Here is a 105,461-nt window from a genome sequence, read left to right on the forward strand (position 1 = left end):
GCACAGGAGAGGTCCAGCTCTTGAGGAGGACTTGTCCCTGAGTGTAATACTCTACCTCAGCATTCAGTGTCAGCTGCGTGGCCATCCTGTGCTTCAGACAGAAAAGGCCAAAGCTGAGTTGCAATCTCTCATTCCTAGGCTAGCAGAAGTATGCCATTTGGACAGCTATGGCTTTTCTGGATGCAGTCCACCCTCTCCATCCTGTACTCCATAAGGTCTTCCTGCATGCAGCTCTGATGGTCTTTCCCATGTTTTTTCACAGAGGGGAATGTGGTGTGATGCACGCACGTTTCTGCACACATCACAGTATCTCTGGACCTCTTTGGAGACTTGCAGTTCCAGCATCCAGTGGTGAACCTGGGGCACACAATTTCTGAAGGAACACTACCTGGAGGATTATTTCTGCAGAACCAGGCTTAACATACTACCTCTCTTGTAACAGACCTCACCTTCCCCAACTTGCTGTTGCAGGGAGGAGAGGGCTTTGAAAAGGGAGATTGCCAAGTAGTGAGTGAACAGCAACACTTTTTATCAGGTTGCAAGCTGTTTGGAAGGGCTGGTGGGTGCTGAAATGTCTGCCCAGCAGCTGTCTTTATCCAGTCTGTGAGAAGATGGAATCATAGAGTCCCATTAGGAATACATTGAAGCTTTGGAGCATTTTGTAGTGAATAGTGCTGGGTGAGAAGCATGGGTTTGGATCTAAGGAAGGATCTTGCTCTAGTCTCCTGCTTTAGGTTTGTTGTATACAATGTGAGCAAGTAACATTTTTTTAAAGTGGTAAAACAGGAACAATCATGAGAAGTTCCCCTTCCCGCCGTGGCAGTTGGATAAGAAGAATAATCTTCAGCCCAGGCTTTGGACCTGACATGTTAGCTGGTTAGATTCTTGAACCATTCAGTGTGTGTTTCATGCAGGAGGATGTGGCTCAAACAGATACAGCTCTTTCTAAGCTTGACTTGCCTGGAAGGCTGTAGCTTCTCTTGGCTGCACTTCAAGGTTTTGGCTGCTGGTAGCTTCTCATAAACATCCAGATGCCAATTACAGTCCCAAACTTTGCTCATCACCCACCAGCAAGTCTTGGCTAATTTGAAGCCATAACATTTTCTGTATGGAAGATTTTTTGTTTGCTTGTAGATAGCTGCTGTTTCAGACTGGTTGAGATCTCCATGTGTTTGTACTTTCCCTGTTGTCCCTTTTGCCCAGCCTGACACAGAAGTTGCCTGAGGCTTGCAGTCCTCACTCTGTCAGCAGTGCATTGTCCCTGTATCGGCAGGAGCCTGCAGGCTTGTGGCACATGCCATGCAGTGCTCAGGAGACCGGTGCTGAGCACTCACAGGGGCATGGCAGTGCAATGCTATTTCTGCCTGGCAACAGGAGGAAGACCTGTCCTTCCGTGACAAATAAGAAACTAATCCTTTTAACTCAGCAGCCCTGGTGGATACAAAAGGGAAATTCTGATGCTAGATCAGAGCTGAGGACTCTGGAGCAGCAGTTAGAGCTCTTCTAAAAAATCCCACTGCCCTGGAGTCAGCCCTACCCCTACTACTGTGATGGCTAAACAATGGGGAGAAGAAATGCTGCCTAACACCCCTGTGCCCCGGGCGCTGCTCCCAACCATGTCTGTGAACAGCAATGTGGCAGGAGTTCCTTTGGAGGCTCAGTGACACCCAGTCCTTGTCAGACCCGGGCAAGATTTGCCATCAGCTGGTTGCCCACTGCTGTGACCTGTGTCTAGTCTTGTGTCTTGTAGTTTATTGTTTGGCTCCTCACCTTGAGTTCTGTGTACTGACTCCACGTAATCACGGTAGGTGGTTTGTCCATCTTTTAGCCACGACTTTGCCATGTTTTTCCAGCTCCAAAATGCAAATGCTGGAAATATGCATTTTTCAGTATGTTGGATAATCACACACCTGGAATTAGCTTTCACACTGAGGTAAAGTTGACTGACCTGTTCTCTGTCATCCCATGAAGAAACTTCCCCAGTCATTTTGTACCATTATATAAATATATATATAAATATAAATATATAAATACAATATGTGAAGACATCTTATTGGTTTTTTATTTGAAACAATTTTTAGGCTTGTTTTTGGGTATCTGTGCTGCCTGTAATGTATTGACCTGTTTTATAGGTGCCTTTTTATTAAAAAGACAAATTTCAAGACCTGACCCTGTGCCTGTCTTTTTCCATGTGATTTTCCACAGGACTGCAGCAGAGACAAAGTGTGTGAAAGGTGCTGGAAAGATTGTGTGGGCATTGGGGGAGCCCCTTTACAGCACTCCCAGGCACACATTCATTCATGCGTTCCCTTACTTGCACTCACCCGTGCATGCTCCACTGCCTGCCACGGCCCTGTGATCACTGTGTGTGTGTAGCAGGATGCTCTGTTGAAACCCCAGCTCTGTCTCCTGGGAGTCTTGGTTGCCCTGCAGGAAATGCAGAGCAGCGTGCTGTTGTGAGGGTCTTCGTGTTCCCATCTTTGGGGTTGCCTTCATCAGAGACCAGGGCTTCCTCTGGTTTGTCTGCTGGAGCCTTGTTTGCAGAGCACAATCCAGGACTGGGGGTGCAAAGGGTGTGCTGTGGATGGTGATGACATTGCCTTCCCACACACCATCTCCCTGCTTTCTGCAGGAGCCACCTTGGAGGTCCCCTTGGCTCAGTCCCCCTTCCCAGTGGCCTGGGTGGGCAAAGTGCATCTGCCTCACTTGGTAGCTGTGGGATAGGGGCTGAGCAGAGCTCCACAGGGGAGGCTGAAGGTCTGCCCAAGGGCTGCAGGGTTGGCTTTGGCAGGGTGAGTGCTTAACAGGGAAGCCCACTCTGGGGCAAGGTGTTGTGACAGCCATGCAAACCTTGAGACAACAAGGTTTTGCTGAGTGGAAAGCAGAGCTTCCTCTTGCTTTCTTCTTGTTTGCCATTCAGCAGGCTGGCTGCAGGCAGCTGCGGGAGAAACAGTTATCAGCTCTTTGGGGAAGGTCTGCCAGCTCTGAGCCAAGCCATTCACAGGCTGTCTGAGCCAAATGTAGGTGTAAGGGTAGCTTTCCAGTCAGGTTAGCAGCTGCTGTAAAACTGGGGCAGGAGATGCTGCAGTTAGTGGAAGAGGCTCCGTAAAGCAGAGAGGTAATGTAAGTCTGGACTGACTGAACACAGCAGAGCCTTCTGTGGCACTGGTGAAAGGAAAACTGAGCAAGGTGCTCCCTTTAAGCAGAGCTTGTCAGAAAGGTGCCATTTGCCCACTTAGTGCTTGCTCTCTGATGTCTTTTCCTTGAATAAAGTGACACAGTTACAGACAACTGCTTACAAGCACTATACATGAGAAGATGATGGTTTATACATCTGTTTATTACAGCTTACCTCAAAACTTCCTAAAGGTCTGTACATACCAGTGCTAAAAGTTATAGTGACAATACATGTGTAGTCTGTTCACTCTCATTTGAGTGCAGATTTTCTTTTTATTTTGTGACCACTGTAAGAATTTTACACTTTGACTATTATTTTTTTCAATAACATTTTCATGTAGAAACACAGTTGTCACCATAACCTGCTGGGGAGGTGTTTACAATGCATCTGAAATGGGTTTTCTCACTGGAACAACTGTGAAGAACACAACTACAGGCTTAAGAGACCTGCCCTTCTCTGCTGCATGTCTACGCCTGAACAACCACAGCCGCCATTACTTGAAAGTTTCATCTTTGAAGATGTGGTGCTGCAGGAAACAGTGGACTGCCTTATACTAGGTGAGTTTTCTCCTCAAGTCACAATGTGAGATCAAGCTATTGAGATCTCTGCCTGAGTCAGGCTATGGAAATGTGGCCACTTCTGTAATGGCTGGTCTTTTCAGCAGGGCCCTTGAGTACCGTGAAGTTCACCTGGGATCAAGCTCTCTGCCAGTGGGATGAACTTCAGAAGTGATGTTAGCATAAAATTCCTGCTGCCACAGGAGAACTAACATTGTTTTGACATTGCTTAAAATGTGAGGTGAAGGGTAGAGCAGATTTTAAAGTGTGCTTGTGAGGAGGGTCGTGCTCATGTGACATTGGTATGTATGGCTCTCCTACAGTTCAGGCCACAGCATTCTTTAGGAACAGAAATGTTGTGGAGCGGTGGTGTGGGCCCACTGCAATGTTAAAGTGTGACAAGATGTCCTAGGCAGCAGCAGGCTGTCTTGAGTCTGCTGGGGTTTCCCCACACACCAGTTTGCAGTGCAAGAATTAATGATGGGGAAAGCTGCTGCTCTTACTTTGAACCAAATTATCATCAAACTGCCCTGATCTGAACAGTTTCTGCTTACGTGCAGTTCAGGGCAAGATCACCACTCAGGTTTGTCCTCTGTACAACTGGATGCACTTAATCTCTGAAAGCCCTGTATGCAGGTGGAGGAAAACTATCAGAAAGCATAATGCAAAGCAAAATGCCACATTTCCTCTAGCCTTGCTGAAAACAAAGAGAAACTATGCAAATGAGCTCTTTCCCTTACTCTGGGACAGTGAGTCTCCTTGATCTCAGAACCCATAAACAGCCATACAACTATAGGCAAAAAAAAAAAAAAAAAAAAAAAAAAGTTAAACCATCAGCCTTACAAAACTGTGGTTTCTCTCCCCTGTGTGCAGTCACATCAGATGGTATTCTTCCTTAAAGGAAAACTTTTGCATAGTCAGGCATTCAGTTCAGCAGCCACTCACAGAAGATCATAACAGCAGTAAAACATCAAATGAGTGGGGAAGGATGCAACTGGTGTCAGGAAAGCAATCTGTGACAGTCAAATCTTTCAGTCTGTGTGAAGATCTCCTGTCATGAGCTATCTTGGGAAGGTGAATGGGTTGTGGGCTGGGGGGAATGTCACACAGCAGGAGAACAAAGTTGCAGTCAGAGTGTCCAGCACTGGATGCCCATGCTATTGGATTGAGCTTTGCAACCCCCATCAGTCCTACCTGCATCTCTCCAGTTACTATGGCCACTGAGTCCCACGGCTTCCTTTGAGCATGTCTGTACCAACCTGAGATAGTGAAATGGAGACCTGCTTACTGACATGACTCATTAACTTGGCTGCACTTTTTTCCTTAACCCTGGCACCCCAGTCCTGTGCCTGCCTTTGTGCACAAGATGCCTGCATTCAGTTTTTGAGGGAGAGGTGGGGAATGGTCAGGTTCAACCCACTCGAGTTCATCCAGCCCCACAAGAGTCACCATCAGACATCCAGCATTCACCAACAGCTACCAGGTGGGTCTCTACAATTATGAGAACCAGGAAGAGCCAAGCAAAGTGTCTGATGGGATTTGGGTGTTTGGTGGCTATTGGACCTGTTTCCTGAGGAGTGAAGAAAGCTGTGGCGGTGCTTATGAAACCTGTAACTGAGACCACAGCAAGTGTGCCACTGGGAAGGAAAGCCCTAGGCCAGTTCTGCCCTGCAGGCAGCCTTTCCCAGCTAGAAAGTGGAGATGGAGGTGGTGTTGTCAGACTCTATCCCACTACCCTTCCTTGTCACCTCCAGGATCTCCTGCAGGGTCTCCTGGCTTATGCAGCCAAGCTCCTGCAGGATCCGGAAGAAATCGTTACGAAACTTGACCCCAATAAAGGCATAGAGGATGGGGTTGAGGCAGCAATGTGTGAAGCCGATGGCCTCTGTCACCATGATGGCTGTGTCCAGCTGGTCTTCCAGGAGGCAGTTCTTGGTGAAGGTTTCTAACTTGGTAAGTGTGTTCAGGAAGATGACAATGTGGTATGGGCTCCAGCAGAGGAGGAAGATGCCTGTGACCAGGATGGCCACACGGACAGCTTTTTGCCTCTGCACGGCGCTGGACTGACACAGTGCCCGGATGATGGCCATGTAGCAGTAACACATGACCAGCAGAGGCATAAAGAAACCCACGGTGTGGTAGAGGAAGCGGGTTGCCAGCCACGCATTGTTTCCATCAATCCCAACCTCTGGAAAATAGCAAATGCTGCGGTTGCTGTCATCTGTCCAGACTTCCATGAAGATGAGATCGGGTAAAGTCAGAAGCAATGAGCAGAGCCAGACAGCTGTGCAGGTGAGGTGGACGGAGCGAGCTCTGCGTTTGCGGTAGGTGTGTATTGCATAGACGATGGCCAGGTAACGGTCCACCGCAATGCACCCCAGCAGCATGCTACTGCAGTAGAAATTGATCTTGTGGACAGCACTGAGTATCTTGCACAGGAACTTCCCAAATACCCACCCAGACAAGCTCTCCACCACACTGAATGGGAAGGTGAGCAACAGTGCCAGGTTGGCCAGGGTGAGGTGGAAAAGGAAGTTTTCTGTGGTGGTGCGAGATCGCTTGAATCTCTCTAATATGACCAGAACCAGGGCATTGCCCAGAGTCCCCAACACAAACATCAGCAGATAGATGAGGGGCATGAAGACTTTTCTGAAGGGGTCTCCCTGGTTGCCAACCACAGATGAGGCTGGGTTGAAGCAGAAGTAGCCCTCCAAAGAAGGAGTGGTGTTCTCAGCTTCGTAGTAACCACTCAGCTCCACCTGGGTCTGGGGAACAGATAAGTCTTGTTAATGGAGGGGAGTTTCTGAACACAAGAACCCAGTCCCTCAGCTACACCTGGCAGACCTAGAGCAGAGCACCCCCATGCCCTGCAGCCCATCAGCATCAGGAGGAGATGCTGTGTGCTGTGTGATGACATTGGAGGCACCTCCACTGCCAGGAGGTGCAGCAGCACATGGAGAGGGTTTTCTCCATGTGTGACAGTGAGGGCTGTTCAGTCTGTAACTGGAATACTTGAGGATGTTTTGTTGTTCAATTAGATGATCAGTTTCATCTTCTGGTTCTTGCCGAGTTACCTGCTGGTGAATTTTGCCTTCTCACATAGAATGGAACCCTCCTCTACCAGCTTCCCTGATTTCTTTCCACCCATTTCTGATATGGACCACTTCTGTGCTGCCTGCTGCCTGGTATAAAGGTGGTAGGATTCACTACACAGCACATCTGTACCTCAAATTCTGTGAAGAGAACCTGTCCCCTTCTCCTCAGAGGCCTGAGAGCTGCCTATGACAGAGCAAGGTGAGTTGGGGTCAGCAGCAGTTGCCCTTTTAGATCACTTCTCACACATTCGGAGGAAGGTGTGGGGCAGGTGTTCAACACAATGGGAGGAAAGCCTCTGAGGTGCTATGGTGCCATAGCTACAGGAACAGATGGTAGAGTGAGAGATCTGTTCTGTTGATAAACCTTTCAGTTCTGAATTAATTGCAGTCAGAGCAGGAAAAGGGAAGGGAAAAACACCACTCAGACCCCAAGCTGATACGCAGTAAGGGAAGTGCAATAGAACTGCTGCAGATGTAATTCACCCTTCTCTTGCTGTATGTTCTTGACCAGCCCGTGTTCAGGCTGAAGCTGTGGGCAAATCTCAAGTGCTGGGAAGCTGGAATTCTGCTCAGGATGAGCTCCCTGGATGGTGGTCATGCTTCAGCTGGCCTTGCACAAAAAGAGAGCAGTGGAGGAGGCATGTACCAAACTGAATGTTAGTGACAACTGTGAAAGGCTCCGCAGCAGTCATTCTGAGGTGCCCCACCCACACCCTCTCTGGAGACCTGTGCTGAGACTTCAGTGTTGACCACAGCGGAAGTCTCTGCTAATGCTTTCATACCTTTCACTGCCAGCTGCAGCCATTTGCACCTGCTGCTCCTTCCCTCATCAGCCAAAGTTCCTATCTAAAAATACTAGTCCTGCTTTACACAGTTTTAGACCTGATTTTGGAGGGGTTTTGCTCACCCAACGGGCTACTAAGCAAATTTACTGTGACCAGCCTGGAGTCTTGTGTTATGCCTGGCTAGGGAAGGGTGATACATGTTTCTTTCTCAGGCAGCTTTCCCTGGGTAATTCACTGGGTGCCTCTGCACATGACTGTGGGGGGTAAAGAGGTCACTTGACAGCAGCAGGGGTTATCTAAACTCCTCTGCTGCTGAAACCATCTGCATGGTTCCAAGAGGAAGCTGAGCATGCTGATGGGGCATGAGCCCATGGAGCATTACCAAACTCGTAGAGCAGACGGCTGGCACAGGCAGTCCTCAAGCACTGGATGGTAGGAGGGTGAATGAGTCCTTGGGAAAAGTGTGGAATAACACTGCCTAGCTCTTGCTGATGTAACTGTGGGGCTGCGAGCCTTTGGTGGGAAGCATTTTGTATTACCAAAGAACTTTTATTTTTTTCGTTTACGGAAAAATTTTGGACATCAGAGATTGCTGCTAGAGATAAAAGCCTTAAGAAATCCCTTCCAGTTATTTTCCTCCCCAGCTTGAAAGTATTTCCTGCCTACTCTGTACCTGGACCTTTCATGAGGGGTTACCAACACACACAGAAATCTGTGATGTGTTGGCCAAGGCAAGATCCTTGAACCTGAGAAAAAACCAAAACAACCTAAAAACCTTTGCAGTTTGGTGTAGTGACCAAACCAGGCTGCTCAGGCCGTGCAGGTGACTGTGCTGAAAACTCCAACCAGATAATATGTTGGAATGGGAAATTTCACTGGGAAGAGGTTGGACTATTCCAACTTTGAAGGGAAAAATGAATTGATGGAAAATGACTGGGTTTGCTGGCTGGCGTGCCAGTCCTCCCTTGGAGCCATGGCAGCACCACAGATGGCAGTGGACGGGCAGCTTGGGCAATGTTCAGTGGCTTTGGCTGCTGACCAGTTTCCAGCATCGCCTTGTATTTGGAGCCGGAAGTGCAGAGGCTGAGTGCCACTATCAGGACAACCATCTGATTGCTGATGGGGAGCAGGTAGGGAGGGCTCTTACTGTAAACCGCTCACTGTGGGTAGGGGAAGCGTGTGTGGAGCTGTGTTTGAATCATCTTCACCTGCATCTCTGGGCAGAGCAGCACATGTAGGTGGGAGCAGACAGAGATGAGTTGGAGACAAATAGAAGAGGATGAAAAATCAGAGTCTGGGCTGAGACAGGAAGGGCAGGGACCAGAGCTGCAGGAGATGCACTGAATATGACAAGCTGAAGCTTCTGGGGACTCTGCTGCAATTCTAGGACTGGAAGTGGGTGGCTCCATGGTCTGGGATGGGATAAGTCAATAGTGTGCATGCAGAGGGACCTTTACACAGGTCTCCTACATGACAATTGCAGCAGATTTGGGGGTGGGAGAAAAAGTGGTGTCTCTGTAATACAGCAGTCAAGTGCATGCCCGGGAAAGCTGTTCCTGTGTGCTTTTTGTCCAGGGATCCCTTTACCTACTATAACCTTTCTCACAGAGTTATTCTGGTCTCCGTGTGTCAGCTGTTTTTCTCAGTTCCCCACAACTGTCAGCGATCAAAATATTTGGCAACAGAAGTGAAGTAGCTTGTGCACTGTTAAGGATTTTCCATGTGAATCATTCCCTTCTAGTAAATTCCAGGGCTAAGAGCAGCACATTTCGTTCCCAAAACCTTAGAACTGTAATTTCCCACATCAGTACAATCAGTACTGATGGAGCTTCTGCCCATGACTTCTCTAGGGGCTGAACCAGGGAAATCCAGGAATAAGACCAAGGTCTGTGGAAATACCATGTTACTGCTGTGCAGGTGCCTTTACACTCTCAGGTCATGTTGGTCCCATTGCAATGAAAACTGGCCTGAGGAACCTCAGGGAACCTGGTGAAGATCTCAGTGGTTCTTCTGCAACTGTGTTGTGTAGTCTGCAGCTGAGGAAGGTTAGCAGGCAAAGCATTTTTGCTATCAAGAAATGGGGTTATCATTTTTTGGGCATGGTACTTTCCTGCAAGGTTACAAAGTCAAATGGTTTCATATGGTATCAAAATTTAGGTGAGGCCCTCAATATATTCACTGTGTGATACTGAGATAAATGCCCTTTTGGTGCAAACATTTTCATCATTTTTCCTTCCATAATTTCTCAATTGATCAAACAATCCTCTCTGTACAAGGGTTTGTGTTGCCACTCGAACAAGACACTTTGGAGGCCTTTTTTTTAAATTATCTGTGGGTAGGTTGCTCCTACTAGCACTGAGTATAAGTAAAGCAACATATGGCACCACTAAAGCAAACACAGCGATGTTCATGTGATATCTGTAGCCTCCCTGTTCCAGGGAGGGAGCCAAATCTGGGAAGCTGCCAGGAGACAGAGGTGGGAAACAATATATGTCAAACTCCCAACTGCAGAAGTCTAAGAAAAGGTCTAAAACTCTTCCTGCTGTGGCACCTTACTGTGGGCGTTTAGTCCTAAAATCAGCTCGGTTCCCCCCACCTCAACCCTCCTCCTTCCCCTCACATGGGGTCTCCTTTATGATGTAAAATAATTCACAGCAGAGATAAAATTACTAAACTAAGGATTATGCAAAGGAGGTGGAAAAGGTTTGAGTTTGGTTTTAACCTCTCAGCAAATTTTAGCGCTGCCACTGAACTTCAACAGAGGTCAGGGAAAGAAGTGTCTTCTCCAAAAAACTTTTAAAGGAATGACCACCATTTGCAAAAGATTTTTATACTGGATGAATCAGAAAAGAAATAAGGAGGGTAGGGCTTGCTCCCCCATCTCCTTGCTCTTCCCTGGTGTGTAGGAAAAATGGAGGAACAGAAAATGTGGTAACAATTGAATCCAACATTTCTCTTTTTGGAATAACTAATCCTGAGGTCTGCTGCAGGGATCCACTGTAGTAAAAAAAATAAATTCTGAGATGCAATATTTGAAAACCAGGGTAATGATAATGCTGCTGTGTCCTTCCTGTTGGATAGCAAAACATACTCTAAAAGGTGCAGCTGCTCTTTTTCAACTGTAAAGGCTGGGAAGGGAACTATGAGGTAGAATACCTAGAGTCCTCACTCCCTGTTAGAAGTACTTGCAATTTATCTTCCACTCTTAAAATTCCCCTCTTATAAATATACTGCATATTCCCCTTTCAGCAGAGTGTATGTGGAGCCTGTATGTATGGAAGCCTGTATGTGGAGCAAGCAAGCAGGGTGGTCATACCAAGGGTTCTCCACACACAGAGAGAAGACTGGGTTTGCTTGGGTATTCCAGCTGTGTAAGGAGACTAGATAAAATGTACAGGGCTTTGCACACTGTGTGCACAGTCATTTATACCACTGAAGGCTGGCTCAGAACAAGTGTTTTATGCTCACGTTGTGCTAATGGCTGTGCAGATAGCAGGGCAGCAGAGAGCAGAGGCTGGGAGAGGATGGCAGCACAACATGTTTCTGCTGGAGCACTGCTCTCCCAGTGATTCACCTGGCCCTTTGCAGAGACTCTGGTCTGTGTCCTCATGTAAGGACAGTACTTGGGCTTAGTGCTTGCCAGTACAGGTCCCGGTAGCTAGGCAGCTTTCCCCAATGGAATACCCAGCACCTCTGGATCACAATGGCTGCAGCCACACTACACTGGCTCTCTGCAAGTAACAGCCTTGTGCTTCTGGTCAAGTCTGCACTTAAGGGATGCAAGGACTGATTACGCTGCCATAAGAAATGGCTCAAGCTCTGCCTCTGCCAACAGGAGGGTTAGAAGATGGATGGCCAGAAATCTGGCCTTTCAGCCCACCCCAGCTCTACCTGCCATCCCTGTTATCAAGCAAGCCAGGCCCCAACTCACCAAGTCATAGGTCTCTGATGAGTAGCTGACAGGCCCCATGGTTTGAGGGGCAGGATCCGTCTCTCCTCCAGAAATTTCTACAAAAGTTCTTTTCTGGGGTGGAGTCAATAATTTAAGTGAGTAGGGAGGGACACAGAATGTAACAATAGAGCATTTGCAAGGCAAATGAGCTCCAGGCGAGTCCTGATTGATGCAAAGATTAGCATCTAGCTTTATCATCTTTTTACTAGTGCTGTAAGTTGATTTTTAAAGTACATTTTGAAGAGTCCATAATTCTTTCGTCTATACCACAGAAGATCCAGAACATCCTTACGTCTTCCCTGGAAACTTTATGGCTTTTGCCCACAGCTGTCCTTGTTCCAGGTGGTCTGAAAGGCTTTGAAAAGTTCTGTGCCAAGGACCACCCTAACCAGAAACTCCCTGGATCCATGCACTTCTCTGGAGCAGTGCAGGACTTTGAAGCATGGGTATGATCATCGCACTCAGCCTTGGGGTCCTCCTGCCTGCTTTAACCCCAGTGACTTGTGGTTGTCTTCTGCTCCTTCTCCTGCTGCTGCTTCACCCTTCGTCTGGGCTAGGGGGAGTGTGAGGTGGCCTGCACAGGAAGGCAAAGCCTTGGCAGCTGCCCTGCAAGTCTAGAGCAGGGCTAGCAGGGGCTGGGCAGCTTGACGTCACAAGAGTAACAAAGGAGAATCAAGATGGGAGATCAAGATTTTCTCTGCTTGGGAAAATGGGCATTTTGTTCAGTGATGTCACAGCAGCAGACTCACAGTGTGAATGCCTCAGTCTAGGTCAGCAGAGTAGGACAGCATTGCAGCTGGCATTTTGGCAGAAAGCTTTTCCTTTGTGAGGAGCTGAGGTGATTTGACAAGCACAGTTCTTGTCCTCCTCTTGTCTATGTACAGCTGCACCAAGGCCTCTCTACCAGCAGGAACTCTGGTGGGATTTTGGACTGGCGAAGAAGGAGGTGATGTTATTCTCATTAAGCACTGCTGTATTACAACCACTACTCCTGCTTCTTAGATCCCGAGTTGTTGGGCACCTGTTGCCCCCAGGATGTCGCTGTCCTCCCCTTATGTGAGGACCTTTGTCCGCACCAGCATGTGCTCATCAGCCTCTGGGCACTCTTTATACTGAGAGGATGGAGAGCAGCAAAACCGGAGGAAGGCCGTAGGGAACTTGCACTGTGCCTCACTCACAGGGAGAAACAGACAGAGCAAACCCTGTCCTGAAGCTCTGTGCTGCAAGGGCTGAGGGGAAAGGCGAGGAGTGGAGTACTCCCAGGCGCGAGAGACTGAGAAGTCAGGAAGGATGTCAGGAGGGTGGAGCCTGTGTCTTTCGCTGCTGAGGGTGGAAAACCAACCACCTAGAGACAGCTGTCGATGTGAGGAACTAGACAAAACCAGGAATGTCCTTGTACATTTGCATGTATTTTGGAAAAAACATTTGAAGAAAAATTTGTCTGCAAGGCAGTAACGACCAAGATTACATTCCCATTGTGTCTCGGTTTGTTGAAATCCATGTCTAAGTAACAGCTGTCTAAAAAGAAATGCCAATTTCCAGCCTGTCACGATCGGTGGTTATGACTTCTACAGGCTGTGGCTCAATCCCTTATTCTTACGTTAGTGTTGGCTCTGTTTTAATGGCTACATACCGAAGCCCCGTTACGTTTCCAGGAGTTCACTTGGGAAACAGCGTTAAGAGCGAAGGGCCAGGTCTGAGGGAGCGGGACGAGTGGCCCGCCCTATGAGCGCGGTCACGTGGGCACCGCACGCTGGGTGGGACGTGACGCGTAGCGCAGGCCGAGCGTACGTACGTACGTACGCACGCGGTGCGTGTGGACCGGGGCGGTGCCGCCTGCCGGGAGGGGGAGGGCGCACGGGAGGAAGGAGGAAGCCGCCATCTTGGAGCGTCGAGTCGCCATAACAAGGCACCGGGGGAGCAAGAGGATTTTGTACCTGGGAGAGAGGGAGCGCGGCTGGTGGCGGTGAGGACGGGCCAGAGCGGGCACAGCTCCATGGGAGCAGGGCGAGAGGGCCGCCGCCGGAGGGCCGCGCCTCGCGGCCTGCGGCGGGGGCGCGGGCCTGAGCGGGGCCTGGTGGCGCCGCGGGCAGGGCGGGGACGGCCGGGCCAGGCCAGGCCGAGCCCGGGCACACCGGGAACGGCGGGACCGGGGGACCGCGGGGGGTGGGGCCAGGGCCAAGCAGCGCTCGCTCCCCGCCGGCCCGGGAGGCAATCGGTGGCCGCTCCATTGTTCGTGGGCGGGAGGTGTTGGTGTGGCGCAGCTGCGATCGGCGGGCGGCGCCGGGCCCACCGCTCGGCCCTGGGCTCCGCAGTGCGGCCCAGGCTCATCGGGCACACTGAGCACCTCGAGGGCTCCCTTTGTGCCGGACGACGGGAAGGGAAAGGTCCGTAGCTGCTGTCCCGGCCGCCCGCCCGGGCCCGGAGAGCAGAGGTGTGCGACGGAGGCCCTATTTTTTCAGTCCGTTGGTTTGCGAAATGGTGGCGTCTCTTTTATCGGAACGGGGAGATTTGTTTGGTTTCATGAGGCTGTGCGTTATTTTTAGCGCACAGAAGAGCTTCTGTTCTTTTAAAGGATAGTTACGAGCGTGTGCGCATAAGGGGCTGAGAGGTTTAATTTCCTACACTGTTGGAGAACTTCTCGGCGCTGGTACTCGGGTCTCATTGGCGTCTCTGGCTACCTTCATAGCTCGTCTGTTTTTTACGAAGTTAATGGCCAAGAGAAATAGCTCTTCGAAGATGCCTTGAAAGTTAACTAGCAGAAAATCCTAGTATTGCAAACTTCAAAATTTTGCTGTAAGCCAGAACCGACAGACTTGAAAACGGCTGAAAGTCTGAATTCCTTTTCCACTCCCTTGAAATGCTCTTCAGTGTGCCTTTCTATTCACTGGGAAAACATTAATTTTGCTGTGAAGGTTAGGAAGCAGTAGTCTGCTGGTTTTTCCTTTGTGTTTTTCCAAGATGCAGATGCTTTGTGAGGAGAAAGCACAGGCAAACCTACTTTTTGTTCCAAAAGATTTTGGACAAGGGACATTTTGTCTCCCTGGTAAGGAGTCTAGTTCTGGCCCATGCTTGCTTTATGTAAGGCACAGACTTTGTATTGTCTTTCCACAGTTTTGCAATCTTTCTGTTACATACAGAGTCAATATTAAGTCATGTGTTTGAAATGTTATCTTCCAAGCACCACGTAAGTTGCTGCAGACAGCAGGAAGGTAAGGTCACAAGCAGGAAGCTGGATAACCAACAGTGTTACACTGCCTCAGTTCAGACTTAGTCACTTCGACTCAAAGAGGCAGCTGCTCTCAGTTCTTTGTAGTGGTGTTGTTTCATCACTGTTCTGAATAGCCTTAAATCAGTACCCGGTTGAAAACTGGGGGTAAGCTGGTTGAGCTAGCATTTTGGGTTGGAGGAGTGAAAGCTGTTGGTTTGGGTTTACATAATTTATGTTTGCCATTCAAACCAAACAAGGCAATCAGAGTAATGTAAGGGTTTTGTCGGTTTTAACTGGAATGTCCACTTGATACTGTAGTCTTGCTTCCTGTCACAAAGTTATGTGTAACATTATTGTTCACGTTTTAGGGCTGATTGGCTGCAACCCGGAAGTGGGGGAATTGAAGACCCTTCAAAGCAACTGATACACTTAATGGTTACTTTACTAGAGGGGGCAGGTAGTGGAAGATCGCTGAAAGTACAACTGTTCAGGAGATTTTCTTTGGTGGCTGAAGATGTTAGGCAACACTTTATAGAAAGGCAAAAAAAGTTTGATGTATGTCTTTATAATTATCACTGAGAAAACAAAAAAGCAAGTACTGTTGTTGCACACTGCCTGGAAAGAAATTTTTCTTAAAATACAAGAGTAAACAGATGTGATTTACGTAGACAAAATCTACATACTAATTGTTATTGTCTGCTTCTCTTTCAGATTGAAGCAAGTGAATTCTGATATAACTCAACTTCAATAGAGGGCTTTTTTTAAAAAAAAAAAGTTGTTCCACAGTGCATCAGAGCAAGTTACTGCTTTACTTTTGAGTGACTTACAGGTGCTTGCCTGCATTGCAATAAAGGACTCATATATTGAGCAAGACTTATTTATCTCTTCATTTTGGAGAGTCTAATAAACTGTTATTACAGTTTCTGTACTGACTTTCAAAGTTTTGAAGTCTAAAAAGACATCTTTAAAGATAAAAGCATGAGCACGGCCAGAACAGAGAACCCTGTTATAATGGGTCTATCCAGTCAGAATGGGCAGTTGAGAGGCCCTGTAAAACCCAGCGGGGGCCCAGGAGGTGGAGGCACACAAACTCAGCAACAGATGAACCAGCTGAAAAATGCCAACACAATCAATAATGGCACTCAACAGCAAGCACAGAGTATGACCACCGCTATTAAGTAAGTGTTTGTTATCGGCTGCCGTGAAACGAATGTTTGAAAGTCATGTATGGGAAAGCATTCTCGGATTCCCACTTGGAAAAGGTTGTCTTCTGTTGTTTTGTAAACATGGGTGGTTAGAAGTGTCCTTTGTTGTATGTTATGAAAAAAAGCTGTATTTCCGTGTGTGGCCTTCTCTCCAGCAGTGATTGTTGTGAAAATCCAGTTTGATGCTGTGCTTTTCTGAGTGTGAGCCACTGTCAGAGGTAGCCCAGCTTTAAAATCCTGTGTTTTTTGCTTGTTGGAAGTGGTGCAAGCGGGAAGGAACTGAACTGATTTAAGACCAAGGAGGAAATGCCGCCTGGTCTCAGTCTAGTTGTGTATGCCTTTCAGTTTGTTGCAGTTCTTTCTCGTGGTGAGAAATGCTTTTAAAGTCAGGTATCTTTTGTCACTGATCTGAAATAGTAGCACCTGATCTCCTCATTGTAATCCTGTGGCTTGAATTCATCAAAGCCTGAGCTGAGAGGATACAGTCCCACTCTGATATCCTGTTCCCATCCAGCTTGTTTTGGAAGTGTGCTGGTTGGAATTTCTGAAAGGAGTGAAATACTTGGATAGTGTGGTAATGTGTTGCTTTTCTTTTCTTCTTGCATGGATCCTCCTCCCCCTGAACAGCATTGGCTTTTATTTTGTTAATTATTTGCAAAGGAAGTGCCAGCTCTCCTCAGAGAAACACTCTGAGATGTTGACGGAACACTCAGGTTCTTAAAATCTGCCTAACTTGACCCCTCCCCCTATTTTTAAAAATGTATTACGTGGTTACTTTAATGAATGTCATTAATTAAACCGATCAAAATTCACGCATGACTTCCTGGAGCTGGTGATGAGAAGGACTTGCTCTCCACTCTATGGTGGCTTTCAAGGGAGGATTGGTATCTTAAGTCTCACTGAGAGCAAATGATGTTTGATCAATGAGTGGGGTGATTGCTTACTTAGTTTTTTTCACCAGAAGTGTTTTTTACCTTTTCACGTTACTTGTGGATTAAGAATGAATGTTCCCTGGGCAAGAGATTTTTTTCTTTTAAGTCATGAAATATTGTTGTGTGGATTTATTATAGCCAGTTTCTGTTATGTGACTTAAGTCAGTGCTTAGTTTTAAAATGGTTTTACTGTTTGATTCAGTGCCCTAAAAACGGGACTTGAATCGTGACTGGATAAAGATTTCACAGAATTGTTTGGCAGATGGCTGATCTTGTCTGTTGGAGTTTTCTGCCTGTTACATCCTGCTTAGCTCAGAGAAGACTTGAGCTCGTATGTGTAGGTGCTTCTAGCTTTGAGGAGGTGATAATATTATTACATGTTCATCACTATATCTAAGAAAATAAAATATAAAATCAAAATATTAATTATATAAAAACCTGTTTTCATTTTATTTTGCTATAGACCTGGTGATGACTGGAAGAAGACTTTAAAACTCCCTCCAAAGGATTTGAGAATCAAAACTTCGGTAAGGGTGATAGAATTGTAGGAATAAATATTAAGGTAAACTTGGAGCACTTGCAGTGGTAAAATAACTTGTCCTGAGTGAAGGCTAAAAAAGTAGTACAGCTCCTGCTGTTTTAAATGAAGAATTAATTTGTTTTCTCAGCCTCTTTTGAGTGATGCTTCTCTTGGAAAGCTCAAATATGGAGTTCACTGTGGATTTCTTATTTCATTAGTATTATAGCATGACACAGGTAGCATCTGCATTGTGCGAGGCAGATGGGAAGGTCTCACAGTTTACACTCAGGAGTTGTGTTTGGCTCTGAGAAAGCAAATGTTTCCTTTGCTGCTGTAGGGTGTTGCATGGGTTAATGGGAACTCCTGTATAGTAATTTGTGGTCTTCCTATACAGGCAATTTCAGATCAATCTACGGCTGCAGGTTGTATGACCTGATCTTATGGATGTGCTTATTTTTTTGATTATTCAGGACGTGACCTCCACAAAAGGAAATGAGTTTGAAGATTACTGTTTGAAACGGGAGTTGCTGATGGGAATTTTTGAAATGGGCTGGGAAAAACCATCTCCTATTCAGGTTGTTTTCAAAGACTACTTACATTTTAATTTCTGCTTTTAACTTCTGTAAGCGTATTGACATTCTTATGTCCAGTACTTGTGCCATCATCGGAGAAAACTGAAGCTGTGAATGAAAGAACTTTTTGTCTCTTGGGAAAAGCAAGAATTTCTAACCCCCAGCTAGATCACTTAAGTCATTCATTGAGTGACTTACACTTTTGGAGAAGTTAACTTGGATTTTGCTTTTCATGCTGGAGGTATTAATTTGTTAATTCTCTGTTCAGTAACATCTTTCACATAAGTAGTCCCAGGGGTCTGTTCTATAAATTTTCCAAAACGGAGTTACCATTGGCTATGTACCTTTAGTTGTTAAAAATATAATTATGGCTTTATCACAGTGTTGGCCCTTTTTATTTTAATCTTGTGGAAGAAGAGTTAGGAATGTTGTGGGAGAAAGGGATTAATATCTTAGCAAGTTTACTTTTCTGTACCTCCATCTTTCTTTTACTTCTAAGGCTTATTCTGTTAAGAACTGTTCATGTGTAAACTTTAGGGGGGGTGGAAGGTTGAACTCTCTTTTTAATTGGTTTTTCAAGGTTTATCACAAGAGACACCTTGTCTCTTTAAGGCATCAGAATACTATGGTTTGGTTTGTTTACAAACAGATTCTCCTGATGCCACTTTTCCAAAGGCTGAGATTTCTTTAGATGTTGCCGAAAAAGGTAGTAAAATTGAAAATACATGGGGCCTGTGTTTGGATGGCTGAAAATTTTATGAGAAGTATATCACAGGAATATAGAGGTTGGAATCATATGAACTGAGGTGGTTCTGATGTTCAGGTGTAGGAGGGAATCTTATTCCATACGAGAAGTTTGCTAGTGACTGTCATTGTCCTTCACTTCCCGCCCCCCCTCAATTTTTCACTTTTTTTCTATGTGATAGTATGGGTTTACCTGTGGTACCTGATCCCTTTCTTATGATCAGGCAAGATAAAGGACTTCTAAGTGGGATGTGTTGGGGAAACTTTTCTGATGCGTTTAATGTCTTCCTGTTGTGAATCTGTTGTGCTTGTAGTTGCATGTTTGTTATAATAATAGTGGTCATGAAACAGTCAGATTTCATGTGATACTGTTAGTGAGGGGAGTTAAATTTGGTCAGCCTCTTCAGTGAAGCATGGCTTATGGTTAATTGCTCATGTACTTTCTGTCCTTGCATTTCAGGAGGAGAGCATCCCCATTGCTTTATCTGGTAGGGATATCTTGGCTAGAGCAAAAAATGGAACGGGCAAGAGTGGAGCCTACCTCATTCCTTTACTTGAACGGCTAGACTTAAAGAAGGACAATATACAAGGTCAGTTGAGGTGGATCTCACTTAGCTGCAGCCAGGTAATGGTGTCAGTCACTACATAAGAGACTTGAATCTAAAACTGGTTAATGAAATTGGGCAGTGTAGGTTATCTGCTTGTACTTCTAGAGAAAGCAAATGGAGAGTGATGGGAGGGGAGGTGTAATTTTCAAAGTCCCACAGTTGCTTTCAAAAGGTTTAACTTGAAGAAGGTTTGTAGACTTTTCTGTCTTGCCCTGGAAAGTGATGTGGAGTAATAAGGAAGCGTGCTGGCTGGGATACTTGTGCAATGGGAGCATCAAGGGTCAAGCGCTGGAGAATCCTTGCATGGAATTTGCCTTGTCAAAAGTAGTTCCTAGTTCTTGTTCAGGGTACCCAGAGTGGAATTCCTAAACCATGCTTTTCATTATTTTACTTCATAAAGTCTGTCTCCTCTGAGGATGAGTATTTAAGATACAGGTTGTTACTAGTGTCTCACAGTGATATTTTTAACTTCTAGCAATGGTGATTGTTCCCACCCGTGAACTAGCCCTGCAGGTCAGTCAAATCTGTATCCAAGTCAGCAAACACATGGGAGGTGCCAAAGTGATGGCAACAACAGGAGGAACCAATTTGCGAGATGACATAATGAGACTTGATGATACAGGTCAGAGCACTTTAGCTACACTAAGGTTGCAGTTTCTTTGTGGCGTTTACAGTGTGGTCATGGCATTTCTACTTGTTATTGTTAGCCTGTTACAGAACAGACTACAATGTCTTGTTTGCTGTTGTATACTGTTGTCATTCTTCCAAAGTGTTCATATGAAACATGGCCATGAATGCTGGAAGGAAACACAGTTTTAATGACCTTAACATTGTGGGTTTGTTTGTTTTTGTTTTTTTCTCTCCTAACCTTATAGTACATGTGGTGATTGCAACCCCTGGGAGAATTCTCGATCTTATCAAGAAAGGAGTAGCAAAAGTTGAGCATGTCCAGATGATAGTATTGGATGAGGCAAGTTGCTTATGTTAAATGTTCTGTGATATTAGCACCAAGTAAAAGGAATGATATGTCTGTGAGTGTCCTTTCAGTGCACAGCAATGATTCAAACTTGCTTAGAGGCGCTGTAAGGTCTCCTCCATTTCTGAGTATTTTTGAGAAAATATTTTGACAGTAGGAATTTTTTGCATGTAAATCTTTTAAGAAAACAGCCTAGGAAGATTTGCCTTTCCTGTCTTTGCTGATGCTGAACTGTCTCTTCATTCATTTGGTTTCTAATGAGTCAGCTGTGCTTATCACGTAATTGTATATAAAATTGATTTATGAGCATCCAATAGCGTACAAGCTTCTGAGTGAGAGAGAATGTAGTTGTGTGAAAACTCTTGGATGACTCTGGTAGGAACCCTAGTAACTGTTTTTTTTTTTCCTTCCCACATATGTGTAGCTACTGAAAGACTGAAATCTTACACCATTATTTTAACTTCTGTTGTTACAGGCAGATAAGTTGCTGTCTCAAGATTTTGTTCAAATAATGGAAGACATTATTCTCACGCTACCTAAAAACAGGCAGATTTTGCTCTACTCAGCCACTTTTCCGTTGAGTGTGCAGAAGTTCATGGTGAGTGGAGATGTGTCCATGTAGGTATGGTGATGGTGGCAACACTGCACAGGAAGGATGTGAATGAGTGGTGCATAGCTGTTAGTGCTTGGTTTCTTAAATACATCTAAACTTCATGGGTATAATCTAAATCAGCCTGAGTCTAGGACAGAAGTTTTGACATGCAGTTGCATTAATGGGAAGCTAGGTGTGTGCAGTTTTTGCCTATAAGGTGCTGTTTTCCACTTGGTGTATTAGTTGCATCATCTGTGTGGATTTGCCTCTGGAGGGTGCCCCGTTTGGCCTGCTCGGTCACCTTGGATTTATAAGTAAACTTAGGAAAATTTACCCACCCTGCCTGTTTTCAGCATAGCATGAAGAGTGTAGTGAGCACTACAAGAAAGCTAAGTAGTGCGTTCTTGCCTTGGAGGAAGTAAAGTGTGGTGTAGAATAGGAGCTACGTACATTGTTTTGCACATAGATCTGCCTGCTTTATCAATATCTTTATTTTTCAGAATTCCCATTTGCAAAAACCCTATGAAATTAATCTGATGGAAGAACTGACCTTGAAGGGAGTTACTCAGTACTATGCCTATGTCACTGAGCGTCAGAAAGTGCACTGCCTCAATACACTCTTTTCCAGGGTAAGGAGTAGGGTTGTGTCAGGAGCATACCAGAAGCTTTTTCCCTCTTGGACCAAGAATAAGACTGAGTGTTTCAAAGGCAGCTTAATGAAAATTTTTCTTTGTCAAAATATGCTATATATCTAAAACTAAAAATGCATGTTTCTTGGCCAGCATTTCTGTGTTATAGAACTTTCTTAATTGTTTCCCTCCCTATACAAAAATATACCTGATGTAAATTGCCAGCAGCATACCTGCTGTGCTTTCTTTCTGGAAGGGATTTAGACATATCTGGGATCCTCTGTTAGTAAAATGCTGCATTTATTGAGAACGCTGTTTATACATTCAGCTCCAGATTAACCAGTCGATCATTTTCTGCAACTCCTCTCAACGGGTTGAATTGCTAGCCAAAAAGATCTCCCAGTTGGGCTATTCCTGCTTCTATATCCATGCTAAAATGAGGCAGGTGAGTATGAAGTCTATTGCACCCCACCGCAGGCTTTACTGAATATCTGAATAAAGTCTCATGCTTGCTTTAAGTTTGCATGTTCTTCATAAACTGAAACATCTATTACTTTGCTATAAGTTTGGTTTTTGATACCCACTGCCAGCCTTCCCCCATCCCAGCCCTCTTTCTGGACTGTTCCGGTGTATGTGGCCAATTGGTATTTGACTCCTTCAGGTCAGGTTAATTAGGCCCAGTGTAAGCACAAACTGTAGCCAGAAGGCACAGTTAGTGCTGCTGCCTTGCCTTGGCAGCATGGGGAGTCAGGGTCGAGCACACAGTGTAACTAATTCAGATGAAAATGGGCCTGAATTAAATGACAAAAACCTCAGTACTGTAGCCCATTGAGTGCCTGTGTGGCTTTGAATCAGTAATCTTGCACTGTGACTGCAGAAGAATCTGTGAAGTTGAGAAGGTGGGTTGGATCAAACCTCTTGGTGAAAGCTGTGGCTGGTGTATGGTGACTTGGGGCCATGGTGTAGCTGGTGAAGAATGCCATTGTGACTTCAGTGGTGCAGAGGTTTCTGTTACTTGTGCAGTAGCTCATATTTCCTCTAGCTTCACGCTATTGAAAGATGTCAGGAGGCTGAAGTGATGCTTGTAGAACAGGAGTACTTTGAATTTTTTTTTTTTTCCTTTTATATGTAAACTAGTCTAGCTTGCTGCTCATGCAGCTGACAGTAATACCAATGTTTGCTGGGTCAGATGCAGAGCAGTAATTAATTAAGCAGAAACAGAAGTGTTGGTGTTTTTGCAAATGGAGAGATACAGAAGTGTGTTCCTCGATGTCTGATTTTTGTATGCTTTTGATCAGTCAGTAGGTGATCTTTTGGCAAAGTGCAGCTATGTTTTTGCAGAACGCTTCAGCTTGTTCATTCCCTCTCTAAATTTCACGTAACAGTGATACTACTTAATCTGTGTGTGGCCTGAAGTAAGGTGTTTGTGGGAGGAGAGTCTTCACGGACAATTGACTCATCCCTCCCCCAATTCTCATTAGGTAGTGAAAAATGCTTCATACTGGAAAAGAAAGTTACTGGCAGTTTTTAATGGAATGAATAAAACATGAAATCTGGCAAGGGGGTTGGGGGGGGGGGCAGGTCTGGAGAAAGACAACAGTCAAAATACCAGTTTACCTTCCCAGTTTACCTTCCTTGATGTGATTTCATGTAATTGCAACTTTAGAAAGTCCTTTTCTGAGATGGTTTTGATGCCACCACAGGAGGGTTTAAAACGCAGTCAGTTAACTGTCTTCATTGAGAAGTAGGATCCAGACCCTCTGGAGTTAATTCTTTATATGATAAAGAGTGCTAAGAAGTGTGTACTGGCATCTTATTTCAACTCAGCTGCTCTCTAATGAGAAGGAGGAGAAATTTACATGATTGAAGTTGAGTGTTTCTGAAAGTAACAGCTGGTAGGTTTGTGGGTTTTGTTTTTTTGTTTCTCCTTGTTTATATGTATGTATTTCCAGGAGCACCGCAATCGGGTATTCCATGATTTCCGAAATGGCTTGTGCCGCAATCTTGTTTGCACTGGTAAGAGTTCCTAAACTTTCTTGTTTCTAAAGTTTGTGATAGAAAGTGCATTAGCCCAGGTATTGTACATCTGTTAGCTGTAATAAACCAAAACAAGATGTTTTGGTAAGATGTCTTTGTCAAGTCTGCATGTAGCAGGGTGCAGCACTCCTTCAGGCATGTGGAGTTTTGTCTTTTGTGGAGGTGCAGGTTGCCAACAAATCATTTTTCTGCAATAGTGTTTTCCGTTTCTTTTCACATGTGAGGATTTCTTGAGTTGTTGGGTTGTAAACTTTATGGTATTTAGTCAAGCTATGACTATGCTCATGTGTATAGTTTTGTTGATTCTTTTAAGTGTTTATATCTCACTTTTTTAAATTACTTCTGTAGTTTTGACTGGCTTGTGTATGATCCGAGTTGTTTGTTATATGGCCTGCTTAGGCAGTACCTGGTGGTGTCTGTTTTGTCTGGGCCATCTTAACAAAAAATCACTAGAAGCAGAATAGAAGTAGTTGGGGTGGTGGAATGTACTTCAGGTCTCAAGTCTGTTGTGACACTGGCAATGCACAATTCTGTGCGAAGAGGTGGTTAAGAAGACCTGCTCCAAAATAATGTAACGTGGAAAAAAATAGCTTTGTGGGGTTTTTTTCTGTGTAGCTGTGCAGATCTGGTGATTTTGGTTCTTCTTACATTATCCGTGTTTATAATGTATACAGAGCAAGAGGAAGCTGTAATAGGATTTTATGTAAACTGTCTTTGATACAAGGAAAGCTTGTATCTGGAAACCAGGGCAAAGCAATGTTAATCACTGTTAATCTTTACACCCTGAACACTGTCAGCGTTTGAGCTCATTGAAGTTAATTTTGTGATCTGAATTGTCTTCCAGATCTGTTTACTCGAGGTATTGATATCCAGGCTGTGAATGTGGTGATAAACTTTGATTTCCCAAAGCTGGCAGAAACTTATCTCCATCGCATTGGCAGATCAGGTGAGAAGAAATAACGTGTTCTAGGTGCAACTTTGCTGATGACTGTGATGCTTTTTAACCTTGAATTGGCACTTTTTATTATTATATTTGAGAATTACCTTAGGTAGCTTTTATTTTTCTGACAAATTTATTTTTGGGTATCATTTCCTATCATCATTTGTCTGTCCTCACTAAGGATTATTATATGAATAAAGGGCTATTCTCTTGAAACTGGCCTGAACAATCTAATTACAAAAAAAAAGGGAGCAAGGGGGCGGGGGGAAGGCATTTCTTGCTTTTAACTCTTGCAGACTTACTATTGCCCCTGTTTGCAGTTTGGGAAAATTCTGTATGAAAATCTCAGCTTCAGAGTGTCTCAAGCCTAGAGATTTATGCTTTCTTCTGCATGTATTTTGAGGTATGTTTCTACTGTCTGGGAATCAGCAAATACGCCCTGAAAAAAGGCAGTAAACAAAGGAACTCAGTGTAGTTGAACTTTGTAGTTCAGGCTTGTTCAAGAACTCTTGAAGATTTTTTTTTGCTGGTAATTATCCTGGAGCTTTGGTCAGAGCATTTTGAACCTCCTGAGTTTTGTTACTCCTATAGCACTCCAAAACTCCTTACCAAAAACTGATGTGAAAGGTGTAGAGACCTGTGGCTGGATTTGTTTTTAACATCACAGAATGATACTAACTTCACTGTCTGGAGACTTTTTCTCTGTTTCTGTCAGGACCTATCTTAACTCAGTTCAGTTCAGGTGATGTTTTTGGGTTTTTTTTTGTGAAAGGTCGCTTTGGTCATCTTGGCCTGGCCATCAATTTGATCACCTATGACGATCGATTCAACCTGAAAAGTATTGAGGAGCAGTTGGGAACTGAAATTAAACCCATACCAAGCAACATCGACAAGAGCTTGTATGTGGCAGAATACCACAGTGAACCTGTAGAAGATGAGAAACAGTAAACATATAGGTATGTAAGTGCCTTGCTGAGTAGTGATGTGTTGAATGACACATCACATTCAGGAATGTTGTCAATGTGTCAGTGTTACCTCAGGGGAAGAGGGAAACTGATGTAGTGAAAAAGCTCCGAATGTGAAAACAAGGGTGTGAAATAGAACGTCAGTGCAAGGAATTCCATGGATGTGCTGAGGGTGGGAGGGGAGGGATGAGTATTTTTTAGTTGTTTTAATTGCAATGCTGATCGTATGCTAAGGAGACCAAAAACGGGGAAAAGGGGGAGTGGGAAATGGTGTTGGGAGAGGCCGGGGTGGAGTGCTAGTAGCCTAATGAATTCTTTCTGTATTGCTAAGCTGAAATGAGAAATTGGTGAGGGGCAGAGAGCAAAGTAGTCCTCAAAAAGGTGAGGAGATAAAATGGATAGCTGGGAGAACAGCATCAACAGAAGAGTAAGCACCTCACCAGCCAGAAGGACCAGGTTTTCAAGCAAAATGTGCTGCCTCTTTTGTATCCTTTGGTTCATAGAGTAATTCGAAGTGAACAAAGTAGGGAGTGAAGCTGTAATTCATCTTTGCTGCCACTTGAGGTCGTCTTTGTAGTAGTTTCAAAAGAAAAGGAGATTTCGGAGACTCATCTATGTGCTCCCTTTCTGATCATTGTCTCAGGAAAAGCTGCTGAGTTAAGTCCTTTTATAGGAAGATGATTTACCCTGGACTGTAGTCAGGCTGAATGGCTGCAGGATGGTGATCTCACCTTAGTTAAGACGCTGTTGTGCAAGATCCATCACCATACAGTTTGGGCTGAGAATCATTCTCATGTGTACTCTTGTCAGGGGTCATGAATTAGAAAAATAATACCAGTGGAGCTGCTGAAATTCTTTTCAGATGACCAAAAATAAAAGAGTGGCTATAGAAGCAAACTGCTTAATAGCATTAAAATTAACCTATGGCTCCTTTTTTGAAATCATCCGAGGGTAGCCCTTGTCAGTCATACCAAACTGACTTGAAAGCTTCTGCTTGGATGGTTGAATCTTCTCCTTGTTCATAAGTAAATAGAATACAAAACCGTAATGAATGTGGAACAGGCTCTTGGGTGGCTTCCTAAGGGGAATGCTGGGATCTTGCCAGAGAGCAGTTTGCTGCTTCCTAAAGTACAAGAAACCAGGAGGTAGTTGTGTTCCATAGGTACAGTAGGGCATTAGCAGCACCTCTTTCTACAAAGCTGAAATTGGGATTGAGTTGTTCAATATGCCCTTTGCCTTTTGAATGCTGTTGCATAGTTAGTGTATGTGATTAATCACTTTGTGTTCTGGTTTTGTATAGAATCGATTTAACTGTGGGTGTTGTGGTTGTTTGTTTTATTGTTTTTTTCCTGCCTTTTTTTTGTTTTTGTTGGGGGGGGGATTTTTTTGTTTTTGTTTTGTTTGGTGGTTTGGTTTTTTTAGAGGGGGGGGATGTTCCTGGGAGGAGGGTGGGTTTTGGTTTTGGTGGTTTTGTTGTTGTTTTGTTTTATTTTTTTTAGGCTTTGATTACATATGCCAGAAGGTGAAGCCCTATGATCCAGATCTGTGACACATCGTTTCTTTGGGGATACCCTTCTCTTTGTGGGTTTTTCTTCATCTTTTCATTTTGGAACTATGAAGACTAAAGAGCTCAGCCTTTTTTTCTCTTGAAATTTGGCAGCAAGGAAGAAAGAAGATAAAAGGAAGAATGTCTTTTTGTTTTTCCACTTGTTTGCACTGTGTGCTGATTGAACATTAGTTGCACTAACTGCTGGTTTTAAATTTTGTTTTCTTTGGGCGGGAGGGACAGCAAGGGAAGAAGAGAAACCCTGAAAAGAGAAGAATCTTGATGAACACGAGCTTGTCTGCTATTTCAAATTCTTTAACCATTGACTGAGTGCATTTCAACTTCTCCCTTGTTACTCATCTGTTTTTTAAGCTAAAGAGCTTATTACTTATTCGTGCAAAGTGCCTTATGCTATGAGACCATTCAGAATATCACCTTTCTGACAACAGCCCAAGGAATCAACATCTATTTTTGGTTTCAGGTCAAAGTTATCCTCTCTTCCCCTTCCCCTCCTTCCCATATACTCAAGCCCAGGGCTGGGAGGTGAAATTTATTGGTTATTGGTAATACTACTATTTTCTTCAACTTACTCTTTTTTTTTTTTTTTTTTTTTTTAAATTGGAGGAGTTGATATGCATCTGCAGTTCACCCAAACTGTAAATATCTGTATTTAAAATGAAACCAACGTAAAATCTGGGCTGATTAGGTGCAGCATCGTAGCTCCAGAAGGAAAGAGCAGCCTGTGATCCTTTGCAGGAGCCATAAGAAAAGCCCTGTGCTCTAGCAGAACACTAAAGACTGGTTTCCATGAGTCTTCATTAGTAGTTGCAGCACTTGATAAGTAGACTTGTTTCAGAGCCATGGCCCTCTTTCTTCTGGTGCAGTGTGTCCCATAGAAAATCAGATGTGTATATTGTACAAACTTTGTAAATATGATTTTTTTTTCTGTTTGGGTTCATATATAACTTTTTCTTTTATGATGAAGGTTGCTGAGGTTAAAGGGATTGGACTGATTATGGGAGCAGCTAAAGATGAGAGGGGCTCAGTTTTCTGCAACACTAAACAATGAGAAGTGCTCTGACCCTGTGAACTGCAGGCTACCACAAGTGTCCCTTGTCAGGGTGGATTTGCTCTGGTGCTAGCAACAGTGCTGTACTGCTCGTGTGGAAGAGATCACTTGTGGGGTTCCAAAGCCTCCAAATCTGTAGCTCAGCCTTTTGGGAGATGCTCTTCAATTTTCCTCTTAGAAATTTCAGGAACTCGACAAGCTCTGAAAGAGTCCATGACCTGTATTTCACCATGGTGTGAGGGAAATCCAGTGGGTGTCGCTGAGCAGCATGTGTAAAGGTGTGAATTTGGGTTTGAGAGACCATAAAAAAAACAATTTACGTGCATAAACTGACAGTTCTGGAGCTTTGTGGAATTGATTCACTTCCTGCAGTACTGCATTTTCTGCCCAGCATGGCCTCTCTGCAGAACTGTGAGCAGGTAGGGGAAAATCCTGTTAATGTCAGAAGCTGCAGGAAGCTGCTTGCCATCTACTCTGGTTTGCCATGAGTTGCTGTCTGTCATTTTGCATTGTATATCGCTGAGAAGTGCTTCCTGGTCAAGTAGTGTTGCTTTAAATTGTGCCCCTCCCAACATGCTTGATGTTTGGCCTGATCTACAGGCAAAAGGAGTGAGACAAAGCAAAAAATTACTTTTTAAAATCCCTTTTAGCCTGTTAACCACCACTGTCAGGAGGCACCTGGGTGAATGCAATCCCTTTTGCGCAGTCATTTATTGCATATACAGATGCTGCACTCACACCATGCTTGCTTACCTTTGAGGCAGGACTTAATTGTCTTAATTTCTCCCCGTTTTGACCCTTTTTTGAATTGGAGTAAAAAGTAGTTGGGAATCACGAGGTGGACTAGCCATCCCGTTCCTTGATGATCATAAATAGAAGCCAGGTGCCTCCTGACAACAACTGTAGAAGATTGAAAGGTTTTTGTGTTCAGGATGTTTTTCTTTTTGTTGGCAGTGACTCCATAATTGTAGCAAATGCTGCACTAGAGTACAAACTCAAGAGCTTGGTCTCTGTGAGCCACATAGCTTACATCTGACTGGCAGGTACTAAATGTAAACAATTTTGGGGTGCTTTTTGGGGGTGGGGGGGTGGGAGCTTGTGGGTGGTAACTTCGACCAAAAGTAAAATCTTGCTCCTGTACTGCAGCCAGCTTATGATTTTCCAGACAGAAGAGGGATCATTTTAATGCAACAGACATGAAAATGTAAATAAATTTTGTATCTCACCAGGGCATGCACATGTAACAAGAACAGGATAGCAATGTCAAGTCAGATGTGTATGCTCTGCTTGGATTTGTGGTAGGTTAGCCTGGTGCCATGCGTTGATGGTCCCTCTTGAAGCACAGAACTTTTGAAAGTATTACTTTAAAATTGGCCTCTCATTGAGGATTGGCACTTACCTAAACTATCGGAGGCACCATTTTTAGGTGGATTCTTGTCAAGAACGAAGCAGACTATTTTTGGTGCCAGTAGGCTATCTCAAACAGATGTGATCTTGCAAATGGAAAGATGCTCCAGAAGACTAGGATAATCCTAGTGGTTTTTTTTTTTTTTTTTTTTTTTTTTTTTTTTTGTGTGTGTGTGTGCAGGGTTTTTTATTCGTTTGTTTGGGGCTTTTGTTTATTTTTATTATTTTGGTTTGGGGTTTTCTTGTTTTTTTTTTTTTTGTTGCCTACCCAAGAGTAAGGAGTGTGTATTAATCTTGACTTCCTAAGATTTCTTGTGAGCTCCAGTTTTTGCTGGTCACCAGCCTTTACAGATGGATTAGTCAGAGCCTTCAGTAGTGAGCCCTAGATCAAATACTTCCTCTGACAGAGTTGATGAGAATGAGAACCTGATGTGTTCTGCATTTCTTTTTTGTTGGAAGTCTGAAAGTGTCACTCTGAGTCTCTGAAATGGAGCTTCACAGTTGGGTGAGGTTGCTGTGAAGGTGGTCATGGAATCTTCAGTCACTTGAGAGAACCTATCGGCCAGGTTCTCTGGGTGTCCCCTCTCAGGTGGGCACTGCAGTGGCTGGAGGCCTTTTCCCAAAGGGAGGGGGGTGGGTTGGTCTCAAATACATGTTTCAATTTCCAGAATGAGATGGGAGCATCTTTCTTTGCCCTCTGACTGTTTTTGTGGGTAAGAACAGGGAAGCTCAACATGAATTCATGTTGTGTATATGATGGTATCAAATCATCTCATTCTGATCTGTTTATTTTTATTTGGGATGGGGGGAGGGTGTCTGCACCAAGGATTTAAAAATGCTTCAAACACTTTTTTCTTTACAAATGACTGATGGGACACAAACCTGAGCAGATGGCTGTCTTGCCTCATTTTCATAAGAGAGGTTACAGAGCTGTCATGCCATGTCTCTTGAACTGCTGTTGTGATGGTTCCTGCCCTGATGCTGAACTCCGTAGGGCTGCTGGGGCCGCTGGTCGTTACTTCCTGAGAACAAAGTGAACTTTGTTCCCGGAGACTAGCAGTACAGCTGCCGTGGTAAAGGTTGGGCAACTGTAGTCCCTGCAGGGAGTTTTCTGCTTGCTATGAACTTCTGGTCCATCTTTTTAAAATCAGTTTATCTTTGTAATCAGCCAGGTCTCTGGACCAAAGAGTATGCATCTGAACTTCATAAGAAGGCTTTGGCAGATTATTCTGTAGGCTTTGCTCGGTTCATTGTTATGTTGCTAAAATGCCTCTGTGTGGAAGCATTGTTAAATTCTGCTGTAGACAAGTTAGGGAGGAGTAAAGGGGGGGGAGGGGGGAGGGGTGGGGATGTGTTTATTAAGATACAGTCTTGCTGTATTTCAACCAGTAATTTTGGGGAAGGGGTGTCAGGAGAAGAAAATAGCCACTGTTGCCCTTATTGAAAGAAACTGGAACTTTTATTTCAAGAAAAGAAATCATTTGCAATTCAAGTGGTGTGTCATAATCCAGCAGACCCTAGAGAAAGGGTTGATATTCTAACTGTTAACCAGCAAACAATATGGTTTAGTCCTTCAAAACAGTCAAGGGGGGAGGGGAAATTGGCTTTCTGTTAAATTGGCAATTTGCAAACTCTCCAGTGGAGCTCCGATTTTGTTGAGAATATGTTTTCTCTGGCTTTGTATGTGTTGCAGCACTGACTTGTGAAGAGCTTCATGAGTTGCGAGTGCAAAAAAATGAATGGAAAATTTCTGATTTTGTTAATTAATAAAAGCTCCCTGGAACTCCCATTTGTTCTGTTTTTTTCTTTTAACTGTGCTGAGTGAAAAGCATGTCTCTTATAGAGACTCACAGTCTGCATTGGATGCAACAGCCTTTGGAGAGAAGCCTCAAGAAAAGGAGGCATGTGATAAATGCAAAAGTGCTCTCCTATGTCCAGGAGAGGCATCCTTTTTCTGCACAGACCCTCCACATGGCAGTTGTTTTTCTAGGGTCAAATGATCTGCAGTCTTGTCTCCACTAGACTAGAAGGCTCTGTGTGGCATCTGGCTGCAGTGCCAAGTTAGCCTTAACTTTGACAAGAGTTTCTGCAAGGGGCCAGAGGAGCACTGCAGATCCTGCTGCGGCTGTGTCATCCTGTCTTTCATCCAATGTCATCCTGAGCTCTGTCTTGCTTGCTGCTTGTGCTGCAGAAGACCTTGTCTGTGCTGTGGTTCTGATGGTTAGAATGAGTATTTTAAAGATGCTTTAAAAATCACCAGCAAAGGAGTTGGCAAAAGCAGGTTTAATGTAAAAGTGAAAGCAGGGTGAAGTTCAGTGGCAGGGTTCACTCTGCTGTGGCCTAGATGGTTAAAGCACACAGAGGAAAAGCAAACTGCACTCAGTCCAAACCCAAAATTATCTACATCGAGGCTTGGGGAGAAGGGGAAAAAGAATAAGGGTAGGAATGAGTAAGCTGAGTCACAAGGTTCAAGAAGACCTCCTTGATCAACTGGGCTCTGGACTTGGCCAGTGGTCTGTGCATTAAAGTTAACCAGCAAACCTAACAGCACTTAATTGATAGCTTAAGTTAAGCAGTTTAACAAAAGATTCATACAGAATTTACCATAATGGTAACTAAGTACTTTAGATTGTAAACAAGGTCCTACAGGGCAGTGCCTGGGGCACTGTAACAGTAAAAATACACAGTTGCGATGAAATTAAGTACTTAAGTACATAAATGCTGAATGCTTTCTGGTGGGGTTGCTCTGGAACTAACATACACATGTATCCAAAGGTATAGCTTTATCTTGAATATATTTACTATATTGCTTTTGTTAAACCAAGAATCTTAATCTGTCACAAATAGCACGTAATTAGTCATACCCTGCTGAGCTCACAGCAAATATCCAGATTTCATTAGTTCTTATCCACGTTGAAATGCCAAGCCTTTTTGTATATATACTATTAAGGCCTTGTTGGAGAGAGGCAAATTAAAAAGATTATATATTCGTTGCTGTAGTGCAAGAATATTACTGTAAAATGACTCATTTAAGGTAGTTGACACCGTTCTGAGTTTTACATTCCTAGCAGGTTCTGGGCTGTTTTTTCAATATGTATGTTCAAAATTCAATCTTTAAAATCGAATTTCTTGGTATTGCAGCTGCCCCGCGTACGCCGCGCGCTCCCCTGCGTGACCTGAGGGGCGGAGACTCAAGTCACTAAAGGGGCGGGCGCGCGGGGCCGGCCCCAACATGGCTGCCTACCTGCAATGGCGCCGGTTCGTCTTCTTTGACAGAGAGACGGTGAGGGAGCCGTCGGGGCCGGATGGAACCGGTGCGAAGCCTTTCGCGCTGCCCCCGGGCATCGCAGTCTGCGACTCGGGCCGGGGAAGCCTCGTGTTCGGAGATATCCTGTGCGGGGCTGGGTTCTGTGGCCTGCGCGGGGCTCGGCCGAGCGGTGGCAGGCGAATCCTGGGCGCTGTCTAGTGCGGGCCGGAGGGTACTCAGGCCTTGAGAATGCGGCAGCTTTCCGCTCTCGGCAGTACTTTATTTAAAACGAAACCCAAACCGTCTCTGGATGTGGTGGTGCTCCGGGGTTGCTTTGCAGAAGTATTTGCCGCAGCTCTACCAGGAGTCAGCAAAAGGCACACAGATTCTTGTATGATTGGAAGTGGGCGTTTTTGGTGTGTTGTGGTTGGTTTTTTTTTGTTTGTTTGTTTTTGTTTGTTTGTTTGTTTGTTTTGTTTTGTTTTGGTCCCTCCCTTATGTGCCTTAACTGTGATCTAAATATGGAAGGTCAGATTTGGTTTTTGCCTCGGTCCCTTCAACTCAGCAGTTTCCAAGCTTACAAGCTAAGGGTGACGCATCTGTACCAGCTGAAGCAGCACAGTATCCTGGTATCTATTGGTGAGGATGAAGAGGGTATTAACCCTTTGGTAAGTTGAATGACAAAGAGAGGAAAATACATTTGTAATACAGATCTTTCTTAAAGACTGTTGTGATAATCTCAGTTGCCCTTTCTTTCCTTAAGTAGCCTGTTCATTCTGGATATTATAAATTTTGATGCCGGGTCATGGCCTTCTAATACTCCATGTTATGCTTATGCCAGATTGTCGTCGTTTGTAGGTGAAAGTCTGGAACCTGGAGAAACGAGATGGTGGTAATCCTCTTTGCACACGAATTTTTCCAGCAATACCAGGTAACAAGCCCACAGTTGTATCCTGCCTAACTGTCCACGAGAATCTTAATTTCATGGCTATTGGTAAGTAAAGCTGAGCTGTAACAGCTTAATAAAAATATTAGAGCCCTTACTGAGAGGTAAGCAACATGAATAGATAACGCAAGAATACGCGTAGAATGTCCTGATGATCTTTCTTCTCACTCAGTTGTTACATTATTCTCATGGAGATATTGTGTGTTTCGTACTATCCCAGAGCTCAAGAGATAAATGTGTAAATTTAGCCTGACTGTGTATTTTACACTAATAACTTTGATACTCGGAAGCACATATTTTTAGCTGATGTCCTCTTTTCCCTGCCAGTTGGTAAGGCTACATATTTATTGAACTTAGTACTACATTTAGCTTCTGTTGGTACAGGAAAAAAAGTGAGTTTTGTGATACCTAATATTACAGAGATATTTTTTCAAGCATGTTGTACAAACCTTTTTTCTCTTTTTGGATTTAACCATCCCTTGGTAATGTTTCATGCTTAACTCTTCCGACAGAATAAGAGCATGAATGTTGTGAGATTACAAGTGCTCTCAGCTGAGTTGGTCCCTACAATGAAAGCAAAAAGCTTTCTCTGTGTGTATGGTGGCCTTCAACCCTGGAACAACTTACAAGGCTGGGGCTGTTGGCAAGCTGCGAAAACTGCACGTTTTACTCTCTCTTAAAAAAATCTCCCTCTGGTCTTCTTTGTGTTGTGTGTTTTGAATAAGCAAGGGACTTGAAATTGTAGTTAAAATTGCAGTATGGGAAGGCCATTTGTAAAACAGAATACAGACAGAGTCAAACAAAATTAATCTGCATGTGAAGTTTGTGTGTGGAAAGCAAGTTAACCCTTGCTGAACAGTGCTATCCTATGTGCAGTTGTGTGACAGCTCTGAACTGTAACAGGAGCAGTAGGGGGTGACCTGATGGGAGAACCTGTGGCAATCTCATTGCTTTATACCATGCTGGTGAGCATGGTGTTGTCACTGACTGGAGTTTCCCTAACTTACACTGGATAAAATTTCTGGTGTGTTGTATGAGTAATAGTTTAGTCTGTCTGCCTCACTAGGTTTTGCAGATGGGAGCGTTGTACTTACTAAAGGAGACATCACTCGAGACCGGCATAGTAAGACCCAGATCCTACATGAAGGCAGTTATCCAGTTACTGGCCTTGCTTTTCGACAGTCTGGCAAAACAACACATCTATTTGTGGTGACCACAGAGAACATCCAGGTGAGAAACTAGTTGAAAAAAATGTGACTCTGACTTGGAAATTCAGTTGGCTTCAGAGTCTTGTTCAGAGCAATCCCCAAACCCTTGAGTTTCCTCTGTAGTCTTATATGCTTTCAGTGAAAGACTATCCTCACCTGGAGCTGGACACTCATGGTTGTGGACTGCGCTGTTCATCTCTCAGTGACCCCTCTCAGGATCTCCAGTTCATTGTGGCAGGAAATGAATGTGTGTACCTTTATCAACCAGACGAATGTGGCCCCTGCTTTGCCTTCGAGGGACAAAAGCTGATTGTCCACTGGTATCGGGGGTACCTCATCATTGTCTCCAAGGACCGAAAGACTTCCCCAAAGTAGGGCTCCGTGAAACAGATGAGTTCTTTTTGATCATGCAGCTTCATGCTTTTTCTCCTTCTTCCCGGTGAAGCTTTGTTTTTGGGAACAGATCGTGACTCTGTCAGATATTTTTGAGGTTGATCCAGACCCATATGTTGGTAAACTTCCATTGCAAAAGTTAGCACAATTAAGTGTGCTGAATGAGTGGGATTTTTTTGCAGTTCTATGAATTTCTCATGGATTTGTGTATAAATATGTGGTAGTTTCCCTCTGGATCCACTTAGTTAAATTGCCTAAATGAACTCTGTCTTGCATTCTATACATCCCTAGTTTGAACAGGTGTCAAGATTTCAAGTTATGTTCTTCTTGTTTTCTAAAACTTTCTTCTTCTCTCCAGGTCAGAATTTGCTGGGAATGAGGCACAGAATTCAGACAAACAAGTCCTGAATATCTATGACTTGTGCAACAAATTCATTGCTTACAGCTCAATCTTTGATGATATAGTGGATGTCTTGGCAGAGTGGGGTTCTCTCTATGTACTGACCAGAGATGGGAAGATCCATGTACTGCAGGAGAAGGATACACAAACCAAACTTGAGGCATGTAAATCTGTTTTCTTATTAGTCTTTGCCTTATGTCTGTAAGATTGTACTGACTCTACAGACTGAAAAATTGAACCATTCATGTAAGTGAATAACAAGTGACCAAATAGCATTTCAATATAACCAGTGGTGTAAAACAATTGGTATGTAAAGGCCCATGTGCATGTATGCACTGAGAATACAAAAAACAACTTGTTTTCCAGGTGTGTTTGAACTTGCTTTGTGGGGTAGTATTTCTCTCATACTGCTCTTACCATGTGTTTAACAGATGCTGTTCAGAAAGAACTTATTTGAAATGGCCATTAACCTGGCCAAGAGCCACCACTTGGACAGCGATGGTTTGTCAGAGATTTTCCGGCAGTATGGCGATCATCTCTATAACAAGGGAAACCACGATGGAGCCATCCAGCAGTATATCCGGTAGGTGGGGGTCCTATGGAGCTGTGATGTTGTAGGACTGGTAGGAGCAACATAGGCCTGTTTCAGCCCAGGCATAAAAAAGTATGACTTAAGGTGAAAATTCTCCCTGTACAGAGAAAGATGTCAGTGAGACTAAAAGTCTTTGAACAAGCTGCTTGAAAATTGCTCTGTACACCTTAGGATAAAGTTCTTCCCTTTTATCATATTTTAACGTGAATAATGTATTATTGACATTATTATGTATTATTATTTCGTTATAATGGATTATGAGGCCCATTGGAATGAAGTGGGGCCTGGTGACATCATTAAGAAGGTATCACTCTCTACAAGACAGATGGTGGAATTTAACCATGTGTAGCAGTGTTCTTGGAAAGGACTCAAAAACAGTTCAGTGTCAGTTTTAAAACATCTTGGGTTTTTTAAAACTAGAACTTAGAGCAGCCTTGTTTTGGGGCTTACTGAAAACTTCATGTTCAATTTTTAAAATGCCACAAAGTGTTACATTATTGTGGAGCTGGTGCTCCGGAATCACTGACATCTAGCGAGAGTGAGCATGTTTTTTTACCTTGACTTGCTTTAACTGTCACAGTAACTGTGGCTAAACTGCTCAATGTTTAGAGCATGAGCATTTAAAGCTTATTTTGAGTTATGTGACTAAAATGAAGGAACATGTAGCTTTTATTCCTCACTTCTTTTGGCTTCCCAGTTTGTTGTGCTCAGAACTGAGTCTGTCTTCTCACTGCCACCTTTAAAGGAAGATTAACTCCTTCTACGCTGTCATGGTCATCACGATCAAGGCCTTTGTATCAGTGTGTGTGCAGATGGGTGGTCTTACACCGTAACTAGTTGTTGCTTCTGATGCATAGCTGAGCAGTCCCAAGAGTGTTAGTGCCTGCTGAAGTCAAGGCTTCTCTGTGTTCTGTTGTTAATTTCTCCATTTACTTTGACTTCATAAGTATACAATATCTTGTAACATGACTCTTCTCCTCACAGAACTATAGGCAAACTAGAACCATCTTATGTTATTCGGAAATTCCTGGATGCTCAGCGTATCCACAACCTCACTGCTTATCTACAGATGCTCCATCTGCAGTCCCTGGCCAATGCAGACCACACTACACTTCTGCTGAATTGCTATACCAAACTCAAAGACAGCTCCAAACTGGAAGAGTTCATTAAGGTATTGGGGGACGTGGAATCATGCTACATTTTTATGTCATCATAATAATTAAAAAGGGGTAGCAATGACATTGTAAATTACTTCCTGTACGACTATTAAGAGAGAAAATAAGGAATTTACCACTCAGTATCCTGGTCTTTGTTCCTTTATTTCCGAGCTCTTGCTTACATTCTCAGTTTGGTTGGTTTACCATCTGGGTCTGGGGTGTGCTTGCTTGTGCCAGTGCAACTGGCAAGTGGTTAGACTCTTTCCTTTCTGTGTAGGTGATTTTTCCCTTGCATGAGCGGTACCAAATTGTCCCTGCTCATGTTTTCCTCCTCTTACATAAATGATTACTGCTTCAGGACTGTTAGAATTTTTCTGAGGGACCATCTCTCTACTTTTGTTCTTGGAGACAAGTGAGAGTGAGGTCCACTTTGATGTGGAAACGGCTATCAAGGTGCTTCGCCAAGCTGGTTATTACTCCCACGCTGTGTACCTGGCAGAGAAGCATGAGCATCATGAATGGTACCTCAAAATCCAGTTAGAGGACATCAAGGTGAGGAGATATAACTTGCTTGTGTGTTCTTATTGGGGAGAATATTATGAGGAATTTAGCAAGAATGTAATTTTACTGACTTTGCAAAGGATTGCCTGCTGATGAGAGCAGCAGCAACAATACTCATAGGTATCGGTGTGTTACCTTTCTGCTTTAGGCTGGTGTGTTAGACTAGGTGTGGAAATCAGGTCTTGTTTTCTTTCTGATGTGGCTTTTTACAGTGCCCTTTAAGAGGAGGGATGGTGGTTAGTTGGGGATTTATCTAAATGTTTCTAAATATCCTGTCTCTCTCCCTGAGGAGTAAAATGAGCAGGAATAGTAAACTAGGTGATTATTCAGAGCAAATGGTATTTGTGGCACACTCACAGCATGTCTTCACTGCTTTCTGTCCTAATCTCAAAGTGGAGAGCAAAAGCTAAGGTCCTGTGATTGTTTTGTTGTCTGTCTTCACAGAACTACCAAGAGGCTTTGCACTACATTGGAAAACTGCCCTTTGAACAGGCAGAGAGTAACATGAAACGATACGGTAAAATCCTGATGCACCATGTCCCTAATGAGACCACTGAATTGCTGAAGATCCTTTGCACTGATTACCGTCCCTTGGGAGGTAATGAAGGCCCTGGGATGCTGGAAGGAAAAAAGGTATAGTTTGTGTTGACTGGGAGTTGTTGCTCTCCAGTAGTAACTTTGCAGCAAGTGCTTCTGCGTGCCTTGTGTTGCTAGCCTGATGTTTTAGGTATAATGAGAATTATACTATAATATAATGAGAATTATACTATAAATAAACTCTGCTCAGGTGAGACCCCACCTGGAATACTGTGTCTAGCTCTGGAACCCTTAGCACAGAAAAGACATGGACCTTTTGGAGTGAGTCCAGAGGAGGGCTATAAAAATGATCAGAGGAATGGAACACACCTGCTCTGAAGAAAGGCTGAGTGAGCTGAGGTTGCCCAATCTGGATAAGGGAAGGCTTCAGGGAGACCTCATTGCAGCCTTTCAGTACTCAATAAAGTTTTATAGGAAAGATGAGAACAAACTTTTTTACAGGGCTTGTTGTGATGCTGCAAGGGGTAATAGTTTTAAACTAAAAGAGAGCAGATTTAGACTAGATAGAAGGAAGGAACTTTTTATTATGAGGGAGGTGAAACACTGAACCAGGTTGCCCAGAGAAGTGATGGATCGCCCCATCCCTGGAAACACTCAAGTAAGGTTGGATTAGGACCTGAGCAATCTGATCGAATGGAAGATGTCTCAGCTCTTTGCAGGGGTGTTGGACTAGATGACCTTTAAAGTTCCCTTCCCACCCAAACTATTCAAGGATTCTATGAGAAGCCCCATTCTGGTCTACTGGTAGTCCTAGAGGCAGGAGACCTCTTAAAGCTATTGCTCAGGATTGATCCTTGATGATGTTGGCATCCTGTATTTTGCTGTATCTGTCCTGTCTGAAACTCTGGAAATGAACATTCCTCATGGCAGGAACTAAGCACTAGTATGGCTTAGACTGGTGTGGGTGTTTGTCTTTTTCTGACTGTTTTACAGGCTAATTCAGAGGAGTTCATCCCAGTCTTTGCAAACAACTCCCGAGAACTGAAGGCTTTTCTGGAACACATGACTGAGGTGCAGGCTGACTCTCCACAGGGTGTCTATGACACTTTACTGGAACTTCGATTGCAGAACTGGGCACATGAACAAGATGAGCAGGTTTGAGCTTCTCCAGCATTGTGTTTTGAGGGAGAGATTTGGTGTCTGTGAGTCATATTTGCATTCCTGCAATGCCCTGTCCAGCTGGGCATTGACAACATGAGGCAGTACGTATGCTGTGCTGGACAAATAGCACAGAAATGGGAAAGCAGCCTAGTAGCTGGGAGAATATTACCTTTAGGATGGCTGAGCTTGTTTTGTTTGTATCTCATTTAAGGACAGATTCCAGACAATACAGCCTCTGTGAGCAGATGCCTTTCCCACAAAAGTATCTTCACTTGCTTGCCTAGGTCTGTGAGGATGCTGGCTGTTTGGGCAAAGAAAATCATGTCCTGTTTGCTTGAAAGCATTAAAGAACAAGTACCAAAACTGATCTCTGTGAAACAGCTCTGAATTGGCAGGTCTTAGTGCAAAATACTGTGTATGTGGGTATGCCTGTGTTCCTCTTCTTGACCTCTCCCCCTTCTTTGTAGCTCAAGGAGAAGTTGCACAGTGAAGCTCTTACCCTCCTGAAGAGTGGAAGGTTCAAAACAGTCTTTGATAAGGCCTTGGTCTTATGTCAGATGCACAATTTCAAGGATGGTGTTCTCTACCTCTATGAGCAGGGCAAACTGTGAGTGTTACTCTTGTCTTTAGAGTCCTTTCCCTCTTGCCCTCACTGCAGCGATTTCAGAGCCATAAATGTCTGTACTATTAATGGTAGTGACCTCTTTAGTATCTCAAGATGGGGAAGATAGATGATTGCTCTGCAGAAATACCTCACTGTTGAAGCAAGGCAGTTGTATAGAGTGAAAAAAAAAAAGACTTGTCTTTGACTTCTTTGGGAGTCTGGGGATTGCATGGCTGGGTGAAAACCTGAGGTCCCTGTAACAACTCAAAGGGTGAGACGGATTGTTGCAGCTGATGAGTCTTTCTCCCATAGTTTCCAACAGATCATGCACTACCACATGCAGAACGAGCAGTACAAGAAGGTGATCGAGGTGTGTGAGCTGTATGGCGACCAAGAGGCTTGTCTCTGGGAACAGGCTCTTGGCTACTTTGCACGGAAGGAGGAGAACTGCAAAGAGTATATTGCTGCAGTGCTGAAACACATTGAGAACAAGAATCTTATGCCTCCGCTGCTTGGTAATGATATGTGACACTCGGCCCTCAGCCTCTCCCACAATAAAACCCCAACCCAAGCAAAAACCAGAAAAACAAACCACAAAAGACTTCAACCCAGACTAGTTGGTAGTGCTTTCTGTAGATCAGACATTAGAAGAATCAATTAAATTGGAGCCTACCATTTGAAGTAATAACCTGCTCTGTAGGGAAAAACGATGCCAGTTACAGCTCCCTAGTTAGGGAAAAAGATCTGCAGTATCAGGTGTCTCATGCATGATTTCTATTCTGTCAGTGTGGGGCAGTGCAGGGTGTGCTGAAACTCCTCTTGTGCCTTGGTGGAGAACTAGAACCCAGTCCACTACTAGATCCTTCCTTTGTCCCTTCTGGTCTGAGTTATCCAGATGTGCTCCCAGATGTCCATTTCTGGAAGAGGTCACACTGAAAGAGAATCTTTAAGTGAGCTCTTCCAATTCCACGAGAATGCCAGTTGTCTTTGCCTGTAAGTGGCCTGTCCCAGGAAAGCAGTCTGCCCTGGCAGTACAAGGATAGCTGCAGTTTTTGTGCTTGTGTTTAAACTAACATCTCAGTTGCTCTCAGTTGTGCAGACGCTGGCTCATAACTCCACAGCCACCCTGTCTGTGATTAAGGATTATCTTGTCAACAAGCTGCAGAAGCAAAGCTGCCAGATAGAGCAGGATGAGCAGAGAATTCAGAAATACCAAGAAGAAACTACAAGGATCCGCCTGGAAATTGAAGAGCTAAAAGCAAGGTGCAGGACTGTGTGCTGTCTTGTCTAGTCCTATACAAGGACAGAACTGCTGTTTTCTTCTGGTAAGGTAAAGTGTAGTTTATCTGTCTCACGCTTCTCCATCTTGTCACTCAGTCCCAAGATTTTTCAGAAGACCAAGTGTAGCATTTGCACCAGTGCATTGGAGCTCCCTTCAGTCCACTTTTTGTGCGGTCATTCCTTTCACCAGCACTGCTTTGAAAGCTACTCTGAGAGTGATTCGGAATGTCCTACTTGCATGCCAGAAAATCGCAAAGTGATGGATATGATCCGAGCCCAGGAGCAGAAGAGAGATCTGCATGACCAGTTTCAGCATCAGGTAGGGCAACATTGCCTGTCTTACCAAGTCAAAATAAATAAGAGTTAAGATTCATTTACAGACCTGTAAATGGAGATAGAGACAGGTAAGACTTGAAAGTGTTTTGTAAACAAGGCCATGTTAACTGGATAATGAGAGAAACCCAGGGTGACTGCATTGTGTAAGAGTCGTTGGCTCTGTGAATGTGAAAGAGAGATTCTGTTCTCACCTGACCCTCAGATGGGTCTTGAGACCTATTGGTCAGTGTGACAGCTGGTCAACAGGTTGTATAGAACTCCTTAGGGAGAAAGGGAGAAGAACATTGTGAATTGGAATGGGGACAGCACCAAAATATTCCATTTACCTTGATTCCCCAAGGATGAAGTAAGTGGTAAGTGTGAGAATGGAACATTAGCTGGAAAATGTTAACAGATGTGGAAACCAGAGCAGTTGAGGCACCCACCTTCCTGTTTAAGTCAGTTGCTCATTACCTCCTCTGTGCATGGCTCAGAAGTAGGGTTGAAACAGGAGCTGGAATGGCCAGTGCCAGAAAATCTAGCAGATTCTTCTGCTACACCTAGCTCCTGCTTGGAATGAGCAAAGAGCCTGGGACTGACGTGGCTGCCCTGTCCCCTAAGCCAGAGGCTTGTAAGTGCAGGGGGAGAAAGGAAAGGGATTAGAGGCAAGAGGCTCTGGAGGCTTCTGCTGATGCTGATGCTTTATGTCTGGCAGCTCAAGTGTTCAAACGATGGCTTCTCAGTCGTTGCTGACTACTTTGGTCGCGGTGTCTTCAATAAGCTCACCCTGATCACGGACTTGCCCTCGGGGAAGACGGCTACCACGATCGAGGCTGGCCTGCAGCGGGAGCTGCTCATCCATACCAAGCGCAGTACCTGAGCGCAGGCCCTGTCCACACGCCCTCTCATGTTATACGGGGTTCCCTGCTGTGTCCTCGGCCACCTGTATTTGGCTTCATCCTTTGGCCTCCAATAAACCAGACTGGCCGAGCAGTGCCGCACCCCGGCTATCATTGACCGGCGCGGCCGGGCGGTGCGCCGGGAGTTCGGGGAGGGCGGGGCCTCTGGGGCGGGCGGGGGCGGAGCTTTTCCAGCGCTGCGGCTGCTGCGGGCGCGCCGAGGGTGCTGGTCACGTGGTCGGGGCGGCGGGGGTGAGGTCGCCGGTCACGTGGTGGGTGCGGGGTTGTGCTGCGCCGCGGGCCGCTGGTCATGGCGGAGCCGGGGGCGGCCGCCGTGGGCCTGGGGCGAGCGGAGTCTGGCGGGGGTGCCGACGGGGCGGGCGCCGATCCGTTGCTGCCGCAGGGAGAGAACGGCGTGGATAGCAGAGCGATCCGCGTTGGCACCCGCCGGAGCCAGGTAGGCAGCGACCGGGCTGGGGTGCGGGGTGTGCTCCCGCCCGGGCACCCGGTTCGTCCTGAACAGCGCAGGGTCTGCGTGCTTCTCGGGGCTGAGGAACGGCCTGAGCTTCCTGAGTTGGTGCGTTTCGACTCCTACGGTGGAACTCCGGGAAGAAGTTTAGAAAGCCCTTCCTTCGGAACTCGGGGGACGGTCAGCTCTGTTACCGCTGTCGCGGTGCAGGGGCTGGGGGCGACGGTGCGGGTCTCTCCCAAGTCTGGCTGGAACTGTGCAACTTGCAAAGTCTGTGCAGCTCTTGTAGGGAAAACCCCCAATGTCAGCATCCCGCTCAAAGGCCAGGAAAGGGACACATCCAGAGATAGAGGAGGTATCTCTTGCCAGCGGGCTACAGTAGGGAGGAGCAGCCTCGCAAAGGGAGATAAGCGACCCTCGAGCCTTTGCGCTGAGATAATCGCGTTCCTTTTGGTAGCACGTTCTAGGAAGAATTTTGTGGTGGCACAAAGGCCTTTTATGTAGACATCAGGACAAGGGAGATAGCAATGCATAAATGCTACCTCATGTAATAACCTGAGGCTTTGGGGGCACTTTGCAAAGGGAGGCAGCCACATACGTTCATTGTATTTAAGGGAGTCGCAGTCCTGAGAACTACGTTAATTACCAAAGGGTCCTGAGCCCTTCGGTGGCAGAAAAGCTGAAACTCATCTGTAGTTGCTTAAGTCTGCTGCCGCTTGAATGTGCAAAAAGATGATATGCTAAGTGATTGTATTTTACTTGCTTCTGGTTTTCTTAGACAACACAGTGTTCTTCATGCAGTTTACTGCTTTGGGATTTGTTTCTTGCTGCACACGATGATGTAAACTGTTACTTTTCTGTGTGTTTGTAGACCCTCTAACTACGTCTTTTTTCTTACAGAAGATAAATAACTTGTATTTGACACTAACTCGAGATTTTTCCACCAGCTCAGTGAGATCTTTACCAAAGCTTGCAGTATTGGTAAAATCCGTACTCTTGGAAAAAGCGGGGAGCTTTAACCCTAGCGCAGTGTGCAGTACGACTTGTTCTTTCATCACTGAACAACAGAATAATGGTTTTGCTTATTTTTCTGCCCACTTGCTGATCATCATTCAACAGTTGTGTTCCACATATGTGAAACCAAGAAGTGAAAGCGTGAAAATTATGATCTGTAGGCTTCTGTTGTAGTCACTGTCCCTAACTCCCTAAAATAAATTTATTGCAGTGTTTCATCAGTGGTTGCATCACAGCAATGCTGAACATGGGGAGATGTGATACTTCAGTCAATAAAAGAAATTCTTCAGTGAAGTGCTCTGGTCATGTTAGTAGCTCACACAGTTCAAGGAGTTTGTACCTATGAGTGATTTTACTTGAGGCAACCTATTTTTAATGCTTTTCATTTAGAGAGAATGTACTGGTCATGCGTGCCTGGCTGTAGAAGAATGGCAAAGCCTCCTTAGCTACTGTATGGACAATGTGCTCTTTCTTTAGGACTTTGTTTTCTGCTTCTTTGTAGCTGGCCCGGATTCAGACCGATAGTGTAGTTTTGATGCTCCGTGAGCTATACCCTGACCTCCACTTTGAGATTGGTAAGTTTTTTTTTGGATGTTTCCCTGGGGAAGGTGGCAGCAGGAGCCAGTGGGTATCTTTGCGTGCAAGAGGTGTGTGTAGAGTCAGGAGGAGGTCTATCTAAGTTTATCTGAGAGTGCCATCTGAATTCAGTTCAGTTGTGTGGCTGAGCAACTGCTGCTGCTGGTTTCTTCTAGGGGACTTAGATGGATTTCATCAGCTCTTGATTATTTGGGTGCTGAATATGCCATGGATATGGTGTTGCTTCATTTGCAAATCTACTATTGTTCTGGCTGTGCCCCTCTGAGCATTTAAGAGCATTTTCTGGTCTGGGGCTCAAGGCTTTCAACAGGAATTGTTGCTCAGCCTTGCACTGAGGAGAATTGCTTTATACGTGGTCACTGGCACTCCAGAGACAGACTGTGGCAGTTTCCGTTGGGTCAGCTCTTCCCCAAACCTGCCCTGTTTCCCTAAGCTTTTGTTTTTGAGGACAGTGAAAGAAGTCTCAATTTCACTTGTCTTGAGTGCAGTTGGCTTGGTTTGAAAAGACAGGTGTCTGCTAAGGAGAGGCAGGCCTCTCTAGGAAATGAGGAATTCAAATCCTTCCCTCCGTGTTATTATAATTGGGAAGATTAAAAAAACTTTTCAGTCAGAGCTATGGGGAAAAGGAATAACAGTCCTTTACTAGTAAATATAACAGGACAGACAAACAACAACAGCAATTATAACAATAGTAGAACAGAACCAAGAACCCCGAGGGCAAACGGTGGAAGCTCCAGCGCTGATGGCTGGAAGCCAGGCGCGGTGGACTGTCCTCCGCAGGCAGGGGGTGTCCTCGGCAGGCAGAGGTGGCAGTGCCGGAGAAGCTGCAGCGGCTGGACCCGGGCTCACCCAAAATCCAGCAGGACAGCGAAGAAACTCCGAATTCCTGGGCGCTCTAACAGATAGTAGAATTCCCAGGACCAGACTCCTCCGTTAACCGTGGACTTCAGCAGCCAGCAGTCTCTGATCCGTGCTCCCCGGAAGACGAGAGCCACGAGACCCCCACCCTCAGCTCTCTCTCCGGGAGCTTTTCTCCCTCCCCCCAACTAAGTGATCATCTTCTTTTTGTCCAAGTTAAGCACTCAGCATTTAGTCTCCTAGCAGCTTGGGGGGGGGGGGAAAATTCTACAGGAAACTTAACCCTCAACAGCAGTGTATTTCTAGAAGTGAGCTGCTCTTGTTTTGAGCTTAAGTCCATGTTCACACAGTAGTGTGTGACTGCTCATGGCATTTTGCATAGATATTTTCAGCCTAAGCCCAGTGCTTTTATCAAGCCTCACATTTTACCTGTACTGTCTCTGAGCAGTGGCCATGTCAACAACTGGAGACAAGATCTTGGATACAGCACTTTCCAAGGTACAATAAATGTTTTTTCTTTATTCAAGAACTAATTCTATATATGTTATATTGGCTGATGCTTCTTTTGTTATTCATGTTCTTCCATTTATGTGTAGATTGGAGAGAAGAGCCTCTTCACCAAAGAGTTGGAAAGTGCACTTGAAAGAAATGAGTAAGAGCTTATTGTTTTGTGTTTTTCCTTGGCATTTGGTGCTCTTTGGACATATCTAGCTTAAGGCATAGGTGATCTACTTTTCTTTAGTCCTGGTACCTATCGGGCTAAAAAAAAAAAAAGTAGTCCTTCGATAAGTTACTGTTTCTTTTTTTTTTTTCCCTCCCTCCCCCCCCCCCATTTTTTTTTTCTCTACTGTGGGCTTAGGCCATGTATTTTGAAGTGGAGTTGTGTCACTTGTTCTGCCCCAGGTAGGTTTTCTTCTGTTCTTTGTGTATTACATGCTGTAATACACAGAGGGGATGTGATCTCATGATTCCTGCTTATGAATATATATATATGTTTTAAAATACTTTGCTTGTTGGTGGCAATGTATTACAAAACCGATTTATTGTTACCCTGTTAACGTTTATTGTGCAGGAGAATTTGGCATGGGCAAATTGTGCTGTGTTCTGTGCAGCTTCTCTCTACAAAAAAGCCACCTTGCTTCAGGTGCCTGAGCAGAGAGAGATTAGTGCTGGTTTAGTGGGTTTGAGGTGTTGGGGGATTTTTGTTGTTATTTAATCTCTCTTTCTTTTCAGTATTCTGAAAAGAGTTTCAGTGGTGCCTTTGTTAAAATATGCTTAAAAACAAAGGTGTTCTTCCGCATCTCTGCCACATAGTTACATCATACTGCATTTTCAGTGAAGTTGGTGAAAAAATATTGGAGACTTAAGCGTTTACAATTATGCTTGGTTCCTGTGTGACAAAGCAGGTAGCCTGTAGTTTGGCTAGCTGTTACTTAAAGTTTGAACTGTAATACCAACCCACATAACTGATGCATTTTGGTACAGTGAGTCTCTCTCTGTGTGAACATCAGCATCTTCCCCTCATTCAGTCTAGTTCTTTGTTAAGTGTCTTTCACTGCTGGGTAAGGAGAAAAGAGAAACAGAGAAAGGCAAAGTAGCTTTTTAGGAGAAACACAAAAACTGTATGGTAATCCTTGCTATGGAATCCTGAAATTCTTCTCCCTTCTCCAAATTATTCCCAGACTGGGTTCAAACTTTTGTGTAGGTGACCTGCAGGCCTCTGGTAGATCGCCACATGAGCTCCACCATCTGTTCTCTGATTACTGTCCTCTGATTTTTAGAGTTGACCTTGTGGTTCACTCCCTGAAGGACCTGCCAACTTCTCTTCCCCCTGGCTTTACGATTGGCGCTGTCTGCAAGTAAGTGTGGACGTGAGGCTTGATTCTCTGAGGGTCTTGCATTTCATACTGTTGGTAAAAGAGAGCAAAGGCACTGTAGGTCCTTTTAGATGTTCCAAGTTTCCTGTGATTAATCTCCAAAACAGTGGAAGCTCTAGTGGAACACTAGGGCTGCCCTAGTGTTCTATAGCTAGCAGGGGTACTGAAAGTTCTTGCTCATACAGTGATTATGGAGTATTTTGGAGCCAGAAGCAGTTCTTCCAGGAAATTATAGCAAAACTGTTGAGCTTAGCAGCCTTGCCTTCAATGACATGGGGTATTTTGCACTTGCATTATTTTGCAGAAGGGAGAACCCACTTGATGCTGTTGTCTTTCATCCCAAAAACTGCGGAAAAACACTGAGCCTCCTTCCTGAGAAGAGGTGAGTGGGAGAAGAAGAGGAAGACATGTAAAAACAGAAGGGGTCTGTTGGTTGATATTTTCCATCGGCAAGTCAGTCAGCTCATTGCTTTATCCTGTAGTGGATTTACACTGCCTTTTGTGAGCATTCCACAGACATTAACCTGGACCCACTTGCTGGAAAAAGTAATGCTGTCTCACAGGAGTGCTGCATACTGAATGAGGTTCATCTCTTAAGCCACCCTTGAGTGGCAATGCTTTCTTAAGTTAGAACCTTTCCTGCCATGATCTCTCAAGTGAATTCCTGCTTCTTGGTATTCTGCCTGCTGCTGGGGAATGCATACAATGCAGATGGGGTGTCTGGTGCAGGATTCTGGCTTTCATGGACCTGAACTATGCTTCTCTTCTGACTCAGAAGTTCTGATTTCTTCCTTGTTTTTATGGCATCGCTTTCTTGTGGTTTCTCCATTTTTAATGACCTATCTTTCCATAGAAGTTGTTGGAATCTTTTGTCCGAGACAGATGAGTGAAATTACTCAGATTAAGGTAGCTATTAGAAAGATATTTTTTAGTGTGTTAAAGTGAAATAAATAAACTTGCTGTGACACAAAGACTTGTGCTTCTGTGCATTTGGATAGCTGGAAAATCACATCTGGTTAGGTTTCAGGTTACCAATAGGAGGAAGCAGAAAGGTACGTACTGATTTCTTCAATCTCATGACCAGTGGTGACAGGACTCAAGGACACTGCACAAAGCTGAATCAGGGGAGGTTTAGGTTGGATATCAGGAAAAGGTTCATCACCCAGAGAGTGATTCAGCACTGGAATGGGCTCCTGAGGGAAGTGGTCACAGCATCAAGCCTGACAGAGCTCAAGGAGTATTTGGACAACACTCTCAGGCACATGGTGGGATTCTTGGGGTGTGGTGCACAGGGCTAGGAGTTGGAACTCAGTGATCCTGATAGGTCCCTTCCAAATCAGCATATAATGTGATTCTATGAAAAGAAGTGAACAGCATGTATCTTGAGAAAGGAAATGCCTAGGCTTGCAGTTGTCTGTGGTTTCCAGTTATATACTCAAATGTTCTCTGCTTACTGCATTTCTGTCTTTGATGAAGTTCTTCTGTTCCACTTCATCACATAGTTGTCTGGCTTTTCATTTTGGGGCAGCGGAGTCTTTTTTTTCTGCGAAAAATGTTGTCTTTCAGTGAGGTTTCATCAGTCCTTGACAGTGGCTAGGAACTGCTTGTCAGGAGCATATCCTGTCAATTGGCTCTTTGGGAGTTGCTTCAGACACTTTATGCTAAACTTCACAGATTGGTTTTCTTTCTTTTAAGGAGATACAAATCATCGACCTTTTTTTGATCTTCATTTCAACTTAAAAAAAAAAAAAAGATTACCATTTGTTTCCTTGAAACTTCTGTCATATATGTGGCTCAGGTAATTGTTCAGAGTGTTCTGGATTTCAGCGATATATTTTTCCCTGCAGTGTGATTGGAACCAGTTCACTTCGGAGAGCAGCTCAGCTCAAGAAGAAGTTCCCTCATTTAGAATTCAGGGATATTGTATCCTTTCCTGGCAAGCTGTGGGAGCTGGGTAAAGCTGAAAACAGGATAGTACAACTTTGTGTAAAATCTAGATTTGAGGCTGATTTGTGTCACCTGATATACAAGAGCAAAGTGCTTCCTCAAAAGCTGTTCTCTGCTACCCTGTTCTGATGGGGAGGTAGCACTGTAGGCATCCTGTCCTCTGCTTTCTCATGAGGCTGTGAAGAACTTCTTGCTGGGGGTTCAGTGTACAGATGAATAATATGTTTTGCAGTATTTGAAAAACTGCATGGTGGTACCTCCCATGTGTTTGTCACAGGTCTGTGACCAAATGTTGCTGGTTTTCCAGTAACCCTGGATGCAGTTTGGTACACTAGTTCCGATGTGAGTGGCTGACCTACTGAGAAAAGGCATTGTTACTTCAGTCCTAGGAGCAGAGTTCTTTGCAGCGCAGAAGGAGTTGGGTGCTAATAATATACTTAAATGGTGTGCATATCTTTGTAGACTCAATGCTTGAATTAATACCCCATAATACTTGGTAAAATTCTATTTTAAGAAACAATTGTCCATATTTAACACTTCTTTCAGGATAACATTCTCATTTGGAGACTGTTGGATTCTGTACAGTCTGTAAAGACTCAAGTGGTTGTAGGGCTCTTTGCCTGCTGTTTCTATGCTTGCTTAATCACTTCTACAGAGAGGAAACTTAAATACCCGTTTAAAGAAGTTAGATGAGAAGGAAGACTTCAGTGCCATCATCCTGGCTGCTGCTGGGCTGAAGAGAATGGGTTGGGAAAATCGCATTGGCCAGGTGAGGCGCAGCAAAGCAGAAAATACCATTCTCTGCTGAACTATCAACTGTTTGCCTTTCAGAACTTGTGGCTGTCCTGTCCAAGATAAGCATGCAATTTCCTGAGTCCATTGCCATGTTAGCTTTGATTTGAGGCACTTCAGAAAGGAGTGGTTGGGTTTTTCAGTTGGTTGCTTTTTTTTTCTTAATACAGAAATGTTTCATGTTCAGTTCTCCATGGTTCAGTAATAGTTTGTAATCTGATTGTCTCCTAGCACTTCACAGCCCTTGTGTCTAGCAGCACAGCAGCGTGCAAGGCTGAGATTTTAGTGATTAGCTAATTCAAAAAGTGTTACACTCCAGGTGATGGAAAGTGTATTATCTCACTTTTGTGGTGGAAACACTGAAGCATGAGAAGGGAAAGGTGATATTTCTTTGGTCTGACATGAAATCCAATTGGTAGCAGAGACAGGAATCTGGCTCTTGTTTCTTATATTGTGAACAGTGCAACTTGAGTTAACTCTTGCTTTTACTTTCTTCCAGCTCCTAGGCCCTGAAGATTGTCTGTATGCTGTTGGACAGGTACTTCACAACTCTTGTTCCTTAAGCCGTGCTTAAAGAGCACTGAAAGCCAGCGGCAATATGATACATATGAGTAGTTAACTGCGCTGAAGACTTCTCATGTCTTTGTTACCAGAAAAGTACTTTGATCTCTTTTGTTGGTTGTTACACTGTTTTAGGCATAGCTTGTTACAAGAATGCTCTCTTACCCAGTGTGTTAGGGGCTGATTCCTATCAGCAGTAGAAAAACAGTAAATAGGAAAGGTAATCCATGCACAGCTACAGTGGGGCAACACAGCAGATATGGGGCAGGTTCTGACAGGGTCAGAATTATGCTGCACCAGGATAACTGTGCAAAGCCACTGCAGTGTCTTTGCTCTGTGATGCTTCCTCCTTTGTGCATGGCGTCCTGACTTCTGCAGGGCGGAGCTGAAACACCTGTCTTGGAGCACATTCTTAGTGCTCCTGTTTTCAGGTGGCCAGACTGTTCCAGTCCGTGCTAGCTGTGTGGCTGAGCTTATATGTGGGATTGTCATACTAATATCAAACTTGCCAAACCAGAGCTGGTGATCCATTAGTGATTGCAAGTGATGAATCTGCACATTCAGTCTGAAAAAGTGATTTTGATCATGCATTTGTCAAGTACTCTGCAAAGTTCTAGAATGGTTTGAGGTGGCAGCATGATCTTTTAACACTTGGCTGAATAAGTCCAGATCTTCTGTTTATAGCAGCTACTGTAGGACACCCCTGCCAGCCTGTGGAGTGCATTGTAATTCATTTCTGTGAACATTGTTAGTGAAAAGGGTCTGAGCCTCTGAGTTCTGTTTAATGATCAATGCTGAGTACACATGCAGCTGAATGAAGTTGAAGAATTACTGTATTTTGTTGTGTTTCTTCTTCTAGGGTGCCTTAGCAGTGGAAGTTCGTGCCAAAGACCAAGAGATACTGAATATGGTATCTGCCCTGCATGACACAGACACTGTGTTGTGCTGCATTGCTGAGAGAGCCTTTATGAAGCGTTTGGTAGGTCTGGCACCCTTGCTCTGCCTGCAGCAGTAAATACTGATCTGCTAATTAACTTGATGCTGTAGTATGGGAAATCTTTTACATTTCTCTAAAACTGCAAAGTACTTCTGAATCAAAAAGGGCCAAAGGAAGAGTGATGGGCCAGCGTTATGTGCGGCCTAAGCTTTTCAGAGGCCTCTGCTTTGAATGTGTTGGGTAGGAGTCTCAGTGTCAGCTGCTTTGTGTTTTAGGAGGGTGGATGTAGCGTCCCTGTTGCTGTCAACACCCTTCTGAAGGATGACCAGGTGAGGAGTACTTGGTATTTTTCATGGATTATTTCTGAAAACATATTCCAAGTGTGTGCATGTTTCCATATCTTTTCCTGAAGCTAATTTCAGCAGGTATCTTTATAGCCAGTTAGGGCAGATAGTCTCCTGACTTGACCCTTCTGTGTTTGTCCAAAGCAGGAGTACAAGAATGGGTCTGGCTACTGAAACTGTCTTTCAGGAAATTCCCTTAGAATATATACCAGATTTCCCCCCTTCCCCTCCTACTGCTTGTTTCATGTTGTTCTGATATTTGAAAGTATTGCTTCTGACCCTACCAAACCTGTTTTTAGACACTGGAGTGTGATTAAGGAGATGGGAAACTAGAAAAAACTTCAGCCTTTTCCTCGAGAAGTCACATCTTCTCTAACAGAGATTACTTTTCTTACACTTGCATTGTACTGCTATGCTGATCCCACTGCACGACAAAAAGCCTTTCCCTCCAGACTTAGCTTTGTATATTTGGGTGGGGTTTTTTAAAGAGGCTGGGCTGCTTGTTTGTTTGTTAATGTGGTATTAATCCATTCTGTATATTTTTCCAAGTTGTATTTGACAGGAGCAGTCTATAGCTTGGATGGATCTGATAGCCTGAAGGAGACAATGCAGACGGGTGTTAGTTATCCCCATCAGGTACGTGAACCATGGTGGCTTCAAACCTGAAGCTAAATGACAAAAAACAGGCCTTTAAACATGGATTATATTCAGTCTGGTTCCTTGTAAGCTGTAACAGCACACTGTTCTTGAGGCTCCTCAGACTAGATTTTACCCTGTTTCATGGGTGTCTTAATTCCTTGCCCACTGTTTTCCTGATGCCTTACTTTGAGGTGTTTATATTTGCAGAATGAAGATGGACCAGACGATGACGTGCAGCATGTTGGCATCACGGCCAAGAATGTTCCTGGTCAGGCCCAGGAAGCTGCAGAGAACCTGGGTGTTGAACTAGCTAGTTTACTTCTGAGCAAGGGAGCAAAGCATATCCTTAGCGTGGCAAGGCAGCTCAATGATGCCCGCTGAACCTGGGGTGTGGCTAGCAGCAGTGCTACAACTCTAGCTACAAGTCTTTGCAAATGACATCATGATCCTCTGGAGGGATTTATTTCAACATTTACACCAGTCTTACCTGGCATTTGGGTGCAAAAAAACTAAAATGTGAAGTTAACTAACTGAATAGTTTCTGCTCCTCAGAGTTTTCATCCCTCTCCACATTTCTCTAAATCGTTAAGTGTCTCTTTTAAGTATTGTCAACAATTTTTGTAGCTAGGAAGCTAAAAGAAAAAAAATTAAAAATAAAATGAAAGCTTTTAAATGTTCAATTCCATTCAGGAGCAAAGTGCTCATTAGGTTATAACAGGAGACTCAGCTGTGCTGGTATGAAAATGCTGTACTGTGCTGAGTGCTTTCAGGAGTTATTATTTGGGCCTTTTCACTCACTGGATCACTGAAGGCTCACATTAGGTTCCTGATAGTATGTTCCTTATAGTAAAGTAGCAGAGATGCTCCATTTACCCTTGTTCTTAGTGAAGGTAAATAAAGTTTGCCTTTACCAGGTAGATGCAGATTTGCTGATTGGCTAGTATTAAGTGATGGAGCAGACAGCCATTTTGGTTTCCCTTGTGTATTTGTCCATACACATGGTCATGAGAACCAGGCAGCTAGAACAGCCAGTGAAGGGGGAGCTGAAGCAGAAGCCCAAGTTTCAGTTACTTCACTTACTACAGTGGCTTCCTGCACTTGCTACTGCATCAGCATCCTCAGCAGGGTTTGATTGTTACAGTGCCTTGTAGAAACACTGAAACGGCACCGTATTGGGGTCCTGTTTTGTAAATAAAGCAGTTTTATTTTCTAGGCAACATCCACTGAATGAACCAGAGGTTAGAGTTAAATTAACGGGTCCTTAGGCTCTCGCAGTGTTTGACTGGCCCCGGGCCGGTTCCTGCCCGCCCCACAGCAGCCACGGCCGGCCACGCCTCTCTTCCCCTTCCCTCCGCGGATCGCAGCTCTCCCGGTGAACAATGGGGTGGCCCTGAAAAGGGCCTTTGAGTGGTGCCGGCAGGGCCGGCCGGCCTAGTACTCCTGTGACTGCTGCCCGCTGCCCCTCTTGCTAGCCTTCTTGGGTAGCAGCACGGCCTGGATATTAGGCAGGACGCCGCCCTGCGCGATGGTGACGCCGCCTAACAGCTTGTTGAGCTCCTCGTCGTTGCGCACCGCTAGTTGCAGGTGACGGGGGATGATGCGCGTCTTCTTGTTGTCGCGTGCCGCGTTGCCCGCGAGCTCCAGGATCTCAGCGGTCAGGTACTCGAGCACGGCCGCCAGATACACGGGCGCACCAGCTCCCACCCGCTCCGCGTAGTGCCCGCGCCGCAGCAGCCGGTGAACGCGCCCCACCGGGAACTGCAGCCCAGCCCGGGACGAGCGAGACTTGGCCTTAGCACGGGCCTTACCGCCGCTTTTGCCACGGCCGGACATGGCGTCTCCCTCCGCTGCTGAACCGCTGCAACTGGAGATGCCGGGCCCGGGGTTTTTATAACCTCCCGCCAAGTAGGGTCCTGCTCATTGGACAGCGCCACCGCCCCTAGCTATTGGTGCGTCTGCCGGAAGAAGCTTTTTGCTGACTGGCTGCTTGTGTGACACCAACGCGCTTGCTTTGAGGATGCTGGCGACGAGATCTGGCTAATCAGCAAACGAGGCGCCAGATTTAAACCACGCCGGGGCTGTTGGCGGGGTGCTGTCGCGCCGTCGCCGGCTCTCAGAGAGCATGCGCATTGCCGGCCCGCCTACTCGCAGGGAGACGCCGATCCCGCAGAGCCCTTCGTGCCGCCCGTCCAGGCGCACGGTGCTTTTTGGGGGGTGGAGTCAACCCCTGGGACCCGTGGTCACTTGTCGGGGCCTGGCTTCCATCCAGAATGAGGTGGAGAGACTCCCGCGATGCCTACAGACTGACAGGTATCCCTGTCAGTAGGGGCATTTGCCTTAGGGTGGCACATGGAGGAGAAGACCATTTAGGGATGTGAAAAAACCTACCATGAGATCCGTTTTTTAGCGCACTGTGGGAACGTGTGAGATATATTATGGGTTTATAATATGGGTATATGAAGAGAAGCACCAAAGGAGAGGGAGGAGTCAAAGTGGACTAGGAGGGAAAAAACCCCATGGGAACATTGAAGGGAAAAAAAAAAAAAAAAAAACCCACAAAAAAACCAACGAAGTGGTTATGTTATAAAATGTTGATAATCAGTAAGAATTACCTCTGCAGTCTCTGCTGTCTTGTGTATTTTTTTTTTTTTTTCCCTCAGAGTGAGCAGGCTCTACCGTGTGTGCCCATGTACATGTGGAGGTCTAAGTGCCAGCAAGTGGCATTAGGACATGGATTACAGCAGCCAGTGGTTCCACTAAATGGGAAGACCTCAGCACATGCAGGGAGGGGCCAGGGCTAGGTAGAATGCAAATGTGTCTGATCCCTAGCCAATGAGCCAGACTAGAGAGCAAGTAGGTTCTGGAGCCCAGGACCAGATACGGGAGAGATTGAGGTTAGCAGGATACTTACTGGAGGTAGGGCTAAGCCAGTTAGTTAAATGGAGAAAATGGGGTGGATGCCTGAGAGTTACCTATTGGAATGCCACATTCCTAGATCAGCAAGCAGAGAGATTAATTTCTCTGTTCTTATGCCCTGATGCCAGGAAACCCAGCAACTGGACAGACTTGAGTGTTTAAAGCCAGGTACTGAATGGTTCATAGTGTTTGTGTGTATGCGTTCATGAATATACTATACTAGTAGACTTACGAAATGCTCACCTGGAGAGGAGGAAGAGGATTCGGCCACTTGTACTATTCATACTTGAATGCTGTGTGTTTTCTGTGTTGATCGGTGCTGCTGGACACATTTTGGCCTTCTGGTAATATATTCCAAGCCTTGTTACTAGCTGGACTTGGTTATGTGGAGGTGCAGTGCCCTTGCATCTATTAGGGTACTGTACCTGGCAATTTCTACTCTCACCCAACCTCAGCATCCCTGTTTCTGCCATTGCATTATTTCACTTTCATCATTACCCTTGTAAAGACTATAACCTGGTGCACCAGGCTGTTCAGTTTATCTGTTGGGTAGGTAGCAATTCTGTGTTGAACTGTGGTGCTAAGTACTGCTATATAATGATTATTTGTATTTGAGGAAGAGGGATTGGTAGTCAGCAGGGTCTTAATTCCACATTAATTTAAGGGTCTTATTGATAACCTGTTAAGATAACGACATCGTGATCCTTACTCTGCTAGTTTGTTCCAGACGTGTCCTCTTCCAGGGAGGAAGGCAGAGGATAAAGGTATTCAGAATGAAAAGCTCACCAGCAGGAGCATTGCCAGTAGCCATAAAAAAGGAGGGAGTCTACTGTAGAAATGATCAGCTGCCTAACAGGGTGGAAAGCTAGAGATGTATCATGTAACTTAGTTTCACTGCATGTCAATATTGTCAAGGCAAAGCACTGCAGAGGAAAGGGTACCATGAATTATTTTATTCTTGGAGCGCTCTGAGTTTTGAGTATGGATTATAACATGTTGTTCTATGTCCATGGACCAAAAACAGGATTGGAGAAGCCAGGAGCGGAGTCTGGTTTACTTGTTCTGCTCACAGAAATGAAAGTTACTGTTTTCTCTCTTGGTGAACAGTAATGTCTTTGTTAGATGTATAGAGATTCCATCTTTCCACTTTCCCTAAGTGCTATCATTTGCTTCCCCTCTAAAAGGTATTCCTAGTAACAATGATGTCCAAGTAGCAGTGAATCTTTTCTATCACGGAATTGGACAAAAGCCTTTGGTGCACAAGAAACATGCCACTTCAAAACTAGCCCACACAAAGCAGCTGCTTGCATTTTGACGGCTATTCTGAGGTTTTCAAGAGGGCGGGAATAAGATCAGTTGAATCATTTGGTCAAGCAACTGGAGAAAATAGACTGGCAGGTAGAATTCTTTCCCTTGCTCCTGACAGTCCAGTCAGACATCATAAAACAAGCGCACTAGTTGGTACCGGATCAAAAATGCAATTGCGCTGCCAAGGACCTAGGTAAAAATCAGACACATAACAGAAACATTATACTGTCGAATGGTTTACAGGCCATCAGATTTCTCCTTTCCAAATGGATTTGCTAAGCTTTCCAGCATGCCTCGTTTCACAAAACAGCAACAAAAAGGCTTATGTCAAAGCTGAAAGTCAGCATCCTCACAATAAGGTGCTGTCAGGACTTCTCTGCTGTGACTGGGATCAAGGTAAGTGCTATGTACTTCCTGTCTTCTCCCACCCCTGATGTCATCTACCTGAACCCTGTTCAACAGGCTTTTGTTGAAAGTCCTTCCTCCCAAATTGGAACCTAAGTGTCTCTTTCCTAGTAAGGATCCCTGACCTTAAATCTGAAGATGAAAAGAACGATTTTATTGTGGGCAGTTGACCAATGCAGGCCCTCCAAAAGCACTGTTTTTACTACACTGTGCTCAAGAATTCACATGCTGACTAGAGGTAATGGCAGTATTTGGGAAGCATATCCTTGTGCTCCAAGTGGCTTCAAAATGCTCCTGCATGCCCCTCAGACTGACGGACTGCTGAGCCACGCGCCACGCTTACATAAATCCACTTGCCAGCGATAACTCTGAAAATGTTATTTGGTATTACTGAAAAACAAGAACATACCAAAAGGCTGTTTTGAGTCAGAGTGACAAGGCACTTTGCTGTCCTCATGTTTTTCTTGCAACCAGTGACTCGTGCCTTGGGAATCTTAAGCTAACCTTCCGATTTTTTTTTTAATAGGCTCTCAATGAACAGGGAGGTGTGAATTTCTTTCCTTCTCAAGGTGTATAAGCCTCTTATTCTCCTCAAGCTCCACAGCTCAACTGCACCTTGTGTGAAGAGCATGATATTTTACTTTCCCCTTAAAACTCTTGAGACTGACTTGGATCTGTTTCTGCTGCAGAGTATATCTTTCTACTGGATGAACCCTTTGTCTGACCTGAATGAGTAGCAACAGGAGAGTGAGATTTCGCTCGTGGGTGGGTCCAATCAGCTTTATGACAAAATTAATAAGTGTCATATTATTGCATTCGGTGTATTCACCATCTTCATCTGTTCCACTCCTCACATCTACTACGTGCAAGATCTTGACTACCTGAGGAAAGAAATATTGCACACTATTTCACCAGGTATGTTTGGTGTTTGCTGGCTAATCTTGCTCAAGAGCCCTTTTGCTGTATCATCCCTGAAATCCTGCTTGTGCTCTTAATGAAAAGATGGGACAGACTTACGATGGTCCTGGGGCACTTCTGTGTGTGGTTATTCTGAAAGACTGATTATTAACACAATCAAGTGTCTGTGAGGGATGGCAACAAACTTTCTTCCAGATTTGAGCTAGGCAATAGCTACTGAACTGAGAAGTTCTGCATTTTCTCCCATCTTCTTTCTCTTGTACTTGATGTCCACCTCAAAATGCATCTGAATTTTGAGTGTTTTGAATAATGGAATGTATTTTCCACATATTACCTTCAGAATGTTTGTTCCCAGGGCAGAGAGGCTCTTAGTTTTGAATTTGGAGTAGCTCATCTCCAACTTCCCTGTACTAGGATTAAGCCTAAAAGAAACATTTAAAATTTAGTCCAGATACAACAAGGAGATAGAGATCACTTTGTAAGCAGAATTAGATGCATAGCTGAGAAAGAAATCCAAGAAGAAACAAGAATAACTCGATGCACTTAACAGCTGCTGGCATCTAGCCCCTCAGGTGGGGCAAAGAAGACTCCTTCCCATCGCACCCCCAATATATGCTGTGTAATTTAAAGAATAAAATGGAAGAATCTAACTTCTGCAGAGAGAATTGCTGATGTGGCATAGTGCTACAGAATGCTTGCTACTATGAAATCTTAGCAGATCCCACTGCCACAGCATTAAAAGCAGCCTGTGTCAATTTCTCTCGAAATTGTAGGTTAGAGTCATCATGTTCTACCCTTGTTAAAAATCATTCTGTATCTGAGGGGTGGCCTGGTCAGAAAAGTTCACTTCTTTGAGAAACTTTTGCTGTATGATCTGACTGTCGCTGGCAGAGTGAGCTGCTGTCTTTTGAAGAGAAAACATACTTTGATGGCTTTTAAAAAGAGCACCTTCCACTACCTCTCTCAGCTGGTGTTGGAGGTAAAAGACACAACCTATGTACCACTGTAGGTCACTCAGTACATTACCTTGGTAGCCGGTGACGGGGACAAGGAATGACGTGGAAGAGCTGAGGCAATGAATAGAGGAAGTTAAGTACTTGCGGGATGAAAAAAAGCAGCATTGTTTTGCTGAAGTGTCCCAAGATCCCCACCACAGCAAAGGTCATGCCAGCAAAGTAGCAGAAGGTGTCCCCAACAAACACTCGAGATGGGTACCTGCAATCCATGGAGCAGAAAAGCAAAGGTCTGACATGATGGCTATCGCCACGAAAATGACCATTTGTAACCACTGAATGTATGGCCACATTGCAGGTTAGGGGCCAATGGGGATGTGCAGCAGATCTACACAGTAAAAATAATTATCGGTATTTATTCTAAGAACTTCAGGACTGGGACCCACTACCTGACTTGCAGAGAATACGGTATGAAAAGACAGCCAGTGAGGCACAGGAGAGAGTGTATTCTGTGTGTTTGGGTGAGCTGGTGTGGCCGCAATTGTTCTAATACAAAGAAAAACTACTGCTCCATCGATTCTTTGTGTTCTTGGTTCTGGCAAGAAGCCTCTCTACATTACAGCATTCCACCTGCACGTTGTTAAGTGGTTTTGTTTGTTCAAAAAGGGAAAAACTATAGGGAAAGGATGCTTCCAAACAAATTCTGAATGTCTGTCCTCTTACCAGTTGTGGTAAAACAGGCCCAGCGTGGTAAAAAAAAAGGGAATCATGAAGTAGAGAGAAAAAATGTGATCATCTCGATAATCCCCTATAGAAAAAAAACAAAGCATGTGTTTGTGATAAGACAAGACTGGTTCATTTCTAGTAATACCAGCTATTGAAATCTAGAATTCAATCTCCCTTTGCTTTTTGTGCCCACAAATGTTCATTATTTTCCTTACCATTTAACTCTACAATATTGAATATGATAATGGAAGCAGCTATCACCAGCGACTGTCCTGCTTCAATTCCGTTAATTCCGGCGAGAATGTTGATGGCATTAGTGCAGAACACTGCTAGCATACCCATGTACACATAGTAGAGGATACCTGCAGATCAGAGCAAGCCAAATACTTTAGTATTTTGAGGCAAAGCAGGTCCTAGACCAATTCCCTGAAGCTCTCACTTCCAGCTTTATACAACAACCTATTACCTAACAATCGCAGTGAGTTTTGACAGTGGTAGCTTACAGATAAGACTGCTTCCTCTCTTACAAGTTGGCCGTCATGTGTCCATGTATGTACAGCACTGTGAGTGCAGCAAACTGCTGTGACATGGCGGCCAGCTGTAGTGCTGTTTCTGTCCTTCTAACATCCTGATGTTACCAGCCATGTGCTGTGTGCTCCAGTACTCATCTGTATTGCCAGGATCCTGGGAAAATTACTGGTGCCTGTCTGCACAGCTGGATGTGTGCTGGGTCTCTGGATGTTCTTTCCAGTCTAATGGTTAGTGGGTGGAGTGCCACTCTCTTACTGGTTACTTAAATAAATCCTTAGTCTGCTCCCTCTGCAGCACAAAGTGCTTCATATGATCCCTTCCACTGACTGCGTGGATGACAGCTTCTGGTGATTCATAACTTACCCAGGTCCAAGTGCATGCCCAGCAGCACCCGGAAGGGCTTAGGCACCACAATGGTTGTGTTCCCAAAGTTGGTGAAATAAACCATGAGCAGTGGGAGGGAAGCCATGGTAGGAAGAAGCAACTTGTGGCGCCAGCGCAGGTTCAGAACATCATCTGCAAAGCCCAGGAAAATCATGCAGCAGATGGCAAGGAGCGAACCGATGAGCTCCACGAACTGCAGGACAGAGAACAGGACCCCGGTCACCGGTGGCCACTTCCTGCCCCTGCCTGCCACGCCTGCAGCACTAGGCGAACCCTCACCTCGTCGTGAGGGAAGGCCGCGCACTGGTCCTCCACAAAACATCTCAAGAAGGGCACGGGGATGAAGCAGAAAAGGATGATCAGGAACACAGCACCGCTGATCACGCCCTGTGCTTCGGGGCTGGAAGGTAGAGCGAGGGGAATGAGCCGTGCCCGGGCTGGCCCGCGGGGCAGCTCCGGGGGGCAGCGCTACTCACACGGGCCGCCTTGAGGTCTTGTTGAGGTCCTCTCCAAAGAGCCGGGCGGCGAGGAAGTGGTTCGTGAAGGCCGGGATCAGCGTCAGCGTGGCCGCGAAGCCCAGCAACGACCCACCGAGGTTGATGAGAAGGGGTACGGCAGGCCAGGCCGCCATGGCCACGGCGGGCGCTGCCCCTGCCAAGGGGTGGAGCGAGGCCGGGCCGGGGCGCCGCTCACCGCCTTCCCGGCCGGTCGCTACGCGGGCGGCACCGGATGCGCGGGGCCCTCGCGGCCTATCGGGGGCGCGGGCGCCATCTTTGGCCCTGGCATGAGCTTCTTGCCGGCAAGGCGCTGTGCTCGCACGACGGCCGAGATCGGTAGCGGTTTCAGCCGCGCTGAGGGCGTGTGGAGGCGCCTGTCCCCGATGCTAAGGTCTGCGGTGCTCCTCCTCCGAAATGCTGCGCCGGGAGCAGCACTCGCCCGGGGACGGCCCCGCCATGGACTCCGTCCCGCAATGCCCGCAACCGCCATGGCCACCTTTGCTCCCCTTCCCCCTTCCGTTCCTAGGCACGTCACTTCCTCCCATGCGGGGAGGGGGTGATCCCAGTGGAGGGCGGGCGGGCGGCCGGGACCGCGGCAGCGCTGGATGACCGACGGCTCCGCCCGCCTTCCAGCTGGAACCTCCTTTTGCCCAGGTCTGGGGAGCGGCGCTTGCGGGCGGCTGCGGGCGATCCCCGACTAGCGCAGTCGCTGCAGGCCGGCGGCGCGGTGAGCCGTGTTGCCGGGGTGCAGAATGCGCGAGAGCGGAGAAGTGGGAGGCCGTCGGGTTTGTTTCCTCACAGTGTTCCCTCAGATGTCGGGAAAATTCAGTAAAATACCGTAATGGAGATTTTTTTGGTTGTCAGGGAGTCTGTAACTGCTCTTGGGCCCTCGGGGCATTTTTAGGGGGTGGGGAGGGGACGGCAGGATAGGCTCAATGTCCATTCGCTGTTCTGTTCATTCAAGTGTGAGTCGATGAGCAGAGGGAAGACACAGCAGAAAGTTCGGTAGCAAGAACTGTTACGTGCCCTGCATCTGTATGGCAACCTGAAATGGTTTCTGATGGCTTTATGGCCACCTAGGGAGCTGCTGCGGTGTTGAGAGGCCACCTCTGCTCTGCCGTCTGTTGATCATATGCAAAAGTGGTATTGTAAACTTTAAATAAACTTTGAGGAGGACACATGGTACTGCCGGGCAGGAAAGCACAGCACAGAGGCGTAGGGGAGCATGTCTGGCCAGAGGCCGCTGCTGCTTTGAGTTGTGACTGTCGGGAAGTGATCAAAACTCGGGTTATTGCCCTCCACGGCGAGAGTGGCACAATCGGGAGCAGACGAACGGAAAGGTTCCGCCTTGCTGGCGTGTCCTATGTGCCTAGTGGGAACGGGGTAGTGACTCCCAGCGGAAGAGAGCATGATGAGAGGAGAAAAGCGTCGTTAATCGGAGGTGGGAAAGCCGGTGTGGAGCTGGCCTTTCAGATCGCGGTTGTGCTCCTATTTCAGGCCCCCCAGAAGAGGTTTGCGGCAGCAGCCGCGAGGTTTCCCAGTCATTCAGACCGGGTGCCACAGCCTACCCGCAGGCACGGGGCGGAGTAGCGGGCGGTGGGTGCGCCGCGGCTCGGGCGGCTCCGCCGGGCCGCCGGGGGCGCGCGCGTTTCGTCGCGCCGGAAGGAAAGAGGCGGCGGGGGGTGCGCGTGCGGTGCCGCGGGGCTGCGGCGGGGCCACGTGCACCCGGTGCCGCGAGCGGGACAGCGCCTCGGCCCGCCCGCCATGCCTGCCGCGCCGCCGTGAGCCCCGCGCACCGTGCCATGGGGCTGGACCTGGGCTGGGCCGCGCTCGTGCTGCTCTTCGCCGCCTCGTTGCTCACCGTGGCGGCCTGGCTGCTGCAGTACTGGCGGTCCTCTGCCCTGCGAGCGCTACGACGTCGCGGAGCGGCGGCGGAGGAGACCGGGGCCCGGGCGCTGCTCGCGGCCCTTCTCGCCCTTAGGTCCCTACGGGAGCAGTGGCAGCGAGCTTGGGTGCGAGCTCTCAACAGCCAGGCGCGCCGGCACGGGGTACGGAAGGACACGAGCGGGGAAGCGCGGGGAGCGACAGCGAGGTGAGGCGGGCCCACCCGCCTGCTCTTCGTTCGCGGGTGCCGGGCCAGCCCTTCCCCGCGGGGCGCTCCGGACGGAGGAGCCGTTAGGCGCCGGGAGCCTTGCGGACGGCTCAGTTCGGCCTGCGCGAGAGTGTGTTGCGGTGTGCGGAGAGGGCGGAGTGGGTTACCACGCGTCGTTTAACGCGGGTTGGGGCAATAGTGTACTCACTGATGTTTCCGCAGCAATCTCTTCGAAATTTTGTGGTGTGTATTTTCTTTAATCTCACAGTATTACCTTTGTATTGTCTTGTATTACCTTGTATTATCTGTAGTTCACGAAGAGAGAGTTTACCTTGATGATTCCATATGGAAATAATTGTATTATAGCTTGTGTAGCCTGCAAGGCAAGGACCTAATGCCTACAGAAACTGTGGTCCAAAGCAGTCCGAAGTGTATTGTGTTCTCCTTTTTTTTTCCTGTCATGTGAGTGGGAAGGGGTTACTTTTCTGTTAAATTGTATAGGAAAATCAAGAGCTAAAAACGGTTAGCGTGAAACGAACATATTTGAAGGAAAAGCAGTTAAAATCTTGAAGAACACGATGCAAAATTGTGTTTGGGTTTTCCAGCAAGATAGGAAAAGAATCTCCCTTTTTGACAAAGTGGCAAATTCTAGGCTGGATTCATTGTGAAGTGCCTTCCCTCCTTGGGCTTAGTGCTTCCCCACTTCCCCTGTAGAAACTCACCGTCTTGGTTCTATGGCCTTCTTATTACAATGCAATAGTCATTGTGTGAAAGTGTTGCCAGTTTCCCATATCTGATATGCCATGCTTTTCTGTCATGTTGACTTACTGAGATTCTCACAAAATGACTTGAATGCCTGAGTTCCAGAATTTAGGACTCCTGTAAAGGGAAGATTAGGCAGTGGCTGAATTGGCATGCAGACCCCTGGAGGGCCACACTTCAGTTTCTGCTGAAGCTGCTCCTTGTCTGGAGCATGTCTGCTCAGAAAGCAGACATGCTTTCTAAACCCTAAAAGCTGTTCTCTGAAGCGGGGTCTGGCAGTTATCCTGGAGGACTTTGTCTTATGTGAGATTCTGGATGAGATTTGGACTTCACTGGAGGTGTTTATATCTGTTGGTGAATTCAAGCTTTAACTGGACACCTTGTTTCCTTTCTCTATATGGACGAGCTGAGGTGGGTAGAACTGCAGTGTGCGATAGTTCTGGGTGCTTACCAGATTTGTGAAAACAGACTAGAGTGTCTCTGGGACTCCACATCGGTCATCCTCTTTGAAACTATCTATGTGGCTCTGACTACTGGGGACTAATAGAGTTCTCTCTTTGCAGAGTTCAGTGCAGATCACATTTGAAGAGGGTCCTCAGTTACCACAAGCAGCAAATATAAGTTGTGTGACATGCAAGGGACAGTCAGACCACAGGATGGTAAGGCTTTGCTGTTCTGGATTGTACAGTGTGGTGTTACTCCATTGATGGTGTGTTCTACAGAGACTGCTGAGGCCTTTGTGATGGAGGTGGTAAAACCAGGGAGGTTTTGGGTGAGGTCCGTTTGGAGGAGTTTGGAGGCCTGTCCCTTGTTTGGAGGCTCTGGAGCTGTACATGGGTGAGCTCTGTGAGGGAAGATGTGTGTGAATACTGAACCCAAACAATCAGGGTCCTACTGTGGAGAGCAGAAGAGAGCTCTTGTCACAGCACAGGGTCTGAAGTGTCAGGTTTGCAGCGTGGAACTTGGTGAGAATAACATGCCTGCTTCTTGCCAGGGTATAAACTCATCTTTTCCTTTTCTTTTTAGGTGCTGTGCTGCCATCTGTCAGCTGAAGCTGTGAAATTCCCTGTCTCTGTTAGTCAGCAGTCCCCGGCTGCTGTTTCTGTGGACACGTATCATGTCACTTTGGCTGTGCTGCAGTCTCAGGTAAGGGTTATAAGAAGTTAGACGTTGACCTTACTCCTCTGTCTAGTCCCATGCTGATTGAGGAAGGAGGACCTGATTCAGTGCAAATAAAGACCTCGTTGGGCTGGAAGAAGCAGTGCGCGGTCACTTAACATTTGGTGAGGTGGTAAATATTTCCCATCTGCATGCCATGTCTTGTTTTCTGAGTTTTCTTCTGCAGATTTTGGCTATGAAACATAGTTGTAAGAAATTCCAGAGTTTTGAGACATGGCAGCATTCTATACTGTGCTTTTAAGTGGGTATTTAAGAGGCAAGAATTCAATTCTTCTTGTTGCATAATGGAAGAGGATAGGTATGTTTTGTGGATATGTAAAAGTATGGTGTCCTGGTGGTGGGTGTGAAAAAGAAATCCATGGTGAGGAGTAGTTTGCTTGTCAGTTCCCCTCTTTACATTCACAAGAGCACAATACAGCTTTTTCTGTGTGTTGAATACTGGAGATGCTTCTTCCATTAAAGAAGCTCTGAAATCACAATGGGTGGTAACTCCATAGTTACTTTCTGGCCGGATTTGATTCTCTGGAATGTGGTTTTGTTTCCATCATGATGAAGGACATGAGGCTGGAGATGCTTGGAGGCAGTGTACTCATATGTGCACCAAAAGAAAAAAAAGAAAAAATAGACACGGCAAAATTAGAAGTAACTCAGCAGTAGCAGAAGCCAGTCCCGTGTTACAGGCAGTTTAAAGCTTGTTCTGGAACTCTCCTGCTCTCAGAAGCTTTATTACAATTTTCAGTCTACTTTTATCAGGACATTCCAGTACAATTTTGTACCTCTGTTCTGTGGTCATCTCCTCCAGAGGGCTCTCTCTTTAGCAGGTAGTGTGCCTGCTGCCAGTCTAGTTATGGTCAGCAACTGCAGTTGCTTTTCATTTCTGAAAGGTTCCCTTTTTCTCATCCAGTCACTCCCCTACTCACTGGCGTTTTCTAGGGTTTCCTTGTCTGCACCTGGTGAAGTTTTGGGTTGTTCGTGTAAGGAGTTGTATGTGGTATTCTAATCAAGGTCTTGCTGCTGCTGCTTTATGAAATGCTGGTTAGATTACCACATGCCTGCCTGTGTTTTGGAATACTTCAAGTACTGTGTTCCCAATTGTGTCCTCTCTGTTCTGTACACCTCTTGTTTGTTACTAACATGGCCACTGAGTCTCATATCTGTTGCTTTTGTCCACTGAACTTCTGTGTTCTCAGTAAATGTCAACCTAGCAATTGAGAACTGTGTTGAATTTCATTAGCCAGTTTTTACTAGAGCTCTCAGGTCAGTTCAGTTCCTGTGTGGTTCTGCCTTTGTCTGTCACATTAATGATGCTTTTATGGATGCATGCACATGCACATTTCTAACTAAGTTCAGCTAAACTACAGGATGGTGTGTAGTCTGGTTTGTTGTTGCAGACCCGGATGGGTTTTCAACCTCAGGATCATCTCCTAGAGATGCATTGCTTACTTACGAATGGTTGTGCTTACATTTGGCAATGGTTAATTGATGTAGCTCAGTAAATATCATATGTGTTGATGTCCAGTTGGGCACTTGTGGATTGTACTGTAGGCTTTTTCTTCAGAAAAAGAAGTAATGGATCCTTTTTCCCACTGGTGCCTGGGCATCCAACAGCAGTGAGGAAGCCAGATCTCACTATAGAGCTGTGAGGCGTCTGCAGCTGCTTCATGCTGTAGGCCTAGGACCACTTGTGTTCTTATATTCCGTTTTTTTACTGTTGCATTGGTATGAGGGCCTTCCAGTTGCTGAATTTTGAATGGGGCAAAAATCACCTAATGTAAACAGAAACTACTTCCAACTATGGATATTTGTTCTGGGCCAGGTGGAGATCCACTTGGAGGAGATACAGAATGAGGGTCTCCTGGTGTCATGGACGTTTAAAGACAGACCAGACTTGGACCTTTTGGTTCTTCCGCGACTTGAGCTTCCTGAGGTGAGTAGCTAACAGTAGGAGGCTGTCTGAGGAGAGGAAGGAGCAGCAACAGCTAGAAGGCAAGCTGCTGTGGAGAAAGGTTGTGTAGTGGTTTCACATTCGCTAAATTCTGATTGCCAAATTTAGTGTAATCGTCTTAGCGTTTATTCTGTTTTTGTGGGAAAAGATCATGAGAAAGCAAAACAGGCTTAAGCTTAAAAAAAAATCAAATAGTTTTATTAACACACAGTAAAAGAATAGAAAAGTTGAAAAAAAAACCTAAACCAAAACAGAATGAAAGTTCAAAACACTCTTCCCTCCCCCAACAAACTGTTAACTTTCTTACAGAACAACACAGAGGGACACAACCTGTGATCTTCAGTCAGTTTCACCATTTAAACATAATCTTTCATCAGTTTGGGAGGGGAGTCTCTCTAGAGACCCATGGCGACACTCACCACAAGACTACAACAGTCTAGTGACTCTCCAGTGTCACAAATCAGCAAACGCCCAGAATTTTTGCGGATTGTGCAGTCCCACCCATTAGCAGCCTTTCCCCTGGCTATTCATGAGCCTCTCAGTGTATTTGGGCTGCTGTTTAAGAATGCTTCCTCTAGTACAAAACAAGTATTTTCTTCTTCTATCTCTAAAATCATCTCTATCTCAAAAGAAGTAGAGACCTCATTTTACCCCAGGAGCCAAGGGCTTCAAATCACTTTCTCTCTAAAATCATCTTTGTCTCAAAGGCTGAGACCTCCTTTTACCCCAGGAGTGAGGGGCTTTGAGATTGTCACTTAAATCTCAATCATATCAATCCCTAGTTTGATTAGAGCCAGCATTACCTCAAACAACATGAAGATGTTACAAGAAACAGTCCACTTCTCCGTAGTTTACCCCAGAGAAGTCCGGTTAAAAATGTCCACATCCTCAATCCCTCTTCTAATCATCTTTATCAGTTCTTTCACTCTTGCTCCACTGACTTCATGCAGTGTCTTTCCTATATACACTCTGTCTCTTTCTTTTCTCTCTCAGGGAAGGGTTAGGCCTTGGAAGCGTCATGTTCCCAGTAAAGTGTTAAATCTGCCCATGCCTGTAGTGGCCATGTGATTTCTGCGCAGGGTTTCCTCCCTTCACTCTTTTCTTTCTCTGGGAGAAAGAGCTCTGCCCACCCCTCGGTGACAGTTGGGGCAGCAGAGGTCCCTCCCTGCTCAGGGGCTTCGGGAAAATTGAAAAAGTAGTTGATGTTAAGCTGCAACCTCTCCTCCCCTGCCAGGAGCTAATGGAGCCCGACCAGGCCTTGGACCAGCTTCCTCCACCAAAGGCGGGGAGGGGGCGGGCAGGTGGGGAAAGCAGCAGGCCTCAGCTCGGTTCGGTGTTACCTGTTCAGCTGACCAGGAGGAAAAGGGCCTGCCCTGCACAAAATCAGGATTTATATGGGTACTTCCCAAAGTCTCATTTAACATTCTCAGTGGTCAGAACAGATGCCAGTATCCCAAACTAGCCTTCTGATAGGTCCCTGTCCTTTCTAAAACAATTCCAAGGTCCTGACAGGATAAAACACTCCACATTCCTCCCTAGCTAAAAACTAAACTGTGCCAACCCGTGACAGGTTGGCAGCTCACTGCCATAGCCCTTTATGGCAGTTGAGGGGATTCTTTCATCCTGGAATCGATACTAGCTCAGCTGTGTCAAAACAGCATCTTCAAGAGGGCAGAAGTGGTACTACTATCTGTTGAAGGCTTTCTATCTATGAAGGCTCCTCCTGCTGTTGTCGGATGTAGAGCCGGGTTGCCTATTTTCTTTGTGTGAGATGGTGTTTTTTTGTTGTTGTGTTGGCTTGGTTTTGTTGGTTAAGTTTGGTTGGGTCTTTTTGAAGGGATTAATTAGGATTTAAGAGATTAATGTGGAGAATCCTGGGTTAGAGGTTTAATGAACAGAATGTGGACGTGCTTGCACTTCCATGATCCAAATAGTTTGGCTGATTTATTGTTTTACTGAGACTTTTGTTACTTTGTCCTGAGTAGATATAGGAATTTGCCTGTTTTCCCAAGTGTGGTGGCACCATCTCCTGAGGTAGTGAGCATGTGACAAACTAGAAAAGCAATATTGTAAAAATTTACACCAGATAAGCTACAGAAGTAGAGGCTTAGTTTGTCTCATTTAGGAAGCTTGTGTTTTCACACAGCCTGCAGCTGCTACACAGAAGCTTTAAGCACTGAGGATGGCGAGTGTGGAATATGGGAAGAGTATCTGGGCAGTTATTACTGGGAGAATGACTGTGAGCACATTAGAGGCTTGAGACGCAGGTGGAGCTGTAAATGTGTCCGTCCTTTTATGACTTGTCTATATTTCCTCTTGATTTACGGAGAGAAGGATGAAGGGAGAGTGGATCTGTCCACTATAAAGGATCTGATTGAGGATACCATTGTCACCACGAAGCCAGCCGTGATGGTGAATTTGATGGCCTGCATCACTGGAGCCAGTGCGGTAAGTCACTCTTCTCATGTGATTCTTATGCCTCAAACACAGGCCCCAAGACACTGCTGAGGGCTGAGGCTCAGGCAGGAATCCAAGGGTTGGGTTTCACTTCTGGGCGACAGCGGAATCCTGGCCTGCACTGTCACAGGAGTTTGAGTATTGCAACATGGTACATAGGCATAATTAGAAATTGCTTCTCAAGGGCAACTCCTTCCACCTTTTTTCTTGAATGCTGATTGTTGGTCATGTACTTGTGGAGCTGGACTGCCCGAGTTACATCTCTTTTGGTGGTCACCCTTGCTCTGAACACCAAGGCTCTGTCCAGGGCAGCCTTTGCAGGCATGGAATGGCCCATGGTTTGTCATTGTCAGTTGACCGTCTCGTGGCCAGTTTATGCTTGTGCTTGCCTTTTCTGTCTGCATTAAACTTTTCATCTCAAATAACACGAGGGCCCACTGGAGGTCAGTAGCTTTGGAAACCTGGAGCATCTCTTGATGGCTTTGCGGGTATTCCCCTGTGTTAGTGTGAGGAGCTACTTAACAGGTACAAGGACAATGCGTCTTGCTCCTGTCTGCTGGTGCGTGAACGATAAAGGTATTGGTCTCGCTCTCGTCATTCCTCAGGTACCCAGCAATAAGTTGACTCAAGAGTCCCCGTCCAGAGTAGCAGCCGCCCCTCTGGGTTCTAAGCTGTTGCTCCGGAAACTTCGAGTGCTGAACTTGGGCTGCCAGGGGAAGGGAGGTAAGGGTGAAAACATTGCTGGTCGAAAGGGGAAAGCATGCAGGTGGCGAGATTGGAGTGAGTGGATGTTTTGAGTGGGTTTGAATGGAAAAGACGGGTGTGTGCCTGACGAACCATTGCCTGTTGCTGACGAGTGCACATGTGCCCTTTTTCCCTCTGTTACAGGAGCTGGGGAGATACGCTGCATGGCAGAGCTGGACAGCCCTCCGCAGAAGAAGTGGACGAGGCCGATGACAGGTGTCAGTGTCAGTGCTGCAGGAGAGATGGAGTGGAATGACGAGTTCTTTCTGTAAGTGTCTGCTCTCGTTCCGGCTTCTCCACAGTGTATGCGGATCGGCACAGTCTCTGGGTCTCATTACCATGCTGCAGTAACTGATGTGCATGGTGCAGCAGTGAAGTCTGCACCACAGGGCAGTGTCCATTTGTGCTGCCCCTGTGGTGGACTGGTGATTCTGGCATTTGGCCCCAGCTTGCATATGTATTTCTTGCTTCTCTAGACACTCTGTGTTGTAACTGTGTGGGCAGAAATGTTGATTGTAGGTGCAGCAAGTGCAATAGAGCTATAGCATAAACAGCCTTGCAGAGGGATTGCCCTCTCAACTTCCACTGTCAGCCTACACAGCTCTGCAGGGTACACAAACCAGAGTTCTCATTTGTGTAGTTTGGTGCTCTAGTTGTGTCCTCCCTGGTAGTGCATGCTACGGAAACTTTGGAGAGGGTGATCAGGCGTGTGAGATTTGAGGGAGGGAAGATACCAAGTGAGGTTGTTTGCTCCATGGCCACTTAAAAAAAGAGTGCCTAACACCAGCCGATCTTTGGTTTCAACAGGGACTTGGGACCTAGAAGCAAAGAACTGAAGCTACAGGTGCTGGGGAACAGCAGCGGAGGGGGAAGTGAGTACAAACAGCCATAAGATGGGTTGTAAAACGGGGAGGCAAAAATGTCTCAGGGACTCACTGTGCTTTAAGCTCGTGGTAGTTCTCTGTCAGTACATCTCATAACTTCTGCAAAGGATTTTTCTTATTTAGCTTCATGTGAGCTTCTGTGACTGTGTGAACTAAATCTGGGTTCTTACCAAAACGGTCTAGATCTGACCTTGAATCAGGAGGTTCCTGTGGCCTGCCCATCTGCATTCTGAAGCAGGGAGGGGCATGTGGGATTTTCCCTCCTGTATTAGGAGAGCTTTGCTTAAGGCTCTTAACTGTTCTTTCATACTCAGTCAGGGACTAACTGCAACATCTATTTTTGATGTGGTCACCTTTTTAAGGGAGTTGAGTCCTAAATTTTTAAAGAGGAGCAGAGGAGCACTGCCTGCCCCTTCTCCCTCTTGAACCTAGGAGTTAGTGGAGTTGTTGGGGATCTGCTATGTTGGCCCACAGGGCTGCTTCCCAAAGGCAGAGATTACCTTGGAGATGTCTGAGGCGCTGAGGTCATGTTAAGTGTTTCATTTTTTACTCTTCCTTCTTGCAGATGTGCTGCTGGCATATACCACACTTTTGATAGATTCTTTGGGCAAGCAGCCATCTGGGAGACAGGTCTGCTCACTGGCCCCAGGAGCTGGACAGTCACTAGCAGCTGAAGCTACCATTACATTGGAGGTGAGCTCATGACCCTGCAAGCTCTGCACACACGCACGCTCCAGAAGCGTTCATAATGTGAGCCTCTAGCTGGAGACACACATGTTTGGACCTGAGCTAGGCACAGAGGACTAGCAGACTCATGCTGTGGAGGGGTGCATGTCACCTGACCCTCGGTCTCTGAGCCTCCCACTGTTGAACTAATACTCTACTAGGTTCCTTGGTGCCCAGAGCCCTAGCTTTTGTTGCCCAAACATGCCTGCCTTTCCATCTCGGAGGAGGAGCGCCTCTCTGAGGAGTGCTTTACTCTTTATAGCTGCAGTTCCAGGAGTGTCCTGCATCTTTGAATGCTCCACAAGCCACGTCTCTGCGAACCAGCATCACCCCCACTAAGAAGGTGGAGATGGACCGGACCATCATGCCCGATGGCACCATCGTGACTACTGTCACCACAATTCAGTCCCGGCCCAAGGCAGACTGCAAACTGGGTGAGGCTGCGCAGCAGCAAGTGTATTGTACAGGCGGCTCCTATGACAGGACAGACTTAGCTGGGATATTCCTGTGGCTGCTCATGAAGGCAGTAACAAAACCGTTTAGCCATCACATCTAGTTATTGCAGGCTCATGCTTTGCGTATTGCTTTTGGTGTGTGGGTCAGAACATGGGCATCTTTGCTGTTCCTCTAGTGTCTTTGTGACTGGCAGGAAACTCTTGTGTAGCCCTAGGGGAGAGAACTGATGCAGCTCTGTGTCTGGGGAGAAGCGAGGGAGGGATGATCCTCTCACACACACTTTTGGTGGTGGGAGGTCTAATGGATACCCTGCCACATACCCTCTGCGTGACATCAGGCTAAGTGTTTAGCCATGCTTTCTCTAGTTTCTTCACTGCTAAAAAAGTTATGCTGAGCATACTGAATGTGGAGCCAAAAGCATGTTGACCTGGCTTACTAAGGGTTGTTGCTGCTTATTATCTGGCATCCTGGTGAATGTGGTGCTGGGTATTCCAAGAGGTGGGGCTGAGAAATGACATGAATGAGGTATTGCTATGCGTCTGCTTCACAGGACTGCAGCCCAGAAAGGCAGCCATATCCTGGGCTGCATCAAAAGAAGTGTGGCCAGCAGGTCGAGAGAGGTGATTCTCCCCCTCTGCTCTGCTGTGAGACTCTGCCTTGAATACTGTGTCCAGCCTTGTGGCCCCCCAACACATGAAAAACATGGACCTGTTGGATTGAGTCCAGAGGAGGACCACTGAGTTGGTCACATACCTGGAACACCTGCCTGTGAAGAAAGGCTGAGAGAGTTGGAGCTGTTTAGGCCAGAGAAGAGAAGGCTCTGGGGAGACTTTACAGCAAGCAGCCTTCCAATACCTAAAAAGGGGCTTGCAGGAAAGCTGAAGAGGGATTTTTTACAAAGGCATGCAATGATAAGGCAAGGGGGAATGGCTTTTAGCGGAAGGAGGGTAGATTTATATTAGTCATTAGGAAGAAATTTTTTCTCTGAGGGTGCTGAGGCACTGGCATGGGTTACCCAGGGAAGCTGTAGCTGCCCTGTCCCTGGAAGTGTTCAAGACCAGGCTTGAACAGGGCTTGGAGCAACCTGGGTCTAATGGCAGTCTGGAACTAAGTCGTCTTTAAGGTCCGTTCCAACCCAAACCATTCTGTGATTCTGATTTTTTCCCAGTAGGCTTCTTACTGCTTTGTTGCCACAAAGCCTTACAGAGCTGCTGTGCAAGCTCTCTGAATGCTCGCTTGAGCCTTTTTGTGTTTGTGTGTAGGGGGCACAATATGATAGCATAGTAAGCTTTGTCTCCACTTACTGGTACCTCGGTGTCTCTTTTGCTGTGAAGATTCACCATCGAGGTCGCCTTCCAAAGTGGAAGTGACTGAAAAGACAACAGTGCTCTTGGAGACCAGCTGTCCTCATGGCCACTTGCCCAGCGGTAGCCGTAAGTACTTGGAAATTTGAGGCTTTTACTGAAGTAACTGTGTTCCTTAGCCCGTTTTAGACTGAACTCACTCGCGTTTCCTGCTTCAGAGAATGTCCAAGTGCTTAAGTGAGGGTGGGGGCAGAAGGTGGTGGTGGTGTGTGGGCAGGTAAAAGACATTCTCTTTTCACTATGAGTGTTTCCTTGCTTAACAAGAACTTTCCAGGCTATCTGGACCCGAAGAGCTTTGCTCAGCCTGCACTTGGGGCTCTGATTGTGTCTGGAACAGAGCACTGCAGCCGTTTTGACAGTTTGCTGCCAAAGCAAACTATTGGGAGCCTTTGGAAGTCTTTGTTGTGGGGGGTGTATTTTAATGGTATGCCTGGTGGGAAATGAAATTTTCCAGGCACCTGAAAAAGCCAAGAGCTAGCTATACAGAGCTTCCTCTGTTTTGTTTATTTGGACAAGTCTTTTATAAACTCTGGGTGGGACACTACATACGTGTGCATGTAAATTGCCTATTGAAAACATTGCGGTCAGCAAGTGGCCTTTTGCCTCTGCTGAAGGTTGCTTCTCCAAGCATTGGTATTTTTCTTGTGCTCAGGGGATAGCCATATGCCCAATGGCTTGGATCCAGTGGCTGAGACGGCAATCAGGCAGCTAACTGAAACGAATAACAAGACCATCAAGAAGACGCCAACAAAACGTAGTACACTGATCATCTCAGGAGTGTCCAAGGTCTCTGGTAGTTAGGAGCTGCATTTCCCAGTCTGGGAGGTTGTTTTTAGGGATATGTATGTGAAACTAACCTGTCCTGTAGGGACCGGTGTGGGAAGGTTCCAGCACAGATGACTGGCTCATCAGAAGCCTTTCGCTGCTTCCCAGTGAGCATTAAAAGGTACCTTGCCAGTCTGCAGGGCAGCTGCCAGTGGGCGTTCACAATGGGCAGCTGCAGAAGGGGATGTGGCTGCCATAACTGGTTTTGAACCTCCTGGTTCAAAAAAAGAATAAGGAGTTCTCCTTGAACTTGGCTGTGGGAGTGAGGGATGTGCAAGAGAATGCTTTATAATCAGCCACGTTCCAGTATATTTCAGCCAAAGAGTGACAGTTGTCCATTGGTGCCATCTAGCACTGATGATCTGTACTGGGCCACCTGTATGTAGGTGTAGATGGTGGTAGGGAGATGAATGCAATTCTTTTGATCCTGTCTTTGTGTCTGTCTGTCCCTCTAACCATCCTTCAGGTACCTGTTGCTCAAGATGAAATGGCACTTTCTCTGGGTTATGCTGCATCCCTGGAGGCCACAACATATGGGGACTCTGAGCCAAAGGGCACAGCTGACCATATGCTTGATTTTACCAAATTGTCACGGCAACTGGAAGTGTCACCACTGGGACAAAGGGACAGTCAGGAGCTGGATGAGACAACGCAATCAGACATCTCTGAAAGACCATCCGTGGAAGATGTTGAGTCTGAAACTGGCTCCACAGGAGCCCTTGAGACGAGGAGCTTGAAAGATCACAAAGGTAAGGATGAGGATGTTAGGTAGGGTAGCTAACGTGAGCCTGTAACATTAGGTCTGTATGAGGACAAAGAGACATTCAGGTTCTCCAAGCATGGGGTCTGCAGCCACCTTTCAGCATAGCTAAGTGCAGCTTCTGATGGAGGCTGGAAGAGCCTGCCTTTCTCTTGTGGTTTTTCCAGTGGAGTGATTGGAAATGCCTTCATTTGTAGGTGACTGATTCCTGTAGCCTTTTAAGTTTCTATGCTCTCTTAGATGGGAAACCTGTGGAGCCTGCGTGTTATAGAGAACCCCTTTTCTCCCTGGTCTCCAGGTCCACAGATCAGGTGCATGTCTGTGAATAATAATTTATCCTCTGAATTTGGCCACCTGTGGTGTGGGCATGGAGGCTCCCCAGCAATGTGGATTGTATGGGCCTTGATTGCCCTCCTTCTTTCTCTGTTAGTATTGAGGCAGCTAGTGCCTCTGACCTTTCATACAGTAAGATTCCCACACAAACTCACGTATTTTAAATGATGGAGTGGGCTGCCCCAACCTAGCTGCTGTCGTGGCCTTTCCACACATTAATCAGTTAGGTGGATGGTGCACCTTGGATTTTTCTGCTACCGACTTCTGTAAGGAAATGCAAATCACAATGTTGATTACTCAGAATATTAGAGTGGGACAAATTCTGGGGAGTTGAATCGTGTTACAACCAGGTGTGGTTTGAGCTGTGGAGGCCCCTTTTTTGAAAGTCAGTGGGTAGAAGGATGTACGACCCACATTCTTGAGAGAGCTGGTGGGTGGGGAAGAGAGGGAAAATGTAAAGCAAGCCCCCTCTGTAGGAAATACTGTTGGAGTGTTATCTTATATGGTGTGCAGGTTTTGGATGTGTCTTTCTGATCCATTTGAGGTTGAAAGCAGTCGGCAACTCCATCTTCTGCTAGTGAGAGTTATAAGGAGCCCCTGGCATTATTTGCCTCCAGACTGGGTACATCATGAAAGCGCAGGCGGTTGTTCCAGGCACTAGATGACAAAGTTAATCCCTGTGCCCTTGAGACAAACTGGTCTGAGAGGCCTTTTCCCTCTTATATGTTCCTCTCAGGGTCTTCAGATTCAGGTGATCTTGCTTGTCTTCCATTCATATGAGTCTTGGCTTTCATTTAAAATGCTGGACGCTTCCACTGAGTGGAGGACATTGTGTAAAAGGAAGTTTATGCAGAGGGGACATGGGACAAAATGTTCAGTGAGGCAGCTTGTTGGTGTTGCAGTCTGTCATGAACTGAGACTTTGCCTTGTGTTTGGAAGCTGAGATTAGCTGACCTGCTGTGTACTTCTGCCTCTCAGTGTGGAAGAGGATTGCTGTGTATCCGAGAATGGCTGAGCGTGTTACTGTCCTTGAAACTTGCCAGTGCAGGATGCTATCATGGTTTCTGTCTCCTTCCTGTCTCTGCAGTTAGCTTTCTTCGGAGTGGTACCAAGCTCATCTTCCGGAGAAGGAGCAAGCAGAAGGAAACCGGCCTGAGCCAGTCACACGATGACTTGTCCAATGTCACTGCCAGCTCCACCACCAGAAAGAAAACTGGTAGCTTCTCTCACCGCCTCATCAAACGCTTCTCCTTCAAGTCAAAATCCAAACCCAAAGGTAGTGACCACACATCAGCTGGTGAGAACTGATGGAGGGAAAAGCCCATTGGAAAGATTTCTCAGAGATCATTTTCTAGTCTCTTGTCTTCCCACTCCATGGTATCTGTGACTTGCAGTCCAGTTCTTTCCAACCTTGGCTGAGGGAAGACACCCCAGTGCTTTATGCCATTTGGGGAGCGGAGATGGCAAACCCGGGACTTAGGCTGTTTGGCTGCCTTGGCTTAGCCTTCTCTGCTTGTTGCACCCCACTGTGCTCTCCTAGAAAATCCAGGTGGCGTGCTAATCCTCCTGGGGGTCCCAGGAACTGCAGAAGTGACTCCATCCATGTGTGTAGCCGTCTGGCATCATCAGGCGCCTCATGGAAACGGGGGGCAGGTGTCTCAAGTCGTGACCTTCAGAGTTAAAATCAAGAAGCTATTGGGTTAGCTACAGTGTCGAGAAGTGTGGGATGTAGCCTCACTCAGCTCTTCTTGTGACAGAGAATGATGTCGTCACTGATTATCTAAACACTATTGCTTGTGCTGGGTGCAGAGGCCATAATCTGAGGTGCGCTGCAAGGTGATGCATTCCTGGGCTGTGAGCTGTCAGAAGATGGCTGTCAGCTGGCAGTGTTGCGCTCCTCCATCTGGCTCTGCCATTGGAACAGTGGTTTAGACAGCACTGAGGAACCCCTGTTTTCTGTGCTGTGTTGAAGGAAGAAGTCTCTAAGAAGAAGGAAGTTTTATCCTCTGCACAAGTTTTCACAGGAGCCTGGACCCTCACAAGAATGCCTGGTCAGTGCTGTCAGTTCTGTCACCCTGTGCAGCCACCCCGTGACACAGCGCTCCTTCCACATTTGTGTTTCTTGAACAGGGAAGGCCCTGTACTGAATGCACATACCAGCTATTTTATGAGCAGATCCCTTATTCTTGGGGGTAGTTGGGGATGTTACCAAAGGGCTGCCAGGCTGTCTTCCAGACCTGCCGAGCATCCAGTCTCATGCTGTCACCGTTGTCATCTTAAGGACTGGCACCATGCACTGGATGTATGGCAAGGAATAAGGCAAGGAATATAGTGAAAGGCAGTCTAATGGGGAGCCTGAAGGCACATGGCAGAAAGAGGCAAAAGTTAGTCCTGACTATGAGAGCACATGTGGCTCTTCCTGGTTTCTCAAAGGATGGTAATGAATCATCCTCGTGGTAGAGGTGCGATTATTGGTATGAGAAACAATTTGTCTATCCCAATCTTCTCAGATGGAACGAGAAGGTCACATAGGGTTTTGTTCTCCAGAAGCTGCAAAGATGAAGTCCCTGGGAATTTTCCCCCATAGCATGGCTGCTTTAAGAAACGCCTTTTCTATTTAATCCCCACTTGTGTTTTTGGCTTTAGGACAGAAGAAATGCTGTTTGAAATCTACTTTCCCTGTTTAACTTCTATAGATACCTGTGCCCTTGCCTTGGTGCTGCTGTAGGCTCTGTGGTGTTTCATAATGCCTGGGACCACAGAGCAACCCCATGAATGGCGCAAGCCACCATCGAACTTTTTAAGCTCGAATGATCTGCAGTTGGCAGATTGTTGTCTCAGGGTAGGCTCACTTATTTGCACCTTGTGAAATTGGTCCTTGACCGAATATATTGTGGAAGAGGAGCAGCAGAGCAGTGGGCTTGAATGCATGGAGGCTTCAACCTGCATATGAGGGCGTGCATTCTGGATGCTGTGTTTTGCTAGTGGCTGCACAAGCAGAACAGTGACTTGTAAGTGAAGCCAAAGTAGGCATTGTGTTGGGATTGTTTTAGGTTTTTGTTTGTTTTGGTTTTCTTGGAGGGTTTTTTGGTTTGTTGGGGGTTTCTTGTTTGTGGGTTTTGTTTCTTTTGTTTGTTTCCTATCTTGGCTGAACAGATTTACTAGAATTTACCTATGTTGTGTTTTTTTACTTCTCTGAAGAATATAGATTTACACTAGCTGTAAGCATGCTTGTAAGTATATTTCTGTCTGGGTACATCTCCGTATGCTTCGGCAAGGCTGTTTGGGAGTCTCATCATCCACAAAGCCCTCAGTGTTGGCCCATGAGAGATATCCTCTTGACTCAGTGGAGAACGGACACAGGTAAAAATGAAGGGAACCTCAAAGCCTCAGTGTTCTGAGGGTGCCGTATGATTTAGCACGATGGATGTCTGAGGCCAGAGGAATTGGGTGCACGGGTGTATGTTTGTACGTGCTTATAATTAGGGCATACTCTGCAAATGCCTATACCGGTAACGGTGCAGTGTGACTGAGGACGACAGTGCTGATCGATGGGACAGAAGAGTGGCCATGCCAGCTTCTGTGGCCTTCATATCCATTTCTTGCACAGACTTCTGCAGGGGCAGATCTGAGCAAGCAAGTCCAATTCCTGCCCCTGTAAACATCCTCATGCTGCTCATGCAGTTGAGGGTGGGGTTTTAGGCCGCTTGACTGAAATGGGGAAGAGCGAGGGGAGACTACTTGGGTGGAGAGCAAGTTCAGTGCAGGGGAATATAATGAAAACTTCAAACCACGAGCACATGCTATATTTTTAGACCAGAACTGGGCGTATGGCAAATGTTTCTGTTATCTTTTTTGGCCTTAGTGATGCAATACTTTCTCTTGGGTCATTGCTTGCTAAACCTACAGAGAAGTAATTTCTGGGTAGCTCTGGAAATGCTTGAGTATTTGGAAGGTTGTTGTCTGTGGTCTTTTTGCATTGTTCTCTCCATCCCACCTCGCTTACTGCAAGGTCACGGCGAATCTCAGGATAGAGTAACAGTCCCAGTGGTGATCAAACTTCTGGCAAGGGTATGCTTGTGATATTGCAGGTCCTTCTACAGGCACAACTGCTCCATATCACTTTTCCTTGCTTTGTAAGGTACTGGACCAAATACCCACGTGGAATTTGAATTAGTGCCCTCCTTGTGTGTGCTCTTTTGTACTTTCATGCTTTCTGTCCGGGTGGATTATTTTGACCCCACATTGTTCAGGTAGGAAAGAATTGGAACTGTGTAGCTATTAATAATGAAACTATGAACTATGTATGACTAAATGAAGTACTTGTACCTTTGTAAATCTTGAAGAAAAAAATCTATTGCTGTGTAATGGCTGAATCTGTTAACTTATTAAACCACATGAAAATTAAAACCTGAGTCTGACTCCGTACCTGGTGTAGTGCTGTTTCTCTCCAACCTGTCCCGGTCTCCCCTAAATTCTCCCTCTCAAATACTGGCAACCCATGTATACCCTTGCAAGGGTCTGTAACACCCCAAAACATTTAAATGTAAGGGGGTAAACCAAGGTTCCTTTACTTGGGGTTGGTGCGTGGGAGAAATACCTGCAGTGGAGGAGAAGGTGAATAGGGAATGAGAGGGGTTAGGTAGGGTCCTCTCAAAGAAGTGAGGCAAGATGGGATTTAGATGTTATTTCTTCCTTTAATTTAATGTTTTTCCTCTCTCTGATTTTAGTAAGGGAATGTTTATTGCAAATGCCAGTTTTCCATCCTAACTGGAATTTTTTGTTCATCTTAGAGTAAAATTTCCAAGGAAATTTACCAAATTAATATTGGTAAATCAAGCATTGTTCAGCACCATACCCACAGAATTCTGAGAATTCTCAGGAAAACTCCACAGCTCCGATCCTGGTGGGAGGGCGAGCTCTCCTCCTGGTGGCTCCGACTCCTTCCTGGGACAGGGATTCAGCATAATCAGGGGAGGTGGTTCTGCTTTAAAATCTGTGTAAAGAGGGGCTTCTGTGGGTTTTGGGGTGGGCTCGCCCCTGATTTAGTGTCACCTCACAGGGTGACAGTGCTGTCCTGAGGGGGTCAGGGTGAGTTTGGGGGGGGGTTGTTCAGCCCTGAGGCCTCAGGTGGCAGGGACAGCACCCAAGGGCGGGCTGCATTTGGGAGATTTCGGACGGAGATTGGGAAAGGCTCTTTGCCCCAGAGGGTTCAGGCACTGCCTAGGCTCCCCAGGGAACGGACACAGCCCCATAGCTTCAGGAGCGTTTGGACAGCGCTCCAGGGACGCACAGGGTGGGATTCTGGGGTGTCTGTGCAGGGCCAGGGGTTGGATTTAATTCCTGGGGGTCCCTTCCACCTGATCCCACCCCCAGGGAGCCTCCCAGCCCTCACTGCCCCCAGCCCATACCTGCTACAGGACGGGCTGCGGGGCCATCAGGTCGACGTCCGTTTAGTTCCGAGCCACCCAGACCCCGGCGGCAAACGGCCCCAGGTTCACCAGCGGGTTCTCGCAATCGTAAAATCCCAAAAGCATTGAGGTCAGAAAAGACTTTGGGAAAGTTCATCCGAGCCCAAGCTGGTCCTGATCCCCACTTTGTCCCCACCCTGAGCACTCAGTGCCACCTCCAGGTGACACCTCCAGCCCTGGGCACTCCAAACCTCCCTGGGCACTTCCCAGGCCTGAGCGCCCTTTCCATGAGGAAATTCCTGCTGCTGTCCAAGCGGAGCCTCGCCTGGCACAGCCTGAGGCCGTTCCCTCTCCTCCTGTCCGCGTGCCCTGGGATGAGATCCCAAATCCCCCCCGGCTGTCCCCTCCTGTCAGGGAGTTGTGCAGAGCCAGGAATTCCCCCTGAGCCTCCTTTTCTCCAGGCTGAGCCCCTTCCCAGCTCCCTCAGGAGTCTCCAGCCCCTTCCCCAGCTCCCTCAGGATGCTCCAGCCCCTTCCCCAGCTCCGCTCCCTTCCCTGGACACGCTTCAGCCCCAAAATGTCCTCCGTGGACTGCGGAGTCCGAACGGGACACAAGGGACTGAGGGACAATCGCCGCTCCTGCCGGCCACGCTGCTCCTGATCCCGGCTGGGGACAGATACTGGGCTCCTGATCCCGATTCCCATATGCCAATCCCAATTCTGACCGCTATTCCGTCCCGGCCTCGATCCCGACCCCATCCCGATCCAGGTCCTGGTTCGGACCCGCGGAAGTCGTTGCTGTCGGTGGCGAAGCGGAACGCGCTCCGCAGCCAGGCGCGGATACCCCGCGGCGGGGGCGCCTCCTCCTCCCGCCGCCGCCATTGCTGCCGCCTCCCCGCGCCGCGCGATGACGTCATTCCACCAGGTGCTGTCACGGGCGCGGTGTGACGAGCCAGGGCAAGGCGGGGAGTGTGCACTCCGGGGAGTGCGCACTCCGGGGAGTGTCCACTCCGGGGAGTGCGCACTCCGGGGAGTGCGCACTCCGGGGAGTGCCCACTCCGGGGAGTGCGCACTCCGGGGAGTGCCCACTCCGGGGAGTGCGCACTCCGGGGAGTGCGCACTCCGGGGAGTGCGCACTCCGGGGAGTGCCCACTCCGGGGAGTGCGCACTCCGGGGAGTGCGCACTCCGGGGAGTGCGCACTCCCCGGAGTGGGCACTCCGGGGAGTGCGCACTCCCGGGAGTGTCCACTCCGGGGAGTGCGCACTCCGGGGAGTGCCCACTCCGGGGAGTGCCCACTCCGGGGAGTGCCCACTCCGGGGAGTGCCCACTCCGGGGAGTGCCCACTCTGGGGGGAGACAGTACTCGGGGGGAGAGAGTACTCGGGGGGGAGAGAGCACTCGGGGTAGAGAGCATTCAGGGGAGTGGGCACTCAGGGGACACCTCCTGATGGTGGCTTTTTCTCCTTTGGGCTCTGGTTGGGCTCTGATATGTCAGTTCTTGGCTGTGTCATGCCATTTTTGGGCTCTAAAATGTCATTTTTGGGCACTGACATGCCATTTTTGGGCTCTCACAGGTCACTGTTTGTCTCTGATGTGCCATTTTTGCCTGTGCCTGCCGTGTCATTTTTTTGGCCCTGCCATGTCAGTTTGGGCACTTACATGGCTCAGGGATTTTAAATGACTTTCAAGGAATTCTATAAGGCTTTTATGGGATTGTAAAAGGCTCAGGAATTCTTAAGTGGCTTTTCTTTTAAGGAATTCTGAATTACTTCTATGGAATTCTGAATGGCTTTCAAGGAATACTGATGGGCTCAGAAGTTCTGAATGGCCTTCAAGGAATTCTAGATGGCTCGGGGGTTTTAAACTACTTTTAAAGAATTCCGAATGGCTTTTAAGGATTTCTAAGCGGCCGAGGAATTCTTAAGTGGCTTTTGAGGAATTCTAAATGACTTTTAAGGAATCCTGAATGGCTCAGGAAGCATTTTCCAGCTGGAAAGAGTCATGGAAAAGGCCCCAAGTGCCAGGAGCAGTCAGGGCACTGCTGTCACAGCTGTTGCAGGAGAGGGGCACAAATGTAATTAACAGGTACAGTCCTAATTGGGAGGTCTTACAGCCACCTGTCCCCTTCTGCTCCAGCCTTTCCTGGGAAGAAGAATCCCTGGGAAGAGTAGGGAGGAATTCTTCCTCTTTTCCAGCTTTGCTGTTGCTGGGAGCGTTTTTTTTTAATGCTCTTCAGCGCAGCAGAGAGAATAAAATACGGAGTATTTGTGGGCTGGGGTTCACCTGCTAGAACCGCTGCAGCCCAGGATATCTTTGGCTCAATATTCGTGGTGTTTTCTCCAGAAGGAACAGCTCAGAGGTGAGAGATGTTTGTGTGATGAGGGGAAGGGAGAATTTGGATCCCACAGAAGTTCTGGAGGAATGCAGAAATGTTTATTCCTGTGGCCATCCCCGTGCTGGGAAAAAACAAAGAGTTCACCCTGTTGTGCTGGTTTTTCTTTTTGGGGATCCTAATAATCTTTGCCTTGGTGGTTGTGGGTTTTTTTGGTGTTTTTTTTTTTTTTTTTTTTTTTTTTGTTTGTGTGTTTGTTTGTTTTTGGTTTTGGTTTTGGTTTTTGTTTTTGGCAGGCAAACGGTGAAAATCTTCTCCCAAACCTCTTGTTCTGAGTGAAGCTAAAAAGCAGTTGCTGAGAATGCTGAGAATAATGAGAATGAAATCTTTAGCCTTTAGAAAAGCAGGCTCATTTAATTCTAATTGATTGTAGTTCTGATGTGTCAGGTTGATGAATTTGTATAGTTTAAAACATCATTTACCATATAAACAAACAGAAAATTTTAAAAATCAATACAAAAATAGGAAAGTATAATTAATAAAAATAGCAGTATAAAATAAGAAAAATAATATCAGCAATATAAATAAATACAATCTCTATTATGACATGCTGTGTGTATTATGATATCTATAATATACATAGGTACAGATATAAAACAGAAACGATAATGGTAAATATAAATATAATAAAGACTAAAATTTAAAATATAGCCTAGCATGAAGGCTTTTTTGGTTTGAACGTGGCGAGTGGCAGGGTTGTGGTAGTTGCGCTTGGGGGTTTTTTGGGGCATTTCTTTTGGAGGATTTTTGGGCGGGTATTTTTGGGCCCGTTCTTTTTTGCCTCCGTTCCGTGCGTGTCCCCGAGTCCGGGCTGTGAGCTCGGGGCATTCTGCGGTTGGTCGTTTTCCCGTTTCCCCATTGGTCCGTTTTGGATCCTTGCTCCGATTGGTCGTTTTGAAATTCATTCACCCCATTGGTCCGAGAGTCAAAGCCCGCCACCTCGTTCGCTGTGAAAAGGGAGTGTGGGAGGTCAGTCGAGTGGGGGTTCCAGGGCGTGCAGCAGTGTGCGGCACCTGAAGAGACCTCGCCGTGGAGAAGCAGCAGCGCCGAGCCGATGGAGCGGCCGTGTCTGCAGGCGCACGGAGAGCCTCGTGGCTGAGTTGCCCCTGCAACTCTCTTAAAAGAGCGATCACTGAGGGTGTTGTTGAGCCTTCGGAGCATAGGGCGCCTTTTTGAAGGCGACCGGCTCCCGGATGGTCTCAGCTCCCGAAGAGGCTCCGCGGCCGGGCTGGAGCAGGCAGCGGGCGCGGGCCGAAGGTCCAGAGCTTTGTGTGAGGCAGCAGCAGCATCGCGGGTGAGTGATCGTGGGTTCGTGGGGAGGGCGTGTTTTCGTTTCGTTATTCCGGAGGAGGTCCGTGCGTGTCCCGGCAGCCGCGTGCGTTCCGGGGACAGAGGCCGGGCAGCGGCGGGGCTCCCCGGTCGTGCAGGCGCAGGGCGAGGTCGGGTGGGTTTCCGCGCGCTGGGAAGAGGGCGGGGGGGGTGTTTTTCCAGTTGCCATTTTAGCGCTAAAGCGCGGCGCCGCGGCGGTGAATGTGCGGCAGGAGCTACGGGTTGCCCCGGCCGCATGGCGCACGGGCGGGGAAGGTTGGGGGGGGGGGGCGGGTCTGGCGCCGGCAGTGAGGATGCCTTTGGGGACTGGCGGCGCGGCGGTGCGGCGGCTCGTGTTGGCGTGGTGTTGGCGAGAAGGAAGCGAGGTAGGCCGGCGCCGTGGGTACGTGGTGCCCATGGCTCTTTTCGGGCGGGTTTCCCGGCGCTGGGAAGGGTGGTGGGGGGTGGTTTTCTCTTTGCCGCGGTGCGTAGGAAGAGCGGCAAGCCGGCGCTGAATGCTCAGTATGTACGCATGGTGCTCATGGCTCGTCGGTTCCCCGGCGCTGTGTGGAGGAGGGAGGCGGGGCGGCTCTGCCCCCGGGAGTCGCGGTCCCTTTGCGGGGGGCAGGGGAGCCGGGGCCGGCCGGGCAGCGCCCGTGTGTTCGGTGGCGTGGTGTCCCCGGGACTGAAAGGGCAGGGCGGAGCGAGTCGTGACCGAGGGTGGAAAGTGCTCGGCTCCCCCGTCCCTCCTGTCTGGTGGAGGAGCGGCGTTCGGAATTTTTCGAAAGAGGCGCCGTTTCGGCAAGGTTGTTTTGTCCGATTTGCCGCCGTGTAAGTGCCTGTCGCTTGAGGTATGTGGAGAGGTTTTTCTTTATTCATCAGCGGCTTTGATGGTGGTGACTTCGTGGCGTTTGTTTTTGGTGGGTTTGAGGTGGCGCGATGTCGTTGATGTGTTCGGATTTTGTGATCTTTGGAATTGTATCCTTGTTTCTCGTAGGCTAGGGGTTTCTTTGTTCGTTTTGTTGGATTGCAGTGTGTATATTCTGGTTGTGGAATGTTTTGGGAGCTTTAGGATTTCACGGGGAGCAGTCTGGCTGTGTGGTGAAGGCTGGGGTGCTTGTTCGCTGCCTTTTTTTTTTTTTTTTTTTATTTTTTTTTAATTTTTAAAAATTTTTTTTTTTTTTTTTTGCCGAGCGGTTTTCAGGTGGTTTTGAAGAAACGTGTGGCTTTGTTTTGTTTGTCGATGTTGTGTGCTAAGGGATCGGGTTTATTTCTTTCTTAATCCTGCGTTCCTTAGGTTCCAGGTCGATGTTTTCTGTTTTGAATTGAGTTTTGGTGTTGAATTTATTAATGCGTGTGTGTGTATATATATATATATATATTTTTTTTTTTTTTTGCTCTGAGATTTCTTTAGACCCTATTCCCTTGTGTGTTGGCTGTTGCACCCTGTTGTCTTTCAGATGTAGGGGTAGGCAGGTTTTTCCCAGGGCGGGCTGCAGGAAAGCAAGCCGTGCGCTTGGCTTTAGTGGTATTTTCTTGCCGAGGCTTGATTTTATTGTGCTTGGTGTGAGGGATGGAGCAGTGGGGTTTTTTTTGTGCCTTGTCAGGCTCGTTTTTCGCTCCCTGGGGCTTTTGACGCAGCCAGTTTTGATTTCTGTGGACTTGAGGAAAGAGTTTGTGGTCAGAGATGAAAGCTGTGTCGTGTCCCTTTGTCCTGGAGTGCTTATCGGGTCGGGGCGGTGCCGGAGCGGTCCCCGGTGGGCGCCCAGCCCCGGTCGGTTGGAAGGCAGTCTTTTGTCTGTTTTGTGTTGCAAATGAGGGCGTTGCTGTTGGCGGCGCCGGGTTGAGCGTTGCCAATTTGTGTCTTTGCCTGCCTTTGGTTTTTGAATTGAGTTTTATTTTTTGGAAGGTTTACTTGAGAAGCAGGAAGGATTTGAACCTTGTTTGATGGGGGATGTGAAGAAGACTTTTTTCCAAAAGAGCATCAAGAGCCCAAACTTGTCGTTTTTAGTCCCTTTTATTGTTTGAGCCTAGTCTTTTTGTCATTTATTAGGGGAAGAGTATTTTTTAGCGTTGTGGATTTTAAGGCTCACTTAGCAGAGTTTTTTTGTGGGTTTTCAAGTGTTTTCAAAAGAAGCGCTTGGATAAGCTTGCTTTTGTGACTTTGTTAGGAGGAGTTTTTTAAGCCGCTTATGGGTGATGGGTTTTAGACTGTAGCATCCCGAGGTGTTCGTTTTTAAAGGTGCATCACTTTAAAGGAAGGTATTTTTTACTTTAAGGTCCAGAGATGTCTTTTTCGTTTTTTACCGTCGCAGGGGGCTTCTCCTCTTTCTCTCTGTTTCAGCATTTTATAGGCTATGACTTGGTTTCTCATCAACCTTTTTGCTTCAATTTCCACACCCATGAAAACCATTCTTTTTTAAAATGCCTCTCTTTGTTATGATTGAAAGGCATGATGTAAACGTAGAGTTTATTTTCATGGCTTAAGTAAGCATAGAACCACTCATTTTTTAACGCTCCGTTTTAATCTGTTTTTTTACTTTTGGTCCTGATTCGATGCTGTTGGTTTTTGTTTCGTCTGTCTTTTTTTACTTTTTTAGAGAAGGGTTAAGCTCTGGAAGCCTGCTGTTGCTAAGAGAGAGTTCCATTTGCTCGGAGTTTGTTTGGTGGTGTTTTTTTTTTTTTTTTTTTTTTTTTTTTTTTTTTTTTTGTGGTTTGTGGTGTTTGATGTTTAAGGCTAAGGCTGCACTGGTGAGGGAGGAGGAAGTCAGAGAACTATTAGAGATGGGAGGGTGTATGTATTTGTCAGGGTGGTGTGCATGATTTGTCTATGACAGCCTTGTTTGTGTTTCCTTTCAGGAGGTGAAGCTGGATGTCGACGTTGGAGGTGACGTGTGCCCGGTGAGCCGTGAGCGCTAGCCAGAAGCCGTTGCTGTCGCTGAAGTCTGACTCGGTGGTGCCAGTCTAAGCCTCCAGGACGGTGCGTTTTAAGCAATCTCCTGCCAAGATGCCGAACTTGTCTCAGCAGCCGATGGTTTGCGTTTTAAATTTCATCTGTCAGAAATGTGTTTCCTGGTGCACGAGGTCTTAGAGATGAAGAGCGGCCCTTTCTGGTGGGCCAATAAAGTCTGCTTCCCCTGCCCCCCTTAGTAGGGGGCATTTGGGCGTTCCAGTTGGATGTGGTAGTGAGGCGTCTGCCCGCTTTTGCCAGCCCTGTAAGCCTGCTTCCCTTCCCTTTCTGCAGCATGCGTGTGGCCCGGTGTTAGGAGTTGTGCATGCTTTGAAAAGGAGAGCTTGATGTTGCCTAAGTGATAGACCTTGGTGAAAAACGGTGTGTTTGTGCAATAAGTAAGTCTCAGCAAGTTGCTGGCCAGTTCCCTGTAGATTTTCCTCTTGAAATGTGTTCCTCCATCTGCCAAGAGCACAAAGGACACCCGTCGGTTCTTCCCGCCCCGGGTTTTTGCAAGCTGAAGGGGACCCGTCCTTTTCCGTGTTCTATGCAGCCCAGGTCCCCGGCCCTATCCCACACTCGCATCACGTAAGCAGGTTTGAAAGGTGAGGCAGCTTTCCCGCCAAGAGTTTTTCAGTGGCCTCCGTCCACGGGAGTTGAAATGATGCCAAAGCCCCCTGGTGCCTCCCTATCCCCCCTGGCCAGAGGTGCCAGGCCAGGAACAGCTTGTGTCTGTGGAGCACAAGTGCTCCAGTCAGTCCTGTCCCAAGCAGACCTACAGCAGAAGAGATGAAAGGGGGAAGAATGAAGGTAGGAAAGGCTGTGTACTTTGCACGAGAGTGCCTGGTGTCTCCCCCCTCCAAAAGCACCAGGGCCCAGCATCACTGTGATGTGTAAAAGAATGTGTGAAGGCAAAAGCTCCCCCACGCCACGCCACCCCAGGTAGGAAAAGGCTTTGGCATTGTGAGACCCACTGTGAGTGTCCCAGAACAGGTGCCTTGCAGCTGCAGCAGAGGTTGTGCCGTCCACATGTCCCACGTTCCGGACACCTCCATAGTCCCACATGCTACAGCTCCCAGGCATCCACGAACACGTTGTCCCTGCAGCGAAACAGGCTAGAGAAGCTGCACACCCCCGATCAGGAGAGCTTCCCAGGGAGCCCCTCAGGCAGCCGCTCCTTGCAGCCCCTTTTCAAATCAGCTTTGGGCTCACAAGCGGCAGGGTCCCCGAGGCCCTACAGATGTCGGCCGACGTGTCAATAATTTTCCTTTGGAAGCGAACGCTGGTATTGGATTTGTGTTTGGTTTTGTGAGATGTGGGATTTGTGGCGGGGAGACGGTGTGGGCAAAAAAGGAGGGTGCGCATGTGTGCGGGGGTGTTGAAGGAAGGGGAGTATTTGTAAAGCGTCTGTGTATTTCCCAAGACTTGCGGGGGGTTTGGATTTAGGCCGGGCTTGTCCACTAAGCCCTAGGCACAGCACAGCAGGCCAGCTCATGAACATCCCAGTCAAGGGATGTTTGAAATCGTTGCAGAGAAAGTCAAGGTCTTCACGATGGCAAAGGCAGAATTGCAAATGAAGGGAAATGATGTTTGGGGAATTTTTGGAGTTGTGAACCTGAGGCCCGTGTCCTTTTGGAGGTGGCCTCCCCATTTCAGCCTCGGGCACATGCAGGGGAAGCGGGGTTCTTGTGGCTAGCAAGGGAAGGCTGGTGGCCCAGTGTGTCAGGTGTAGGCAAGGAGCTGTCCCTGGCATGAGCAGCAGGTCCGCCGTGCCCCTGCCCTCCCAGCTGCCTGGTGTGAGGCCTCAGCACGACCATGAGGTGTCAGAGCCCGGGTCCAGAGCAGAGGCAGGTGAGAAGCGTGTGGGTGATGAAGGGGTGGCCGGTGCCAGGGCCGCTCCCTTTGGCGTGGGGCTGCCGGAGGAGAGGGGCTTTTTGGGTGTCCACGGCACGTGTCACAGAATAGCTGTGAGACGATATCCAGTGTTCTGGGGGGGCCCCTGGATGCACTTGCACGCCTAGCACGGCTTCAAGGAGGTGCTAAGCCGCAAACCTTTGTGCCAGGTAGCAGCAGCAGCAAGGGTGGGTTTTTGGGAGTGTTTTCCTTTGCATTTTTGTGTCATTCCTCCCTCCCCAATGGCCCTGGAAAGAAAAAATGAGGTTTTGAGGATCCAAGTGGCTTGACTGGAGAGAAGGAAGACCTCTTGTGTTATTGTCTGTATAAAAAGATGTCAAGCTGTCTTTTGTCGTCGTTTGAGAGCTTTGGTTTATTTTTTTGTTGTTCTCAGGGAGTAAATAGAAGGGGAGCGTACGTACCTTTGCCACGGGATGGGTTTCAGGTGGGGCTCATGCCCGTTGTTGCCGCTTCCTTTCCTTGGAGGGCTGAAATTGCAGGAAAGGCCAGCTTGTCCAGCATGGGAAAGGTTTCTATTCCCTAGGATCTTGTTTGGTGGTGTATGTTGTGTTTTGATGTTGTTTCTTGTGTCCAATTTTTTTTTTTTTCTAAAGTGAGGATCACTTGATGGGTGGGTGTGTTTGTATTGGAGGTGGAGTGGATTTCAGTCTTATTTTGAATAGGCGTCTGGCAGGTGTTGTTGTGATTTTGTTTTTGTTTCTTGGATGTGAGCATTGAGATGGGGTAGGGCCCCAGTGTGGCTGTCTGGTGGAAGCTAGGGTGTTTTGTTAGATGCAGTGTGTTGTGGGTGTTTGTGGTTTTTTTTTTTTTTTTTTTTAATTGTTTTTTTGTTTTTGTTTTGTTGAGGGGTGTTAGGGTGGTTTTGAAATGATGTTGTGTGGATGGTGTGTGATAAGGGATATGGCTTATTCATTTATTTGTTTATTTCATGTTGCATTTCTTATGTTTCCTGTTGATCCGGTTGGTTTTGAGTTGAGTTTTGGTGGTGTTAACTTTCTGGTTTTTTGGTGGGGTGTTCTGTTTTTAGAGGATGTGTTTTCTAAGGTTTACTGTGCTGCAGGGGGCTGTCACTTGAGGTGTAGGAGAGGTGTTTATGGATCGTTTTTCTTGTGGTGAGCATGTAGCATTTGTGTTAGTGGGTTTGAGGTAGCGTGATGTTTATCGTGTGATAGGGGTTACTTTCTTTGGCTTGTTGGATTGCAGTGTCTATTTTATCCTTGTGGAGAATTTGGTGGCTAGCTGTTTGTTTCTAGCGGGGCCAGCGTTGCTGGCCGGTGGAGGCTTGCGTGTCGTGTTAGATGGCTTTTTTCTAAATGTCTAAATTTTTCCCTTGAGTGGTTTGAAGGTGGTTTTAAATGTTTAGTGAGATGGGATTTATTTCTTTCATGTCGTGTTTCTCGTGTTCCACGTGAATGATGTGGGTTTTGTGGTTGTTTTGGTGTTGGATTTTTTTTTTGGTGGCGTATTCTGTTTTTAAGGAGGTGGGTTTTGTGGTTGTTTTGGTGTTGGATTTTTTTTTTGGTGGCGTATTCTGTTTTTAAGGGCCGTATTTTCTAAGGTTTACTGCTGTGGCACGGTCTACGTGTTGATGTCTAGGAGAGGTGGTTCTTTATTCGGTGATCCCTTTTATTGTGCTGAGTCTGTCGCGTTTGTTTTATTGGGTTTGAGGTTGTGTCCTTGTCATTTATTTGGCCGTGTTTTCTAATATTTAGAATAGTATTCTTGTTTGTGATAGGAGATGGGTTTATTTCTTTGTTTTGTTGGATTGCAGTGTGTATTTTATTGGCATGGATGCTTTAGGAGCTCTTTTTTAGGGCTGCATGGGGGAGGCTATCCCCGTTGGCCGCTGGAGTGTGATGTTTTTTAAATGGGAAGTTTTCTCTTTTTTGTGTTCTTTAGTAAGGGTGTTGCTTTATTTTGTTTGCAAGCAGCGTGTGAGAAAGGATAGGGTTTATTTGCGTACGTCCCGTTGCCTTTCTTAAGTTCCATGTCGGTCAGGTCGGTTTTGAGTTTTTTGTTGAATTTTTTTTGGTGGTGTCAGGTGTTTGTCAAGGCTGTTTTCTGAGGTTTATGACAGTGTAAAGGGCCGTCGCTTAAAGCGTAAGAGGTTTTTATTCACGGAGCGGTCCCTTTTATTCAGTTTGGTACGTTGTGTTGTGTTTTCTTGTGTTTGAGGTGGTGTGATGTCATTCATTTGTTGTCGTTGTGTCTCTTTATTTTGATTGTAAGTGGTATGTGAGAAGGGATAAAATTTATTTATTGATTTACTTCATTGTTGTGTTTCTTAGTTTGCATGTCGATCAGGTTGTTACTGAATTGAGTTTTGCTGGTGAGATTTTTTTAATTATATATAAAATTTTTTTTTGGTGGTGTGTTCTGTTTCAAAGAATGTTTTCTAAGGTTTAGCAAGGTGCAACGGGCTGTTGCGTGAGGTGCATGAGAGTTTTTGTTGTTTTATTTTTTTTATTCTGGTGAGCACGTGGTGTTTGAGGTAGGATGCGTTTCATTTTTTCAGGTTTTGTCCTATTTGTCCTTGGATTGTTGTCTACGATACGCTAGGGTTTTCTTTGTTTGGTTTGTTGGACGGCAGTATGTCTTTCATCGTTGTGCATCCTTGGGAGGTGTTTCTGTTTGAATTGGGGCCAGTGTGGGTGGCTGCTGGAGGTTTCCCCTTTTTTTTTGTTTCAGGTTTTTTCATGTTTTCTATGTATTTTCTATGGAGCGGTTTGGAGGTGGTTTTTAATCCTTGTGTTGCCTATCTTTGTAAGGGGTGCGTGAGAAGGGATAAAGTTTATTTTTTTCTTTCTTTTGTGTTTGTTTGTCTGTTGATGAGGTTGGTTTTGAATGGAGTATTGGTGTCGGTGTGTTGTGTTTTTCAAGGCTACGTTTTTGAAGGTTTTGTCATGCCGCCCACTCCTGCGGAGCGGCAGTCACAGCTTACCACCCTTGTCCTTTCAGCAGAGGCGTCCCAGTCTGCGGGGCTTCTGAGGCCTGGCGCCGAGGGTGGCGGGTGCAGACGTGGCGACGCCTCTTTCCGCGGTCCGCCACGCTTGGACAGGTGCAGGGCACTTGAGCAGGAGCGGTGGTTCTTTGCAGTGCCTCGAGTAGGACCCCACGTTGTGGCTGGAGATGCTGAAGAGCAAGGTGCCAATGTAGCACGTGTGGCAGCTGAGGTTGCTGTGGAAGAGATTTGAGAAGAGACAGTACAGTGGTTAGCTGTGGTTTGAAAGAGACATCCCTTGCTTCTCCCCCCCCTAATAGGCTGGCTAATATAAGGGTAAGGAACTACAAGCCTTTGTTGCAAGGGAGATCCTTCCATCTGTCCCCTGGGTGTAGCCCTTGTCCTTGCCGAAGCCAGGGGCAAGAGCCGTACGCACGGCCCCTTACTTTCTAGAAGCCCCTTGCAAAGGTGTTTCTTGATTTCTCCCTTCCTCCTGTGCCCCTGGCTGTAACTCTGGGGATGTCAGGGGCTAGGCAGGTAGTGTCTTTTTCCTAGAGCTATCCTAAGTCCTTGTAGAATTTTTCTCGTGCCACGAGTACCTGTACCTCTGTGTATGGCTTGTATGATCCCCTAGCTTGGCTTATTTGTTGCAGAACTACTTTGATCCGTCATGTGTTTGGTGCCGAAAGGTCTGGCCATGCCTCTCCACCCTGTGGCCCGACATGCTAGGACCAGAAGGTGTTTTAACTTTGTCACTGGCGGCCTTTTGGTACAATGCACCCGGCACGTCCAGAAGGCCCGTGTAGGCCAAGGCCTGCCTCTAGTTCCCTGGCCAGTGTTGTCCCTGTGTTCCTGGTTTTAGCAGCTGTCTAAGCCTGTTCCATAGTTTGCTTTGGCAGGGTGAAGAGAGCCAGAGCAGCAGGCATTTGGAGGGAGGCTTGTGGGTGTCGTGGGGAGCTCCAGCGAGTCCCTGGATGGGGTTGTTTTAGGAAGTGTAAGGCCAGAGCTTTTTGCATCTACAGCTTACCATCCTTTTTAAAGCAAAGACCGTTGTTTTTCCTGTGTCTAACCCCACTTTTTTTTTCATTGTGTGCAAAAGAGAGTTTGTCTGCCTGTGATGCCATTCCTTGAAGGAAGGGGAGAATGTTTGAGCTTCTGGGCCACCGTGCATCTTTTGGAGCTTGTCAGCCCATCGGTTTCCTACGGCTTCCTCCTCCGAGTCTCCTGATGGGTATGTGTCTTTTTATTTCCCATATGTCACGGCTCGCCTTTTTGCTAAGATCCATCAGCACGTCCAGTAGGTGAGAGATGCAGAGTTATGGAATGCCTGGATCACCCCATCTGCCTCCTTTGAGTCAGTAAAAAAAAAAATTCTCTGTCTGATTGTGGTGTCCTAGACAGGCTGTGAGGAGTGCCTCTCCTTGTGGCCTCTGAGTTGAGCAGGTGGAGGGTCCCCTTCCCCCTTCTCCCCGCCTTCCTTTTGTTGCATTTCATTTATGATACAGGATGCTGTCCATTGTTTCCCTTGTAGCAGCTTTGCAGGGCCATCCATGCCCAGCTTTTGTCCCTCAGGCCCTGGCATGTGTGCTGCCTCTTTTGCAGCCCAGGTGTGGAGATGTAGCTGAATGCAGTCCTGGGTTCCTTCCTCCCTCCCTGCCCCCCTTCCTCTTCAGGGCTGTTTGAGCAGGAGTATGGTTTCAAGCCTGTGGCCATTTTAAAACTGAAATGCTCCTGTTCCATGAAGCAGGAATCATTGTGTAAGAACTGAGTGCAGATCAGGCACTGAGTTTTGCAGAGGCTGGGGCCAAGCCCTGGCCTGCGGGTGTAAGGCTTTGGAAAAACAAGCACCAGGCCTGTTTTGCCCCCCCCACCAATGGTCTTTTGGTAAAATTCCTTTGCAATGACCCTGATTAACATGTGCATGGAGTTGAAATTAGTTTTCTGTGTTTAGAAGGGGTAAGTGTGGGGCATTCCTGCATTTCTCCTTTCCTTTTTTAAAGCTTTGCTGCCTCCTGCTGTCCCTACCACGACATGACCGCTGTCTGGTCTTCAAAAAATATTCAGTCCAAGGTGTCTAGTGTCTAGTACCCCACCCACCCAGCCCAAACAAGTGCTGCAACTCCTTTCTTGCCTTGGGTCACGGCACTTGTCAACTCCCCTGTATTCCTTCCAGTTGTATTTAGTGAACCCCCCAATCCAAAAATGTGCCAAGGACGCGACCTTTTTTTTCCCCCAAGCCATGTGCCTTTTCCTTCTAGTGTAAGTCCTGAACATGGTTTTAACTTGTTATGAATCTGTATTTTACCTCCCAGTAGCAAGCTGGTCCTCCCTTTGTATTTTTTTCCCCTGTCCTTGAGCTGTGTTTGGTTGGTTTCTGAAAGTTCCTTGATGGGTGTGTGTATCCCGAGCGGTCATTTGTTTGGAGGAAGTGTGTGTGGGTCTTGCAGCGTGTGAAGCTGACAGCTGACTAGGGGGGTGGTCATGGCCCTCTGAGTCTGGTCCTTTGTGTTGAGCCCTTTATCTGGAGTTCCCACTGTGGTGTGAGTTGTTTGCAAGACCTTGGAGGGCCTTTTGAGTGTAGGTGTATGTGAAACATGTCGAGATTTAATTCAAAGCTACCGTCCGGGCTTCCTGAGGTGCACGTTTTTGTACGTATGTAAGGGTGAGGTTTGAGTCAGAGAGCCTCTTAAGAGCTACTCTTTTTTTTTTACAATTGCCTCTGGATGATGTGTCCCTGCCTGTGCTTGGCCTCCATTCCCAGTGGTGTATGGGGTTTGTGAGAAGGGGAGTCCCTCCATCATTTGCTATGGTAAAGCCGGTATGTCAGACCTCTTCTGTTAGAATTTGATTGTTCATAGGGCTAGGGGGTATACCCTGAAGCCCATTCCTTCCTCTTTTTGTCATTCCTTTCTTTCCTCCATCCATTTGAGTCTTTTTATTCATCCTCTCCCCCTGAACTTTGGGTGTGCCAGGGCGTATGTCACTGCCACAGCATCCCTAAAGTTTTTATGCTAAGATGCTGTTTTGTGATGCCACGGGGGGCATGGTCTGAACCTGTTTTTTATAAACCTGTACTGGGGGGTGATGTGTTGTCATCTTATTTTTACCACTTGTGCTGTTCCTTTTGTTGTAGGGAAAGTTTGTAGCCCACGGGTGCAGCGATCCACTCTCATAAGTAGGTCGTGGTACCTCTGCAGTGGAGGAATTTCTGTGCAATCCACTCTTTTGTTTTGAAAAGGCCTTGACGTGTGCTCTCAGTCTCCCTCCTGGTGTGTGGTTTTTCTCATTGCTTTTTGGTTTAGTTCTTGGGCTCTGAAGCCTCTATGCCGAAGTGGTTTTGCAAGACTGTTGTTACGGGTTACTCTGCTTGGGTTTTTCCTTACAGAAAAGTTACCAACCGTATGTTTATGATGGCCAGGCAGTATACAGCCTCTTTCCATCCTACGCACTGTGACATTCACAGGTCGTATCAAAGCCTTGTATTTACAGACCTGTTGAACACCCCAGATCCCAATGCATCTTCCTCCCCGTCAGCTCCCATTCCTCCCTTTGTATGCTCCTTGCCAAAAAGGCTCTGGAGCATGTGTAGTTTGTGTCCTAAAATGAGCGCTGGGTCTATGTTGAGGAGGTGTCCCTCAAAATGAGGAAGATGAATCTTCCTGATCCTGACCTTTCTACCTTTTCAATGCATTTGTGACCCATGTTAGAGCTTAGAGTTTTGTGTATTGAATGGGTCCTTTGAGCAGGAAGTCTGCAGCTATGTTGTGTGCTCTTGAGCCCATTTTGGTTTTTGTGACAGGCCTAGCTCCATCAACATAAAGCTGACAAGCAAGGAGTTAGTGAATCTGGGGTCTTAGTTGTGGCTTGTGTTGCTTGTTGTGTGCACCAAGCTTCCCTCTGTCTTTCAGCTATTTCAGGCACTCTTTCTGTTCATTTTCCTAAAGAAGCCCACTTTTTCCATTTTAATGTCTCCCTCTAAGGATTTTTCCTTTCTTGTAGTTGGCCTTTTTTTTTCCTTTGGCCAGACAGTCACATAGGTACATTGCGTCGGGCCTCCTGGTCTGTGCCTCCCCTTTTAGGGGGGATGCTGGCCTGAGGCCGGGCTGGATTCTCTCTGCTCTCGCGTGGGTGGGTAAGGAGAGGTGGCTGCTTTGCAGTACTTACTTTCTCACCCTGCTCCAAAGAACTTGAGATTTTTTTGCTTGGCCCCTGTTAACAGCTCTGGATACTATTTACGCTGAGCTGCCCTGTTTGACATGGAGGGGCAGGCCAAAGAGGCCGTGATGATTTTGTTTTTGTGAGTTTTGACTGCTTGGCTGGTGTGACGTGTGCTATTTCTGCATGACTTTTTTTTTCCTTAAGTGTTGGTTTGAACCTCTATTGCTGCTAGCTACTGTGAGAGAGGAAAAAACCTTTAGGCAGCAGCTTTCCCATGTTGTCGGTCTTATGAAGGTTTTCCACCTTAGTCTTTCTCTGAGACAGAAAAGGGAAGGCTGAACATGCAGAAGAAACACCACGGAGTCAGGAGAGTATTAATAAAGACAGGATTTGTTCAGGAGTGGGTTGTTCCATTCTTATTTGTTTCTCCAAATGCCCTATTTGCACGATTCCTTTAATTCAAGGGCAAGATGTGCATTTGGGGATAGGTTTGGTTTACATTTCTGGGTGCCTTTGAGGGAGGCTATTTGTGATTGAGTACATCCTATTTCTATTCTGAGATGCTTGAACAGAGATGCAGAGGAGCAACCCTCTGTGCCCGTGAGGAAGTGAAAAAAATCTCTGTTCCTTGAGAGGAACAACCCTTTATTTTGCAGCTCTTCCTGTTTACAAGGTGAGCCTCTTGTATGCCTGTCTATGACTCCTGATTGACAAGGTGCTTGGGAAACTTCTCAGGAGAGGGTGACCCAAGGCAGTTTCCGTGGGTGGCTGTTTTTGTGACCTTTCAATAAATCCACCCAGGAACGGTTCAAAGTGATGTTTTAAGATGTGTGAGTCTAAGAGAAAGTCTCGTTCTCCAGAATGGATCTGAGACTACTGTCCAAGAGTGAAATGGACTGAACAGAACCACCTAACTTCTGTCTCTCTCTTTTGTTTTCTAGGAAAGTAAACCGAGTATGCAAGAGGAGCCAAGTGTGTTTTGAGAGTTTCCTTCTGTTTTGTTTCCCAAGCTTTTTTCCCCATTCCTTTAGGAGGTGTTAATAAAGTTATTCTTTTTCCACATGGACCTTCCCTTGTTTCACGGTAAGTACTCAGACTTTCCTTTATTTCCTATAGAACCACTGCATTCACTGTTGTTTGTATCCTGTTATTGAAATGAAGTGTTCCCACTGTGTCGTGCCATGCCTAGCTATCGTCTTAGCAAATGATCCCGTAACCCTCAGGTGGCCCAGCGACTGAAGTGGTGTATTTCTGTTGCTCTTTTTCCCAGGTAGGTCCTTGTTGCAACCTTTTCCTTGCCTCTGGGGATCCCCATTCCCTTTGCTTTCCTTGCTGTCCTCCTTTCTGTCTGCTCCTGCTCCTTCTCTCTTGCTTCTTTTGCTTTTGGCCATGCGTTCCTTTCCCGAGACACGTTTCTCGTCTTCCCTGAGGTTTGGGCTGCCGATGGGGCAGCACCATCTGCTCCTCTGTTCCCCTTTCTTTGCAAGGTGTCTCCTTTTGGATGCCACCCTGTAGGCACTAGTGCCATCTGTTGGGGTGTCGTCAGGGATTTTACTAGCATCTCGATTCCTTCCTTGTGTGTGAAAGCTTTTCCTTTTGCATTTAGGTCCCCCCTTTTCTCCCCCATTTTTCCAAAGTTGTGTCCTATCCCCAAGGCATCCCATAAACCTATGTGTATTGTACCTTGCTCTTGTTCCAAAATCCCAATAGGTCTACATTGATCCCAATCCATCTAATGCCCTCTTAAGTGCATAGCCCTTATCCCATTGGGTGGACCCACTGGAGGGTCCTTTTTCTAAGTCTTTCAAGTCTTGGGTTTTCACGTCTTCCAGTCTAGCATCTCCCGGTCTTCTTTTTCCTTCCCCTACTTTAGAGGATCCCTCTGTGAATAACCCTGCTGTATGGCACAGGGATACCTTGTAGGTCTTCCCTCATTCCTTGTTTGTCTATGATTCTAAGGAGTCTTTCCATCCCTTTGGGATGGGCTCCCGACAGGGATCGTGCAGGCTTGAAGCTCTTGCACGTTGTCCACTCTAGATCGGTACCATTTGCTAGTACCCCCTACTATTTTAAGATCCCAGTCCCTTAAGCATTCTTGAGCCTTTTGCCTTCCCGTGGCCTTGCGGTGATGAGGTGTGTGTGCAGTCCTTTCTCTTACAAGTGTCACCCTTTGTACCTGGTCTAGGAGTGCTGTGGCCAGTGTCTCAGAGACGTGTTGTCCATCCCATTTGGACTGCCTCTAAAAGCTTTCACAGTTGAGTAGCCGGCTGCCTGTGTCCTCCCCATTCTTGAGTTCATGCCCCCTAGGCCATTGCCCCTTCTGAATTAATTACTCAACCCTGTTGTTGACATGTAGCAGGTTGAGCACTTGGGCTGAGGATTGTTTGCCTTTTCACTCTTTTCCTTGTTTTTCACCCTCAAGTGTGCCTCCTGTGGGTTCAGGGAAGGCTCCTTTTTCTATAGGAATTAAAAACCGTGACTCTTTCTCTAGTCATCCTTCAGCCAACTAAATAAGCCTAGCTGTTTTCTCTCTTTTAGTTGTTGGAGCTGGGATGGGGAGTTTGCCTGACATTTGGTCAGGACTTCTTTTGTTCTCCCCTTCCCCAGTGAGGTTTCTAAGAGAGGTCCCTTTTTTCCCCTCATGGCAACTTGTTTTCAGATGCTTTAATTCCTTCTTCTCTTCCAAGAAATGGAGATGGATGCGGAATTCTTTCCCCTCCTGCTCCTTCCCTGATCTTAAAGGGTTCTCCACATCTTGCAGGATTTGTGCACTCCTTTTAGGGGTGAATCCTTCTAAGCATTCCTCCCAAGCTTGTGTGAATTCATTCGGAGGCTCTGTAAAGCCTTGAGAATGGGGTGTCCCTCTTCCCTGCTGTTTGCTCTGCTTTTTGGGGCCCTCCCTGCCAAAGGCAGACCCATCTCTGCTGTCCTTAAAAAGCATCTCTGGATGTTGTTGTGTCCCTGCCTGTGCTTGGACTGCATTCCCAGTGCTGCGTATGGGGTTTGCAGGAAGGGGAGTCCTACCATTCTTTGCTATAGCGAAGCTCCTATGCTGGACCCGTGTCAGACTTTGATTGTCCATAGGGTTGGGGGGCAGCCCCTGAAGGCCATTCCTTCCTCTATTTGTCCTTCCTTCCTTTCTTTCCTCCATTTGAGTCTTTTTTTTCATCCTCTCCTGTCCCCCTGAAGTTTGGGTGTGCCACGGTGTACGTCACTGGTGGGGATCCCTAAAGCTTTCGTGCTTACATGCCATAGTTGTGTGGTGCCATGGGGGTCGACGATCTGAATCTGCATTATTTACTACTCTGTACCGGGGGGGTGACGTGTTGTCATCCTACTCTTATTACTACTTGTGCTGTCTTTTTTATAGTAGGGAAAGTTTGTAGGCCATGGGTGAAGCCATCCAGTCTAACTAGTAGGTGTCAGCACCTTTGTGCCAGAGGCATTTGTGTGAAAGGCATTCTTTTTCTTTGAAAAGGCCTCCATGCTCTCGGTCTCCCTCTTGGTGTGGGGTTTTTCTCATTGCTTTTTGGTTTAGTTTTTGGGCTATAAAGCCTCCATCCCTAACTGGTTTTGCAAGACTGTTCTTATGGGTTAGTGTCCTTTAGTTTTTCCTTATAGAAAGTTGCCGAGTGTACGTTTATGATGGCCAGGCAGTACACAGCCTCTCCCTCCTATGCACTGTGACATTCCCAGGTCCTTTCAAAGCCTTGTATTTACAGACCTGTTGAATACCCCAGATCCAGATCCATCTTGGTACCCTGTCCCCGCCTATTCCTCCCTTTGTACGCTCCTTGCCAAAAGGCTCTGAAGCATGTGTGGTTTGTTTCCTAAAATGAGTGCTGGGTCTATGTTGAGGAGGTGTCCCCAAACTGAGGAAGATGAATCTTCCTGATCCTGACCTTTCTACCTGTTCAATGCATTTTTGACCCATGTCAGCATTTAAGAGTTTTGTGTGTGGAATGGATTCTTTGAGCAGGAAGTCTGCAGCTATGTTGTGTGCTCTTGAGCCCATGTTGGTTTTCCTTACAAGCATAGCTCCATCAACATAAAGCTGACAAGCAAGGAGTTAGTGAATCTGGGCTATCTTGTCTTAGTTGTGGCTTGTGTTGAGTGTGTAGCAAGCTTCCCTATGTCTTTCAGCTATTTCAGTGACTTATTCTGTTCAGTTTCCTAAAAAACCCCAATGGTTGAAATGTAAATGTCTCCCTCTAAGACTTTTTCCTTTCTTGTAGGTGGTGTCTTTTTTTCTCTTTGCCCAGAGAGAAACATAGGTACTTTGAGCTGGGCCTGCTGGTCTCCCCCTGCATCTGTAGGGGGGATGGTGGCCTGAGGCTGGGCTGTATTCTATTTGCTCTGGGGTGGGGGTGTAAGGAGAGGTGGCTGGCTTTGCAGCACCTATTTTGTCACCCTGCTCCAAAGACCTTGAGAGATTTTTTTTGCTTTGCCTTTGCTAAGAGCTCTGGCTACTATTTAGGCTGAGCTTGTGTGATGGCCTTGGAGGGGTGGGCCAAAGAGGCCTCGATGATCTTGTTTTTGTGAGTTTTGAGTGCTTGATTGGTGTGATGTGTGATGTTTCTGCATGACATTTTTCTTGTTGCCTTGAACCTCTAATTCTGTGAGCTAGCGTGGGAAGCCTTTAGTCAGCTTTCCCATGTTCTTGGTCCCACGAAATCTTTCCACTTTAGTCTTTCTCAGAGAGAAAAGGACAGAGTGACTATCCAGGAAATGCACCATGGAGTCCAATGACTATTTCTAAGGACAGAGGATTTGTTAAAGAGTGGGTTGTTGCATTCTTATTTGAGCATCTCCAAATGCCCTATTTCCTTCAAGTCAGTGGCAAGATGTGGATTTGGGGACAGGACGGTTTGTAGTTGCATGTGCCTTTGAGTTGAGGGTATATGTGGTTGACCATGTGTTATTTGTCCTATGAGATGCTTGAGCAGAGATCCAGAGGAGAACCCCTCTGTGCCCATGAGGAAGCGAGAGAGATGTCTCTTCTCTCTGCCACCCAGCGGGCTGGTGATTGTCTGGGTAAGGTAAGGCACGGCAAGGCCGTGTTGCAAGGGAGATGACTGCACGTCTTCCCTGAGGTGTAGCTGTTGTGTTCGCTCAAGGCAGTGGCAAGAGCTGTTGGCAGTGCCTGTTTTTAGAACCCGGTTCTAAAGGTGTGTGTGTTTATTTCTGCATTCCTCCTGTGCCCCTGGGTGGAAATGTGGGGATGCCAGGGGGTGATAGGCAGGTGGTGTCTTGTTCCTAGAGCTGTCCTAAGTCCTTGAAGGATTTTTCTGTGCCATGAGTACCTGTATGTCTGTGTATGGCTTCTGTGATGCCCTAGCTTGGCCTTATTTGTTGCAGAACTACTTTGATTCCTCCTCCCTTTGGTGCTGAAAGGGCTGGCCATGCCTTTGGCCACCCTGTAGCCTGACATGCTAGCATCAGAAGGTGTTTTAACTTTGTCACCGGCGGCCTTTCGGTATACTGCCCACAGCACGTCCAGAAGGCACGTGCAGGCCAAGGCCTCCCTCTAGTTCCCTGGCAAGTGTTGTTGTCCCCGTGGCCTTGGTTTTAGCAGCTGTGTCACCCCCTTCCAATAGTTTTCTTTGGCAGGGTGAAAAGAGGCAGAGCAGCAGGCGTTTGTAGGGAGACTTGTGGGTGTTGTGGGGAGCCCCAGCGAGTCCCTGGATGGGGTTGTTTTTTAAAGGGTAAGGCGAGAGCTTTTTGCAGGCACTGCTTACCATGTCTTTGAAACCAAAGCCTGTGTTTTTCCTGTGCCTAACCCCACTCTTTTTTTTCATTGTGTCAAGTTCTTCAGTTGAAAAAGAGAGTTTGCCTGCCCGTGATGCCGTTCCTTGAAGGAAGGGGAAAATGTTAGAGCCGTCTGGCCACCGTGCATCTGTTGGAGCTTTTCAGCCCGTCGGTTTCCTACGGCCTCCTGCGAGTCCCCTGTTGGGTAGGTGTCTTTTTATTTGTCATGTATTGTGGCTGCCCTTTTTGCTGAGATCAGCCCCTCTACTAGGTGAGGTGAGAGCTGAAGTTTTGCTGAAGTGCCTTGTTTACCCTGCAGGTTCATTCTACCTCCTTGTTCCCCCTGTTCCCTGAATACCTGCATCAGCCTATCTGCCTCCTCTGAGTCATTAATAAATGCAAATTTCTCTGTGTCATTGTGGTGTCCTGGACAGGCTGTCAGGTGTGCCTCTCCTTGTGGTCTCTGAGCTGAGTAGTTGGAGGGTCCCCCCTCCCAGCTGTCCTCCCCTTTCTCTTGTGACCTTCCATTCCCCACACAGGATGCTGTCCATTGCACCTCTGAAGATGCATGCATGCACCGCTCTTTGTCCCTCAGGCCCTGGCGTACGTGTTGCCTCTTTTCCAGCCCAGGTGTAGAGATGTCGCTTAATGCGGTCCTGGGTTTCTCCCTGCCTTGCCCCCCTTCTTCAGGGTACTCTGCAGTGGTTGAATCCTCTGTGCATTTTAAGGCTGTAATTCTAAATGCTGCTGTTCTATGTTTGTTTTGTAAGAACTGAGTGCTGGTCAGGCACTGAGTTTTGTCGATCCTGGCGCCAAGCCCTGGCCAGTGGGTCTAAGGCATTGGAAAAAGCGCCACCAGGCCCTGTTTGTTCCCTTCCTGCTGTTGTAATAAAATTCCTTTGCAGTGACTCTGTTAAACATGTGCACGGACTTGAAATTTCTTTTCTGTGTCTAGAAGAGCTATACGTGGGGCATTCCCTCATTTGTCCTTCCCCTTTTCAAAGGTTTGCTGACTTCTCCTGTTTGTACCGTGACATGACTCGTGTGTTGTTTTAAAAGGACACGTGAAGGCGTGGCCAACATTGAAAAATATTCAATCCCTGCCTGTCTCTTAGGCCAGGCACCCCAGCAAAGTGCTGGAAGTGCTTTCTTGCCTTGGGTCACGGCCCTTGTCAAGTCCCTTGCATTCCTTCCACCTGTAGGCAGTGAAGCCCCTGATCCAAAAATGTGCTTGGCCTTTCTTTTTACCTACTGTGCTTTTTCCTTGTTGTTGAACTACTCTAATGCGGTTCTAACTTCCTATGAATTTCTATTTTACCTCAGAGCAGCAAATGGGTGCTCCCTTTCTGTTTCTTTTCCGTGTCCTTGAGGTGCGTTTGGTTGCTTTCTGAAAGTTCCTCGAAGGGTGTGTGTGTATCCCGAGTGGTCATTTGGTTGGAGGACGTGTGTGTGGGTGTTGCAGCGTGTGAGCCTTAAAGGTGACTTGGGGGTGTTTGTGGCCCTCTGTCTCTGGTCCTGTGTGTGCAGCCCTTTTCCTGGAGTCCCCACTGTGGTGTGAGTTGTTCACAGGACCTTGGAGGGATTTTTGAATGTGGGTGTTCCTGGGGTAATCTGTGAAGACTGAATTGCAAGCCCGTCTCCCGTTTTGCTGACGTGCGTATGCCTATCTGAGGGTGGTGTTTGAGTCAGAGAGCCTGTTAGGATGTGCTCCCGTTTTGTGCATTGTCTATGCGTGTTGTTGCGTCTCTGCCTGTGCTTGGACTGCATTCCCAGTGCTGTATGGGGTTTGCAGGAAGGGGAGTCCTTCTATCCTTTCCTATGTTGAAGCCCCTATGTCAGACCTGTGTCAGACTTTGATTGTCCATAGGGTTGGGGGGCAGACCCTGAAGGCCATTTGTTCCTCTATTTGTCCTTCCTTCCTTTCTTTCATCCATTTGAGTCTTTTTAGTCATCCTCTGCCTGTCCCCCTGAACTTTGGGTGTGTCACGGTGTATGTCACTGCCAGGGGATCCCTAAAGCTTTTGTGTTAAGATGCTGTATTTGTCCGGTGCCACGGGGGCCACGAATCGGAATCTGTCTTTTTTACGAACCTTTACTGGGGAGCGGTGTATCGCCATCTTATTGTTACTACTTGTGGTGTACGTTTATAGTAGGGAAACTTTCTAGCCCATGGGTGAAGTGATCCAGTCTAACAAGTAGGTGGTAGTACTTTTGTGCCAGAGGCATTTGTGTGAAATGCAGTCTTTTTCTTTGAAAAGGCCTCTATGCTCTCGGTCTCCCTCTTGGTGTGGGGTTTTTCTCTTTGCTTTTTGGTTTAGTTTTTGGGCTATAAAGCCTCCATCCCTAACTGGTTTTGCAAGACTGTTGTTAGGGGTTACTCTAACAACCTTATGTTTTTCCTTACTGAAAAGTTAGCAAGCGTACGTTTATGATGGCCAGGCAGGCAGTACACAGACTATTCCCATCCTATGCACATTGACATTCACGGGTCCTTTTCAAGCCTTGTATTTACAGACCTGCTGCATACCCCAGATCAATGCATCTTCCTCCCCTGTCCCTTCCATTATTCATTTTGTATGTTCATTGGAAAAAAAGGCTCTGAAGCATGTGTACTTTGTT

General features: G+C 46.6%; 7 protein-coding genes and 1 long non-coding RNA gene across 22 annotated transcripts; 5 read left to right on the plus strand and 3 right to left on the minus strand.

Annotated features, from left to right (window-relative positions):
• Positions 1 to 4,602: 4,602 nt before the first annotated feature.
• CXCR5 (C-X-C motif chemokine receptor 5) lies at positions 4,603 to 13,224 on the minus strand. Its single transcript, XM_040084935.2, has 2 exons — positions 11,547 to 13,224; positions 4,603 to 6,500 (listed from the first exon to the last, which is right to left on the minus strand). The coding sequence occupies exons 1-2, from the start codon at positions 11,763 to 11,765 to the stop codon at positions 5,424 to 5,426; spliced, it is 1,296 nt and encodes a 431-aa protein (XP_039940869.1). The 5' UTR covers positions 11,766 to 13,224; the 3' UTR covers positions 4,603 to 5,423.
• DDX6 (DEAD-box helicase 6) lies at positions 7,010 to 27,994 on the plus strand. 2 transcript variants are annotated; one of them, XM_058423400.1, is made up of 14 exons: positions 7,010 to 7,029; positions 15,490 to 15,956; positions 17,379 to 17,442; positions 17,906 to 18,010; positions 19,212 to 19,341; positions 19,835 to 19,981; positions 20,235 to 20,333; positions 20,815 to 20,933; positions 21,428 to 21,556; positions 21,885 to 22,001; positions 23,509 to 23,572; positions 24,438 to 24,539; positions 25,306 to 25,489; positions 26,998 to 27,994. In XM_058423400.1, exons 2-13 carry the CDS (start codon positions 15,757 to 15,759, stop codon positions 25,479 to 25,481), a joined length of 1,452 nt encoding a protein of 483 aa, XP_058279383.1. In that variant the 5' UTR covers positions 7,010 to 7,029; positions 15,490 to 15,756; the 3' UTR covers positions 25,482 to 25,489; positions 26,998 to 27,994. The 2 variants fall into 2 exon arrangements, with proteins under 2 accessions (XP_058279383.1, XP_058279384.1); XM_058423401.1 differs by lacking the exon at positions 7,010 to 7,029 and adding an exon at positions 13,396 to 13,533.
• A 4,718-nt stretch (positions 27,995 to 32,712) lies between these two features.
• Positions 32,713 to 42,915, plus strand: VPS11 (VPS11 core subunit of CORVET and HOPS complexes). 2 transcript variants are annotated; one of them, XM_040084932.2, is made up of 16 exons: positions 32,713 to 32,906; positions 33,287 to 33,435; positions 33,626 to 33,698; positions 34,780 to 34,943; positions 35,045 to 35,292; positions 35,673 to 35,874; positions 36,146 to 36,297; positions 37,291 to 37,477; positions 37,872 to 38,015; positions 38,469 to 38,657; positions 39,555 to 39,716; positions 40,190 to 40,329; positions 40,639 to 40,841; positions 41,418 to 41,589; positions 41,704 to 41,926; positions 42,638 to 42,915. In XM_040084932.2, exons 1-16 carry the CDS (start codon positions 32,753 to 32,755, stop codon positions 42,800 to 42,802), a joined length of 2,727 nt encoding a protein of 908 aa, XP_039940866.1. In that variant the 5' UTR covers positions 32,713 to 32,752; the 3' UTR covers positions 42,803 to 42,915. The 2 variants fall into 2 exon arrangements, with proteins under 2 accessions (XP_039940866.1, XP_039940865.1); XM_040084931.2 differs by having other exon boundaries at positions 32,714 to 32,906; positions 33,626 to 33,761.
• A 215-nt stretch (positions 42,916 to 43,130) lies between these two features.
• On the plus strand, positions 43,131 to 53,536 carry HMBS (hydroxymethylbilane synthase). The gene is made up of 13 exons (XM_040085016.2): positions 43,131 to 43,278; positions 44,807 to 44,879; positions 46,208 to 46,257; positions 46,356 to 46,411; positions 47,541 to 47,618; positions 47,941 to 48,018; positions 49,484 to 49,559; positions 50,239 to 50,352; positions 50,875 to 50,913; positions 51,796 to 51,915; positions 52,149 to 52,202; positions 52,767 to 52,853; positions 53,064 to 53,536. The coding sequence occupies exons 1-13, from the start codon at positions 43,132 to 43,134 to the stop codon at positions 53,235 to 53,237; spliced, it is 1,146 nt and encodes a 381-aa protein (XP_039940950.1). The 5' UTR covers position 43,131; the 3' UTR covers positions 53,238 to 53,536.
• A 498-nt stretch (positions 53,537 to 54,034) lies between these two features.
• On the minus strand, positions 54,035 to 55,087 carry LOC120762520 (histone H2A). Its single transcript, XM_040085017.2, has one exon. The coding sequence runs from the start codon at positions 54,687 to 54,689 to the stop codon at positions 54,288 to 54,290; it is 402 nt and encodes a 133-aa protein (XP_039940951.1). The 5' UTR covers positions 54,690 to 55,087; the 3' UTR covers positions 54,035 to 54,287.
• A 1,623-nt stretch (positions 55,088 to 56,710) lies between these two features.
• Positions 56,711 to 61,694, minus strand: DPAGT1 (dolichyl-phosphate N-acetylglucosaminephosphotransferase 1). 4 transcript variants are annotated; one of them, XM_040084899.1, is made up of 9 exons: positions 61,474 to 61,694; positions 61,277 to 61,397; positions 60,977 to 61,190; positions 60,298 to 60,444; positions 60,080 to 60,164; positions 59,430 to 59,618; positions 58,738 to 58,825; positions 58,211 to 58,366; positions 56,711 to 57,269 (listed from the first exon to the last, which is right to left on the minus strand). In XM_040084899.1, exons 1-9 carry the CDS (start codon positions 61,626 to 61,628, stop codon positions 57,204 to 57,206), a joined length of 1,221 nt encoding a protein of 406 aa, XP_039940833.1. In that variant the 5' UTR covers positions 61,629 to 61,694; the 3' UTR covers positions 56,711 to 57,203. The 4 variants fall into 4 exon arrangements, with proteins under 4 accessions (XP_039940833.1, XP_039940834.1, XP_039940832.1 ...); XM_040084900.1 differs by lacking the exon at positions 58,211 to 58,366; XM_040084898.1 differs by having other exon boundaries at positions 56,711 to 58,366.
• A 333-nt stretch (positions 61,695 to 62,027) lies between these two features.
• Positions 62,028 to 80,431, plus strand: C2CD2L (C2CD2 like). Of its 4 annotated transcripts, none has more exons than XM_040084907.1 (14): positions 62,028 to 62,221; positions 64,912 to 65,007; positions 65,375 to 65,494; positions 67,344 to 67,454; positions 69,807 to 69,920; positions 70,535 to 70,652; positions 70,818 to 70,941; positions 71,481 to 71,545; positions 72,123 to 72,250; positions 72,546 to 72,717; positions 74,074 to 74,172; positions 74,756 to 74,889; positions 75,395 to 75,677; positions 77,109 to 80,431. In XM_040084907.1, exons 2-14 carry the CDS (start codon positions 65,005 to 65,007, stop codon positions 77,327 to 77,329), a joined length of 1,692 nt encoding a protein of 563 aa, XP_039940841.1. In that variant the 5' UTR covers positions 62,028 to 62,221; positions 64,912 to 65,004; the 3' UTR covers positions 77,330 to 80,431. The 4 variants fall into 4 exon arrangements, with proteins under 4 accessions (XP_039940841.1, XP_039940839.1, XP_039940836.1 ...); XM_040084905.1 differs by having other exon boundaries at positions 62,028 to 62,148; positions 69,804 to 69,920; XM_040084902.1 differs by lacking the exon at positions 62,028 to 62,221 and adding an exon at positions 63,297 to 63,542 and having other exon boundaries at positions 69,804 to 69,920.
• Positions 80,432 to 84,810: 4,379 nt separating this feature from the next.
• Positions 84,811 to 104,431, plus strand: LOC120762640 (uncharacterized). Of its 7 annotated transcripts, none has more exons than XR_009208489.1 (6): positions 84,811 to 85,117; positions 87,991 to 88,165; positions 94,036 to 94,167; positions 98,036 to 98,177; positions 102,902 to 103,047; positions 104,412 to 104,431. It is a non-coding gene; the product is annotated as an uncharacterized LOC120762640 (long non-coding RNA). The 7 variants fall into 7 exon arrangements; XR_005703939.2 differs by having other exon boundaries at positions 87,991 to 88,111; positions 104,412 to 104,430; XR_009208484.1 differs by lacking the exon at positions 84,811 to 85,117 and adding an exon at positions 85,178 to 85,262 and having other exon boundaries at positions 87,991 to 88,111; positions 104,412 to 104,430.
• The last annotated feature ends 1,030 nt before the right edge of the window (positions 104,432 to 105,461 follow it).

The sequence above is a fragment of the Hirundo rustica genome, chromosome 23 (genome assembly GCF_015227805.2).
Source record: "Hirundo rustica isolate bHirRus1 chromosome 23, bHirRus1.pri.v3, whole genome shotgun sequence".
Classification (NCBI taxonomy): domain Eukaryota; kingdom Metazoa; phylum Chordata; class Aves; order Passeriformes; family Hirundinidae; genus Hirundo; species Hirundo rustica.

Bases quoted from the DNA above. Each gene is read 5' to 3' on its own strand.
- CXCR5 (XM_040084935.2), bottom strand. From the start codon at position 11,765: ATGATAAAGCTAGATGCTAATCTTTGCATCAATCAGGACTCGCCTGGA. The intron at 6,501-11,546 runs GTGAGTTGGGGC...TCTGTTCCCCAG, and splicing joins CATCAGAGACCTATGACTTG to ACCCAGGTGGAGCTGAGTGG.
- DDX6 (XM_058423400.1), top strand. From the start codon at position 15,757: ATGAGCACGGCCAGAACAGAGAACCCTGTTATAATGGGTCTATCCAGT. The intron at 21,557-21,884 runs GTAAGGAGTAGG...TTATACATTCAG, and splicing joins TCAATACACTCTTTTCCAGG to CTCCAGATTAACCAGTCGAT. The intron at 22,002-23,508 runs GTGAGTATGAAG...ATGTATTTCCAG, and splicing joins TCCATGCTAAAATGAGGCAG to GAGCACCGCAATCGGGTATT.
- VPS11 (XM_040084931.2), top strand. From the start codon at position 32,753: ATGGCTGCCTACCTGCAATGGCGCCGGTTCGTCTTCTTTGACAGAGAG. The intron at 38,658-39,554 runs GTATAGTTTGTG...ACTGTTTTACAG, and splicing joins GGATGCTGGAAGGAAAAAAG to GCTAATTCAGAGGAGTTCAT. The intron at 40,330-40,638 runs GTGAGTGTTACT...TTTCTCCCATAG, and splicing joins CTCTATGAGCAGGGCAAACT to TTTCCAACAGATCATGCACT.
- HMBS (XM_040085016.2), top strand. From the start codon at position 43,132: ATGGCGGAGCCGGGGGCGGCCGCCGTGGGCCTGGGGCGAGCGGAGTCT. The intron at 49,560-50,238 runs GTATCCTTTCCT...TCACTTCTACAG, and splicing joins ATTTAGAATTCAGGGATATT to AGAGGAAACTTAAATACCCG. The intron at 52,203-52,766 runs GTGAGGAGTACT...TATTTTTCCAAG, and splicing joins CCCTTCTGAAGGATGACCAG to TTGTATTTGACAGGAGCAGT.
- LOC120762520 (XM_040085017.2), bottom strand. From the start codon at position 54,689: ATGTCCGGCCGTGGCAAAAGCGGCGGTAAGGCCCGTGCTAAGGCCAAG.
- DPAGT1 (XM_040084898.1), bottom strand. From the start codon at position 61,628: ATGGCGGCCTGGCCTGCCGTACCCCTTCTCATCAACCTCGGTGGGTCG. The intron at 61,398-61,473 runs GTGAGTAGCGCT...TCTACCTTCCAG, and splicing joins AAGACCTCAAGGCGGCCCGT to CCCCGAAGCACAGGGCGTGA. The intron at 60,445-60,976 runs GTAAGTTATGAA...TCTGATCTGCAG, and splicing joins GGGCATGCACTTGGACCTGG to GTATCCTCTACTATGTGTAC.
- C2CD2L (XM_040084902.1), top strand. From the start codon at position 63,297: ATGGGGCTGGACCTGGGCTGGGCCGCGCTCGTGCTGCTCTTCGCCGCC. The intron at 72,251-72,545 runs GTGAGCTCATGA...TACTCTTTATAG, and splicing joins AAGCTACCATTACATTGGAG to CTGCAGTTCCAGGAGTGTCC. The intron at 75,678-77,108 runs GTAAGGATGAGG...CTGTCTCTGCAG, and splicing joins GAGCTTGAAAGATCACAAAG to TTAGCTTTCTTCGGAGTGGT.